The sequence below is a fragment of the Hakea prostrata genome, chromosome 7, assembly GCF_041222555.1.
Source record: "Hakea prostrata isolate BN-2017 chromosome 7, UWA_Hpros_2, whole genome shotgun sequence".
Lineage (NCBI taxonomy): Eukaryota > Viridiplantae > Streptophyta > Magnoliopsida > Proteales > Proteaceae > Hakea > Hakea prostrata.
This window is the reverse complement of record NC_142606.1, coordinates 64,810,600-64,946,471: the sequence shown is the minus strand read 5'-3', so window position 1 is coordinate 64,946,471 and position 135,872 is coordinate 64,810,600. Positions and strand designations below refer to the sequence as shown.

General features: G+C 38.6%; 5 protein-coding genes and 1 pseudogene across 7 annotated transcripts; 4 read left to right on the top strand and 2 right to left on the bottom strand.

Annotated features, from left to right (window-relative positions):
• Positions 1-19,139: 19,139 nt before the first annotated feature.
• On the bottom strand, positions 19,140-32,475 carry LOC149011705 (uncharacterized). Of its 3 annotated transcripts, XM_089161406.1 has the most exons (4): positions 32,232-32,475; positions 24,241-26,802; positions 24,103-24,160; positions 23,951-24,030 (listed from the first exon to the last, which is right to left on the bottom strand). In XM_089161406.1, the coding sequence occupies exons 2-4, from the start codon at positions 24,428-24,430 to the stop codon at positions 24,009-24,011; spliced, it is 270 nt and encodes an 89-aa protein (XP_089017532.1). In that variant the 5' UTR covers positions 24,431-26,802; positions 32,232-32,475; the 3' UTR covers positions 23,951-24,008. The 3 variants fall into 3 exon arrangements, with proteins under 3 accessions (XP_089017534.1, XP_089017533.1, XP_089017532.1); XM_089161408.1 differs by adding an exon at positions 19,140-20,075 and having other exon boundaries at positions 23,953-26,802; XM_089161407.1 differs by lacking the exons at positions 23,951-24,030; positions 24,103-24,160; positions 24,241-26,802 and adding an exon at positions 19,143-20,075.
• Positions 32,476-32,612: 137 nt separating this feature from the next.
• On the top strand, positions 32,613-52,573 carry LOC149011704 (translation machinery-associated protein 22-like). Its single transcript, XM_089161824.1, has 7 exons — positions 32,613-32,999; positions 33,149-33,247; positions 33,425-33,489; positions 40,697-40,778; positions 40,895-40,962; positions 41,060-41,143; positions 51,937-52,573. Exons 1-7 carry the CDS (start codon positions 32,852-32,854, stop codon positions 51,991-51,993), a joined length of 603 nt encoding a protein of 200 aa, XP_089017950.1. The 5' UTR covers positions 32,613-32,851; the 3' UTR covers positions 51,994-52,573.
• Positions 52,574-60,703: 8,130 nt separating this feature from the next.
• Positions 60,704-62,900, top strand: LOC149011703 (cytokinin dehydrogenase 3-like). Its single transcript, XM_089161817.1, has 5 exons — positions 60,704-61,358; positions 61,596-61,723; positions 61,861-62,145; positions 62,240-62,508; positions 62,597-62,900. The coding sequence occupies exons 1-5, from the start codon at positions 60,704-60,706 to the stop codon at positions 62,898-62,900; spliced, it is 1,641 nt and encodes a 546-aa protein (XP_089017943.1).
• A 49,641-nt stretch (positions 62,901-112,541) lies between these two features.
• Positions 112,542-112,804, bottom strand: LOC149011702 (large ribosomal subunit protein eL32z pseudogene; annotated as a pseudogene).
• A 201-nt stretch (positions 112,805-113,005) lies between these two features.
• On the top strand, positions 113,006-115,085 carry LOC149011701 (cytokinin dehydrogenase 3-like). Its single transcript, XM_089163832.1, has 5 exons — positions 113,006-113,684; positions 113,783-113,910; positions 114,045-114,329; positions 114,423-114,691; positions 114,782-115,085. The coding sequence occupies exons 1-5, from the start codon at positions 113,030-113,032 to the stop codon at positions 115,083-115,085; spliced, it is 1,641 nt and encodes a 546-aa protein (XP_089019958.1). The 5' UTR covers positions 113,006-113,029.
• A 12,396-nt stretch (positions 115,086-127,481) lies between these two features.
• Positions 127,482-130,971, top strand: IDD11 (indeterminate(ID)-domain 11). The gene is made up of 3 exons (XM_089163362.1): positions 127,482-128,250; positions 128,356-128,752; positions 129,137-130,971. Exons 1-3 carry the CDS (start codon positions 128,052-128,054, stop codon positions 130,119-130,121), a joined length of 1,581 nt encoding a protein of 526 aa, XP_089019488.1. The 5' UTR covers positions 127,482-128,051; the 3' UTR covers positions 130,122-130,971.
• The last annotated feature ends 4,901 nt before the right edge of the window (positions 130,972-135,872 follow it).

Genomic DNA, 135,872 nt, shown 5'->3' with positions numbered 1-135,872 from the left:
TAACAGACATTGTTCCCTATTACTTTTATGCCTTCTTTGTATGTCAGACTCTGATTCTGTTTCACACATGCTTTTTCATTTTAGTCATGCTCAATCTTGTTAGAAAGCCTCTGTGTTGAGATTAGATGGTGAGAGTTTCACAGATCCTTCTATTATGGATTGGACTGATTTTCTTGACTTGAAATTTCATAGCTTTGGCGACATAGAGCTAGTTCACTCCGTATGAGTTATTTATATTGGATTATATGGAAAGATAGGAATGCAGCCATATTCGTAGGTAAGTCCCCTTCTCTCCATATATCCATGTTGTATTTGTTTAGGTTGATTGAAAAACTACATTCTCAACCTCCACAAACTAAGGTAATACCATGATTGTGTCTCTAACCAATCAAAAATAAAATTCTATACTAATCTAGCTAGCAGAAAGTGCGGTCGAACTACGAGAAACTAAAAGGCTAAGTTACTTGAATTCAAAAAAATCTAAGTAAATCTGAATTGTTTTTATTCTACTCAAGAAAAACACAAAGAAATTAAACTATTAATCAATGCAAAAACTTTAACTATAACTATGAATACATGAAGATCTTTGGGATTTCGAATCTCCAATGCTTTTCACTAACTGATCGATATAACTCTATGCTTCAAAACAAATGATGGTCTTTCCTAAATATGCTCTATCTTCGCAAAACTATCGTCTTTCGCCGAAGCTTGGCACGCTTAATTGCTTAGCTATAGAGTATCTTTGGCCAGACTCAAACACAATTAAAAACATCAACTAGAAAATATAGAACAATCAACTTAATGAAACAAGCAATGGTTCATCTACATCCAAAAGAAAAGGAACTAGCTACTCATTATAACTCATAACACTAATAAAGATGAAATTTAGAGAGAGGGTTGTGGTCTTCTTCTTGTGCAATGAGAGAGAGATGAGAGCCAAAATCTGTGTTCGTGTCTTCTTTTTCTTCTCTGTGGCTGGCTTCTCCTTTTTATATATATCCCGCATACAATGAATTTGTCATCTTTACCCATTAGTTCGACCTTTATTCGTTTGGATTCTGGGAAAACTCAAAACTAGAAAGTTGTATATATTTTCGTTTTCTTTCTATAGCATCTTGAATCACCACAATCCAAGTTCATATGAGAGAAACAGGCCCAAAATACTCAAGGTGGGTCTCTTGATTTTCAGATCTTATTACCAATTTTGTTCCTTGGACCTCAACCTGGTTTCCAATTTGGCTCGATTAGTGCTCTCCTTGCATTAATTAAGTTGGATCTCAACATTCATGATTTCTTGGATAGCAAGATTGAATCCCGTGATTTTATTTTAATTAAAATCCTCTAATATATTTGCCAACTTTGCTCCACATTATCTATAATAACCAAAATCACCTTATTCCTGAAAAAGACACAAAAATACTCAATTAACTCTGTTTTAATTAACTAAGTATGGAAAATTAAATGAAATAAATAATGACAAATGCATGCTTATCATACCACTACAACAACCTATACACCCTTGATCTTTTCAATCCTCCGTAGACAACAATGATTATTTGTTGGAAATTTTATGTCAAAAAATTGAGAGAAAAATATAAATTGGTATAAATCTGATATATCTAACACAAGAGCCTTTTAGTTCTTGATGGTAGTTCCTCTTGCTGGGACATGAACACAAATAATTTTAGTAAAATGGTGAGCTGAGTCATGCCATTCGACACTATCCTTAAGATCGTAGATGCCCCCTATGGTACAACCGAAAAAATGCAAGTCGGCCTCCAAGATAAAACAGCCCATGGCTCCTCCAATAATCGTACACTCGCTTATTGGACCCCTTTGAGATCTATAGGGTTGCACTCAACTTATTTTTAAAACTTATAATATAACGACTTCCAAATACCCAACTTATATAAAGAAAAAACAAAAAACTCAAGACTCTTGATGAGGCTTTACACTAGAAATTTTTTCACATTTTGATGCACTAAGCACTCGATTTTTAGGTAAATAATAATAACCATTAAGGAAGTAGAATAAGTGATGGTAATTAATATCATGAATTGAAGTTAATAAAATCATAATTGAGTACATGAGATAATTCCTATAGGGCTTGTTTGGTTTACATGAGTCTAGATATTTCAAATCTATGGAGTCATAATTCATAAAATTAATTGTTTGGTTAACTTGAATTTGTGGAAATTTCATTATGAAAAACTATTTGGTAGACGTGATTTTTGTGAATACGCAAATGTTTAGTTCTTTTATAGTAGAACCTATAAATCTATAGATTCATGTTTTTAGTGTAAAAAGATGAATCTCTAGATTTCATGAATCCATAGATTTTCACAACCAAACGGGTGTAAATCTCGCATTCATGAATTCAGAGATTTCAAATCTCTAAATTCATGTAACTAAACAGGCCCTTAAGGGAAATATGATCTCCATAAAAGAGACATAAGTAACCGAACAAACTAATAATATTAAAGTAAATAAATAAATAAATAAATAAATAAACTCTCTTATGTATAGCACTTTGGATTCTAGTACTCTCAAAGAAGCTAGAGGATGTATAGTTTAAGACCCAAGAAGAACATTTTGTAGCAGCCAAAACAATGGTGTGCATGGGCATTTCAGCTCCAATGATGGAGTTAGAGGAGATTCGGGATGCAATCCAATTTTCTCTTCATCTTAGGGGCATGGTATGTTATATCAGCGATATATCACCATGTCAATGGTGTCTGACACGACACTTGCAAGGGATATGAGAATTCTCGAAAGTCAAAGATATATTGCCTAGAAATTTTGGATACATCTCTAAACTTTGATTTTTTGACCTTTCGGTTGAATTTTCAGCAAATTTTCACTCTAATTTTTGCCATTTTCTCCCTCCTCCAAAGCTTCTCGGAGCTTCTCTCTCCACCTAGACACGTATCCGTCGGGGACAAAATGTGAAGCATGAGTCATACTCAATAAGATAACTCTATGTACTTGCCTACATTGTTGTACTTTTGTAGTAGCGTTGTATCTTATAACTGTATAATGAATTGTGGACTTTAGTACTTTTCTTCACTAGTTGCGTACTTGTGTTCTCTTTGCATGTTTAGATTGGTGAGTTTTGTAGACTTTCAGTTTTGCCCACATACAGCCGAGCATATGCCGATCAGGAACATTGGTTCAGGTGATGTTATAAGCCAAAGTAATGCTCTCAATGTGTTTATTGGCCTCAAATTAGGCTACACATCAAAATTCAGGCCAAAATGACCCTAAATAACCCTTGAAACTAGGGGCACTGACACATTAACAAATGTTGGTGAAATGTTGTTGTATCGGCAGTGTCGACAGCCACCGACACTTGACATTTGGGCGACATTTCGAACTTTGCATAGGGGATACATATTATTTTAGATTATAAAGCTGCAATATTAGCTCTAAATTCGCAGCCTTCTTCTTTGGATTGGGTGAGTGGCAATTTATCTGAAGTGAATTGTGGATTGTTTTTAGTAGAGTCCCAGATTTTTCTATGTAAATAGGTCTGAGAATAGTCGAGCAGATTATCAGTGAAAGGTGTTCTGAAATTTTCACTTAGCAGGTCTTGGCGGTTGTTCATGCCCCTTTTTATTGTGGACACTTCTTTACTTTCCTCTAGGAGTATCATCCTAGAGTTTTTAATATAAGTCTCCTTTTGTCAAAAACTGAAAAACAAAAAATAAAAATAAAATTAAAAAACGTGTCATAGTATGTCTAGGGTTGTTTTGACCAAAAAATAAAAAAGAAAAAGAAAAGAAACAATCATCACACTTGTAAATTAAAACGACTGAAGAAGCGATCTGATAGCTTCAACAAGGGAAGCATATCAACCATCCACCAGTATAAAAGAAGTAACCAGAGCTACTGCCTTCATGGAATCTGACTCAACCAATAGGCTGCGTTTGTTTGCTAGAATAAAGGTGGGGTGGGAAAATTCTTGAAAAAAGTGTAAATTTCTTCCTTTTCCCTTAAATCCCAAAATGGTAGATTGTTTGGTTGCTTGGGATGGAAAAGTGAGAGACAAGTTTCCTTGAATCAAGGAAACTTGTCTATAAGGAAACTTGTCTGGTGATGTGGCAGCCCAACTTTCTCACCCCAAGCCATTTTAAAACCCCACATATTTGGTGGGACTTTGTAGGAAAGTTGGGAAAAGTAAAAAGTGGGACCCACTACTATCACTTTTCCACAAAATCTTTTCCTTTCCTTCTCCCTCACCCCACTACACATGGGACCCACATATATTTTTTTTTCACCCCTTTTTCCCACCCCACCTTTGCAAACAAACGCAACCTAAAGGGAAGTTCCTATCACAGCCAAGACAGAGACCCTCATAGATAGTTTCAAGCTCCATCGAAACCACCGATTTCGAACCCACCCTCTAAACAATACCACCATAAAACTACCGTTTTCATTTCTGAAGATGCCTACCACTTGAGCAAAACCGTTCTTCTTCACTACAACATCGACATTAAGTTTATGCCACCAAACTAAAGGAGGTCTTTACTTCACTGCATCATGACTCCGAGAAGGTTTAAAACCACCAACCCCTAGCGAACTCCATGCTTCCACCACTTCTGAAACATAAGATATAATAGCCATTATTCCATTACTTGGCCGAGTAAATCCTTCTTCATGAAAATCCTTATTTCTCCACATCCACAACTGGTACATAGTATTAGCAAACAAGACCGGCCACTCTTGCACACCTACCTCCCTATACTAGTTGCACAAGTTGACTTTTAGCAAATCCTTAAGCTTACAAGAGAAGAAGCAACGAGGGACACCAATGACAAGAAGCTTGATCCAAATACTCCTAGCATAGGTGCAGACACATGCAACACATCCACCATACGAGTAATACTAAAAGTGCACCTGTCATGAACACTCAAATGGAGCGACCACTTCCTCCTGTTTGGTGAGGAGCCTATTGTTCCCAACGAGGCACAAAAAAAAATTTCACCCTTGCTAGAGCTTTCACCCTCCAATTACCTCTCCAAAAATCATCCTCATCACCAACTTCATGATGGTCAAGCTCCAGTAATCTCTAATAAGCTGACTGAACCAAAAGGATACCATCAACACCACCTTTCCAAATATAAATGTCATGACCACCATTCGCCAATGGAGGGTTGAGACCCCTCAACTTGGAGCACACCTCACTAGGAAGAAAACCAGCCAACTCCTCCCACCGCTATGCACCGTCATGATTGACAAATGAAGCAATCAATTGATGATGAAGGCCTTCCAGAATCCAGCAAATAGACAAATCTTCCAACAGGCGATCTAAATCAAACCACTATCAACCCACAAGTGCAGCAACTTACCATCTCCCAGGTTCGCGTGGTAGTTAGCAACAACTAGTAGAGCAACTTACAAATCGCCCTCCAAAGCTGAGAGTTTGCTCTACAAGCCTTGAAACGAGACTTCTTGTGAGTTGAGTCATATTTAGCATGAAGAACCTTGTCCCACAGAGAATTCTGGTGTAACCCCAAGCCCCCTTCATAAGGAACGCATCATTCGACTTAGCGAGCCTTCAAAACCCCAAACGCCCTCTCTCTTTTGGCAAACAGATTTTACTTTTATGCGACAAGATGCATCCTTCTTTTCACCTTCAAGCCCCAAATGAAAGAACGACAAGCCTTCTCAACTTCGTTAAGAACACTTTTTGGGATTGCTGCAGCCTGCATAAGATATCGCGGTGAGGCCATCACCACACTCTTGGCCAAAGTCATATGACTCGCTAAAGAAAGCGAGCCAGAATTCCACCTCAATAGCCTGTCTTTAACTTTGTCAACAACGGAACTATAAAATTTTCTTCCCACTCTGCCATTCCAAATTGGAACTCCCAAATATTTCTCCATGTCGATGCACACCAAAAAGCCACAAGTGAGCAATTTCATTAGTGGAGGATAAACTTATATTTCTGGAGAATAAAATTCTAGTCTTATCAATGCTAACCTTGCTTCTTGAGGCCCCACAAAACCTTTCCAAGCACTTTAGAATGGTATGCATATGCATAGCAGAAGCCTCCGCAAGCAGAAGAAGATCATCCACGAACATAAGATGTGAGATGAGAGGGTCATTCCTTCTAGCTCTAAAAGGGCATCAATAACCCTCATCAACAACATCTTGGATACAGTGAGACAACCTCTCCATACAAAGAACAAAGAGTTATGAAGAGAGCAGGTATCCTTGTCAAATTCCTCTAAAAAGTCAGAACGATTCCATAGCCACTCCATTCCACAACATCTGAAAAGAGGAGGAGGTTAGATATAACATAATAACATCAACAAGCATGATTGGAATGCCAACCAAAAGAACATGAATAAAACTCCATCTAATCCTATCATAGGCTTTCTCTAGATATATTTTAATGGCCATGTAGCCCTTCTTCCCTGTCTTCTTCCTCATAGTGTGAAACACTTCTTGAGCAATAATAATGTTATTTTGGTTCTGCCTACCAAGAACAATTTTTGACTTGGTTGGGGGAGATAAAGCTAGGCATGAATTTCTTCAAGCTGTTGGTAATCAATTCAGTAATTACCTTAAAGCTCACATTGCAAAGAGAGATAGGCCTGAATTGCGAAATACAATCCAGACTATCCACCTTTGGTATTAAAGAGATGAGGGTATCATTCACCCCCTCTGCTATAGCACCCTCAAAAGCTTCTTGCACAAGTCTACACATCAACTTTAATATCCCAAGCATGCTGACAAAAAGCAGATGGGAGACCATACGGACCAATGGCTTTCCAGGGACCAAGCTGACAAGCCTCATGAGCAATCTCATTCTCCGACACCTCCTTCTCTAGGTGAGCCCCAGTCACTGTTCAAACATGGAAAACCATGGGCAATATCCAACCTAGAATCCTCCCTTCCTTCCTCTGAAAAAAGTCTTTGACAGAATTGAGAAACATGAACTTTCAAATCCTCCTCCTCTATGAGCCATTGGTCCCCCTCATCCTTAAGCCCCTCAATTTTATTGTTTTTCCTTTCTAGAAATGGTGGAAATACGAAAGAACTTTGTATTTCGGTCCCCCTATGCCATCTAGGGCTTCCTGGCCTTTTGAGCCCACATGATTTCTTCTCACATCACCACCTTTTCTAACTCAATCTGAAGCTGCTTCTCCAACCTAATTAAGAAAGGATGGTAGGAACCCTCACCCATGCATCGCTGAATGCACCCAATCTAGCATTAAGCCTCTTTTTAAGAAGATCAATCTTCTCGAAACAAATTTTATTCCAATGTGATAGGTGATTTTGCAAAGACGATAAAGCTTCAAGTAGGGTAGCCTCATTCCTCTAATCTTCCGCCACCATCAGAATAACCCTTCCTGAGTGAGCCACATAGCTTCCATACGGAATGGCCGTCTATGAAAAGGTCCCATAGTAGGACAAGAGTCCAAAAGAAGTGGGCGGTGATCAAATTTAATTATAGGTAAAACTCTTAGAATAGCATTGGGAAACCCTAATCTCCACTCAACATTGCAAAGCGCCCTGTCAAGTCTTCGAAAATTATGTTGATACCCATTCCATTTAGGATCTCAGGAAATCAGCCCCACAAACCCCAAGTGCACTTGGTCTTCTTAATTTTCAAGTCTTCATGGGATCTTCAAGTGGACTTCATCTTCAAGCTTGATAAGCATTCATTTACCAATATTTATTTGATTTAATTCCCCATACATATTTAATTAAAGAGAGCTAATTGAGTATTTTTTGTGTATTTTTCAGGAATAAGGAGATTTTGGATATTAGAGATATGGAGTAAAGTTGGCAAATATATTAGATATTGGTGGATTTTAAATCATGGCATTCAATCTTGCTGCTCAAAAAATCATGAAAAGTGAGATCTTAGCCAAATTGGAAATAGGTGGAGGTCTAAGGAACAAAATTGGTAATAAATTTGAAAATCGGGTAAACAGACCTACCTTCAGTATTTTGGGTATATCTCTCTTGTATGAGCTTGGATTTTGATGATTCAAGATGCTGTGGAACGATATTGAAAATATCTACAACTTTCCAGTTTTGAGTTTTTCCAAATTCCGAAAGAATAAAGGTCAAATAGACGGGTAAAGAGAGGGCATTCATTGTGTACGGGAGACATAAAAGAGAAGCCAACCACAGAGAAGGAAAAACGGCGAACGCGGCTCTCATCTCTCTCATTGCTGAAGAAGAAGACCACATCTCTCTCTCTCTCCCTATGTTTCATCTTTATTTTTCTTTGAACTTTATGATAATGAGTAGCTAGTTCCTTTTCTTTGGGATGTAAATGAACCATGTTTATTTCATTAATTTGATTGTTCTATATCTTCTAGTTGATTGTGTTTGAGTTTAGTCAAAAATGTTCTATAGCTCAGCGAACTAAGCGTGCCAAGCTTCGGCGAAGGACGATAGTCTTGCGAAGATAAGGCATATCTAGGAAGACCATCCCTAATTTACTTTGAAGTGTAGAGTTACATCAATTAGGGAAAAGCATTGGGAATTCGAAATCCCAAAGATCTTCACATATTCATAGTTAACGTTTTTGCATTAATTAATAGATTTAGTTTAAATTAGTTTTGTTGAATTCAATCTTAGTAACTTAACCTTTTAGTTCCCCATAGTTCGACCCCGTATTTTCTGCTTGCTAGATTAGTATAGGATTTTATTTTTGATTGGTTAGTGACACGATCAAAGCTCTACTCATCAATGCACTCCTTCACTTTTGGATTTGGTTTTTGACTTATGTCTGACTCCCTCCATATCTCAATGAATTTGACTGGTCCAGATCTCTTAGCTTGATTCACTATGATTGATTGACTTGTATTAGCCATAATTAAAAGTTTCTTAATCAAGACACTAGTATCTTGTGTTTTGCATTATCAATGTGACTGTTCCTAACAAATACTATCTACATTTAAACAATTAGATTTATTTATTTTTCTGGGGGAGGGGGGTTGAATCTTCTAATTTTGTCTTTCGTAGGTAGCTAGAAGTTTTCCTCAATTGCAGTAAAGGAAGATCCTTACCAAAACAAATTGATTAATTAGAAAAAAAAAAGCAATGAGGGAAGATGAGAACTTAGTTTCCAATAATTCAAGCAATGAATTGAGTAGAGGTGCATGTTTGGACCTAATGGCACGTAACTTGCCTTGGCATACCTTGAGTTCAAATTTTGGCCTTGTGGGTTTCGTAAAGGTGCCAGGGTGATTTTGATTGAGGTTAGAGCCAAGTCAAGGTTGAGTGTCTAATTAGAACCAGCCTACCACCTTGTACATCATTTTTTGTAAAGTAGGACAACACCAGAGGTGGAACTACATAGGGGTGCCCCCCCCCCCCCCCCCAATTTTTTTTGAAAATTTTGTTGAATTGCTTTAAATTCCCCCCCCCCCTCATCCCATATGTGAAATATCATTATTTGCTCCCTCTAAAAGTAAAGATAATGAGTATAAATATCATTCTCAATAATATATAACAATTACAATTAAAACTATATATTTATGGAAGAAGCAGTTAAATCCCAATTAGAAACTAACTCCTCAATCCCTTTCCTCTCTATTTATTCTTTCTTTCACCTCTTCCCTTCCCATTTCTTCTCTTCTCTCTTCTCACGCACCTTAGGGAAAACTTGGAAAAACTCTGACATTAGGAGTTCATTCCTCTCTCTCTCTCTCTCTCTCTCTCTCTCTCTCTCTCTCTCTCTCTCTCTCTCTCTCTCTCTCTCTCTCTCTCTCTCTTTGATTTTATATTGCAAATGAAATATCTATAATTTGTAGGGTAACTAACTACCATGATTCGTTTGGTTTGCATCTAGTCTTTTACGGTTGAAATCATTTGTTTTTTTTTTTCATTTCTTAATTTTGATTTTGTAAGTTCTTTTTTTTTATGAAAAAAATTCATTAAGACTTAAAACAGTTGTTCTATAAGATTTTTTTTTTCATTTGAGATTTTTACATGTGGGTCCCCTTAGTGGACCATAAATTAATGTTGGGTCCCCTTAATGCTATATATTATGTGTAGGTCCCAACCAAACTAACACCGTTAGCTGGTGTTAACTATATTCAAATTTCAAATCAGGAGGGACCAGAATACCCCCCAGGTTATTCAACCCACCATCTGCCCTTGTAGGAAATCATCCATCACCGTTCTCTACCGGAAATCTCTCTCTTTGGAAACCACCACTACCCCCAAATTTCGATCAATGGCAGGGAAGATTGAGAGCGTTGGCTTGGGATTGGGACAAGTTGTCAAACCCTAGAACCACATAAACCCCCTAACTGGTGGAACCTACTATTCGCTAAATTCATTCCATTTTTTGCCTTCTTTTAAAATTATTAGCAAGTCATACTTCTATTAAAAGATTACAAATATAACAAGGGGGCAAGGCATCACTTGCGGACAAATCAGAAGAATGAGAAATGAGAAAACAAATGGGAAAGGAAAAGGCATCACTCCGTGATCACTACAACAGATGTGTAAGGTTCAATATTTATCTCAAAGAAGATCAAACGTTACGAAGAGTGAGAGATTGATATCTAGAACACTAACTAAACTCGGAGAGAAGTCAGGATTATAACTCGAAAAAAAAAAGGTGAAGAAGAAGAAGAACGGATTTCATCAACTATTCATCTTCCTGGGACACAATGATTGAAATGCTTTTTAGGGTTGCAACCACTTGCAGTAATACTTTCCATGTTATTCAGAAACGCTGGCATTAGAGAGAAAATAAGATCTGCCAAAGGGGGCATTTTGGTCATCAAAAATTAATTAATTAATATATAGTTTATAAAATATATATATTTTGAATAGTTAAAGGGCATTTTAGTTTAACACATTGTATTAAATATCATGAGGGATGTTGTGGTACCTCTAGGTTTGAAATTTGAAAACAATTAATGTTGGCTACGATGTTAGTTTGGTTGGGACCTATACATAATATATTGAACTAAGGGGACCCAACATTAGTTAATGATCCACTAAGGGAACCCACATGTAAAAATCTCTTTTTATTTTGTTAGTTGTCATCGTGCCTTAATTTACCTATATTTTATAAGGGAAAATTGTCATTATTAATAATTTAATTATATTTTAACTATGTGTGGGCCTACGTCTGACTATAACAAAATAATTCAGCAATTGGACCCTTAGTGGGCCCCATATTGGCCCATAAAATAGGTGTGATGAAAAAGCATCAGTGTTCTCCTGGGTGGTGATCTAGGCTCTCATTATTCGGCCCCCAATGTTGAATGCTACCTCCGCCCTTGGACAATAATATAAATCATGCATTATTTGCAAATAGGTTTGGTTCGTATGAAAGGGAGGGACCCGGTTTGCTGATGTAGAGAGTGCTGGAAATGGTTGGCTCATGATCCCCATGGGAGATCTTGTTCTTGGAGTGCTCACTTTTCTACAATCAAAGAGAAGACTTTGCTAAGGATTGAGTGTGGCTTCCAAGAAAGTAAATACGAGATGCCATCGCTTTCTTTGAGCGAGAGGCGAAAGATTGTGAAAGCTTGAAAGGGTTGCAAAGAAGAGGGCATTACACCTGGTAAGGCTACCCACCATGGCTTGGCTCTTCGACCAAGGAGGCATTCTGGGAGGAAGGCCGACCACTACATAAGCCGCCATTAGTCAGGAGTCAGGAGAGAAGCAAAAGCTACCTTTCTTTGATCCACCTTCCCAGGTAGGGAAGTGAACGAAAATAGGCCGTAGATTATTTATGATCAGGTCAAAGTTGAACAAGACTAATATTATGTGTCTAATCTGGCTTGACTTGTACAATCAAGTCAGAGTTTTAAAAAGCCCAGCTAAACTTGACCCTACTACAACCGAAATTTAGAGAGAAGGTGGACTCCTAAGCCTGAGAAAAATCCTCATCCGGGATCCATCTTCAAGGAGATGGTTCACCTTTAAGGTGGTTAAAATGGAATCTCAAAATTTATTTTCATATGTTATACAACAGGGGAAGGTTGATGTATAAAAAAATGTTAAGGAAATTATCTTTTTGGGGTGGAAGAATTGAAATTATCAGCATCACCCATTGAGTTACTGCTAAATTAATGGCTGAAATTTTGTTGAAAATGTTTAAACAGTTACTATACAACATTACTACCATGATTTATACAGTTACAGAAAGGTACATGATTAATGAATAGTAAAGAAAGCAACGGATTCATCATGTGCATGTTATTGCATCTGGACAAGAATATATTTCCTTACCTGTAATTAAGTAATAGCTTACTAAAGTGCAATCAAATCATAATTATAATACCTTCAGTATACTCAGAGAACACCTATAAACAGGGTTACAAGATTATATAAGACAAATGAGTCAAACGGACTAAAAGCCAAAAGCCACATACTTACTGTGACCCAACCGGTCGCTTGGGCTAGTCGCTTGGCTCAAGCAATCGCCTTGAGCAACTGCCCCAAAAACAGAATGTTTCCAATCCGAAACTTAGGCTTTTGATCATCCGATTACAATCTGGTTTTGGGATGATCTCAATCCGAATTTCGAACCTAACATATCTATAACCAAGGGGTAAATAAAAAACCCTAAAATTAACACAGAACTGTCACCCAATTTCCTTCCCTTGAATAGATCCATCCTTACCACGAATGTAAGGATTCGTTCTCGAATAGGATCATTTCAAGAACATTAAAAAGGGGATACAATAACAAGGTAGGGTAACCAACAACCAAAAATGGAACAAACTACCACATTCAATAGCTGAAGAAAGAGATGGAGTAAATGGAGATTCACTTACCTCAACAAATCAACAAGAACAAAAAGGAGAAGCTTTCAGATCACAACCCGTACTTTGCTCACCTTCCAGCACATCTCCACTGTCACCTAACCGTCCAAAATAGCAATCTCGAATATAATAATGCGTTAATAGGGCGATGGTTGCTATTTATAACAAACAGAGGGCAAATTAGGGCAAAACCCCGCAATCAGGATCTGATGGTCGCTTGGGGCGGTTGATTGGTTCAATCAACCGCCTTAAGCAACCGCCCCTAGGACATTACTGTACTTGGGTGCTTTGCTCAAGGGGTTGTAACCAAACCTCAACCTTACCCTTATCAACATGTGGGAGAGGTCTTACCTTCATTCCAGACTTACCTTCATTCCAGACATCTCCAAACACCACATGCCTTGATCCAGAGATCCAACTTCTCAGGCAAGGCAGTTCATCATCAAGAGAATCCAGATCCATGGGTTCTGGATATAGATCATGGACTTCAATCCGGATATTCCACAACTTAACCCGACTAGACCTTCGGGTTATTGGACCTGCAATACGGATTCCGGGATAGAAATATTGGGGTTGTTATAACACACACATTAAAAAGAGAGGGCATCATTTGTAGTTTTTTAGGAATCTACAAAGATTTCTCTCAAGAACTAGAGTGTCCCTTTTGGATACTTGGACCCCTATTTATAGACAATGGACTCTTAGTTTTATAAAATCTAAACACATGTTATTCTTTGACACTTGTTACAAAACCACATACTAGTACTTATGATTGGTAAAAGAAAGGACTAGAAATGGCATTTTCATATTGTTAGTGGACAAATTGCCCTTAGTCTTTTGAAAATATTTACAAAGTTGTATCTTGATATGTCAAATCAACTAATTGCAAAGAATCTTTCTTGTGCCATCTTTATAACCATGGAGTTGTGGAGAGCTTGTGATCTGCTAATGACCATAGATTTGGAATTTCTTCTAGAACCTCCTCGTGGTATTCCACATAGTATGATACTACTGTTTTCCATATTGATTCGGTTTAAAATATTAATTCATATTTCACAGGCAAGATTTTTGCCTGACATGCTTATTTAGCATGTTTAAGTTAAAGTGACACTATATTTTATAATATGTTTTATGGGTTAGCCTGGTTTTATACTAGCTTGGCCTAGTTTACCCAATATTTTACATGCTTGGTACTAGCATGGATCCTGTTGTAGCATATATAGATTAGGGGTTGAGGACAAATATGTGGTTTTATATAGTTGTCCTATGTACCATGTGTTCTTTTATGGATTGTGCCAAAATCCTTGTAGTTTTGTTAAGGTGCACAAAAGTCATCCTTAAGTTTTACGTCATTTGGGTGTGAGACGGATGGTAAGAGAATCATCTTATGTTTAAAATTTACATGTCAATGAGATTTTTCTCCTTGTCTTTTCTTTTCTATTTCCTTATGACTTCAAATTCAGCATCTTCTGAGGGTGGTATGATGTGGCTGTGATGACTTGTGAGTTTATGGGGCCCACTATGGCTTTCATATAATTGTAGCATGATTCATTCTCTGAAGTTTTCTAAGAAGACATTGGACTCCTTAAGCTGTGATTCTCTACACCTTCCAGCATGGTTTTTGAATTTTTATTCTATTTTAGCAAATGCTTCTTCATTTGCTTTGAGTTGCTCCTTAAGGTTGTTCTTTTCTTCATAGGCTTTCACCATATAATAACGGGCTTGTTGGAATGCTTTTTCTTTTTATACATTTTTGCCATTGAGTTGAGTAATTTTTTTAGCTCTTGCCATCAGTTCTTCTAAAAGCGCAGTATTCTTCTTCTTCATATTTTCACAATGGTCACAAAAGAGCTTCTTCTGAGCCATTGTAGTGAAAGGTGATTATTGGGGGCATTGAACAGAGTTTTGGGTCAATGTAGTAATTGGGACCCAATATAGTTATAGTATTTATTGTTGCCTCCTCCAAAGTAGCATATCCTACACTTGCTATATTGCCAACAAAAACTACATAAAATTTAGATTTTTCTCTTTTTGTTCTAGTTTGGTCAAAGAGGAGTGCTACTTCAGTGAGGGCATTTACAACAACAAGTTGGAGCTTTTTGTTGCAAATACTTATGTTGATAGGTTGTCACAGATTGTCAAGAGTGAACTTCTCTTCATCAGATATTATGTATTCACTACAAAAAAAAAATCAGTTTTAGTGGCGGTTTTTTCCGCCATTAAAAGTGCCCAAAACCGCTACCATTTAATGGTGGCGATTTTTCTAATCGCCACAAATCCGCCACCGAAGGCACTGCAGCCATTTAATGGTGGCAATTTTCGGTACCGCGTGTGTAACGTGCAAGTAAAACTACTACTAATTATATATATACGGTGGCAGATAATACCGCCACTAATTGTGTTTTGTGAAATGGAATTAAGTCTATTTAGTGGCGGTAAGAGAAAATCCACAAAAAATTGTATCATTTTTAGTGGCGGTAAGATCAAAACCGCCACCAATTGTGTCATTTTTATTGGCGGTATACTCAAAATCCGCCACTAAATGATTCAAATCTAATGTCATTTACCACAAAATTGCCACTGCATATGTCATTTTAGTGTCGGTTTTCTACTAAACTGCCACGAATTAGGTGTTATTTAGTGGCGGTTTATATTAAACTGCCACAGAATGTGTTCAGATTAGTATCATGTTTAGCCTGTGCATTGAGTTGCTCCTTAAGGTTGTTCTTTTCTTCATAGGCTTTCACCATATGATAATGGGCTCGTAGGAATGCTTTTTCTTTTTATGCATATATTTTTGCCATTGAGTTGAGTAGTTGTTTTAGCTCTTGCCATCAGTTCTTCTAAAAGCTCAGCATTCTTCTTCTCCATATTTTCACAATGGTCACAAAAGAGCTTCTTTTGAGCCATTATAGTGAAAGGTAATTGTTGGGGGCATTGAATAGAATTTTGGATTAATGTAGTAATTTGGACCCAATATAGTTACAGTATTCATTGTTGCCTCTTCCAAAGTAGCATATCCTACACTTGTTGTGTTGCCAACAAAAACTACATAAAATTTAGATTTTTCTCTTTTTGTTCTAGTTTGGTCAAAGAGGAGTGCTACTTCATTGAGGGCATTTGCAACAACATGTTGGAGCTTTTTGTTGCAAATACTTATGTTGATAGGATGCCATAGATTGTCAAGAGTGAACTTCTCTTCATCAGATGTTATGTATATTCATTATGATTGGTAAACTTCATGTTGGTGTTTCTAAATTGAATATGAAGTCCAACTTTGATGGTTACTAGATGTTCATGTAGATGATGTGGGATTTGTATTATGATTCCCTATAAGGACAGAATATGATGAAACGGCATCAAAATTGCTTGTGAGGGAAGAGGGTATATCCTCCTTGGGACAGATGTATCCGTTATACTTGAAGGTTGTGATTGGTTTGCTATGAGGGAAGATGATACAGGTAAGGACTCTTTCAATTGTCTTTTAGACAGAGAAGGCCATCTCTGAAGAAAGATTCTAAAAAATTTGTTGTCCTGAATGATTAAGCGGCATAGTTAGCTAATTCATTTTGTCTATATGATAGAAGTAATTTCATTTGGTATATGTCATATCTCAAATTATATACAAAAGCTTGACTATTTATCTTGTAAAGTTGGTCTTCTGGAATAATATAAATGGGATATATTCCAGTAATTCATTGTATCATAAAATTTAATTATGATTCTCTATCTTGTATTTTTTTTTCTAGTTTGTGGATTTTGGTAAGTAGTCTCAATCTATCTTGTCCACTCATCCTGAATCTTTTAATATTTGATTTATTATGGATAATAAATCAACTGTTTTATTATAATTGCCTTTTATGTGTTCAATTTTGATTTGATATCCTTTATTACATATTTGTATTCTAAGTATGATCCATCTTATATGTTAGATTTTTCTTTCATTATAACTCAATTTTTATAGGCCTTTACTATGGCTTCACAGACAATTATTATTGTGAATGGTCTATTCATAAGAAATATTTCATTGATTCTAGTATCTTAATTTATAAGAGCTTATACATCATATTTGATTGATGTTAGGACTTTGATAGAGAATTTACCTGAATTATATCTACATATTTGTTCCGTAGTTTGGGGGTAATATTCATATTGTTTATTTTAAGGATGATTTCCTATCCTTCTTTACATCCATCTGATTTTTTAATTATATAGTCTTTATCTGTGAGTAATCTTAATGGTGATATATTTTTAAATAATTCTTTTATTTTTTGGACAAGTGTTATATCTTGATTATTCTATCTATGTTCTCCTGTCGAAGAAGTTTTTTGATATATGATCCCAATGTTTTTCAAAAATTAGGAATGAAGGGTCTAGCCTGATTTGCTACTCTTAAAAATGACTTTTTTTAAGTAATATTATATAATTTATCTGAAAATCCTGAAATTTTTGTGACAATATGAAGTTGTAATTTTATTGTTCCTTCTCCTAGTTCCATTCATAAGAATTTGATATATGTTTTTCTTATTTTTATATTTTTTTTAGAAATAATTATCCCATGATTCATAAATTCTAAGAATATAATTTGTAGATGAGTAATATGTTCTTGTAGTGTTTTGTCATAAATGAATGTCATCAATATAAACTAGGGCAAAATTTTTATATTTCAAGAACATTTCATCCATACATTTTTGGAAGACAACATTTTAAAGGCCAAATGGCATCATTAACTATTCGTAATGTCTTTCGGTTGTAGTGAATGATATCCATTCAATGGATTTTGAATGCATTTTAATTTGGTGAAATCCTGATTTACAATCAAATTTATTGAATATAATTTATATTATGTAAGTATTCTCATATGTATTATCATTTAATATTTAATAATTTATGATCATTCTAGTTTTTTCTCTAATTTATTCAGCATGTTTGTTGACTATAAATGTTGCACTAGAATGTCTGAAATTTGATTTTCTTATCTATTTGTACTTTATAAGTACTGTCATATGCATCTTAAAAACATTACTTTCTTTAAAGATATATTTGGCTTGCCCAATATTTATTTTATGTTATGAATTGATAATTTATAATTTCCACAAATGTTTATCTATTTTTCAATGTTTTAATGAATTTTCATTACTTATGATGTCTATTTTTTCTAAATTTCTTATGACATGTTGAATATTTTTGTTATGTAAAAGTTTCTTTTGTTATTATATTCTCAAAATCATGTAACTTTATTTAACAAAAATTCTCCGGGTGTGTTTTTAGCTGGTATTTTAGATAAGTTTTTAAGAGTTGTGATGGGGGTAACTTGCATTAGTTTTTTGTACAAGAACAAGTTTGTTGTGGTTGCTATTTGAAATGTTTGAATTTATTTTGACCATACCTCCACCTCCACCACGTTGGACTGCCGAAATTTTGGAGAGATGGGTAGAATAAAAAATTGCTTTGAAATTGCCGCTGCCCAATGACTCAAAATTAGAAACCAAAATCTAACTAAGAAACTAAAAATGACCCAAATACCCACTAAACGACAAAATTTGGCAGTGAAAACAATGCCTACTGAGTAAACTCAAGAAGAAAGGACGTTATAGAACTTTCTAAAGCCGTTTATTTTGATATGTTGTGGGTTCAGCTAATAACTCCTGCCATATCAAAAGTTACGGCTATTTGAAGATTCACTGTAAAACTGGGTATGCGCCAATCAAAAACATCACATAAAGTTTAGGTGATGTTTTAGGCCAAAATAGCACTCCTAATGTGTTTATCGGTGTTAAATTAGGCTAGACATCAAATTTTGGCCCAAAATGGCCTTAAATACCCTTCAAAATTGAGGGTCAAAATTTGGCCAAAACAAAGTGAAATTCCAACAAAATTCATTGTTTCCCCCGGGGTGAAATGACAAATTTTGCCACAATTTTACACCCTAGATCCAATGTAGATTCAAGCTCGAAAGACAACTACACTGAAGTGTCCTATTGTGTCTAATGTGTTCGTTGCAGTATGGGTCCTTATTCTTTATATTTGAAGTTTTAACCATTGTGGGGGATTGTAAAAAGTGTTTAATACTTAAGAGTAATATACATGTTATTTCAATATAAATGTAAGTTACTTATTGCTCTTCCATCTTGATATGCCAAATTTACACCCTTAATCTCACATCGAATAGTGAGGAGCTGATTATTTGGTTTATGTATAAAAAGCACCGATTTTATTTAACTTTGGGATTAAGGATCACACTCACGCAATAAGTGTGAAGCGATGTGCGATGCAAACCCAGCTTGAACCCTAGTATGATTGGGCCACGGATATATAGTTTACATATTAATTAATATTAGTATTTTTATATATGACTCGATAAAAAAAAACCCATTACTGGGTTAAAATATCAAGGTGCTATTAGAGAGGTATCTTCCCCTAGGGAGGTGACTTGAAGGGTTACCCTCACAAAAGGAGATGACCTTATCCTTTTGCCCATAGCTTTTGATCTACATAAACCCAGATACAAACTCCTTTATGCACAATTAATTTTCCTCCTCTCTACCTGTTGTCTTCCTATTTAACAGTGAACACAACCAGAAGGCACCAGAAGTAGCCTTTCTAAAGTACAACCTCAAAAGTTGGGGTTGAAAATTTACATGGTACCCTTGTTGAACAATTCAGGTGTTAAATACCTTAAAGAAAGTACTTCAAGTACGTTTCAACTTTGTCAACAAGGTCGCAATTACAGAAGTCTACATAGTGTGGACTTAATGATAACATACTTATAACATAAAACTGGTGGACTGAATCATTGAATAATCTGTCAAAAGCTGGCCAAAGATGCTAATTAAACATCCAAACTGACATCCCTCAGCCCAAAGTTCAGATCAAAAGGTGATTATCCAACTGGGCAACTGAATTTTTGCCATGATATGTGCAGCATAAAACCCAAGCCAGGTTTCTTGGGTATTGCAGAAAGAAGGTAGACTAAATATCAAAGAATACAAACTAAACTACAATCACTTAAATGTTAGGCTCACGGCACAAATACAACTAATGAGTTTAAGTTGAGGCATTATTTTACATCCTCATTTTAAAGACAATAAAAACTTTGTTGGAGGGTCACTGTGGAGGTGGATTTTTTGCATCTTGTGATTCCTGTTTTGCTCCCGACACAGCTGCAGTTGCGGCGGCTGTCATGGCAGCTGCTGCTGCACCCAGCTTTACACCACCAGCAGCCTTCATTGCACCAGCCACCTTCGCAAATGCAGCAATACCTCCAACAAGTATAGCCCTCAATGCAACAGTTGGTTTTATTGCCATTTATGTTACCTGTGATAAGAAAATTCAATGCTGTGGTTAGGAATATGTAACCCAAGCACCGTCCATAGAACACAATGTCGTTGAAATCACTGTATCTTCATCAACATCATATCATTTTTCTCTTAGAAATAATTCCAAACTACGCAAATTGTACAGTTGATACTTCCGACCATAATTTTAATATTTCAACTCCATCTTTGGGTGATCTTGAGAGGGGAGAAGATTTAGTAACAGAGCAAAATGAACCAAACAAAAGGATCATTTAATCCTTTTGCAGCTAGCATGAATAATTAAGAAGCAGCATCCAAAACCTATATTAGTTACTGTCTTTAGAAAGATGACAGGTTAGCATACTGATATTGAGCTGGTTGGAATTCAATACAGAAAGCAATTAGAGCATTTCTTCATTAACTGGGTCCTGGACATGCAAGTTCTTTTAGGAGGAGTCTGAGATAAAGAGGAAAAGATTTAAAACTCATAATGATGTAAGAAATAAAGGTATTCTGCAATCCGGGATGCCACTATCTAAATACACGCACAACCCACAACACCCCCCCCCCAAAAAAAAAAAAAAAAAAAAAAAAAAGAGAAAAAGAAAAAGAAAAAGTAGCTTGACCAGATCATAGACCTTGAACTTGTATCTAACAGTCAAAGTACCACATTGATATTACAATTTCAATGGAGATTTCTCCAAATAAATATGAAAATAGTATAAGGGGAATTCTGGTCTAAAGTGCAAGCAAATATTTATTCCATTTGTTTCTTTTACCCTCTTCCCTAAAAACAATTAGGATATCAATCCAGTAAATTCAGCGAATCGAACAGGCTCACTAAACATGCGTAGCAGAAAATATGCATATCATGAATGAGCTACACAATGGTATTGTGCCTTGGAATAATCTACATCTTTGGGTCAAGTGTCCATGAGCACATTGAAGTATTGAACTTATTCGTATGGCTGATGGCACATTTGCGGACCTCTCATGGGAGAGGTCCAGGCAAATAGATCTGGGAAAGTAATAGCAATACGTCAGAAGAATATCCCAAGCAAATATAATTTTTCTTAGAAATTTTAAACCACAATGCCAAGAATACGATCACTGAACCCAGAGAGTTTGGTGCAACCTGTAAACAGCTGCAGGTCAGGTCCAGGTATAATTGCTTACAGTTTTTACATTTGACCCAATTAACAGGTTAGTATAATATGATTCTATGCATTCTTAAAACTAGATATGGAAATCCTGCTAAAGTGTACCATAAGGAGGATTCCTCATTATGTTGGAATGGGTAGTTTAAGGACCGGGGGGGGGGGGGGGGGGGGGGTTTGGTTGTTGGTGCTTACTTTTAATTTAGTTAAGGGTAGTTCTGTTTTCTAGAGTCATGTACTGCTCACAGCAGATATAACGTTCTACCATGAACTCTTCTTATGATTTTTGCAATCATCTCCACGCTCTCCCCTCCGCTCTCTCTCTGTAGGTACTGGATTCAGGTCTTGTTTCACTACATGGTATAAGAGTTCTAACCAGTAATTGCCTTCTCTGTATCTGTTTTGAGAGTCTTGGTAGGGTTTTCTGGTCTGTGATGTGCATCCATTTATGCATACTTACAAGTCTCTATTGAAATCTTAGTTGATAAATAAAAACAATTAGGTTTTCTTACATTGATAAGATTGTAATTGAGGAAAACATATGCTGCTGCTCATAGGATAGCTGTGAGGATGCTGTTATTTTTAAAATTTACATGTTTCTTGACCTTACTCCGTACGAAGGTCTGCCTCTTCTACACCATGTGGATACTGTTACTTGATGTTATCTCTTCCTTGTGCATGGAGGTCTCTTCTTTTTAATGTGAACAAGAGACTTAATAATGAAATATTTATTGTGTTCACGAGTTTCCCAGCATATTAAGGCCTCAGGCAGGATTGTTGAATATGAATTTCTGCTGCATTATTAATGTGGACTCACAGAACCTCTGCTTTGCTGCAATATATCACTTACTGGAACCTACTTTTGGCTCCCCTATTTGCTTCTGGAAATTTAAAGATTATTATTGTCCACTTGTATCATCAGCACAGTGTCATACACTTATTTGAAGATCATTATTATTCACTCCTTTCACCTACTCGGCTGCTCGGAAACAATTTAATCTTGTAATGACGATGACTTGTTTGCAGCAACCTTATGCTGCTCTGATTAACAGCTTAACAGCTATCTTATGCTGAATTTGTAATTTGCAACCACCTTATGCCGTTATTGGTGGCTCGCAGCAAATTATGCTCCTCTTTGAGAAGATTGCACTTACTTTCCTAGAGAGGCAATTATGATAAGTTGCTATGTGTTGCTGCTATGATGATTTAGCTTGTGGTTGGTACTATCTACCATTTTTTTTTTCTGGGTTTATTCAACATGAATATTTTCTAAGCTGTTATTCATGATTGGAGTGTTAGTGTGGGTATTGCTACCAGAATGAAGTTCTCTTTGAGCTCACTGGTGTCTCCGACTTCTGTGTGTAGATCGATTTTGTTCTTCGTAATTATTTTTGTTGTTCTAAAGTGGAGCATTACAAATTTATACTGGGGGGGGGGGGGGATTAAAAGAGTATCATCAGGGGGATTCCACATTCTCCTTATGTTGGTTGGAGTAGTTTTAACGGTCACATTTCTGTGTTTCTGTAGCAACAGTAGTTTACTCCCAGTTTATCTTAATAAGAGTATAGTCATCCATTATCATTTTCTGCTCACATAATAGTATATTGCTCCCCATGGGGGTGTATTACCATTATAACATGAACTCCTGCTTTTCCTCTCATGAATCTCTCTCCATTTTCTCTTTCTTCTCTACTTCTCTCTTACTTCTCTCTCTTCTGCTCCACAGGTACTGTTCAGATCCTGTTTCACTAGAGTCCTATTAAAGGGAATAGAGTCAGCTCAATCCAAGAGCGTACCATCCTTATACATAAGCAATTTAGAATATACATAGATAGGTGAAGTCCCAAAACTATTCATAATGATCTTAAACCCTCATTGTCTAACTGTTAAGTAATGATGTGGCATGTAACCTGGACTTGAAATGACTCCTACACCCTAATATGTTTGATTCTCGTCCCTGCTCAACTAACCTTTTTCACCCTCATCTGTAGATCAGCTTGGACATTCTGTATAAAGACCCAAAATTTACTTAACAGTCCTTCCATTCTTTGATGAAGAAATTCCAAGTCCCCGAAAGTTCTGATGAAGGTGAATATGAAGGAGTACCTCATGATAGTCAATAATACCATCAAAGGTGATCTTAAACACAGACTCAAGCCCTCTTTCTCTTAACAGTCTCCCTTAAACGGCTTCAGCGGCGGGGCTTCTGCACATTTTGCCAATCTGAATAAATCAGTCACCTCAGATCAATATGCAAAGGGACTGGACAGCAGTACACGAGACTTAACTCCATCCTCTTGATGTCCTCTCCTCTCTTTCTTACCTCTTCTATGCATAGTTGTCACGGCGACGAGGCGATGCGAGGCGGTTTTAGCTAGTTGGGGCGATGAGTCGATGAGGCGGTCGAGGCGTTTTAAGTGAAATTTTTAGTTTACATCTCATACACTCTAATTCTCTAATTCATTATAAATGTATCATATCTTTTATAATCAGTAGACCATAAGCTAATAAACTGGTCTCGATTATACTTAATAAGTTATAAGTTACAACATGGTTAAAACATAGAAAATAAAGAAGAAAAAAAAAAACAATGCCCGGCGACATACCGTTGCCTGAGAAGGTGGTGAACAAAATCACCGGAGTTTACTGCTGTTAGTGTTAACAAAATCTGTTAACAGAGAATAAAAAGAAAAGCAGAAGAAAGAAGAAAAACAATATCGCAAAGTTGAAGTTGCCAACCTTTGCCTAAGGCGCTGGGATCCAAGAACTGCCGGAGTGCCGCTGCTGCTGTAACTTCAGATTTGAGGGTCGCTACAACTGCAAAAGCATTTGTAGACTTTTTACGAAAAGAAAAAAAAAGCAGAAGAAAGTAAGAAACAACAGCAGAACCTTCGCCTGAGATGCTGCTGCCGGAGTGCTGCTCCCACCGCCTGAGATGCTGCTGCCGCTGCAAATTGTACCAGACTTTTTAGGAAATGAAAAAAAAAGCAGAAGAAAGAATAAGAAAGTAAGAAACAACAGTGGAACCTTCGCCTGAGATGCTGCTGCCGGAGTGCTGCTCCCACCGCCTGAGATGCTGCTGCCGCTGCAACTCTGTACCAGACGGAAGAAAAAGAAAAGAAAAGAAAAGAAAACAGCAGAAGAAGTCGCTGGAGATCAAAGGGAATGGTCGCTGCAACAAATCGTTGCCGTCGTCACTGTCGCCATCGTTGTTCATCGTCGTCTCCTTCGCCGTCGTCGTCGCTGTCGTCGCTGTCGTCAATCGAGAGGAAGAGGAGGCCAAGAGATTTAGGGCTTTAGTGATTTACGGTGGAAGTTTTGGTTTAGACTCGATTTGGTCGAGTTTAAATCTACTACTTTTTGTTTTTTTTTTTGGTTAATAATAATGTAACAATGATCCCATGTTACACTAACCATGATCCCATGTTACATCTTAAGTATTCAACCATTAGTTGATTCTCAATCGGAATCTAATTTTCAATTCCTTTTCTACCTTAGATTTGGAATCATAAATGTTGTTATTTTTTAAATACACAAAGGCAGTCGTCCAGGGGTCTAAGGCGTCCGAGGCGCCTGAGGCGACCGCCTTATGGGTAACAAGTGAGGCGACACTCGCCTCAGGGGCTCCACAAGCGCTTGGAAGCCAAGGCGTCGCCTAGGTGACGCCTTGACAACTATGCTTCTATGGTAAGTCTCTTTCTTCCTTTTTACTGAATCATTTTCGTTATTCCCTTTATGTTTTTGGTTTCCCCCTAGTTCATGCTTCTCTCCCATTTTTTGATTCTTCCCTCACTTTTGTTACTCTGTTTTGTCATTCTACTTATAGTTACGTTTACTCTTACCCTACACTGTTTCGAGTGAAACTGGTAGCCCTGATATGTTGTTTTGATCTCTCCTTCCTTGACCTCCCATCTCGACATTTGGTTTGGTGTTCACAAATCCCTAGGAGACCCATACTTGCAAATCTGAGACTGAGATACCACCTGGCTTCTCAGAGGTACTTAGAACTTCAAACCTCGTTCTGCAACTTTTTCCTTCTCAGTTTCAGCAATTAAAACCTATTCTTGAGTTGATTATTTTTATGGAAAGGTATAGAGAGTGTAAGAAAGATCTTCACATAGTGTTTATTGGCCTAGAAAAAGCTTATGATAGAGTCTTTAGAACGTTATTTGGCAAGTACTAGAGGAAAAAAATGTTCAAGTAAATATGTGGCATAGTTTGAACCCCCCAAAAAATAAAAATAAAATAAAAATAAAAAAAAAAAAAAAATAAATGTGGACATACTTAAAGATATGTATATGATGGTTTAGCAACAAGTGTAAGAACGGTGAGAGGAAAATGTGATAAATTCCCAATTACAGTTGGGCTACATCAATGCTTAGCTTTATCCCCATATTTGTTTGCACTAATAATAGATGATTTAACTAAAGAAATTCTACCTGAGGTTCTTTGGTGTATGCTTTTTGTTGATGATATTGCTTTGGTAGATGAGATACAAGTTGGGATTAATACCAAGTTAATATTATGGAAAACAACTTTGGAATCAAAAGGTTTTAAACTAAGTAGAACGAAGGAAGATCTAGTGTGTAACTTTGGTTGTGATCTAATGGATGATGAGGTGGTGAAACTTGATGAGAAGGTAATTTCACAACGTGGTTATTTTAGGTGTTTTGGCTCAATCATAAATAACAAAGGTGATATAGAGAATGATGTTTCCCAATGAAATAAAATAGGGTGGATGAAGTGAAGAGGTGTGTCCAAGGTCTTGTGTGATCGACGTATACGTTTAAAGATTAAAGGGAAATCTATAAGACTGTCGCACGACAACTATGATATGTAGTGCAAAGTGTTGGTCTATTAATAAGCATCACATAAATAAACTCAGAATCACAAAAATAATGACGCTAAGATGGATGAGTGGAAAAGAATAAAGTTAGGAATGATCATATTAGAGCTGGTCTATGAGTAGCTCCAATAAATTATAAGCTATGAGAAATTCGACTGAGGTGGTAGTGTGGCATAGCCATATTCAATGAAGGCCTTTAAAAGCCCCTTGTACCGAGAAGTGATTTAATCCATGTCGAAGGAACTAGAAGAGCTAGGGTAGACCTAAGATAACCTTAGGAGAAGTGATGGAAAATGATATGGATGGCTTATACCTTGTATCGATATTGCCTTAAATTGGAAGGCAAGGATCCATGTAGCTGACCCTAGTTAGTTGGGATAAGGTTTGTTGTTCTTGTTGTTGTTTTGAGTTGATTATTCTGAGTGTGTGTTGGTCAATTCCAGCCCTTCGATTCACCAATATATGCCTAAATTTTGGAGTTCATTGGCTTATGATGGACAGCCATATTATATCAGTCAGAATGTTCTTGAGAATGGGAGAAACTGAGAGGGGGTATTGGAGGCAGAGGAAAGAGTTGTAGAGCCAGAGAATTTGAGAAGAAGGTTGGTTGCAAAGGTAGGGGGAGGAGACTCAAAACAAATGAGGGTGTATGAGCCATTTCAAGTCCAGGTTATATACCATGTCATTACTTAAACAGCCATAGCATAGCCTTATCCACCCTGATGCAGTCAGCTACATGGATCCTAGAAAAGACAGGAGGAAGACAATAATGAAAAGGAGGTGTAGCACAAAACCTCAACATAAAACATTAAATGTGGGGCAACGACCATTACTTTGGACCATTTCATAACATCCCAATATTCTTCTCTAGGTCTCAAAAGGAAGTGAGAAAACAATGGAAAGCATCAAATCATAAAAGTCTAGCCAAAAGGGTTTGGCTGCATGTATCTTTGATTTTCACTCAGCTCTATTGGAGGACGTACAATGAAAAAAGCCTAAGCACAGTAGGTCTTTCTTCAACATTTCTCCTATGGTTTTCTTAGGGTTCCCTCTGGTTCTTATGAATCTCTCAATTTGGATTCGGTCACTCTTACAATCTGGGGGTCCCTGAAGGCCCTTGTTGAACGTGGCCAAACCAATTCAAATGACTCCCTCTAAAAGCTTATCATGTATCAAACATACTCCCAATTCAGCTCCAATAATATCTTTTCTTACTGCTTTTCTAGTTTTCCACAAATCTACCACAATATCCTCATCTTTGCAATACCAAGTTTATTTATATGACTTTCTTCACAGTCCAATATTCCTCTCAGTAAATCTAGCTGGTTTAACAACAGTCCTATGAAATTTCCCTTTTGATAGAAAGTTCTTAATGGGCTGTTAATTTTTTGAGTTCCTTTCCCCTGGGAAATCAAGGTGGAGTACAAGATGGTTATCAGAATGGTTGTCTTTATTAACATTTCAGGCAAAGTACAGGGTGCGTAAGATAGGGTTCTCTACTACTTTGAGGGGTAGCAACCTCCTAAGAACGAAGTGGGGGAAGAAGATCAAATTCATTCATACCTTTTCATCACAGAATTACATGGTTTTATAAGCTATCACTCACAACAAACATCTTCCAACATTCCCAGAAACCATATATTTTGTCGTACAATCTGTCTCACATCCTAACGACCTCTAACAAACTCATCTCCCACTTTTACACGTGGCCTTCCAATCTGATGTTCCTTCTACGTGACCTGGAGCTTCTGCGGGTAACATGGGTACCATAATCAGCATTGTCAGTGGCCATATCATCATCGTCCCTGTGAGAATGAACCTTGTCCGAAGGGTTTGGAGAGGGGTAGGTTTCATCCAGGTAGGTAACGTCATCCCAATTGGCATCTTTGGGAGAGAGCTCTGTCCACTGAATTAAAGCCTGAGGGATCCAATGGGTAACCTCTGCGGATGGTACAAGTTGAGAACAGCCAAGGGCATAATGGGGACACCATTGTGCTCGACCTGCAGTGCCTGGGGAATGTTGGATGTGGGTGGAGCACCAACACATTCCTTGAGAAGGGATATGTGAAAAACATGGTGTATGCAGGCAGAGGGCAGCAATTGGAGACCATAAGCAAGGGGAATGATTTGCTCCAAAATTTGAAAGGGACCAAAATAACTGCTACTCAGTTTTTTATTACGTCAGAGGGCAACAGGGTTCTGCCTGCAGGGCTGTAACTTGACATACACCTAAGCAGCTGGCTCAAACTGTCTGTTTTTGCGGCCTTGATCAGCCTGAATTCTCATTCGCTTTTGTGCACACCGCAGATTGGTGTGGAGGCGAAGAAGGATTTCACCCCTGGTTATTAGAGAACGGGCCACCACCTCGTTGAGTGGTGTCGGGAATGTAGCGATGCACTGACAGGGGGAGGGGGGTGGGCAACCATAAAGGGCCTCAAATAGAGACATGCCAGCCGCAGTGTGGAAAGTTGTATTACAGCAAAACTCCACCCGGGGAAGGAACCTGATCCACAACTGCGGTTGATCCGTGGTGAAGCCTCTCAGATACATTTCAAGGTTCCTGTTCAGGACCTCGCTTTGGCCATCATCTGTTTGGGGATGGTAAGCACCACTTACCAGGAGGAAGGTGCCCTGAAATTTGAAGAGGGCCTACCAGAATTTGCTCAAGAAAATAGGACCCCGATCACTGAATATAGAACGGCGGAGAGCATGTAGGTGTACAATTTCTTGAGAGAACAACTCAACAACATTATAGCTAGAGTAATGGCTACCCAGAGGGAGGAAATAGGCGTACTTAATGAAGCGGCAACCACGACCAGAATGGTGGTTTTACCATTTGAGGGGGAAGCCCGGTGATGACATCTATAGCTATGTCCTCCCACAGGGATGGGAAGCGGCTGAAGAAGGATGGCAGGGGATGAACAAGAAGTTTTAATTTGTTGACAAATCAGGCAGCAATAACAAATTTGTGGACAACATAATGTAACCCTTCCAATAAAAATTGCTAGAAATATGGTGAAAGGTGGAGGAATCCTGCATGGCCACCCACAGGGGACAAATGGAACTCATTTAAAAAGGTTTCAGAGAGAGAAGTGGGGGGGGGGGGGGGGGAAGGATGACCTGGTCCCAGTGAAAGAGGAGGCCATTGCAGAATTGGTAATAACGTTGGAGGGAGGGGTTGGTAAGAAGGTCTTGACATATACATTGAAGGTCATGGGATGTGGCAGTCTCAGACTTCAATTGGTCAAAAAACCCAAACAGGGGCTTGGAACAAGAATAAGCCAATAAGGAGGCGGTGAATTGTCAGGACAGGGCATCCACAGCGTCAGTGTCCTTGCCCGGGCAGTAGGCAACTTCGAAGTTGAATCCTAGAAGCTTGGCTAACCACTTTTGTTGTTCAAGGGTATGTATGACCTGTTCTGTGAGGTCATGAAGGCTTTTCTGGATAGTCTGAATAATGAAGAGGTGTCCCAAGAGGTATTGATGCCAGCAGAAAACGGCCTCTATGATGGCAAATAATTCTTTGGCATAGGTGGAGGCTGAGGATGGGAAAGGTTGGACCAATGAGGGCTTGAATGGAGATTGCAGTATCATAGGACGTAAGAGGGGGTTCAATAGGCAGAGGATCAATTTCAGGAGGAATTGGTGCGTACTCAGTGTCATCTTCATCGCCGTGGAGCATGAACAATTGTTTAGAATTTCAGTGATGCCCAGGGGAATACTCATCATCACAATTAAAAAAAAAAAACCTTTATCTTATCATTGCATTTCCTAGGGTGTAAGCCACTTGATGGGAATAGGTAGGGGTGTCAACGATGTGGTTTGGGGCTGAAAAACACCTAACCCAAACATGGCCCTTTAGCAAAATAACGGTTTCGGGCCGGTTTCGGTTTGGTGTGGTTTGGGTTCGGGCTAACTAACGGTTTGGGTTAACGGTTTAGATTCGGGTTGACTAACGGTTTATGGTGTGTAAGAAAAAGAACAAGAAGAAACAATTGAGCATCCTACAACAAAAGCGAAAATTATACGGAAAGCAAAGTTGTTATTGGTCAATTTCCATTAAAAAAAAACCCACCCATTCTATAGAAATCAAGAACCTAGATATTAAGTAGTAAAATGACTATTTGATCTTTGAATTCATGCTTCATTTTTTAACTGTCTATACCAACTACCTAATGATAATATAATGATTCAAATACTATTTAATGTAAAATTACAAAACGGGTTATAACGGGTTGCGGTTCGGTTTCAGGTTGGTGCGGGCTCCACAACCCTCAGCCCAATTACGGCCCATTAAGATTCGGTTGGGCCCGGTCGGGCTATAACGGGCCGGTGTGGTTGGGGCTATAAATTGACACCCCTAGGAATAGGGGTTAGGGGCATAGAAAGGGTGCTGGGGCAGGAAGAAGGGCATGAACAAGGGGCACGGGGGACAATAAATAGGTAGTCGGTTGGGTAGGTGAAGCAAGTTGAGCAACTTGGCCTACTGAAAGCATACCAAGCCGATGGCATGGGCTATGGCGGTGGGGCGGAATGACCAGACCTTTACTGCGAGTTGCATTGTTAGGACGAAGGCTGGTGATGAGGCAACTGACGAGGAAGGAATTGGGAATATTAGAGATATGATTTGCTAGGGCCTCAAAACAAGTTTGGTAGTTGCTACGGTATTGGTTTGGGTCAATTTGGAGAGGCGCCTTGGAAATCATCACAGTCGGAAGGACCAAAACAAGTTTGCAGAGCTTGAGTGAAAATAGGGTAGGAAGTGAATTAAGCAGTCCGCTGCATTGGACCATCCAAATAAAAAGAGGAAATGATAAGGTAGTGCTCATTGGCAGTGATGTGGTAGTCGAAGAATTGTTCAGCATCGAAGGGCCAGCCGGTGGGATTTTCACCACTAAACTGAGGGAATTCAATGTGTATAGTGTGGGGTCGCATGGCACCCATAGAGGAAGGCATAGGATGAGGCAGGGAAAGGGAAGAGGAAGACTGGGTGGAGGAGGTGGGATCTGGGAGTAAGCGGTGGCGTATCGCCTGTTCAATGAGACCATCAATGGCTTGGAGGCGAAGGGTGATATCAGAGAGCGTTCGTTGTGTTGTAGAGAGAAGTTGTTGGGTTTTAGTGAGGGAAGTGTGGAAGGCGATTAGCTGTTCGGTATTGGCAATGGATGACTCGGTGAGGCATTTCATGGCTTCATCAAGGTGGCAAAGACAGGTTCCTTCAGCCATGGAATGCAGGAAGATGACAACGAAAGCACCAAACTGATAGAATCCTCTGCTATTTTGAGGTTAGCAACCTCTTAAGTCGAAGAAAGGGAAGAAGATCAAATTCATTCATACCTTTTCATCACAGAATTACATTGTTTTAAACCCTATCACTCACAACAAAACATCTCCCAACGTTCTTGAAACCAAGTATTCTCTCCTACAAATTGTCTCATATCCTATCGACTAACAAACTCATCTCCTTTACAGGTAGCCTTCCAATCTAACATTCCTTTTATGTGACCCGCAGCTTTTGCGGGTGATGTGGGTACCATCTTCAGCCCTGTCGGTGGTCATATCAGCATTGGCATAATTTTTCCAACCACATCTCGTATTTCTAATAGCATCATTGGTTCACCAATTCTGCTTTCCAGGGACGAAAAACCGAACATAACTTTTTTTCCCACTCCAAAAGTACATAAAGAAGATAAAGAACGGGCAATATGCAGTTCTATCAGCATATGCAAACGTGGTGAACGGCAAACTGTTTAAAACCGAACTCAACATTTTTTTAGAAGTACATAAAGAATATAAGACGGGGGCAACATACAGTTCTAACAGCATATGCAAATGTAGTGAAATGAGATCTGTTTAAGATAGTCTACTCGTCGGAATTGATTTAGTTTCAAACGCATATGCGGATCAATCTAGTATTCATTTGGTTTACCAAAAAAAAAAAAAAAAATCTAGTATTCATTTTAATTTTTAATATTTCTCTTCCACATAAAAATGGAAAATGCGTGATCATGAGAAGCAAAACACAGGTATTGTTTCCAATAGTCATATTTAGAAGAGATAAATAAAAAGCTTGTTAAAATGGAAACTGAAGAACAAAAACGCAGAAACTGATAAATAGGTAATTGCTTGTGATCTTTTGATTTACTCTTAATCAGATCAAATAAATCATTACCTGAGAAAAATGAACTCGAAATTGCTCAGACCTCTTTCTTTCTTTCTTTCTTCTTCTTCTTCTTCGTAGTCCTGATGCAAGAATGATAGATTAATTGCTTCGGGGTTCCTAAAAGATATTCTATAAACAAGAACGAGAGCAAGAGAGCGAGAGTGAAATTTTTGTGTTGCGCGGAGAGCCGGTGGAAGCAAAGCGAAAAACCATAAGAATTATGGTGATGGAAAGCAAAGAGTCAATGGCCCTCTATTTGAGCCACGTGTGTGAACCTAGCTTGAAGTGAACGGTTCAAATATAAGGATGGCTAGACCGTACGGTTTATTTGGTGATTGCAGTAGCTCGTTAAATAGTTTCGTCTACGTAGAAGGTTAAATCTTCTATAGAAAAGAATCGTTGTTTAATAAAAACACCTAGAATCGTCTTTTTGCCTACAAATTCAAACCGGGATTTTTATTTTTCCTAAACTTCACCGGAAAGCATACAATGATCATAAAGATTCGTTTTCTTGGGTAGAATGATCGTAAAGATTCGAGAATAAGATAGCGTTGAAGGGTTGAAGTATAGGCAAAGCTACAGATAAATTCCTACACTAAAGCTTGCAGAGATTCGAGTGTGGAGCTCCAATGGCGGAGAAACCACAGCCTGTTCGCGTTCTGTACTGTCCAGTGTGTAGTCTCCCTGCCGAATACTGTGAATTTGGACCGGATTTCGAGAAATGCAAGCCTTGGTTGATTGAAAACGCACCTGAGTTGTATCCCGATCTCCTCAAAGGCAAACCCTTTTCTTATTTGTTTTTATTTGATTTGATTCGTTGTTGTTTTGAAACTTTAGGAAACCTTTAGTCTCGATCTTCCATGGCGTTCGTCTTATACTTTTGCATGAGTTTGTATATCCTTTTATTTAAATTTTGATAATTTCAGAAGCAAACGAGAAGGAAGCTAACAAGGTTTCCGAACAGCTCCACTCGGTTGGAATTTCTTCCGCCGGCGGTGATGCTTCTGCTTCTGCGGCTACTTCAGGTGTATAGCTTTTAATTCTGTATTCCTCTATTCTGTTTTTTCCTTCAATATTCACTTCTTTTTTTTTTTTACAAAAAAACCTTTGTCTGATGCTTTGATTCAAAACCCCCCCCCCTCCTCTGTTGATCTCTAGAACTATACAGTAGAAAGCTGACGCATTCTTTTCTTTTTAATTAGGAGGCAGCTCAACCTCTAAGCAAGAAGAAGTAAAACGTCTTCCTGGTGGGAAGATAAAGAAGAAAGTAAGAGGCTTTTTATTTATTTTTAATGCGTGCACAATAATTATATTTTAATCTCTTGGTATAAGATTAAGAAATACATCGTATTATAAATACAAAGAATGCTTTTTGGCATCTTACTTCAGCTATAACTGACTGATGCATGAGAGTTCAAGAGTTTGAAGAAGTGTGAAAAGAGGTTTTCAATGCAAAATATTCTTGGCATTGAATGAATTTCAGAGTCTTAATATGTTTAGCTAACTGGATGGAAGGGAAATTGGGGTTTCTAAATAGAACTGGGTTTGAGAAGGGATCTTATGATGGATATGGGTTGAATTTTGGAAAAGGGAAAAGATCTTGGCAAATCTTGAACTCTCGTTCTTGTTCTTCCTCTTCTTTCTTTTCTTCTATTTCCCCCCCCTTTTTTTGGTTCCTTTCTTTTACTTTATTATTATTATTATTCCCCCCTCCCCCCTGTTTTCAGATTCTGCTGCAAGTCAGAGGAGGTGATGAGAGGGGGGTGCAACAGAGAGAGGGGAGGGAATGGGGCAACTGTAGGGTAGGAGAGAGGTGGGAGAATTGCTGGGAGTTGTTGCAAGGGGTAGGGGAGGGGAATAGGGAAGTCGTAGGGGGTGGGGATTGCTGCTGCTGTGTTGTGGCCATGGAACATTTTATCGCTGAAATTCTGTGATATCGGTAAGGGGTGAACCGAAAAGGGGCCCAATACTGACATTTGCGAGATATCGCCGAATTATCGGCGATTTCTCGCCTTATCTCCCCGAACTGGCAAGATATCGTTTGAAACGCCCAAACTCCGTTGATCAAAACTTCCATTATTACCGGTAATCTCAAATCTGCAATCACAGATAGAATAAGAAACCCTCTTAAAGATCTAAGCTTCCATTATTACCCATGAATCCACGATCAAACTCCTAACAGATCACCGACAAGGCAAGAACAAGGGAAGAAAAACTAAAGAAGAAGCCCTACGAAGATTGCCGTCGGTCTTCAACTGTGTTCTGCGGATTGATGAAACCGGAAACCACCAAACCAGGGAAAAAAACTGAAGAAGCCCTACGAAGATCGCCCTCGGTCTGCAACTGTGTTCTGCGGATTGATGAAACCGGAAACCACCAAACCCTTCGTAATGCTTTGGTTTTGTAATTAAATTTGTTACTTTTGAATTCCTTTTCAAGTCCATTAAAATAGGTGTCAGTGTCAGACCGACTCACACACGTCAATGGCTTTGTTTTGTAATTTAATTTATTATATTTGATTTACTATTCAAGTCCATTAAAAGCATTTCACATAATAGGGTGTCAGTGTCATACGACTCATACATAAATGCTTTTAAATTTTGTTTTTTTTACTTCACACTTATCGATTTTGCAGCTTTCCTTAATTACCTTTTTTTCATTTCACGCATCTGTAGAATTTGTATTTTCCTAATATCGGTGAAATCTCGGCGAGATTTCGCCGATTCGCCTGGTTTGCCAGGTAGAGAACCGGCGATCTAGCCCGAGATTTCGTTCCTTGGTTGTGGCAGCAAGGGGGAGGATCTGCGAGATTTCTCCGGTTTGCCGGGTTCGCCAAGTAGCGAACCGGCGATCTTGCCCGAGATTTCGTTCCTTGGTTGTGGCAGCAAGGGGGAGGATCTGCTAGGATTGCGCAGGACAGAGGAGGGGCACGGGAGTGCTTGCATGGGCCTGGGGGAGATGGGTAAGGGGTAGGGGCTGCTGTAATTGCAAAAGGATGAGAGAGAGAGAGTGCTGCGATGGGGAGGGAGGGTGGTTCTTAGGGGTTGCACAATAGAGGAAGAGGGGGGGAGGGTGCAATGGCCTAGGGAGGAAGCGGGAGGGGGCTGGGGCGTAAACTTACTTGGTGAAGATGCTGGATGTGAAGGTGGCTGCTGTTGAAGATGAATACTTGCCAGAACTTAACGATGTAATGCTGTAGTTGAATCTGAAGAGCTGAAAATCTGCCGTGGTCCTCCCAATGAGAACCATGACTTGTTTCCCACAAGCAATAATCAAATTTTATTCAATTCAAGCTTAACTTACAAAGTTAGAGTAGGCTTTATTTATAGCTTACTAAAAGACCTTAACTCTAAGTGGGATTCCTTTATAGATTAGGATCCCACCACATTAATCATAACCATTGAAATAAAAATTGAAAGATCTAATGGACCCTAATGGACACATACTGAAATTAAACTCTTAGTGACTTAAAACTCTAACTAGCCCATGCTAAATTGTAATTAATTAAAACTCTAATCGACATGTGCTGGACTAAGGACTTTTACTCAACTACTAGCTCAAATTAAGACTTCTAACAAAATTGGACTCTAAAATTAAAACTGAATTTCTGGAATTAATTTCAGCAACTAAAAAGGGCTGGAAATGCCCAAGCTACCCTCCATAAGGGTTTGGCTAGCTAATATGGAGGGAGCTTGGGGCCCACTCTTGGATTTGGCTAGGGGGGTCAATTTGTGTTCACATCAAATTGAGCTCAACTAAGAAGTAAGAACCAAAACTGCAGCTTGAGTCTTGTTATACTCTAACCCATACTTCCTTCCCCACCCCTCTCCCTGGCTGCCCACCCATCCAACACCAAAACAAACAAAAAGGAGGATAAATTACTCGTCATTGTCCTCAAATGTGGGTCGAGACATAGGACATAACACCAATAGCTGTTTGTCTTTGATAAGTAACCAATTTTAATGAAGGGAAAGGGCAAGAATAGGATAGAGTATAATAGATCAATACTACTACTACAACAATGACAACAGAGGGAAGGCTGATGGTTAGCAGACTATAAAAGATCTATGCCAAAGGCTAGGAGCCGGAATACAAAGTTTCCAACTCTTTGTCTAGCCATATCATCAGCAATCCGTAAGAGGGCACTAAATACAAAGTTCCTATCACTCCTTTAGCTAGATCATCGGCAATCAGCAACATTGTATAACCTACGTTTGGGATGCCAAGCCACTGGTAATGACCGAATGTCCAAGTGACGAAACAACAAGTAGCTTTTGAAACTTTTCTGGATGGTACGATAGATGCTGCAAGCCGGCTTCTGATATTCCAGAGATTGTTCAATATATCTTCCCTCGTTTGTGTGTAGTTGTTTGATGGAGGCTTCCAACTTTGGAGCAAGTGGTGCACAGGAGTTGGTTTCCTATCCTAGTATAATGTTTCTGATCACTTTAGCCAGATCATCGGTATTGTTATACATCTTATATTTGGGAAGCCTAGGCTTTTAGTAACGACCAATTGGCCGATTGACCAGACAGCCATGAGTTTTTGAAAATATTGAATATTATGATAGCAGTATGGAGTTAACTGTAGTGGATAACTTGTGGACCCCTCCCAAGGGGTTGCAACCCTGTTGTAAGTAGGTAATCCAATCTGTTAGTACCAGAAATTTCAAAGGGCCACTTGGTAGATTACTAGCATGAAGGATATGGGATGGACTTATTATTTGATTGGGATTTGGGACAAACTTGGAAGGGGTGATAAAATGAGAGCAAAGGATGATAAAGGAAGAAGGGAAGGTTATTTGATTCATAAATCCCAAAGGGGTTACTCATTTGGCAAGGACCAACACCTTAAAATACGATGTCGTGAGTTCACTTCTCTTTGGGCATACTATAAAAGACAACATACAAAAGCAAGGGCTAAAAGGCAGATGACAATTTAAAGGGAGGGTCTTGGTGCAACAGTAAAGTTGCTCCATTGTGACCAAGTGGTCCCAGGTTCAAGGCCATGAATAGCCTTTCTGCAAAAGCAGCATATAATACTGTACATCATGAACCTCCTGAGACCCCTCAGTGGTGGGAGCCTCATGCACTGGGTTTGAGCTTTTCTTAAGGCAGCCTATGGTTGTTGTCTTTGACTTCTCAACTTCATAACCTATGGCAACCAGATTCAGGAAATTTTAAAGAACTCGGTCATTTGACCATAAAATGACTATATAGATTTTTGGATTGGACAGCCAATCCAAAGTAATCTGAGACCCAAAGAAGAATCCTTCAAAATAGGATCACAAACTAATTTTGAAACTTCCTCGGGCAGAACTTGGGAGCCAGCTTTGATTGCAGAGATCAATCTGACAACAGAGATGGAGTTGGGTCACCAAATACTATAATTTTTGTCAGCAATGGAAGGAGACCTTGACCAAAATCTTTGTCCAATCTAGCTTTTGATGGAGTTGGGGTTGCTAAAATCTTTGTCAAATGTTAGTCAGCAATGGAAGGGGACCTCGTTCAGTGTGGCAGTACCCAGATTGCAGGAAACTAAAGAAAATATGGCACAAAGGAGAAGAAAATATATGATAAATAATAGGGTCTGAAGAGAATTAGGTCCGGGAAGAGCGAGGACAGAGGGACAGGAGAGACAAGATAGAAGGAACAATAAGAGAGATGAGAACTAAGAAGGGATAGGGAGAGATCAGCAGATGAAAGGAGTTCAGAAATGGGCCAACCGCAACTCAAATCATTCATTATTCAAGTCATTGAATCTCTGTTGAATTTGTTATGAAGCATATCTAATGAAAAATATTGAATCCCCACAGATAGAAACTACTGGAAGAATGTCTTCAAACTAGGGAACTATACTGAAGCAAGTATAGTAGTAACTAAATCCTGTGAAATAAGGTGGAAGAGAAGATTGTAACACCACCCCCCATCCCCCCCCCCCCCCTCCCCAGTTTAAAAGAGAGGGTTGCGACAGGTCCTAATAAATCCTACTCACTTTCTGGGACTACAATCTGGGTTAGGCCAGTTACAGTCTCTGATCAGGCTTCCATAATGGGTAATGCTGGTTTCCCATGTCAGTGCCACTGCATTAATAGATCTCAACATGAACAGCTTCATCTTTTAGTATGTTTAATCATGATTGGGATTGGCCTGTTTAGCTAACATTTTAAATGACAGCAAACATGATGGGGCAGCAAGATTCAAAATCAGATAATCAGAAACTTTAGAAAGATTTCTATTGAAGGGATCTGGTTTTCAGTATCGTTTTAAGTCATTGAATTGGTTCATGGCTGTTCATTACAACAACAACAAAAACAATAAGCCTTGTCCCAACTAAATGGGGTTGGCTACATGGATTCTTGCCCTCCAATCAGTTCTGTTTAAGGCCATGCTAGATACAAGGCCTAAGCTATACATATCCTTTCTCACCACTTCTCCTAAGGTTATCTTAGGTCTAACCCTAGCTCTTCTAGTTCCTTCAATATGAATTATATCACTTCTCCGTACAGGGGCATATATAGGTCTCCGTTGAACGTGGCCGTGCCACCTCAAACAACTTTCTCGAAGCTTATCACTTATGGGAGCAACTCCCAGACCAACTCTAATATAATCATTTCTTATCTTATCCATCCTAGTTTTGCCACTCATCCATTTTAGCATCCTCATTTCTGCTACATTGAGTTTATCTATATGATTATTTTTAACAGCCCAACACTCTGCACCGTACATCATAGCTGGTCGAACAACGGTTCTATAAAATTTTCCTTTAAGCTTTAATGGAATACGCTGATCACATAAGACCCCGGATGCACCTCTCCACTTCATCCACCCTATTTTAATTCTTTGGGAAACCTCATCCTCTAAATCACCTTTTTTACTTATGATTGAACCTAGGTACTTAAAACAATCACTCTGAGGAATCTCTTTATTGTCAAGTATCACCACCTCATCATCTGCCCGATCATGGCTAAAGTTACAAACTAGATATTCTATCTTCGATCTACTAAGTTTAAACCCTTTTGATTCCAAAGCTACTCTCCATGATTCTAATTTGGTATTAATCTCCACCTGGGTTTCATCAATCAACACAATATCATCCACAAAAAGCATACACTGGGGGACCTCATCTTGAATGTCTTTGGTTAATTCATCCATTACCAATGCAAATAGATATGGGCTTAAAGTTGACCCTCGATGTAGCCCAACTGTTATCGGGAATTCATTACTTTGCCCCCCACTGTTCTAACACTAGTCATTGAACCATCATACATATCCTTAACTATATCTACATATTTATTTGCAACACTTCTTTTCTCTAGTACTTGCCAAATTAACGCTCTAGGGACGCTATCATAAGCTTTTTCCAGGTCAATAAATACCATATGAAGGTCTTTCTTACATTCTCTATACCTTTCCATAAGTCTCCTAATTAGGTAAATAGCCTCCGTTGTAGATCTTCCGGTGTAAACCTAAAATGGTTCTCTGTAACTATAGTTAAGTGTCTAAAACGGGTTTCAATTATTCTCTCCCATAATTTCATCGTATGGCTCATCAATTTAATGCCCCTATAATTATTACAACTTTGAATATCTCCTTTATTTTTATAAATTGGAACCACAACGCTTCTCCTCCATTCATCTGGCATTTTCCCTGTGCTCATAATCTTATTAAACAACTTAGCGAACCAAACTAGTCCATGGGTTCCTAAGCTCTTCCATACTTCAATTGGGATTTCATCAGGACCTTGTGTCTTGCCGAGTTTCATCCTCCTTAAAGCTTCTTTTACTTCGGACATCGAAATTCTACGTATATAAGTTCGGACATTGGTGTCGTGGTGAAAAATGTAATTGTCCGAGTCATAAGTGCTTGAAGAATGCTCATTTAGTAAACTAGAGAAATATGTTTCCCATTTTTTCTTAATGTCCTCCTCACAAACTAATATTTTACCATCTCCATTTTTAATACATCTAACATGGTCAAGATCTCTACTCTTCCTATCCCTCATCTTAGCTATCTTATAAATAGATTTTTCCCCTTCCTTCGTGCCCAACTTATTGTATAACTCTTCATACTTCTTTTTCCTTGCTTTTCCCGCAATTTTCTTAGCTTCATTTCTATCCAACCTATACCTTTGAAGATCCTCAACATCCTTAGTTCTTTGCCGTGTCTTAAAACTAGTTTTTTTTTTTTTTTTATTCCTAATGGCAGCTTGAACCTCACAGGAGTGATTAGGCTTTGCTAGATTGGCGATTATGATCGTTGCAATCATTCACTGATTAGTCACCGTAGATTTGACTGCAAAATATCAAATATTCTGATTTGTGTCTGCTTTATTGATTTGTTGTTTAGCTGTGCAAGATTGTAATGTTTTGTTCTGTCATTCCTTCAGTTGGCTCTGGTAGATTGGTGTAATGTCTTTTTTTTGTCAATTTTCAATGATGGAGTAATGATATTTAGGGATGATGCTTTTTGTAGGATAAGCAAGAAGTTGTCATTGAAAAAGTTGTCCGTAACAAACGCAAATGTGTCACCACTGTGAAAGGATTGGAGCTTTTTGGTGAGCAATACCATTTTTGACTTTTCTCTGGCTCGTAACTTAGAGTTTGTTTAGAGTAAATATTTTTGATAAAAATCTATCTGTAATTTTACTACTTATGTTGGATATTCTTTCAGGAGTAAAACTCAGTGATGCTTCCAAGAAACTTGGGAAAAAATTTGCTACAGGAGCATCTGTTGTTAAGGTGGATAAGAACTTCAAATTTTTTATATCAACTATTTTTTTAAACCCATTTTTTGGCCTTTTTTTTAATTTTTGATCTACATACATTTATTTTGTAGGGGCCAACTGAAAAGGAGCAAATTGATGTTCAAGGAGACATATCCTATGATATAGTGGAGTTTATTACAGATACCTGGCATGATGTAATTTTCTCTGACCATCTTATTTTGTAAATGTTTTTATGTTTTTTATTTTCACTTGTGTAGGTTTGATATCTTGTTTTTCGTTGCATAGTTGAATCTATCCTTTATGCCTCACAATTGTGCATGCATTATACAATGGAATTTCTATTTGAAGTGCAGTTATGACACTTGTAAACATAACTTACATTTGACTGCTAGCATTATTCATCTCTAAACTTTGTTTACTTGTATAAGTTTGAACTAGAACAACATTGGCAACAACAGCAATATCAAATATAGTCTTATCTCAACTTAATGGGTTTGGCTACATGGATCCAACCAAAACCAGGTATGGGTGTGAAAAGAGATCTCAAGGGAGAAAATGTAAAGTGAAAAATGTAAAATTCCAAACTAAATATGGAAATAAAAAAGAACAATGAAACATTAGAGATGGAAGTTGAAAGTAAGAGTGAGGTAGCTTTGGTAGGATTAATGGCCAACACTACGAGGGTCTCTTGTAGAACCAACTCAAGTAAAGCAGAACTTAGGTCAAGGTTTCAGTTTTGGGGCATTAAGGTTCCCAATAAGAATTGGGCTTTGCTTCAAGTGTTAAGGGGCTAGGAAATTATACTTGATCCAAACTAGTGCAGGATCTGATGGCTGTAACTAAATCCTAAAAGTCTGTACAGTAGAGAAAGCTTAGGAATGCTGGTCAATGAGTTTTCCATGGGAGTTAAGAGCTGAAATTTGGATTGAGTGTGACTGTAGGAGGGTAAAAAAGTGTGAACCCAATGCCTAAGGCTTCTGAACAAGGAGAGTCTGGGGGGTGCAATTTTCCTATGCAGTCTTACCCCAGCAATTATTGCTGAGAGGCTGCTTTGATGCCTTGAGCTCAGGCTACAACTGTAGGAGGATGATCTCTAAATATGGGCCAATTCTAATGGTCAGAATAGCTGGGAAGTTCAGTTCAGGTTTTTAGGGTTTTAGAGGGAAGTGAAGGTTTAAATGAAAGTTAGGGTTTTAATGGGCAAATGAGGCTGCAACTAGGACTGAGTGGGCTATGCTGTCGCTTTATACTTTACTGGAATTAGAATCAACACTGTTGCTTATGAAGTTGGAATTCAGGTTTCAACTTCCCAGTTTTCTGAACTTTTAAAGGAAGGGGGATATCCTAGGTTTTGATTGGGGTAATGATGAGGCTATTGTGTTCAGTAATTGAGCTGGTGAGGGTCAAATTCTTTGATGGAAGTTTGACTTTAAGAGGGTTGAGCTGCGTGCGGGTGGGGGGCGGAGCTTTTTATCCTATCAATTTCTGACTCTCATGCGGTTATATTAATTTGCCTCGTAGATGAGGGACATTTGTCCGTATTCTAATCCTGGGCTAACATTTTAAGACCCAATTCACAACCTTCTACTATAGTTTCTTCTCTGTCCTCTCCCCCACCCCCCCACGCCCCCTCTTTCTCTCTGTCTCTCAGCTTGCTTCCCTTCTCCCACTCTGTCAATTGAATAGCAGAGAATAGAAACAAGAAGAAAAAGAGACGAGGAGAGGAAGAAGGGGAGAAGCAGCCAGAAGAGAGGCTGTATTGTATCGCATTAGGATGGATGCAAGGTATTGTAAAGGCTAAAAATTCCAAAAATGAAAGATCCAAGGGCGAATCATCAAACCTTATCTTGGCTTGACACTGGAAAATGTAACAGTGGCAGAGTTAATAGTCTTGAGAACTATAAGATAAGTAAGAGGAAGAAAGGGATATAACCTGGGACTAGAACCAGGATCCAGATCGAATGGGGGTTAGCCTGGATGGTCATAGTTTGCCTGTTTCTGGATTGGTCCTGAATACTCACTTTTTTTCAATTGAAAAAAAATAATATTTGAAGGAAAACAGGGATTCCAGGAGGAGCTTGGGTATGCATTTACTCTGTTACCATAAGACCCTGTAACTCCTTCCTGTCTTGACAGCCAGTGCTTACACCCGTCTCACTCCTATTTTAAATTCATAAGACGTGTCCCTCATCTGTGCATACTTATTTATTAAGATTTATTTTATGGATCAGCTGATCTTTGTCGGATTAGTCCACACTATTTGATCTACCTACCCCCAAGCTATAACTGTGGGAATTCACTGATTCGACAGATCTGATAGTGATTCATTAAATCCTGGATATGTCCTTGGAACCAACACTGAAGACCTGATTGGAATCACCACAACAGGTCAGGACTAATCATTACAGTACCAATATTCTGAATCACGACAGAAACAAAGGCTAAAGCATTTTCTCATTACTCAAATTTATGCTTAAGGCTGTAGCGCCTTATAAACTTCTATAGGAGACTCAAAAATATGAAGGAAAGACCTAAACAATCCTGTACTGACAAGGTAATGTAAACTAACTAGGAAACTGAAATAAAGCTCTAAACTTGGAGGCTTATTCTTGGATAACTGAAACACTTCAATACCAAATAAAGTAAAGAATTAGGATTCTAACTAGACTAATTTTCCTTGCAAATAATAAGGTCCATTAAAAAGTGGTACGTTACATTAAAAACGCTTGGATCACAAAGGAACGAGATGTTTGGACCCTTAACCAAGGTTATTCCCACCAAAGTAGACCCAGTTTTGCTTTTTTTTAATTTTAATTTTTTTTATTTTTAATAATCTGTATCGGCATAGGGTTGACAATTAGCATGACCATAGGCGTAAATGGCAGAAAAGAATTCATTTTGCTAATTCCTTTTATAGTCTAGAAAAGGCTTGTCTAGTTGTGTACAATGTTACTTGAATAGTTCAGCACTTCCTTACGATGGTTTTAGGAATGGAGAATTAGTGATGCATGGCATTATGTTATGTTTCTTTTAAATTTTTTCAGCTGTGGTGGTTTCTGTTTCAGTAATTGTGGTTGGTAATTGAATGAATAAGCCAATAAATATCTGACTTTTACTTCAGGGATGGGCCCCTTATCATGAAGTTACGATTCATGTGCTTTGTTGGTTTTTTTTTTTTTTTTTTTTTGGGGGGGGGGGGGGGGGGGTGGGGGTGGAGAATGAGACATTTACTCTAAATAATTTTGTGCTGCGAGTCTGTGACATGGATAAGGATGCACTTCGTATGTTTGTGTCAACCTCTGAAACTAGAAAAACTCCCATTCTTGTGGGAATTCAATTTAGTACATGGAAATAATGTACCAACATATGTTTTGGGAGATGGCTCTGTTGAAATGCTGTGCCTGCAAATTGTATAGTGCAGAATTACTATTATGATTATCATAGAAAAAAATTTGAGGGAACTCAAGTTTCGACCAAGAGAAAATGGGAAACCTAGGTGGGAAATTGAAAATTTTCGAGGAAACTTAGGATTTTTTTCGTGCAAGTTTCAAAAGATTTTAGGGAGTATTTTAGGGTGAGACTTTGCATTTAAGCTAATTAGAGTATAAAGAACACATTGACATATGCATTTTGCCAAAAAAAAGTCAATATAGATATGTCATTCAATGTACATAACATCAATGTAGAGTTGTTTGAGAAATAGACTATAAACTTAACTACTTAAGTACATAACATTCAGTATATAATTTCTAACTTCAAAACATCAAATACAAAGTAACTGACAATAAAAGAAAAGTACTACTCAGTGCCAAGAGGAGTGCCTCGGTGGATTGATCATGTGAGTTGAGTAGTACTATCCCTGTAACATCCTCTCCTCCAACCAACGAACATAGACATCACATGACATTTTATTGCTTATGGTTGTCAAGGTAATCAACAATTGCAACTTTATAAGTCTGGTCATCAACGTGCCTAAGATAACTAGTCTAAGGGAATACACAATTTGGATAGGGAAGTCCTAATGTAGGGGGTATTTGTCGTGATATTTGGGGGAACATAAAAGAAACAAAAATTGAAAATTTGTGATAGCTACGAAACTTGTAGGAAAAAGTCTCAGGTTTCCACAAAATTTCCTAGGTTCCCATGAAATTTCCCAAGTTTTCACGAAATTTTCCATGTTTCCCATGAAATTTGGGAATTTTTTTTCCTCATGAACTAGCTGGTTCAGCTGGGTTGAACTAGGTTTCGACAAAATTTCGACGGTTTTGATCAAAACTTTGGATTTTTTGGATCCCCTAATTTTTCGTTTCGAGGTTCCCAAAATGACCGAAATTTTGCAAGTTTCCACTTTCAACTAAATTTTGTTCTAATGAACTATATTGATCATTATTGTCTTTAATATTCATTGCATTTAAAAAGTTCCAAAGCTTCTATGGTTGTTTTATATAAGACCCTAATATCTAAAGGGGTACACCACAACATATAGGAGGGACACGGTATCAAGTACAGCTGGATATGTGGGGAATAAGTGAGATAAGCGACAGGGACGGTCATTGGGGGCAACCACATTGATGCTAGGAATCCTGTAAAGGGATAAAGGTAGTTAGGATTCGTTTTGAGGTATATTAGGGAAAGGAATGGACGGAATAGAGAAAGGGGGAGAAGAATTGTGTAACTCGAAGGGATGAAGAGCTTATAGCCGAGGGGAAGAAGACCCTCGGCGGAAGCAAATCAGTTTGGCATTCAGGTTGGGGGAATTCATGTAATTGGGTTGGTTGTTTATCAATTTCACTGTTGAATCCATTAAGCCATTTATAGTCTTCTCCTAGCTGGGTTCACCTCTCTATATGCATTGTGCATGAGGTTGGAAGTGAGTGTGAAATATGAATTCAAGTGTTGTCAAGAGCTAGTAGCATTGGTGGAGTTTGGGTTCTTATCAATTGGTATCAGAGCCTTTTTGATTTGAGAGAAGCAATATGTAAACAAAATTGACTATGTTTACTAGTGAAGGCAGTGCATAGAGGTAGCTGGTGGAAGTCATGATTTTCTGTTGGGAGCACCAAATTGAAGATGAACATCGGCTGGGAGTGGCTCTCCAACACTTGGAAGGGGAAGTATTGAAGTGGCTTTAAGGGAAGAGTTGGCCAGAGCTTGAACTAGAAGAACTTCAAGGAAGCCCTGAAAATCAAGTTTAGTGATGCGAGGGAGATAGAACTGAGTTTGAGCTTGGTGATGAGTATGGGAATTGCCACCAATGTTAAGGTGATGGAATTGCAAAACCACCCTATAAAATCAATAAAAGAGACGTTGGGAGTGGCCGGTCGGGATCAATTAGCTGTTGGGGATGTGTTTAGCTAAGGTGGAGAAGAAAGAAGAGAGGCTTGGGTACTCATCGTATTGGATATGAAACAAGAGGTCCTAAGGTTGAACGGAAGAGCCATGAAGGGATGAAGAGGAGGAAAAAGGCTGGCAAATGGCGGCTAGGGTTGATGCTCGTTGAACAAGAAGATGAAAGGTTGGAGGCTCTATCATTCAAACCAACCTTCATAAGCCAAGTCAACTATTTGGCTCAAGCTTTAAATGCCAATGATCAGGTAGTGCAAGCCCAAAATTATATCAACTAGGCCATTGCTGGTGGGCCAATTCGAAAGCCCAACGTGATACTCACCACAGGTCCAGTTTGGTTGACCTAACCCAACCATTTGACCTAGGCCCTATCTTTTACCCAGCCAATCCGTTTGAGCCTTGTAGTTGGGCTTTAAAGCGAGACACTATCCCAGCCTAGTGCGTGGGCTAGGAACGACACAAGCCAGGGCCCAAAAGTTGGACAACCCTATTGTTAAACATTATTTATATGGGTATTTATTCCTTATTCCTCCATCGCAATGAGTAGGGTAGTGCAACCGAACTAAAAGGAGCTGCAAGCGGTGGCACAAGAGGAGGCTTCAACCCCAACGGCTATGGTGTGTCTTTTTGCTAATGAAGGCGACCTTGGAGGCACGGTCGGCAGTAGTGATTTCCCCAAGGGCAGAGCTAGGATTTAATGTTGAAGGGGGTTAAGTACTGAATTTTCACACAAACCTCTATGACTTTTTCACCCATTGTCTCTACCATTAAAAATTCTCTAATTAGGGGGCCAAGTATTGATATTTCACCCATGGAAAGAGGGTTAGAGGGGAAATTTCAAAAAATTGGGAAGGTGAGGGGGAATTTCAAAAAAAATTTTTTGTGTGTGGGGGGGGGGGGGGGGGGAGGACAAATATTGATATTCCACACATGAAAAGAGGATATAGGGGAAATTTCAAAAAACTAGGAAGGGAAGAGGGAAATTTAAAAAATCAAGGGGGGCGTGGCCTACTTGGCCTTAGGGTAGCTTGGCAAACCAGAGGCTTCTGAAGCTCTTCCACCATAATGATTCCCAATGGCTTTATGAACCAATGGCTTCAGGAATTAATGGTGTTATATTCCTAATGGGGCCCATGGTGGTGTGTGGGTGCTAGATTAGACCAGCCTAGTATGGGATGTGTTAAAGGGCTTAACTCAATTTGTTCTATAAGCTTCAAGCTTTTGCCAACTAGTCAAGAACCTAACATTTGGTATTAGAGTTGGCACCACGTCTAGGATTCGAATCCCGTAAAGGGCTACTTAGGAGAGGGCTATTTGGATTTGAGTGAAAGTTGCCAAAAAAGGGCTGCCTGTGGCCCGGAAAATAATAATAATAATACAATAATAATAAGGGAGCTCATCTCGATCCATCAGCTTCGGAACTTTTGGGAACTGGTCATGTACTTAACATTTCCCCTCTCTACCACTTATTTTAGTGCCATAGTCACCAATTACAGTTGGATGGCAAACCAAAGGCTTCTAAAGCTCTTCCGACATGACGAATCCCGTTGGCTTTACGAACTAGTGGCTGCAAGAATCAGTGGTGGTGACGCAGGTGGCTGCTTCAATCTCGAAAGCAGTAGCATTGCAGTCTGCCATCGAGTTTGATTCCAGAGGGTGTGCTGGTGACATATGGGCATCGGCTTCAGCCGCTTGGGTTATTTTGCTGGTTGTAAAAGCAGCGAAGATTACTAGGAGTCTCTTTTGAAGTCATCTTGGATACAAGATTTCAAGCGGTGAAATCTAGAATTACAATTGCCTCTCTTTCTATGCTAAAGGATTTATGTTGATCTACAACATTGACCTCTAAAGATGTACTGAGTTCCTAGGGCAGGTCAAGGCACCTATGTAACTTTCGTGACTAGAGGCTTAGAATTTGCCACAACTAGGTCATATTTTGATGGCTGGCCTCAGGCTGTAGAAAACTTGTATGAAGAAGGCTGGAAGTAAGCAACAACAATTACCTTGGATATGGGGTAAAGGAACCTCTAAATGAAGGCTGGCAACCATATATTAATTGCAGTGTCACTCTAAAGTTTGACAAGAAAGTGGTTGTCAACTTTATCTTGATCCAATTGCTGAATAAGGGTGTCAATTTGGTACGGTACCATACCAAATTTCAAAATTGAATGCCAAACTGTACCATACCGAAATTATACGGTCAATTATGAAAAACGGTATTTTGAAAATCGGTACGTTATGACTCCCATACGAAAATGGTGCTTAAAATGGTGTAAATATGGTATAATTTCAGTACGAAAGAACCCATTCTGCTTGGTATAATTTTAGTGTAATTTTTTCTTTATATATATATATATATATATATAGTCTTTGCCCCAATGTGTTAGTTAGAAATGGGTTGGCACTCAAGGAGAATTCGATTCTTCTATTGGACCACATGACTAAACTCTCTATATTGCGGGTACACCAATATCATAGACTTAACTTGATGGGGTACGAATAAGATTCTATCCCTAAAGAGTTACATCAGTCTTGCGGTTTTATGCTTTTTATCCCTATAGAGTGACTAATGTTGGGGGGTGACAGCCCGCACAATGAGCTCTCTTGCAATAACTAATTCTGGTGGAGTAGCCCCCCACTTGATGGAAGTTGAGACCTTATATATATATATATATAAACATCCCAATTCGATGTCTATTAAGTCAACATAAGGTGAAAACATGACAAACAATGGATTAAACATATGCAGTGGCTAGCCGGTTAGATGGGTACCGGATACTGGAAAGCAAAAATTTTTCGAAGATAGAAATCTGAACCAAAAACACATGACTATGCATCAAGAGTCTTATTCTTTTTTTCAGTAAAATTTACTTGGAATTCAAAATTTTGCAATGTCCAATTTAATTAAAACTCATCCCGAAGATGGAGAAACCCCATAGAGTAATCATAGTCTAAGAAGACAGTAAGACATTGGGTAACTCTATAAAGTTGCTACAAAATTAGGCTCTTTTTTGAAAAATCAAAACAAACAATATTGCCCTCTTCCCATACAAAAATCAGAATAACTAAAGTACTTGTTTGACAAAAATAGAGAAATCGAAGAGCTGTATATCAAGTTATTGTTCATCACAAGACAATTACATTGTAATCTGTTGTGAAGAAAACTAAACAGTATCGGTGCCTATTGTATTTGGAAAACCAACAGAGAAAACGAAAAATGTGAATCAAATAAACAAATGCCAATTCTAGCATTGCTACTTCTCTATAAAATCAAAAACTCCATTTAACAAAGCATATAAATATTAGAGACTACGGAAAAATAAACAAAACTATAGATTAGAAACGAAAATTACATAACCCCCAATATTGTATGGTGTTCGTTTCTATTATGGTACGATAATTTAGTTTGGGTATATAGTAATACGGTACGGTATTCAATACATACCGACGGTATGGTACTTGAAACTGATACCGTACAATACCGAATTGCAAAATTTGGATTCAATACATACTATACCGAATTTGAAACAATACTGTACGGTACGATTTAGACGGTGCATTTCAGTATTGGTACACAATTGACACCCTTACCGCCAAACAAAAAAAGCTTTTCACTGCTACATTGTGCAATACATATGTCTTGGTGATGAAAAAGATGACCTCTTATTTTATGTATGGCTTGGTCGTAATAGTGTGGCAAAAGATAGAGGTGAGGCAATCTCTTAAATGGATGCAATGGCTGATTCAACTAGGGGTGCAACGTTGATGGTTCTAGATAAGGATGTCAATTGTGTACCATACCAAAACCTCACCGTCTTAATTGTAGCATTTCAAATCCAGTACGGTACAATATCGGTTTCAGGTACCGTACCGTCGGTACGTACCAAATATTATACTGTAATGGAACCGAATACCATACCCATATTGGGGGTTATTTATGTAATTTTCATTTCTAATATGTAGTTTTTGTTTATTTTTCCACAATCTCTAATATAGTTATTTACTTTGTTAGATGGGGTTCTTGATTTTATAGAGAAGTAGCAATGTTAGAATTGGCATTTGTTTTCTTGATCCACATTTTTCATTTTTTTGTTTGTTTTCCAAATACAATAGGTACCGATACTATTTAGTTTTCTTCACATCACACTACAATGTAATTGTTTTGTGGTGAACAATAAGTTGATATACAGCTCTTTCAATTTCTCTATCTTTGTCAAACAAGTACTTTACTTATTTTGACTTTTGCATAGGAAGAGGGCAATATTGTTTGTTTCATTTGCCAAAAGAGAGCCTAATTTTGCAGCAATTTTATAAAGTGACCCAGTATCTTATTGCGTTCTTAAACTATGATTGCTCTCTAGGGTTTATCCATTTTCTGGAATGAGTTTAATTAAATAAGACATTGCAAAATTTTGAATTCCAAGTAAACTTTACTGAAAAAAGAATAAGACCTCTTGATGCTTAGTCATGTGTTTTTTGCTCCAAGTTTTTATCTTCAAGAAAATTTTGCTTTTTGGTATCTAGTACCCATCTAACTAGCTACCTGCTGCATTGTTTGATTAATTGTTTGTTCTGTTTTCACCTTATGTTGACTTAGTGGACATCGTTAGTGACATTAGTCTGATGGAAATACATTAAACTTCAATCGAATTGGGATATTTATACAAGCAAAGAAAAATTTATATTGAAATTATACAGAGAAGAATGGGTTCTTTCGTTCCGAAATTATATTGTATTATATATGGTTTTCGTACCATATTGTTTTGTGTACCATTTTCATACCATACCGTATAAATTCGGTACGGTACAGTTTCAGCATCCAGTTTTGAAATTTGGTACGATACAGTACCGAATTGACATCCTTAGTCCTAGATTCACTACATACTGAATTGGTATGGTTGTGTGGCAAGCATGTGAAGCTTAAGCCCTCGGCCAGACCTCACCTTGAGGACAATGTTCCATGTCACCTTGAGGGCCAGGTGAAACAGAAGGGGGGTAGTGTGTATCAGACCCTGAAATCCAAGGAGGTGTACACCACAGCATATAGGAGGAACACGGGATCAAAGACGGCTGGATATGCAGGGAGTAAGTGAGCTAAAGGACATAGGGACAGAGGGTGGGGTTTCATCTGGGGGCAGCCACATTTATGTTGGAATTTCTATAAAGGGGAAAACGTAATTATGTTGTGGGGTATGTTATGGAAAAGGAGGGAATAGAGACAGGGGAAAGAAGAATTTTGTAAAGGGAAAGGACAAGCAGAGCTTGTACGTGAGGGGAAGACCCTCGGTTGAGGCAAATCAGTTTGGTATTCAGACCAGGAAATCGTGTAACTGGATTGGCTGTTTACCAATTTCAGTGTTGAATCTATTAAGCCATTACAGTCTTCTTCTAGCGTGGTTCACCTCTCTATTTGCAGTGTGCTTGTGTGAGGTTGGGAGTTTGTGTGAATTCAAGTGCTGCTGAGAGCCAGTAGCAGTGGTGGAAATTGGGTTATTATCAGTTCTCATTCTCCATGGTTTGGTTGGCTGGTGGCATCTACTGCTTTAGCTAGAACTTTCACATCCTGATGTGCTAATTTTCCTTTATCCATCTATGCATTTTGTAGACACTAAAATTGGCTTGTCTTCTCTTCCCTTTTCAGGTGCCAAAAACTGCTATTTATTTCATTGAGGATGGGAGAAAGGTGCCTGCCGCATGACTTGGTGTTATCAGAAGAACATTGGTGCTGACTTTGACTGAGAGAACATGATATTTGTCCAAAGTATCATGGAGTAAAGAATTAGGTTTCCCCTTTGGATGGGTGACTTCTCACACAACTATGTTAATCAACTACCAGACTGCTCCCTAAAAAAATCCCACCTGGAAAACAAAAAGAATGGAACAAGATTTTTTTTTTGGGGGGGTAATAGAATGGAAAAAGAAGTTGAGTATAGAGAAGTAGAAAGTCCAATGGTTGAAGTTTATAGAGATGGGTTCTCACAATTGGTTAGAAATTCTTTCTATAACCTTGTTGGATATATTTATGTTTTTCCGTAGCTGGAAATGTGCGCTGAGATGAGGTGGATGTCTTGTATTCATAGCTGTGAGTTTTGTCCCATGATATTTAAAAGCTTTACTTCGATGAATTTTTTTGGCAGAAAATGCAATCTCTAGAAAATGCAGTCTCTAATGTGTGGCCATGTTTTACGAGTGATTGTGACCAAGGGAAACGCTTTCTTCAATAATGCCTGTAATGATGGTAATATATTAAGGAACAGTTCCTTGTTAACTGTTGTTCACCTTTAAGGTGGTCATTTGATGTTTGGTATCTGGTTTGGTTACTTGGAGGATGAACTAATCTTGCCGCTTTGTGCATTATCTATAGTTTAAGTTGGTTAACATTCCAAAAATGGAGTTAACTGTTACAGTTCTTAATTCATCACTGAACTGTTTTCTTAGTAATATTGTGTGGACCATTGTTTATGGGAACCACATTGGCTAGATTTTCGATCAAAATCGGCTAAAGCTGATCACGATTCTGGCGGATCCCGGTCTCCTTGCCAAAAGAGTCGGATTAAGATATATATTAGGCTCTCTAATGTAAGGGAAGCCCTGAGTATGGCTAGTTTAGTTACTGAAGTCCTGAGTATGGCTGTCGCAAGACACAAACCAGTCTCTGTTCAGCAAATGGGGTTTTGCTGACTTCTAGTGAGAGGGCCTTGTTTTTGGCAAGAAAGATTTTTGGCAAGAAAGACAATAGTTTGGCAAAATTTTGATTCTTGGCTTCTTTATCTTTGTACTTTGGATGTGTTGTGCTATTCTTACCCTCCCTTTTCAATGAATTTATCTTTTTATCCAGAAAAAAGTAAAAGAAGATAGATTTGGCCTAATTTTTACCGACTATAAGATCTATGGGACCCAGTTAGATTAGAAAACAAACACACTAGAAATAACAGCGAAGCTTTTTTTTTTTTTTTTTTTTTTTTTTTTTGTCTTTTTGTCTTTTTGTTTTTGTTTTTATTTTTGTCTTTTTTGTTTTTCATTTAAGAAAAGAGAAACTGATATTTATTCAGGTAAATATGTTGCACTAGCGTAGTCTTTATGTGCTGATTTGTTAATCTAAGTATCCATTGTGTTGCCATTGTTTTGCCTTTTGTTCCTTTAAATTACAGACCTTTAAGTTTGGTAGTTGTAGGTAGAATTTTAGCCAAAATGGGGAATAGGGAGGGGGATAGATTTTCATCCAGTTTTCCATAGATCAGATATTCTCTCATTTGTTCATCACACCAGATTTGTTGGAAATGGATATGCTTCTGTTGTGCTGATTGTATTGTTTTCCTTATGTTCTGCAAATAGTTTTTCAAGAGCTGTCCTTTGTTAGCATTCCCGCTATAAAGTTCTTGAATCATTTCTTCCCACAACAGGCTCACACTACATTGGCCCCTCCTAGTGTATTATGAACTTGCACACAAGCATTGGTAAGTAACAAAAATTTGTCGATGTGTTTAAACATTTTAGTGTTGGTGGTGATTGTGTATCCTCTTGATTGTTGATCCTAGTTGGAGGATGAAGTTGCAGTTCCCCAATCCACCTATTAGTACTTGCGAATATCTTTAGCAGATTTGGGCTTGTGTTATTGTACACCTTAGAATTTCTTTCTATCCAAATAAAATAGCATGTGGTGCTGAAAATGGAAAAAAAAAAAATTAGATTTTTGTTTTTTTATTTTTATTTTTTTATCAAGGTCATGCTGAACTAAAAAGAAATTGTACAGAGTAATGAGAGAATTATTATTTATGAATTCTATTTGTAGCCCCGATGGTTCTGTTGCCCAGATGCACTTTGTCTAGTTGCATGATACAAAGATGTGCCAAAGGGATTCCTCATTGTTGTTGCATAGCTCACAGATTGGGTCTACTCCGTCCCATTTTGAGATTATAGCTTTTGTTGGTAATCCTGCATTCACAAGTTACCAAAAAACATTTTAAATTTTGATGTATTGATAATTTTCAAACAAATTTACATCTTTTGAAATGATGTGTTGGTGATTCATGGTTATTCAATTTTTACGATGCTTTGTACTGTTGTTGCCCAAAGCCTCTTGCATGAACCAATACTTTCACCCCCAGTTTGAGATTTTTTTTTAAACACGTGTGAACAGCAAAGTAGGGCGGCCCAAAGTCTACCCAATCTTTATTTTGGAATATAAAAAAAAGTTACACGCGTGTTGTTACGTGGATGTGACCATACTTCGCAGTGGGATTGGTGCAACATTAAAAAATCTACCTAACAGTTCAGAATTTAGATCACCTTTGTCACATGTTCTTTTCTGAAATTGTGGTAGGGTCTACTAGTAGATATTAAAAAAAAAATTAAAATAAAAATCTCAATGTATCCCATGTAGGTTTCACAAACTGTCTCTTGTGTGGCTAAGAGATATTAGGGTAGCACATTGTTCTCTTTTGAGACGTGATCCGAACTCAAGATTTCACCCTAGATGAAAAAAGTTCCAAAATTGAGTTGGGTTCATATAAATTAAGTAATCAAATCCTAAGTGTTCTTAGTTTAATCCAAAGCTCAATTTAGCCAATCTGGATCTGGATTGTACTATCTTTTCATCTTCCTATAGACATTTAAGAGGGAAATATACCTCTTAGCATTGAAGAGGTAGATCAGAGGTAAACTCTACCTCTTGAATGTCCTGGTAAAAAGATGTGAAGGTAGAGCAATCCTCTACCTTGGCTCATAGAGAATCCCAACTCAAATCAAACCTCGTGTCGAACTAAAGTATCTTTGTATATGCTAAATCTTATTGGATTCAACCTTTTGATGCTCAACCCAATCCATCCCAGCCAAATTTCAATTTCTTTGCTAGTACCTAATTGGTCTCTACGACCTTGAGGACTGGGTTGAGCTTAGCCCTAGCTTCAATTGTAGCCCAATACAACCTTGACCTAGGACCTGAAATTTCAACCCTAACATGTCCTCAGTGTTGAAAATTCGAATGTAATCTTATTCAATCTTATTGTAGGGCAAAAAGCGGATTTAGGAAATTTCTTCTTGTAACTGGATATATTAGTGGAATTCATTCGATCTCTTGAATGTACCATCTGGAGTACAAGAAATTAAAACATTATCCTCATAAACTGTTGACCTCAACACTTCTGGGTTCCATTAAATCGGTGCGAGCCTTTTGGTTGAGAACTGTTATAGTCCCAAACATACCTAGCCCAACTGGATTAGGTTGGGTATAGTTTTGGGCCACCTATGGCACCAGGCCCATTTTATCCTCGTCAGGAGGTCTTGGTGATAGGTGTCCTCGTGTCCAGCCAAGCTCTTCGAATAAGATCCCCACCTGACACGGCCTTGGATCTCCTCGAGCCCCAAGATGACTGTGTCTGACGGTCCCAACTCGCCAAAGCACAGGGGCGGCTGAAGGGACCTCTATCTTGCTCTATAGCCAGGAAGTCGCTGTAAGAGGTATGGATCCGGTTTATAAGGAGGGGAGGAGGCCAGAAGCAGGGTAAGCTCTACACTCTCTAGCCTTCACTCTTTAGCATTCTAACCCTTCAAGAGCTTGATCTTCATCATCTCTTGGGATTTTCCCTCCTCTATGGAGTTTATCATTTGTTGGCCTGAGCTAACTAGATCGTTGGAGGTGGCTTCCTGTCCTTAGAGGCGGCCCACTTTCACCTTGTTCTGGTCTCCGGAGCTGGAGCTGGATCGGGAGCGAACCTTGAAGCCAAGATAACATTTCTTGCACCAACAAATTTCCCTAAACTTGGTTTGAAGGAGTTGTTCAAGTACTTTGGTAAGCCACTTCCCGGAGAAATGTTGGCCTTGAGGAACGCTTCTCAGTGAATGTCACATGGCATTGAGGACTTCTAGGTTTACACTTTCCATGGCGCCCGGGATGTCACTTCCTTGCAAATGTAACTCTGTGAAGGGATTCAACTCATCTTTATCCAAACGTCAATCAGAGCACTAAATTCAACATTAAATGATCAGAGATGCATTAAATGCACTACGCTCATCAGGAAGCCTCTCATTTGTCCAAGTCCTTTGAGTATTGTTCCCTTACAATTTGTCTGGTGAATTAAGGGATAGCTGTCACATCTGACCCCACGTGACTCTAAGCTAATGATCAATCTTGGATAAGGTGCAACTGGCTTGAAGCTTCTCCAGGAAGATTGAACTCTTAACTTGATGATTAAGTTATCCATTATGAGCAATCTCAACCTTTCACCTGAATGGGAGAGATTCTACGGTCAAGATACTTCTTCGCAATATCAGAGTTATGGAGTTGATATATAAACAATACACTTAGAACAAAAGAAATGATAAGCCCAATTACAATAACTCTTGCATTAATTCTCTTGCAAGTTCCAAAGAAGACATTCCTTCTCAAAGCATTTACTCCTCAACTGAGGATTTGTGTTCTCTTGAATCTTACTTAATTATTGGAGGTGGCTTCCTATTCTCGGGGTGGCCCACTCTTACATATTTTTGATTCACAGGAACCTTATTCGGGTTAGCAGCCGGACCAAATTGCATGCAGACAGATTTTAGAACCACAGAAAGAACTCTATCCTTATTCATGGCTCTTTGCTTTGTAAACCCAAGGCTTGTTCCAAGATATATTCGTATAGGAGGAGATATATGGATGGAAATTAAAAATGTGTCTAATATGAGTTTTGTTACTGCCTGTGCCACATAGAATGGTGAAGATTGTCACATCATCATAAAAAAAAAAAAAAAGGTTGCTTGCTAGGAAAGCAAAGGAAACACTTGGCTTTAATTATGTGAGCCATAAGAAAAGCAAAGGAAAGCAAATCAAATTACACAGAGATGAGCTGTGAGCATGGACTTTCTGGTTTCTTGAAGTTTTTATATTTCAAAAGCACTCAAACATGCACGAGGGGGCGGGGGGTGGTGTTACTTGTATTATCTGTGGCCTACTAGTTTAGGGTAGTCATGAAGTTTTACTTTCCCCCCCCCCCCCTTTTGTTGGGGGTGATGATGAAAAGAGAATCTCTTAGTTTTCATATTAATTCAGTAGTTGATTAAATTCAGAAAGAAATACTTTCAGATCACATTTCATAACTGGAAACACTGTAGTTAATCATCTTAATTCAATGTACGTATCCTTCTGTTTTGTCTCAGGAACATGGTAAGTGAATATACTACATTACGTTAGCATCCATTAGTCGATCCATCTATAAGATGACATTATCAGTTATCACAGACCCTGAGCTTGCAGAGCGTCCTTTCTACACCCAAAGAAAGAACCAGAAGGGGTTGGAAAAGAGGTTCATATGATGATGAACAGAACCTAATAGAGACCTCTCGTGGTGATTGTTGTCATGCACTTAACTGATCATCCTTTGTTTCTCGTCTTTAATCGTTTTCCAGTACATGCAATATTTCATGCAACCAATCAATCTTAGACAACATCAACTATTAAGTGTTTCACATATTCACGCTTGTTCACTTTGGTGGGACCATGCGGTCTGATTCCCATGGCTCTCTTCCCCACCAAGATCTCCAGTATCTTGCCATAGACCCCTTCCATGACCTTCTCCCCACTTCATTCTGTCCAAGGTCACCATCTCTCTCTGTCTCTCTCTCGTGCAGGGCTTAGTGAAAGTATAGACAAGCATCGTGCATGACGTTTTAATCTGGTTGCATGTTTAATGTAAAACAAGAAGTACCAGATGATCACTGTTCAAACACGTAACAAAACAGAAATCTTGAATTAGAATTTGTTTATATTAGCTATGCTTCGGAATTTGCAGAGAACGAACTTAGGACTCATATGGTGCACATTCATGGGTCTCTATGTCCTACTCCTTTTATTGGTCCTACACTTCATGATCTTAAAGACTCAGAAGTCAAAAAATAAGATCCTCGTATCTTCCATTACAACTGGAATTCTTAGGATACATAATTATTATTCCATCCCTTTTCATAACCTGATTAACATCTCTTCTGGGGTTTTTCTTAGGCTTAAAATGTTGGGCCATATTGGTTTGAATCTATCTCAATCCATCCTAAGCTAAGGTCTGAACATATGGTTTGAAATGTTGGCCTATATGGTTTTTCTTAGCTTTAGAGGATGGATTAAGATCTGAGCATTTTGGCATTGGGTTTGAATGTTTAGTTTCAACAAATGTAATCATTTCTAATCCTAGATTTTAGTCTTAATTTCTCTGCCACTGAAGTCAAGGATGGCCCAAGGGCACACTTTTTCAAGGGTTAGGTTAAAGGCCTGGGTCAGAACTGAACTTTGTCCTGATCATTCAAGAAGGAATTAAGGTTTTTAAAACTCAACCCAACCTGACCTGTTACAGCCATGGTTCATTTTCTTCTCACTTACCAAGTTCTCGCATTCAATTATATATGAAATTAAAATGTATAAATGCATGGTTCCTTTTCACAAGACTGATAATGTGAACTGTGAACCATAACAATTATTTTACTCTCAGAAAACTATAGATTAGACAAAGATTAAGACAACTTTGTAGACAATGACATATCAGCAAGCGAAAAGAAGAAAAAGTTCTTGGCGCGGCATGGCTTTCTTTTTAGAGGTGACGCAGTAATGAACAAAGCTATAAGTTCTCCAAACCTTTAGTAGAGTTCTCTAAAGTCACAAAACAAAAAGATGTATATGATATCAGCTTCACATATCTACATGTGCAACCATACTTAATGATGGTACGAGCTAATTTAATAAAATTCTATCTATGATCCCTTGTTATATCAAACACCTAAGAAAATAAAGCATCATAATACGAAAATTTAACATGATTCACACACTAATGTGACAGTAGCAGGAGATGTTTAAATATATTATAGGAAAGAGTTACAACTTACAATAGATATCTCTAAAGATCGTTGAAAACTGTAATTGTGAAATCCCATCTGAAAATCCCAAGTCGAAAACCTTCAAATCTCACTCCCACTTTACAACTTGACAAGATAAGAATGTACTGTCTCATACATCGGATTGGGTTGTACTATACAATCTTATACCCAACATGATTAGTGATGAAGTGGAGATCTCAGAGGGAAAATTCATTGAAATCACCATAAACAAAGTATATTGGAGTGGGACGACACACGAGTTGGAGACAACATATCCTCAGAAAAAACTCATTAAAAGTGGTTTGTCATGCATGTACAAAGAACATTCATAATCACTTTCTCTTCAATAACTAGTGTTTAAATTATTGCAGTCCAACTAATGTCTCCAGGTTCATGGACTAATATCTTGATGATCGAATTAAGTTAATCTATGAGGGAACCTAGGCTTTGTAGGCTAATTAATGTTTCTTATTTTTTTGGTAGTGGCTGCTCATTGTCTAATGCATAGTAGTCCTTAGTTTCCATTCATGAGACAAGAGTAAGCTGTTCTCAAGTAGTGATATTTGAATAATGTGACATTTGTGATACAAAATTGAATCAATTCTGCTAAAAGTGCTTATATATGGTGGCTTTAGAGACAACTTGAGTAGGGATTAGAAAAGGTAGAGTGGGCTGAAGCAGAATCAAGACACAGTAATTAGTTAGCATGACATTTCAAGGTTAAATGTGGGCTTAAGCACATACAAATCATATCTTCCAATGAAAGAGGACCAATTAATGTCTCTATCTCAACTCAACATCATGAGTAGATGTAGAATAGATATCAGACAGATCAGAGAGTATTGATCTTGATTGATGCAGAGGAAAATCTTTTCAAATCAATCAAAGATAGAAAGAATATCTCCTCTAACATAAATCATAAGATCTCCCCATTGGAATCTATATCAAACTTAAAACATCCTTAAAATGGTAACAAGACTGCCCCTCCTCCACTAGCACCCACCCACCCTTGAGTATTGCAACAGCTTCATGTGTCCTACAGTATATATTAACTAGCTTGCATACACAGGCTAGAGATGCAAGAAAAATCTCCAGAAATCCTCACTCATCCTCCTGGCCGCGAAACCTTGCCAGTTTGTTGGTAACAGCAATGTCCAATTGAGCAGCACGCTCAACAATCTCTCTCTTCTTCCGTGTGGTAACATCATGTGCAAACCTTGAACTTCCTCTTCATTCAAGAATCATACCTTTGGGCATACGCCAGTTTTCCTTAACAGAGATCTTTCGATCACTCTGTGGTCTCTTGAACTTATGACACGCTGTTTAACTATCTTCTTTGTGAGTAGAGGAACAGCCATGGCTTAATATTAGGGTTTCCGCCAAAACTTCCACTGCCCTTGGTTTCATGCATCAAATTTTTTTTCTTCTTTCTCTTCTTAATCCAAATTATTAAATACCCCCTCAAGAACGCTCAAAGAGACAACCAAATACTGCTCAACAGTCCTAGTGTCTCACCTCACTGTCTTTATTTCTTCTTCTTCTTCTCTCTGTCTCTCTTAGATATGGGTAGAAGTAGTAGGAGTGTCAGGAGTAGTTTCATAGTGATATTCTTTGTAAAATGTTTGTTGTTGATGATAGAGAAGAAGCAAAGGAGGAGATCATCTCCTCATTCATTTCTAGAGAAACTTAGATCTCTTGAAATCTTCCGGAGGCTTTGTTTCGACCATGAATCCATTAACATGGCTTCTACTGATTTTGGCAAACTTATTAGAGTGATCCCAGCTGCCGTTCTTTATCCATTATCTGAGGTTGATATCGTGACCCTCATAAAATCCTCATATGGTTCTTCTTCTCCTTTTACCATTGCAGCTAGGGGTCAGGGTCATTCAATCTGTGGACAAGCCATGGCTCAGGATGGTGTCATAGTAGATATGAGAGCTTTGAATATTTCAAGTGACGAGAAAGAGAAACACCTTGGAAATGGATTTAGTGGAAGAATTAGTCTTTCTGGGTTAGGTTCTTATGTTGATGTGGGTGGAGAGCAGTTGTGGATAGAGGTGTTGAATGCAACCCTGGAGCATGGCGTTGCACCCAAGTCATGGACAGATTATTTGTACATCACCGTCGGCGGAACCCTTTCTAATGCCGGCATCAGTGGCCAAACCTTCCGTCATGGCCCTCAGATCAGCAACGTCTATGAGATGGACATTGTTACTGGTACAAAATTAGCTGTGTGGCATGCATCTCTTGTACTTATTTTTACTTGTTACGAGTCTATATGAACGTTTTCATATCTCGGGGTTGGATATTTCAACATGGTAGCCGAGCCACAAGACGTGTCTATTTTGTAGCTAATTTTATTGTAAACCAATATGTATTATAATTATTATTTTAATCTGCATGATCTAAGAAATTCTTTGCTGTTTCAGTGACTGTATTAAGATGAATGTGCAGGGAGAGGTGAGGTGGTGACCTGCTCTAGAAACCTGAACTCAGATTTGTTTTATGGGGTACTGGGAGGATTTGGCCAGTTTGGGATTATCATAAGAGCAAGAATTGCCCTAGAACCGGCTCCAACTAGGGTAATTAATAATGCATGCATGTACATACAAACATTTAGAAGGCTTCAAGCTATCTTCTTCTTGTTTAATAAAGAGGGTTGTTAAGAAGATAAACATTTAGAAGAAACTAATTATTGTTTGATTTGTGATGTTTGCAGGTGAAGTGGGTACGTATGATTTACCTTGATTTCTCTAGTTTCACGAGAGACCAAGAACATCTGATCACACTCAATGGAAAAGATCAAGCAGTGAAGAATAAGGGTCTAGATTACGTGGAAGGTTCTCTTATTATGAATCAAAGTCCTGCAAATAATTGGAGATCTTCATTCTTCTCCCCCACTGATCATTCCAAGATCACTTCCTTAGCAACCCAACAGGGCATGCTTTACTGCATTGAAGTGGCCAAGTATTATGACCATCTCTCTGTCGATACTGTTGATAGGGTATGTGATGATCTGTTACGATAAAGATTTTTTTAGTTCATTCCTAATTTCTTCTTAAATGGAGAAATTGATTTTGGTTATTTATCTTGTTCAGGAACTACAAATTTTACTTGAAGGGTTGAATTTCATCCCTGGTTTCATCTTCGCCAAAGATGTTTCTTATGTAGATTTCCTGAATAGGGTTCGAAGAGGAGAAGTAGAGCTTCGCTCAAAAGGACTTTGGGACATCCCTCACCCATGGCTTAATCTTTTTATACCCAAATCTCAGATCTTGGATTTTGATGCAGGTGTTTTCAAGGGTATTCTTCAACAAAACCTGAATTCCAATGGACCCATTCTTGTTTACCCCATGATTAAAAGCAAGTGAGTACTGCAGAATTAATTGTTGGAGAACACCATCGATTAATTTTCATGCAACTGATAATCAGCAAAAGTATATTTCCATTTGCAGGTGGGATGATAAGATGTCAGCAGTTACACCAGATGAAGATATCTTCTACTCTATTGGGCTATTGAGATCAAGTAGTCTAATTAGGAGTGAAGAACATAGTTTAGAGTTCGAGAAACAAAACAAGAAGATAATGCAGTTTTGTAAAGAGGTTGGGATTAAAGTGAAGCAATATCTTCCCAATTACAGGACCAGGGAAGAGTGGATGAATCATTTTGACGCAAAATGGGATTTGTTCAAAGAAAGGAAGAACAAGTTTGATCCACTAGCCATACTGTCCCCAGGTCAAAAAATCTTTAACTTCTGAGGCTAAGAATAGAGATGCCATGAACATATCTCTTCAGGATTTATGGATCAGTTCTAGTAGTACTATTAGGTCTCTTCTATGTCAATTCACAAGCATATAGGTATATTTTAAAATGTATGTATTCTGCCGAATGTGTATAGAATATGGATTTTGGTTATGATTGTAGATTCGATTTCATAACAGGTTTTAAAAAAAAAATGTGGTCATAAAAAAAGTCCTGGTCCTGTTGAAATTACCTTGGGCTTTAGGGTACCCACATCAAAGCTGAATTCTTCGGCCGTATGCCGCTGGTGCGCCGGCGAGACGAAACCACCGATGACCACCCCACCGGGCCGAGATCGACGCCGCGCAGCATCTGAATTTGAGCCACATGTAAGGTCCAATGGATCTTGGGACAGAATTTGAGCCACATCTAAGGTCCAATGGATCTTGGGACAGATTTTGAACCACAGACATGTCCATCAGTAGGATATATTCGGATTTGGGTTTGGGCGGGTCGATTGGGTTCCGGTTTACCGATCTGATCTAGTTTCTGCCTTGTTATCTTGTCAAGAGTGGAAGTGCAAATTAAGTGGGCTGGGGCAGATTAATTGGTCCCCAGATGCTCAGCCCAAATGGGTAACCAAGAGGCATGCAACCTTAGCCAAGCCAGTTCAAGGTCAGCTCATCCTAGGCAAGGCCCAGGTTGTAAAAATCTAAACCCAGTCATAAATAAATACTGAATTCAGGGTGAAAAACAATCCAATTCAATGAACCTCGGTTGACTTTTGCACCCCCAAAATAAAAAAAACGTTTCAGTGTGCTTCCCATTCAGCAATGGGATCCCTTTATTTCTGAGATCCTTTTATCCTCTGACCTGGATAGATGGGCATTCATACCTTCCAGCAATGAGATTTTTTTCTACAAAGATTGCTGCTAAAATATTCCTCTCCCAACCCCCATCTTGACTCATTGCTAAAGAAATGGTCGGGTTATTTTTGAAAGCTGAAAATTGTTTTCTTTTTATTTTTTTTAAAACGGAATTAAAGACTTCATTCATAAACCGGAAAGAAAATACAAGTGCACATAAGGTTCGGTCCAAATCGAGGAGTAGAAATTGACCAAGCTGTCGTACATGTAATAGAAAGGGTCATCCAGGCTAAGGGATGGTTTGAGCCCAATAAACCCTTAGAATAAGTGTTGTAACAATCACAACAAAAATTAAGCGAAATGGATAGGATATTGTTTCTTCCATTACTAACACCCAAAGAGGTGAAGACATGTGACATAGGTGGAGACAAAGATGCCGCAAAGGCGAGACAAAAACATGCCACAAGGGCGGAGACTCGTTTGTCACGATGGTGGCACCCTTTTGTGGAGAAGGTTGTCGCTGCGGTGGATCCAAAAGAAGATGAGTCCATTCAAGGCAAATAGGGTTGGCTCTCGATTTTGAACTGCCATTCGTTGCCACAGATGCGGAGACCAATAGTAGTAGGAGACGACCAGCAGAAGCTCGCTACAACAAATCTTCCAGATTTGCGGGAGGCACTTTCAGATTTGGCGTAAAAGTCCATTCAGCTATCTGCGGGATGCACCAAAGTTCGCATCAATCTTTTTTTTTTTTTTTTTTCAACCAAAAACTTCTACTGGTTAGGGGGAAAAAGGATAGACGAGGAGAAGAGAAATAAAGAGATGATAATGGAGAAATGGAGAAGAATGAATAAGAGAAAGACATCGAGAGGGGAACAAGAGAGAGAGGCGGTGAAAGAGATGGAGAGAATGCAGGGGAGAATAGAGTTCAGTGGAGAAAGAAACAGAGAGAAGAGAGAGAGAGAGAGAGAGAGAGAGAGAGAGAGAGAGAGAGAGAGAGAGAGAGAGAGAGAGAGAGAGAGAGAGAGAGGAGATAGGAGAGATGAGGGATGTGAAATCCAGCCCAAACCTAACCTAGACACCCTATCTGTTTTGGGTGAAGAAGGGCTTGTTTGATGTTTGATCTTCAAGTTGGACCTTAAGTACAGTGTTGTTACCCTTGGAAGGTCCTATGAAGTTAAGTCAGACCCTCTCCCTTAGTGTAGATCCAAAGTCCCGAAGTGAAGGAAGAAGTCTTTGTTGACCATCTCAGTAGAAGACATGGTGTTTGACTCGAAACCCATGGATATTGATGATGGTGTTCTCTTATGGAAACCTTACTTGATTTGGAGTTGAACTGCACATTGATGAAGAAAAACTTGGTTGATGGGCCTAAAGCCTAGTTGGACATGGTTTGAAGACATCCCTCAATGCTAGGTAAGTTGTTTGAGGTGTGGTATGAAGCCCATCCAAAGATATTGAAGTTAGGCCCATCAAATCCCAATTATGGAGTTGCTGTCATGGTTGGTCGACTGACCAATCGACCAACAGGGTCAACAAGGTTAAAATTGGAAATCTTGTTGATTTTAGGACTTTTTATGCTATTTAAAGGGGGGGAACTCCGTGTTTTTCACTCACAATCAGTTCTAAGCCTCTGGAGAACGTGGGAAGAACCCTAGAACCTTTCCTCCAAAGCCAAGGAAGAGCCTCAAGCATCCATCCAAGTTTCTTCATCGATTCTTCTTCTAAAAGGTTAGTAATCGATTTGTTTCTTCTTTGATTTATTCTTTCTTCTATACTTATGATCTTCTGATTATGAGAAAGGTATTACACTACTGTAATGACCTCTTCTCTGATTCTATTAGCCTTAGAGTGAATCCCCCAATTCACTCTATGTTCTTGAAGCCATATGACGACGATTCTTGAATTTGACTTTACCTAAGATCTTGATCACTCCCTCACTACTTTCTAATGATCTTGGTGATTGTGGGAAAAGGTCTCACATCAGTGTTACAACCTTTCCTTCTATCCCGATGATTTTTAGGTTGATCCCCTCTTTCCCCTATCCTCTGTGAACCATATTGGGTTATTTTGAGAGTTGTTTATGGGAAACCAAAAGTAGGGTGATTTTGGGATGAAACCCTTGGGTAACCTTCATGAGAGGATATTCAAATTGGGGAACCCTAATCCTCTTTCATTTCGTTGGATCCTCCCCAACACCTTTCTTGATTGTAAATTCTTTGCCCTAGGGTGAATCTTTATTCTCCCTAGTCTTTCCGTGGGATACACAGATTCTTGTTAGTAAAACCCTAATTGCATGATTAGAATTCGTTTCCTTTCACTTTATGTGAAACTTTGTTTGTCTCATTGCCCTAACCAATACTTTCTTGATGTTCTTGTTTCTTGATTTAACCTGAATTCTTGATTACTCCCGTGTATTGTTTTTCCTACAAAGTTTATGATTGTGGGAAAGGCCTCATACCATTACCATGACTATGACTTTCCCTTGTGTCCTCATGATTGAGGGGTTGATCCCTAATGTTCCTAGGACTGTTGAAAACCAAAAGTAGGGAGATTTTGGGAGGAAACCTTTGGGTAACCCTCATGAGAGGGTAACCAATTTGGTTAAAATTATTTTTTATGTTAAATTGGTGGATCCTCCCCAATGCCATTCTTGATTTTGAAATACTAATTCTATGTTTCCCTTACCCTCTGTGAATCTACCTTGGGTTATTTTGTGAGAGTTGATTTTGGTAATCCTCATGAGAGGTAACCAAATTAGGAAACCCTAATCCTTTATTAATTGTTGGTTCATCTCCAAATATTTTCTTGATGTGATTTCTTATTCTTTACTCCCTAGGGTGAATCTTTATTCTCCCTAGTCTTTCCATAAGAGCTAGGGACTATATATGATGAGACCCTAAATTGTTATGGCTTAATCAAGATCCTATCTTTTGACCATGATTTGAAGCTTTGACCTTTTTAGATAGTCCTAATATCTTCAAGGATGCTTCCCTTCGAATTTTGGACCAATCGGACTTCAAACAAAGAAGTTATGACCAAATTAGGGTTTGCAGCCCCGTACTGTTCCATTGGTCGACTAGTTGGTCAACTGGGAAAGGAGACCAACCAATCGACCAACCAAGCCAGTCGCCTCAGTTTTGCTCTGTTTTGCTTCCATTTCGTCTCCGATCATTAGGGTTTGTTCCTTATATTCAATACATGTTTGTTTAGGGTTATTTTGGTGATCTTGGACTTGCCCATTGATCTCTTTCTCGAAGTTTATGAAATCAAATACGAGGTGAGTATTCCACTCACAATATGCATATTTACATACCTTGTTATGATATGATTCGAATGCTTGATTTACCTATTGTTGATTTACCTTCTTTATATTATGTTACTTCTGCTATTACAGTAGGTTATTCATATTGTGATTTACATATTGGAATGAATCATGAATGATGTTGAATGTGATTTGGACTATGGTGTGACATGTATGGAATCACGATTGTGATGTCATGTGAATGCCTAGGCTTTTGATTGGAGAATGGGGAATGCCCTTTTGACATTCCTGCCTTTGAACACCAGTGGAGGTGGTATGAGACATTTTCCTATGGTGTCCCTTGGTACTTTCCCTGATTACTGGTTGACATACTTAGGGCATGTCTAGAAGTGTTTGACTAGGATGTCCTTGTTATATCAGACCCGATCGGAAGGGAATTGAGACCGAGCAACCCATGGTAGTAATGGGGATTTGTGGGCCCTCGGGATACCGGTGAATTATATCCGTGAGAGGACATGAATGACATTGTGGATACTCGTGAGAGGCCATTCATTGGTACGGTTGCAGAAGTGGAACATGGGCCTTGGAACTCAAGACTGGTAATCAACCCGTGAGATAAACATGGAACTTCCTATTAACTTGATGTAACTGACCAATAGGGTTGATGAGTTCGTAGTCCGAGTTGGTTGTAGCCATAGGATACGTTGACTCTAGGGAAAAGATATCAGAAAGGATCGCTCGAGGCGAGGAATGGAAGTATCTGGATCTAAGTTGATATAACTAAGTAGAAGACTTGCATTTGGCTAGGTTTAACCCTGACATGTGCCAGTACTTAGACCAAACGGAGGCGTGAGAGAGTGTTGACCTAAACCCAAGCCAAGGTTGTCCGAAAAGGTTTCATTACCCATTGCCAACTGGAGAACCCAAGATGCCGAGAAGGCTGACGGAGAGTGATTTGAGACCCTACCCATGGTAGTATGATGCTATGACTTAAAGCATGTCTGCCAATAGAGACCAGCATATATAGAGTTAGAAGCATATCTGCATTGTTTGTTTCATACCATTGTGCATTTTGTATGATTTGCTATCATGTGTTATTATGTTATTATGGATTGAACTGCCTTGCTGAGTTCTTTTGAACTCACTCCTTTTTGCAATATCTTTTGTTAGACTTTCTTGCAGGTACAACTACTGTTGATTATGATGTTCAATACTATGAAGACCAAGTTGATGATTCGTATGGTACTCAAGGTACTAGCTATGGTGACTACGTCAATGAAGACTACCAGTACGAGACTGAAGCTTATTAGGATTAGTTCCACTTTAGCACTTGTGTGCTAGCGATGGGACATCGTCTTTTCCATTTTTAATCTTTTATAGATACGTTGAGACCTTAGTAGTTTGTTTTCCCTTTCATCTTGGGAACCGTTTGTAATCTTTCTTTTGTTTTTTATCTACTTTTCTGCCTCACTCTACATTTTGATTTATTCTATTGGTATCATTTTCCGCACTCTAATGTTCTTTTATGGTCCTTTTGAGATCCTTTATTGACTTTTATTATTAAATTACTTGAATTCAATGATTTGTTCTTGCTTTTGATTATATTATTGTGTTAAGTGGATATGATCGTTCCTAAACTTGATCTATGGGGTTGTGGATCACACACTCGGGTATTCCAGATAGGGTACCGGCTGGGTGGATGTGACAAGGGAGATGAAGAAAAAGGAGAAAGCCGTAGAGAGGAGGAGAGGAAGAAGAAACAAACCGCGTGCTAAAAGAGTGTTTCCACTTTCCAGTAGAGAGAATTAATTTCTTTATTTGTTAAAGGGGTAACACTGAAATTGCTTCCTAGACAAAAGATTTTGAGCAAATTACAGAGCATTCGTTATAAAGGGAGTAAAACTCTTGACCACCCGTTATTACTTCTTAAATTACATGGTATCCACACTCAAAAGTACAAGTTACCCAAAGTTACATTTTTAGTTAAGTGGACATAAAAAATGACAAAAATAACCATACTTATATTTAAAGCATTTACAATTTGATTTTTAAATTACCTAAATACCCTCAGTTAGGTATCTTTTCACCATCCCTTCACCCATCATCTTCTTCCTCTCGACCACTGCTCTCCACCAGAAATGATGAGAGACTTGACGGCACCCTTGCAGACGGCGTCGATGACCAGAGAACGACTTTATGCCTTTGATCGATCAAAGAAAATGTAACGACTAATAGCAACGATGATGTCGTAGATACGCAACCAGATAACATCCATATTCTCGCAGGCAACAATTGAGGAGGAGGAGAAACCACTAGTACTGGATATACTGGTGGAAGAAATCACGGCCGTCGCCGGTAGAGGTGGACATGTGTGGTCGTGAGGGTCTTTTGCTCTAGGCTCTAATCATGCGTCTCGCTCACTTGGGTCTCTCCGTTCACATGGTCGGAGATATGACAACACCGCCCATCTCATCAAAAGATCTTCTTGTGGCTTTCAAAAGGCCTGATGGGATTTCTATAGTCGACACCATATGTGGCGTTGCACGGGCCAATAATGCTCGGGTGCTGCTCATTATGGCACAGCCTAAGTGTGAGTCAACCACCAAATACACCACTGTGATTGCTCATATTTCGGCGGAGACGATGGCGGACGATCATGAGGTCCTGCAGCAAAACACAAGGTAGTTGCTTTAGATGGGTAGCGTCATGGAAGGGGCTATGTTTGTGTTGTTTGAGATGGTGGTTTACAAATTGACTGAGGTTCTTGGTCAAACTCCGAGGCCATTAGAGCCTGTCACACCAATCTCGAATAGAAAAATTAATGGATTCACAAGGTCCTGAAGGTGACCAACTCTCATAAAATGTCATGTGTGTGCGAGTATTCCCCTAGAATAAATCATCGCTCAATCTACTCTTCCTGCATGTTACCTTCTTTGGACATCGTTCCCATTGGCAAGGGTGTCGTCTCTCGTCATTTCTGGTGGAGAGTTGTTCCGGTGGTGGAGAGGAAGAAGACGGGTGAAGGGATGGTGAAGTGATACCTAAGGGTATTTAGGTAATTTAAAATTCAAAATTTGAATGCTTTAAATATAAGGGTATTTTGGTCATTTTACATGTCCACTTAACTGAAAATGTAATTGTGGGTAACTTGTAATTTTGAGTGTGGGTGCCATGTAATTAAAGAGGTAATAGTGGGTGGTCAAGAGTTTTACCCTCTTTATAGAATGTGTCGTGTAATTTTCTCTAAGATTTTTTTGTGGCATATGATAAATGGGGGCTTTTCAATAGCACCTACAATTTCCAAATGGAACCTTAATATCTCACTTGTTTGTGTGTTTTGTAATCAAAGTGATGAATTTAACCCTAGTCGCAAACCCTCATGGCTCTTGCCAAGGATGTGTTTGTTTGAAGGAATTTAAATTCTAATATTGTCTTCTCCCTCACTCCTGTCTTCTCCCTGAGAAACCTGAGGAAGCAAATTTTGAGGCGGAGAGAGAGACCTCTGTCTCTCTACCTCTACTTCTTCTTCCTCTCCTCCTCTCTCTGGACTTTCTCCTTTTTCTTCATCTCCCTCATCTCTCCATCTCTCTCACCACCTCTCTCTCTTGTTTCTCTCTCCGTGTCTTTCTCCTCTTTGTTCTTCTCCATTTCTCTGTCTCTCTATTTCTCGTCTCTCCATTTCACTCTCTCCGTTTATTTTTTTTTTTCCTAACCGGTTTTCAGTTAAAAACACACACACACACACACACACACACACTAGGTTGATGCGAGTTTTGGTAAATCCCGTGGATATGGAGTTTTTACGCTACGGTCAAATATGAGCGGACAAATCGTTTGGCCGCAGTTTTCGATTGTCCAAAATGAACCATCAATTCCATCATCCTTGATCTACACCATTGTGAAAATATACGATTCAACTTTGATCTTGCTCGAAGCCCACTAAGTATTAAGTGAGTGTGCCAAAAATGCCTAAACAACCAGCACTGTGCGTGCTCGTGTGCGCTTGAACGTTACACCATCCTCACTCATATATCGGATACGCATTAGCATGTCTTATTATTATAAATCAAAGTTAACATACAACACCTATTAATTAACTCGGATTCTGACTTCTCGGTTTTCAATGTGACTAAATATACAAACACTTCCCTAAAAAGAAAATAATAGAAAATTTTATTCACTTAATAAACCCAAGAAAATAGAACTTTTATTTTTATTATATTATAAATAATACAACACTAACCAAATTAACTTTAAGAAAGATGTTTGTAGTCTTACAGCTGAAATTAAAGCTGTAAAAATCACTTTCACATCACATTTTCTGACTGGAAATTAGAAGGGATTTCTTATAATTGACACCCTTAAGGTGTCAAATAATTTATAACTTTTACAATTTTTCCCCCTTCTTAATTTGAAATACATTTTCCTTTTAAATGAGGATGTATAAAACCTGTTTCTTCACACTTGTACTCGAGAAGCATGCAATGGAATCTCTTATTTACCCAACCTGATGAAATTCTGGGAATAAGACAAGCGGCAAACAATACAATGTTACAAATTTAAGTAAACCTACAGATGGATCTTTTAGACAATCTCTCCATAGAAAGCCAAAGTCTGAACACATTGTGGAATACTTTGAGCAGAAAAGTAAAAACCCCAAGAACCTATGGTTATAATAAAATGAGAATTCCACTAAAGAAAATCTGATATAACGAATAAGGGAAGGGAAAAGGATATGAGGACTCAAACAAGATGACGATTATATCATTGACATTTGTATTCATATGTGAAGCACTATTAAGCTGACAGTGAACTATAATATCTAAGGGGCTAAAACCTAGTAAGGAGAGTGCTTCCATTATGGTGATTTTGCTTTAACTTCAGGATAAGATCTGTCTCTTCACTTCTGCTTCAAATTATTGGTAAATCTCCACTTTAAGCAAGTTGTTCCATTGGTTGAGATTCTATGTGTTGTTATTGTTGCTAACCAAATACAGTGTGTTCTAAAGAGTACATGACTTGTACTGAAGTGAAGGCCCCAAAAAAGGCTTTGGGCATTCACTATATTTATAGAGGGTGATTAACACTATTACAATGGTTTTGGGTACTTATGAGAAGATTAGTGTTTTAGGTGAAGCGAAGAGTCCTTAGGATGGTGGATTTCACAGGTCACTGCGAAAGGATCATGTTAGATGAATTTTTGGGTGGTTATGCAATTGTTTTCTGTACAGAATTTGAGTACAAAGGGGTTGCTAATGCTACCGCTGAGCTGATATGGTTACGTCAGCTACTACTTGAACTTGGGGTTGTCACTTCTGCACCAACTCTATACTGCGATAATATTAGAGCTACTTACCTTGTTGCTTATCCAGTCTTTCATGCACGAACCAAACACAACGAGAATGACTATCATTTTGTTCGTGAACAAGTGGCCACAAAAAATCTTTCAATCCAATTCATTCCCACAGGAGACCAAATTGTAGACATTCTTACCAAAGGCTTATTTGCTCCAAGATTCAAAAAAATTTAAAGTCCAAGCTCACTGTTTGTTCTCAACCAATGACCCTGTGGGGGGGGGAGTGTAAAGGATAAGTCTCTGAATTTAAATTCAAATTCAAATTCAAAGCCACCATAACTAGCTCTATCCTCGATTGATCTTATCTCCAACTGATCAAGAAAAGTTTGAGTTATAGTTAAAGAATCAAAAAGTTGTAGAGTTTGATTGTAAACAAGTTGTAATTCAAATTCAAATATTTGAATTGTAATTCATATAATATTAATATACATCTCCCACTCACTAATCAGAGTGTGGAAGAATTCTCTCTCAAACGAAAGTCAAACTTGGAAAATAGCAAAAGCAATTGAGTTTTTTTTTTTTTTTTTTTGGTTTTTAATTATCGAATTGGCATTATATAGGTTGTTTCCATAGGGTTTTGAGGGAAAGTGTTTTGTACAGGATTAGGTGTTCCTAAAGTTTTTTGGTGTTCCAAATAGTGACGGGTTGAAGAGATTTCACTCTGTTGGTACTAATCTTGTGGGCTTGTATGGAGATTAACGGTCAGGTTATTTCGGTTGATGGTAGATACGAAAGAGACAGATTAGTGAATTGTACAAGCTTGCAGCGAGTGGGGAAAGAGGTGGAGCTCCAATTGGCACTTGGGCAAGGGGTATAGGCAAAGAAAATTTGCAAGTTGTTTAAGTATTGAACAAGGGAAAATCTTGTAAGGAAGTGGGTGGTCTTCACTCTAATTTTGTGACTAGGGGGGATCTCTCGGAGCTAACTGCAGCAGTGGGAGAGGTGGAGCCACGTCACGTCGTACAACGGCAATGAGTTGTAAGAGACACCCCCAGTGTTGGGGGTGTGTACTATACTAGTTTTGGTGATGTTGGTCAGGAAGTCATCACTAGAGGGAATGTGGGCCATGCAGTAAGTATGGCAGATACACAAAGACGAGTGATTGTAGAGAGATATCATTAGTGGTTTTCTTCAAGGTGGTTTGTAGAATTCAAATAAAAGTGGAGATTGTTGGGTTTGGGTGTCTTGTATTCTGCGGGTCCATGTAGTTATGGTTCTGGCTGTATCTATAATCGAATGGGTTATGAGTCGATTACTTGTACAATGATTAAATTGTAATTATATGGGATTAAGGTTTTAGGTTTTCCAATAAATAGTCTTTATGGGATAACCTAAATAAATCAATCAAAGTAGGGGATTGGGGAATCTATCATAGGGTTTCATCCTTAGAGGGGATGGGGGACAAGCAAAGGAACAACACTTTGAGAAGTGTAAAAATGGTATAAGGTTTCCTAGAAATAGTGGAACATCTTTTTCTCTCTAGTGGATGTCGGCAATTTTGCCGAACCTTGTTAATTTCCTCCTATATGTTTTGGCTTATGTTCTTTTTTTGTGGTTGTGCATCCATCCCCAACATTTTAGATATGATTTCAACACTCAAAGCAAAGTGATGTGATGTTGCTCTTGGCACTATTGGTGTTCTTATTGATGTTCAGGGATATCAGTGAAGTTCTGCAATTGCAATTGAGTGTAGTACTCACCTTGCAAATCAGAGCAACCCTTTAGTTTTGGTTGAGTTGGAGAGGAGTTAGTCATTCTCAGTGACAAGCACATAAACAAAGGAAGAAACCGTTCAAGAAAGCTGGTGGAAGCTAGTTATAGCATCAAACCTTTCAATACCCATGTCATCAATCTATAGAAATCAGTTCAACACTACCACAATCCCTTACTCCTTCCTTTCATCTATTTCATCTTTAGTCCCGGCTGAGAATCATAACCACCACCATCCTTACTACCATTCTTCATTGTATACCTTCCATTATCCCCACTCTTCTTCTAGATATCCATTAGGGGATAAATGGATAATGAAAGGGATACAGTGAAGAATTCTTGAAGTATATTGACTTGAGAGGTAAGGGAAAACATAAATATAACCTTAGGCGCAAGGTGTGAAACTTCGGCAAAATTCGTCGGTTCCCACCTTGGCAAACCTCGCAAACCGGAAAATATTGCATGCCGAGGTTTTTCGGAAGTCATCCTTTTCTTCGATAGTGTCTACAAACCAGTTGTAGAAGTTTCCAAACCCAAAGAACACTCTGTTGGTCTCCCTCTCTCAACGTTTCTCTTCCTTCTTGTATTTAAAGAGTTTAGATCTAAAGAACAGAACCAACAAACTCTATCTTGGTCTCTCTCTCTCAGCGTTTCTCTGCCTTCTTATATTTCTTCTTCTGATGGAGTTGAGATCTGAAGAACAAAACCAGCTACAGGCTTACAGCTCGTTGAAAGAGAAGAATTCAATGAAGATGAGGAGTTGTTTGTGAAGCTACAGACTTGTTCATATCTGAAGAACAAAACCAGTAAGCAGCCATGAATTGTACAGCTGAAAGGCACACTTCACCGCTGAAGATGTTGCCGCCGATGAATTTCTGTGAAGTTTCGCCATTTCGGGACAATTTTCAACATTTTTTCGGTGGTTTGCAGTTTCCAGCTATCTTTGTAAATATTAATTTCATTGGAGGAAAAGTGTCATCCCTAGGCAAACCCTAAATTTCGTCGCGGAATTTTTTTTCTATGCTTAGATGGGTGTACTTTCTCTTGATCTATGATCAAAGGAAGAAAAATTGGAGAAATATCACCGAAACTTGACCGTATTTTTTTACTTCAGAAGCTGAAGCTGGAGATATGAAAAGGGCATGATACCATTTTTACTAAATTTTGGTGAATTTGTCGAAAAATCAGCGATTTATCTTCTTTCTTTTTTGGGTAAATATCACTTACCTCCCCTCTTAGCTGGACAAATAGCACTTACACCCCCTCTTAGTTGGATAATATCACTTACCTCCCCTCTTACCTAGCAAATATATCAAACACCTCCCCTCTGTTAACTTTTTCGGTTAAGTTTAACTTTTACCATTAAATATTTGTCTAAAACCCCAAACTACCCTTGGCTAAAATTTTTTTTATTTATTTTAAATTATCGTAATCACCCTAGCAATTAAAATATTAAATTACCCTCATTAAAATAATTGTTAAAAACCAATACACCGAACTTAAAATCCAAATTATCAATAATTATTAAAAGCCCAACATACCTTTTTTTTTTTTTTTTTAATTATCAAGTAATTAAAAAAACCCAAAATAATACGGGTTTAATTTTATCAACATACCCTCTTTTTTTTAATTGCATTTTTAATTTTACTTGATTGTAATACTTTTTTTTTTTTTTTTTTTTTTTTTTTTATTGTTTGACAAAAATTATAAAAAAAAAGGATATGTTGGGCTTTAATAATTAAAGATAATTTAGGTTATACCTATGGTGTTTTGGTTTTTAACAATTATTTTAATGATGATAATTTAATATTTTAATTGCTAGGGTGACTACAATAATTTAAAATAAGAAATATATTTTTAGCCAAGGGCAGTTTGGGGTTTTAGACAAATATTTAACTGTAAAAGTTAAACTTAATCGAAAAAGCTAAAAGAGGGGAGGTGTTTGATATATTTGCTAGGTAAGAGGGGAGGTAAGTGATATTATCCAACTAAGAGGGGGTGTAAGTGCTATTTGTCCAGCTAAGAGGGGAGGTAAGTAATATTTACCCTTCTTTTTTCTTTTTTCTTTTGTTATTTTATTGAAATCTCATGATATTTTGGCGATTTTTTTCCGATTATATATGAAAATTTGAGCGAACCTATAAGATGAATTTGGACACGTTTTGTCATTTACTAGATGTCAATGTTTTATTGTCAAGAATCAAAAGAATCAGATACGACATAATTATGTAAGCCACTCCAATCACAAGTGGACCTTAAGTTTAAACCGTTGGATTTATAAGCATAGTTAGTTATGGTGAATCCCACGGTAGAAATAAAACGATCAATTGACTTTCTAAGACGACCTGTCAGGATTTCCAAAGGACAAGCCGACAAAGCATGGGCGGCATGTAACAAAAGCAACGTCCCTTTTTAATCCTTACAAATCACATCTTAATTTTTAATCCTTACAAATCACATCTTAATTTTTAATACTTAGAAGCCCCAATACACTATCCTTCTTAATGTTGTTTCTAGATTAAAAAACTTTCAGGATAATCATTGGAATACCACCGAAACCCATGTCAAATGTAGCTGAATTTCGGCTCTACGTAGGGTCGGCAACCACCGAAACCTGACTACTCTTTTTTTTTTTTTTTTTTTTTTTTTTTTTTAGAACTGTCGGGCCAGCTTGTGCGCACCACGATTTACTTTCTCAGGGGTAGCTTTATATTAATGCCACCGAGTGATGCGAACCTAAAACCTCCCTTAGGGAAGTTGGGTCTTTAACCGCTTTAACATACCACCTTTGGCCCAAAACCCGACTTATCACCAAGATTCCGTATCTTACCTATGATACACAGTTTATTAGAATATTAATTCTTGAGGTATATAAAATATGAGCATATGTTAGTTATACATTCTTTTGGGGCCGTTGTCATTTGTTAGGCTTATCAATTTGAGCATGTGATTCGTGGGCCATCATGATGCATGAACGACATAGTTCCATGGTGATGAGTTAAGCTTAACTTCACATCTCAATAGCAGTTACACCAGATGAAGTATCTTCTACCTTGTTGGGCTATTGAGATCTGTTGGAAATCATTATATGGGCAGCACGTATAAGACTATAGAATTGATGAAATAGAACTTATCTGATTCGGAGAGATATCCATGTCTTTGTTGTAGTTGAAGAAGAAATAGGTAACATCACTATGCATCCGTATGTCATCGAGGAAACAATACGATAACAACAAGAAGAACTCGAACACGGTGAGTTGAGGCGTACATATCAGTACTTTTCCTTAAGGTATTTGAACGCCCCCTATAGTGCAGACTGGGTTTGACCTTGGCGTCCTTACCTCCAAGATACAACAACTCCTTAGTTCTAATGGCATGCACTCGAATGGAATCTACTTGCAAAGAACGTCCGAAGGTAATACTCACAAACTCATCAAAAGCACTTACATCTTGATAAAAAACCAAGAGACTAATATTGATGTTAAAAAAATGTTAGTTCCTAGGGATCAACTCCTCTCTTTATATAGAAGAGGAAGATACACCTATAAAGGGTATCTCTAAAAGATACCTCCCAGATCATGTCTTTTCCCTTAAGTCTTGTTTGTTAGCCATTCAAACAAGACTTTTCATAGACTACCCATTGGCTATTTAGATATCTAAATAGGGAAGGGAATAACATTACCTCTAACCCTTCATTGTAAACACAAAAAATATTTTGAATCTTATAATTTAAAAATAAATTTAAAATTTCAACTATTAAGACACAACCTCAATAGTAGAAAATGGTTGAATGATTTCATATGAGAGAACCTCAAATATATAGACAGCATACATCCCATGCTGGTAGGTAATTATGAACAATAAAGGAAAGACATAAAAGATGGAAATACAATACAAGGAAATGTTTGTATGGAAATATAATACATGGAAATGTTTGTATAGCAAATATAATACATGAAAATGATTGTATGGAAATGTTTGTATAGCAAATATAATACATGAAAATGATTGTATGGAAATACAATGTATGGAAAGAATTCGAATTGAAGGAATGAGATGGTATGGAAAGAATTTGAATTGAAGGAATGATGAATGGAAGGAATTCAAATGGAAATAATTCAAATGAGATGAGGGAATAATATGGAAATAATTCAAATGAGATGAGGGAATAATATGGAAAGAATTCAAATGAGATGAGGGAATAATATGGAAAGAATTCAAATGAAAAACAATTAGGGAAAGGATGAAAAATCATCCTTAGCATTCCTAATACTCCCCCTCAAGTTGGAGAGTGAATGTCAAGAACTCCCAACTTGCCTCTATGACTGAGAAACAAATCTTTTCCAAGGGCCTTGGTGAAAATGTCAGCAATTTGGGCAATACTAGTGATGGAGGTCGGTTGGATAAGACCATGGCGAACCTGATCGCGAACCACATGACAATCAATCTCGATGTGCTTGGTGCGCTCGTGAAAGACTGGATTCGCAGAAATATGTATAGCAGCTTGATTGTCACAAAATAAATGTATTGGTTGAGGGACCATGACACCAAGATCTTGGAGCAATGTAACTAACCACATGAGTTCACAAGTGGTGACGGCCATGGCACGATATTCAGCTTCAGCAGATGAGCGAGACACAGTTGCTTGTTTTTTAGATTTCCAAGATAAAGGGCTGGAACCAAGAAACACACAATATCCAGTGGTAGATCGTCGAGTCATAGGGCAACTTGCCCAATCTGAATCACAATAAGCATGAAGTGATAACTCACTATCAGCAGATAAAAGAATCCCTTGTCCTGGAGTGCCATGGAGGTAACGTAGTAAACGATTAGCAGCATCCATATGAGGTTTACAAGGCTCATGCATGAATTGACTAAGAACATTCACAGTGTGAACAATATCTGGACGAGTAATTGTGAGATAAATAAGTCGGCCCAATAACCGACGGTATGGTGTTGGATCAGCTAAGGGCTCACCATCAGAAGCAGTTAACTTGAGGTGTTGTTCCATTGGAAATTGAGTCGGAGTAGCACCTGTGAAACCAACATCAGTTAAGATATCCAATGTGTATTTTCGTTGGTTAATGAAAATTCCCTTCTTGGAACGGGCCACCTCAAGACCAAGAAAATATTTAAGCGATCCAAGATCTTTAATCCTGAAATGTTGCTGAAGAAGTGATTTTAAGTTGGAAATCACAGATGTGTCAGACCCAGCAATTAAAATATCATCAACATAAACAAGCACAAAGGTAGATGAAGACGCTGTAAGTAGAGAAAATAGAGAGTAATCTGCCTTAGATTGTGTATATCCAAGATCAATAAGGGCACCAGAAAGCTTGGAAAACCAATTACGTGATGCTTGCTTAAGCCCATATAGTGATTTGTGCAAGCGACAAACCAATTGCTCCCCCTTTCGATGATAACCAGGCGGAAGAGTCATATATACCTCTTCATCGAGATCGCCATGGAGAAAGGCGTTGTTGACGTCCAATTGATGCAAGGACCATCCTTTGATAGCAACAATGGCAAGAAGTGTTCGGACAGTAACCAACTTGGCAACTGGGGCAAATGTCTCATGGAAATCAAGCCCTTCAATTTGAGTGTAACCCTTTGCCACCAAACGCGCTTTATAGCGTTCAATTGACCCATCTGAATGCCGTTTGATTTTGTAAACCCATTTGCAACCTATGGGTTTCTTGTGTGGGGGCAAAAGTACAAGAGACCAAGTCTTGTTAAGAGCTGCAATTTCACTATCTATTGCCCCCTTCCAATCAAGTGAAACAATAGCCTTGGCAAAGCTTGTAGGTTCAATTGTAGCATTGAGGGCCTTGAGATACCTGAAATGGGGTGAGGATAATCTATGATAGGACAAAAAACAATTAGCAGGAATGAGAGTACCTGTGTAGGAAGGAGAAGCTTGGGCATCCATGGCATAACAATGATAATCTTTAAGATGGGGTGGTGGTCGATGAACCCGAGATGGGCGGGAGATGGTGGTGGATGGAAAGGTGGGTGAAGAAGGTTCATCCAACGGTTGGGGAGAGGGTGTGGTTGATAAGGGTAGATCCGACAAGATGGGTAAACTATCAATATCTGAAGCAGCAATGGGTAAAACAGGCAATAATGAAGATGACAATTTTGAAAAAGGAAAGGAATCTTCAACAAATGTGACATCACGACTAATGAAAACCTTATGTGTTTGTAAATCATAAATCTTATACCCTTTTTGTGCATATGGATACCCAATAAAAACACCTGGAGATGCTCGGGGATCGAATTTATGACGAATGGATGAATGATTATGACTATAACAAAGACATCCAAAAGTTCGAAGATGGGAATATGAAGGAATCTTGCCAAATAAAACTTGAAGTGGTGACTTACCATGTAGCAGCGGGGTGGGTAAATGATTAATTAGGTAAGCGGCTGTCAAAACACAATGACCCCAAAACTTATGAGGTAGACTGGCTTGAAAAGATAGAGCACGAGGTAACATAGTATTGTTCACCAACATAGTTGTGTTAATACACCCCAACGAAATGGGGTTGTTGAACGTAAACATCGCCATCTGCAACGGTTCACTCTCTTGCTGCAGCTGTGGTCCCTTCTGTTGTTGAACCATCTTTCACCACAGATCAGTACCATAAACTCCTATCTTTATTGGAATCTGGTAACATGACACCCTTGGCAAATGCTGTAGGTAAAGTATCTTCTCTATGGGTTATTGATTCTGGCGCCAGTCTTCATATGATTTCAGATTTATCTTTATTTCATTCGGATAGTCTTGTTCCCCACACCCAATCCATTCGTCTTCCCAATGGTGGTTTTGCTCCTGTTACACATTTTGGCAATTGCAGCCCCATACCCACTTTACCTCTCACAAACGTCTTATATGTTCCTTCATTTGGTTTTAATTTGTTATCTGTTACCTAGCTTACCCAACAACTTCATTGTTTCCTAACTTTTTACCCTGATCATTGTGTGATACAGGACCTACGCACGAAGGAGAGGATTGGGCTGGGTAAGGCGTACAATGGACTTTATTATTTGGAGTTGGATCATCCTGTTGCTGCTGTTGTTTTACCCAAAAATCATCCTTAGCATTCCTAATACCAACAAGATCAAGTAGAATTATTCAAGAAATCTACAGAGGAAACATCTTTGGTGAAGATGAAACCAAGGATGAAGTTCAACACTTGTAATATTTCGAGTTGTTGAACAAGATAAAATACTAAAATCAATCTCTACACTCGAGAAGAAATCAAGAAGAACTAAGAAAATACTTATTGCAACATATCATCACACACCCTATCAACAGTATCGACAGAGAGATGATCATAATACTTGGCCGCTTCAATACAGTAAAGCATGCCATGTTCGTTTGCTAAGTGATCTTGGAATGATCGGTAGGGGAGAAGAATGAAGATCTCAATGTGATGAAAGCTTCAAATTGATCCATTTGGTTTGCGCATCTGGTAATTTTTAAGCGTTTATGTGGCCTCAACCCTTCATGAATTTGTTATTGGAAGGTCAAAGACAAAGCAAAAGTTGGATGAAAATGATCCTTTTGAGAACAGGTATGGGGGTATATGATTGTAATTTTAAAATGGTTAAAAGTAAGGGAATATAGATAATTCATTTCTTTTTATTTTAATTTTTAATTGACCTATGATTTTTTTTCCATGATAAGTTTATTGAAAATGAAAACTTCTGTTAAGATTTCAACCTAAATGATCGAAAAGCATAGACCAAACTAAAAAGGGGAAGGAATAGAATTGCTCCAAAACTGGCGCTGCACCGTCGCTTCTTCAGCTGCTAAATCTATCTGCAGGTCCATTACCTTCTTTGAGAGTATGATTGAAGCCTGAAGGTAATTGATCAATACCCAGAGTGAGAGTTCTACTGTCTTCAATGATCGCTCTAATCTTCCACAATAGATCGGTTGTAACATCCTCCAGTAGAGTAATGACCTGAGTGTTACCTCCTCCAATTACAACACTTGACAGTCCCAGTTCTTGCACCCATAAGAGAGCTTACTTTGCTGCTAAAGCCTCTGCTTCAAGAGAGAAGCAGTCTCCACACCCTTTATAAAAATACACGCAGCAGCATCCTTCCATAATGATCCCTCAATATACTTCCTTAACTAGCTCTATATGTATTGTCTTGCTGCAATAAATTTGAGCCAGCCTTGTTCTGGTGGTATCCATTTGATCTGGCATCAATTATCCTTTCCTTGAGAAGGCTGATGTGGCACTGATCTGAAACATAAAGCCATGCTTGATGTGCCACATACCAAGGGCTTTGTTTCTTCCTGTTTTGAATCATATTATCGCAATTCAACCAGAGAAACCAAAGACAATTGAGGTGAAGTAACACCAAATATCTCTGATTAGAGGCTTCAATAAGTTCTGTAAGCTGTTGATCTAAAGGGATGTGCAATTGAAGGATTGTGGAGTGTAGTAGTGCCCAAACCTGAGTGCTAAAAGAACAGTGTAGAAATATGTGTTCAGTATCATTCCTTGGATCGCCACATACTGCACCCTTTAGATTGAAGCAAAGTTGGAGTTGAGAGCTTTTGATGCAGAATTTTCCAAATAAAAATTAATACTTTAGGAGGAAGATTGAGATGCCATAGGTGAAGCCAAACCTTTTATGTGTGTTGAATCTGTATGCTGATGCAACTGAAAAGTTTCCCTTTGTTGTTAAGGACCATATTCGAGTATCCTCCACCTGAGACAATGGTAAAGGATTCTGCAGAATTTGATATGATTGACGATATTTGTCACATCCACCAAGTGGATATTGGGTTCACCCGAATACCTAATGGAGTGATCCACAGTTACAAGATCAGGTTCACCATACAATTACAAACCAATCCACAATAATATAATCATGAGCAAAAAAGTAGTAAATCCAGTAACAAATAACAAGGAAAAACTCTCCCAACGAATATTAAAATTGGGAAAGAACATCAATACTAGAAAGATGTCAAACTAGAATTGTTTACATCATGTTATGGTTCTCTCTAAAAGTCTCGATACTGCCAAACTAGGCAGAGAAAAATATAAACTATCCCTATTAGAGCCACCACACTCTATGCGGTCTCCCGATGCTCAAAAAGGTTGGACTCCATAAGAGCAGTCCAAGCATGGGCACTAGTCTCCGTGTGCCTCTATGTCATCTCCTGTTGATTCGTCATAAGGTTTTGCCAACGTCAAACTCCCTAAGAGAATGGTTCCCTCATAATCTGCAAAGCAATTTAAAAAAAAAAAAAAATCCACGAGAAATGAGTTCCACAAAGCTCAGTGAGACAATCAACAACACATATCCACATATTTAAACCATGAGAAAATGAATGATAATAAAATGCTATGCAATGCAATGATGCACCTATAACTCTAATCATAAGCAAGTCTCTAACTAGGTAAACACGTATTAAGGTGCCGCTAGCCTCCTCTAAGAAGTCTCATACGGACCCCAACGACTCCGACCAAACTAGGCGTCACAACCAAGGTATAGGGTTATTAGTCTACTCATCGACCATGAATGGTGATTAGGGCCACACTCTATTAGACACAATTATTGGTATGAGAACTTGCGCATATCAAGGAAATACCCAACCCAATGCAAAGTTATCTACTTGATGACATCATTCTAAGTTCAAACACCCATCATATGGCTTTGACCAACTCGGTCCAGTATCCTTACCTATTTAGGAATGACGTATCCTATGCCTCTAACCAACTTAGACTATGTCCCCCATAACCTTATTGATCATCCACATATGATGTGACGATGCTCTTGTGCCCTCTCACGGATTGGTTATGGGTCTTGACTGCCCATGAGCCCCACACTATCATATGCAACCCTACCAATGAATGATCCCCACAGAATGGCTGTGTCCCCTCACAGTTGGTGGGCAGTTACCAGTCTTGGGCTCCCAATACCATTGCCACAGGTCACTCGGCTTCAATTCGATGCTGATAGGGTAACGGCATGATGGGGATGGCATGATGGGGATTTACTCAAATGCAATTAGACATCCTAAATATGCAACGTAGTCTACATGACCATTCTAAGGTTCCGAGGGCAATGGTCAAGCCACCAACGTAGGTGAAGTTCATGCAACAACAATTATCCCACACTAAATCCATAGCAAAACATGATTCAACAATTTAAAAAATAAACATGATTCTATATAATTTCAGGAGCATCTAAGGATAAAAAAAAACTTGTTGAAACATTGTATTATACATCATGGATATTCAATAATAACTCATGCCTAGAACATATGCATACATGGTTGAATTCCCTCACTTGACAAATAGAGTATAATCCTTTCAAAGAACGCCTACCCTAATTATAACATGATTTAAGTTAGGAATACAATAGAGAAACATATGTCAAAACATAGATTTAACACCCAACAGCAGAGGGTAGGGTTGCTTGGGGTGGTTGATTGCCTGGGCAACCTCCCAATTGACCCCACCTAACCGAAGTCAGAATAGGGGTGGTCACCTCGAGCGACTGCCATCAGGTGCATGAACAACAACTTGATGAGGTCTTTTCTCGTTTCAAACGAGTTCCAGATCACCCAAGGGTTCTCAAAGACGTGGTTTGACATCACGACCAACCCAAAATCTCAATTCTAACAATGAATCCGAAAGATAACAAATTAGGTCTTCCTATCATTATATCCAATCAAGGTTAAGGTTTTCTTGATCAAATCAATCCTCCCTCACATATCTCCTTCACTGAAATAGATGAAGAAAAAAGTTGGGAGAGAATCTTACCTTCAAATTCACGGAAAAGATCTCAGATCACTATTCGGAATGGATATGCAAACTTCCTTCTACTCTAAAATGAACTCTCTGACACGTAATGGAGCTCTCGGACGGTTGGACAAATAAATAATGAGTTTTAGGGTGAAACGACATTAAATAAGGGTCCACAAACCAAAATCCCATTTTGGCCTTTTTCACTCGCAAGCACCAAGTAGGTTGCCTGAGGTAGTCGCTCAAGGCAACCCCACCTAATTGACCCACCTCCCAGATTTTCTCCGAGGAGTGGTCTTATGGGGTGGTTTGTCTGTGGCACTTCCACACCACCTAGCACACTCTAAAAGAGGCTCTTACCTAGACTTGAGGACCTTCCAACTCCGTCTCCCATGAGCTCTTAATCTATCTTCCTACTCCATTCAGGTAATGTGTAAGATCTCCTTCCAAAATTCAACAAAATGTTAGATTTTTCATCAATACCATCCCTATCCATGGGTCCTGGTTTTGATCCAATGGTCTCTATTTGGATGACCCACAACTGTCTTCTACTAGCATTTCGGGTTCTCGAACCTGCAAGTAACGCTTAGGGTTAGGATCCTAGGGGAATTCACATCCTTACCCACCTAAAAGAAATTTCATCCTCAAAATTTAGAGCATACCTAAGTTTCCAAAGAGGTAGGGATATTTTGCCTTCATTTCATCTTCCTTTTCCCAAATGCTTCCTTGGGGTGTGATTCTTCCATTGGATCTTAACCAAGGGTATGGACAGATTCTGCAACTACTTATCTTTGCTGGCTCTTATTCATAGATGAGGTTCCCACCTGAACCTTAGGGCTCTTGCTGTAGGAGGTGTTCCACATTCTCCACAAATTGCTGCAACATTGATACATGGAACACATCATTCACACTGGCCAATGATGATGGTAGGGCTAATCAGTATACAACTAGTCCAACCTTTTCAATGATCTCATACGATCCAATTTATCTAGGGTCATTGAGTTTTCCCTTGATATTGAATCTCATCACTCCTTTCATAGGTGATACCTTCAGGAATACTTTCTCACCAACCTGGGAAGTCAAGATCACCCCTTCTTCTGTCTACATAAGACTTTTGCTAGGACTGTGTAGTCTTAATCCTTTCTTTGATCGTATCAACCATTGCCCTTGTAGCTTCAATCATTTATAGAATCAAAATCCGTCGTTCACCAGTTTCATTTCAATATAAAGGAGTCTTACAAGTTTGTCCGTACAATGCTTTGAACAGAGCCATGCTAATAGTCAATTGGTAACTATTGTTGTAGGCAAACCCCACTAGGACTAGATGTTTATCCCAATTTTCACCCCTATCCACCATACAAGCTCTAAGCATGTCTCTTGAAATCCAAATAGTCTACTCAGACTGTCCATCAGTTTGTGGATGATAAGTTATACTACTGGATTCTCAAAGTTTTTTGCAAACTATTCCAAAATCAAGAGATGAACCTTGGGTATCTATCCGATACAATACTCACTAGCACACCATGCAACCTTCCCACATTAATTACATACAACTGACCAATTTATGCATGATGTAAGTAATCTTTTATGGGAATAAAGTGTGACTTGATTAATCTATCCACAATCACCCAGGCCTTTGTCATTTCCTTTGTTGGACGAAGTAAGCCATCTCTCTCTTGTGTGCAGAGCTAAGTGCAAACTACAGAGTGAAAGTACAGACAAAGCATAATGCATGACGTTTTAGTCTGGGTTGCTGTGTAAAACACTGTTCAAATACGTAAGGAAAACGGAAATCTTGAATTAGAATTTGTTTTTATTAGCTATGCTTCGGAATTTCCAGAGAATGAACTAGGAATCATATGGTGCACATGCTGTTAGCCGAAATTGATAATATAATGAGGGGAATAAAGAATTAAGAGAAGATCCGGAAAGACAGAACTTGAACCGAAAAAGAAGAGTAAAGGAAAACCGTCGAGGCGCGTCAGACGCTTTCCTTAAAACAGATTCGTCCCCTCCACAATGTGCTTGAGGATTCAACGGACGTCTGTCTCCCAGGATACAACGACGAACAACGATGTACTTAGCACAAAGTATATCAAAACGATGAACTTGACAAGTGCCTTCCTTCTATCACCACACGATTCAAACACAAAACCAAACTCGAAGCCAAACTCAAATCGTCGACAACACAACAAAATCGTTTTTTCAAGAAGACCCTTAAAACACACTTAGCATTCTTCTTAAATCATAAAAGAAAACACAACACAACAACCATCTTCACCAAGGAGGAATCCCTATTTATAGATGGGATCAATGTCTCATAAACTAGCTTGAAAGATGAAAAGCCATAGTCACTTATTACCAAACTTAATGAAAAAAGTTATGAGAAATGAAAAGCTTTAGACTTTAATAACAAGCTAGGTGGTGAGAAGTTTCTTGGGAAATCCAGAGTCCCATAAATCCTCCATTAATCATCCTAGGGAAATGAGAAGTTTGTTGTTAGGAAATAAAAGGTCTCATAACCTCCATTCATGAATTCTCCTTGGGAGATGAAACACCCAATTATCCATAGGTATTCCCATAACCCTTCATTCATGACATCTCTTAGTGCAATGAATCACCAAATAGTCCATTGGTATTCCATGCACCTATTTTCACAAATTCATTTATTTCCACAAACTCTCCATATGAATGATTTTCATTCACATTCACTCATGCTCAAAGAGCATATTCCAACAATCCTCCACATGAATGAAAATGACGACGAAAAACAAAATAAATAATGACCGACAAGGTGATAGAATTCTACGGTGAAAGCCTGCATAGGATAGGTAGGTTTTGCCTTTGAACCTTCCCTTGTGAAAATATATTTACTTTACTAGCTGATCAGTAGATGCGATGTCCTTGAACTGTTCTGCCATTTGTGTAAATGATGATATACTCCACACATACATTCCCCTGACACAATTACAGTTCTCATGGTTGTGTCCATTTTGGCCGTGGACATCGTCCTAGTTCTACGAGAGTTTCTAGAGAATTGAGTCCTCACAATTCTCCTTTGAAGCGGCCCCTCTTCTCTCTCACATAGGTGATTTCTTACTTAAGAGTAACCCGCATTACTCCGCTCGAATCCAACGTTTGTCCAATGCGTAAGAATCATTAAAAGCATAAGCTTAACCTATTCCTTACGGGTATCACTATTTTCATCTTAGGAATGGGTAGAGGATGAACCCCCACAGTGATCTCACTCGGTCATTACAGTTTAGTTGTCCTATTGAACCTAGATCTTGGGATCTCCAGTCAACTAGGTTAGGTTTCCACTGTAATCAACATATTCATTCATGGGCTTGAGTCCCATTCCTCTTGATGTTTGTTTAACTTGATCTCAATTCAACCTTTGGTCATCGGATCTACGATCCTTCCCTTTTGACCTTACATAGTCACGTGTAATGACTTCATTCGAGATCAATTAGTTAACAGTATTATGTCAACGACATATGAGTCTTGACTTACTGTTATACATCACATTCTGCATTCTCTCAATAGAAGCTTAGCTATACATATAGCAGGCATAAGAGATGCTAGAAACCAAAACAAATTTCATTTGCTCATGTTACTTCGAGATATATAAATCTCTAGTATGAAGCTGATCAGCTATACAATCCATTCCTACACGAGATGCTTGCCATCTAGCTTGCTTTCTAACTTGCCTTCTAACAAGCCTTGTAGCTTTCTTTCCAGCTTGCCTTGAAGCAAGCCTTGTAGCTTGCTTTCTAGCTTGCCTTGACAATTACCAAAAGTTCCAAATTAATTAGGGAACTCAAAATACAAAATTGCCATAACAAAACAAGACTGGTTTTGCAAAAAATCGAGATGAAAATAGATAAGTTTTTACTATAGATAAAACAATTTTGCAAAACCACATTGCCGATAAAACTTATAAATAGAGGCAGTTTGTAGGTATGCGCATACACTTTCATAATTGTCAAGTTACTACTAATGGAGCATCAACATATTCTGTCCATGGATAGACTTCACAAACTTTAAGTGCACTAACCATCAAGAGACTATGCCTCACATCTCTTATAGTATAAACAACTTTAACTTGCACCTCTCAAACCCATCATGATCAATAATGTATTTTAAGCAACTAATACATACGAATGGATGCGGTCAAGTTGAGAATATCATAGTGGTTTAAACCGGATGATCATCCACAAAATAAGTCCATAACAATTCAATGGGCCAAATATTAACCACTAGAATGCCTTAAAAATAACCTCATACATACCCAACTCGGGAATATCCTCTTAGAAGTTCCATTGCCGTTTGGCCTCCTTGCCATACATTTATCTAAGGCTACAAACTCAAATTCTATCACGAATTTGGTTACCACCTTCTAATTTGAAGGATTTCTACGAGATCCATTACTTTCAGTCATAAACTGATAAAGAAGTCATTTATCACATGACTGCCATGATCTCAAATCTTTTCATTTTTCCATGAAAATTCACATAACCCCCCCCCCCCCCACAATTCGGGTTTAATATATATAAAGTTTTATAACCTTATATATATGGTATGTGCTCCATATGTAAGTCATAAACACCATGCACACAACACTAATGAATTAGAGTACATGAATTATGCTACATCATTCATCTCTTACGACCATTTTCAAGGCAAACTATGGATTTCCTTAATCCACATAGTCTAAATACACTTGATGAATTTGCAACATGCAACCTCATATGATTACAACAAAATGTAATCAACAAGAAAATTTTTCCAACACAACCCAGGGTTGTCATATATGCATAGTGCAACATACAAGTAAATACACTTGCACATATATCAATAGAGAATAAAGTCATCTCTTTATTTTTATGCTTCCAATATTTCTTGAAGTCTTTCTACAAAGATTGTAGCTTCTTAATTATTGCAACGACATGGAAAGACTCACTCATGGTCATTTCCTCAGCATGAATTTCATGAATGATCTTTTGGAGTTCTTGAACTTGACTCATCACAGTCTTTGAGTCTATTATCTTGAAATTCAAGAACTGACCCTCAAGAAACATTATAGCACTAGCATCCTCAGATCTATACTAATGGTCTAAGGACTCCCAAATTTCCTTGGCAGAACCCTTAGGACTATGCACACTATACAGTGCATCAGTCAAGCCGATCAGAACATAGTTCCGGCAAAGGAAATCAGATTGTTTCCATGATTCAATCGTTTGAGCATTTGAACCATCCTTCCCATCAATAGGAGGATCCTCTTTTAAGAATCTCACAAGATTCAAAGCTGTTAAATAAAACAACATCTTTTGTTGCCAAGTTTTGAAGTTTAGTCCTCCAAACTTTTCAGGCTTCTCATGGTGATTTACTGGAATCGAGACCGATTGAGTCGTGGCCACAGGAGCCTTCACACTCGTGTTATCTCCCATATTTCAACCTGAACAAAATCTGAACCGCTAATGCATTTGATTCAACCTCTCCAACATTAGGAAGATTAGCTTTTAATAATCATACTAGATATAGTGTTGTTAAACAAAACATCTTTTATATCCAAGTTTAAGGTTCAACCCTTCAAACTTTTCCATCTATTTTCACTTACATGAAAGAGTACATAAATTAGATAGCAATTCTAATTGTGGTCAATATCCAATTTCAAGACCATACTCTTTTTGCTATTTTAAGCCAAGATACTCAATGAGTATAGGAAATTGCAATATCCATATGATTCAATATTCCCATACCAAAGTGAAAATAAAATTTGAGTTACACATATTGATCACACTAGAATATTATCTAGCCCATATGTTTATGCAATTCATCCGTTCCATAATGCAATTATGGAGCCATAAACTCCAAAACATTCTCTCTGCAATACCAATATAGTTTGATATAACAATCACGTGAACCAAGTAAACACATTTACTCATGAAAATTGTAAACCCAATGAACTACTGTAGTTCCAAAAGAATCATGCCTTTAACTTTGTTATGAAACAATAAACTCAAGGCTAACAACTTTGATCATTTAGAGTTTTTGTATCCAACCCAACAAAAGCAAATCATATTAAATAAAACATGATAAAGTTGGGTAAATACGTTGAACAAAGTATCTCACTGATGCGTCCAAAATCTGCTCAGCCCTTAGATATCCTCGTGATGACCTGCAAAACGAAAGCGTCAGATGTGGCTCGACCGCTGGGGTCGGGAGTCCACCTCCGAAGGCTAAGTCAGTTGATGAACTTAATCACAAATGGCTCTGCTAGAAGCACAGAGCTAAGGAATGAAGAACTGGGAAAGGTGATCTAGATAGCAGATCGCTGATAGTTTTGGTCTATCAGTATGTATCTGAACCCGAGTCTCAGATAGTATTCTTTTCCATCCCCTCACCTTGTATGGTAGTGAGGTTTATATAGAGTGTACCTTCGAATCTCCTTCGTTGGATGCACTTGAGCCTTCTTCGGGTAGTCGTTGGATCTTAACAGTTAGATCCGTTGAGCAATAGACTTCTACTAGTTTGGACTAGTAGAGGACTCCTAAGATAACCTTTAGGTTATGTGATGATTATCCCTTCGATAATGATTATCCGCAGCCGTCAATTCGAGTCTGCCATCATTAGGGTGATTACCCTAATCCATAAGTAGGATTAGGGCACGCTTGCAGCCGAATAAGCTTTCTTCTTCAGCAAGCCATCTTCTGGATCCGGTTCGCTCGGGAGCGAGTCGGTTCTCTCGGTCTCGACCGGGGTCGAGGGTCGGACCAGGTATGAACCCGGTCTGATCATAATCTCTCTGTATCACGAGCCCCCCAGACCAAGCGTTCGGTCGATCCCGAGGGCTTGGTTTTTAACTGGGTTCGTCGTCAGGTGATAATCTCTGCGTGCTTCATTAAATGTCATATCACATTTAATGCGGTGGTCACTTTTCCTCGAGCGTTGTGAGTGTAAGGCCACGTATCTCCTTGCAGTTGATTTGTCGTGGCTCACGTCATCCAAGCGACGGTTTCCGAACGCCTATTTCGGATTCGTGAGTTCAAACTTTCAAAACGTCTTTCAATCTTGATCGTTGATTTTGAATCAATCTCGATCGTTCAGATTCCCGAACACTCGTGCGGGAGTTTTAAAAGCGGTTCGTTGTCTTCGTAGGTTTCATTCTTCCTATCTGGAATTTCAACCTTTGTTGTCTGCTTCGCGCCTTCTTGCTCTCAAGCTTCCGCCTCACTAAATCAGTAAGTTTACTGGTCTTTTTCTTTTTGTAGTTTACTGAAACAAGTAATGGCGGACGATAGGGCTTCTCTGGTACCCAGTGTTGGTAATAGCAGTGAGGCTTTTGCTTCTCCTGCTCCCGAACATTCGGATAGTGATAACAAAACCCTAATTGTCCTCTGGCGCGAGTTTGCTGAAGTTTCTCAAAAAGGTTTAGAAAGAAAAACCGAAACTTCTCCTGTCCTTCTCGAGTCTGGATCTTCCAAGATTGTCGAGTCTTCTAGGCAGCCTCAAACTTCCGGGTCCGATGGTGGACCTGGCTCTATTCCCTCCATTTATAATGAGGAACCCTTCTTTCAGCTATCCAAGATTTTGATTTTCCCTCCTCTTATCAGGTTAGGGCTCCCCACCCTGATGAGAGGGTTGATTCAACCCTTTCGGGTGAATTTTCTCTGTATATAGATGCACTGGAAAGCGGGGTTCGCTTTCCCTTTTTTAATCCTTTGTTCTCCGCAGTTCTGAATCATTGGAATATTTGTCCCGGAATGCTCCTCCCCAATAGCTGGCGTCTCATCATCGGCTTCTTGGGTTTGTGTTTTGAACTTGGCATTACGCCATCTCTTTCTCTCTTTGTACATTTTCATGTTCTTTCTATCTCCCATCCTCCCGGATGGGTTTTTCTGTCCAAACGCAATAATGCTGAACTTGATTGGAGGGGCAGCATCCTTGTCAAAGGAACCTGCCCTTCTAACCACAAAAGATGGCGCGAACTATACTTTTTCTGTCGAGCGCCTCCATCAGATCTTAACTTCCCAACCGCCTGGAAGAGGTGTACTTCTTCTTCCGAGAATAACCGAGGCCTCCCCTTATCCAGAGAAGACGAGGCGGCCGTCAAGAAGATCAAATCCATTCCATGGTATCAAGAGATACATGGACTTGAAGTGGAGTATAACTCCATCCTTCAGTACTGGGGCTTGGCTCATTGTGAGCTTCTAACCACCATCCTTTAATTTTACTGAAGTGATATGTCTTTAATTCTGACTCTTGTCATTCTTCTTTGCAGTGCCTCCAAGAATGAACCCTGAGAGCCTGCGGGTGAAGGCCGCTAAGGCCGTTGTGACAGCCGAGCAACGATCGCCCAGAGCCTTGACAGTAGATCAAGAGGCTTCTGTTCTCTCTCCCGATCCCTCTTATAGGGGTATCAGGAATATCAGGCCCGTGGCTGATGCTTCGAGTAAAGGGAAAAAACCGATGGTTGAGAGGTCCAATATCTCTTCCTCCGCCCGAACCAAAAGGAGGCATGACACAATTGATGCTTCCTCCAATAAAAAATCCAAAGCTTCAACAGATTGTGAGGAGGTCTTCACCCCCCCAGTGGACCCTGAAGCTGACCGACAGGGTGACTCGGGATCCTGAGAAAGCTACAGAATGGAGCTCCCTCAGTCTTGCTCCTTCTGATCGCCAGGAATTTGAAGCCCTGGATGACACCTCCCTTGTTAGTCAATCTACGAGGTACCGGTCTTCTTGCTTACTTATTTTTTCATAATTTCTTATGACTTCTTCTGATATTTTCTGCCTTCCCAGGAATGCTGTGTTGAGCTTTTATCAACACATGGAAGCATTGAGCCGGGTTGGTCGCACCAGCTCCTTGCTGCAAACCTGTGAAGAGAATTTGGCCAAGGCCAATTCCGAAATAGACCAGTGGACCGCAGCTGCCGTGGAGCTGCAGAAAAAGCATGAGGAAGAAGTGATCTCCCTCAAGGAGGCCCTCGAAGCTTCGAAGATTCGTGTCACTGCTGCCGAGCGCGAGGCCAGGAAGCAAAAAGTAGTTGCCATGTTGTTTGGTGACAGGCTTGAATTCAAAAGTAGGGAGCTCGAAGAACATCTGAAGTTGGCGATCCCTAGCAAGCCCGAGTATATAAAGCCAGAGCTTCGGAAGGAGTGTGTTCGGAAATACCTGAACAACGTACCTTTGTCCGAGCTGCTAGGTATCTACAACATTCAAGCTTATCGCTTGGGGCAGAACGACGTTTGGGAGCGAATTCTCGATCAATCCCTGCGTTCGACGCTGCTCCCTTTCGTGAGGTGTGCCACAAAGAGGTCTTCGGGAAAATTGGTATGGATCTCCCGGACTGGGCTCAAGAAGAAGATGATCCTTTTCCAGCTGACCCTCAATATGAGGCATACCTGGCTGACGAGCCGGCACTTCCAAAGGAGAAATCACAAGCCGAGTCTCAAGTTGCTGCTGTAGAGGACTCAGCCGATGCCAATCTTGAGGAAGACTCTTCTCATGATCTTGAGAAAAGTCCTCCCGACCAGGGTCCCTCGGACAACAACGAAGAAAAGGCTTAGGGAGTTATCTTTTTGTAAAGATTTACCCTCTTTTTAATGAATAGACATTTCTTTTTCATGTTGGCCTTTATATTTCCCCGTCTCCTGCCGAAATCTTGCCTTGAATATCAAAGTATTAATGATAAAACTTATCACTTAACTTTACATTCCTCGCCGAATAATAATCTTGTAGAAATATTGTGAAGATGCGTTTCGGAAAGATGCATTAACCTTCCCCACTACTTCATTTATTGCAAAGTCCGCACGTTTCCCTTCTGCGAAGTTCAAACGTTTTCTTGCTTTTGTATACCATTCACTGTTTCCAATGAATCAGAAATACATCCATTATTTTAATGGCGGTGCGACGATTGGAGGTATCTCTGCATCAGGTGCTCGTTTCCACATGTTTCCATGTGGCATCCCTCCGACCGTTGATCTTGCTTTCTGCGGATTTCGAAGCGTCATTTCGATCTAGGTCGTCGGTTGTCCTTAGCCTTCAACCGTCGTCTTAGTACCTGAGGCTATTTAAAGCCTTCGTGGGTACTCTCCATCTATCCTGCCATCTGCAAGTTAGATTTGCTAAAGTGCTAAAGCGACCTTTCGTCCTTCGGCTTGCTTCCGTATTCCTCGTACTCCAACAATAGCTCTATCAACTTCTGAACAAGTGAGTTTCTTGATTACTCATCTCTTTCCCCACTTCCCCCCTGAGTAAACTGCATAGTAGTTATACTTGGGGTTTAGTTATTTGGTTTTGTCGGAAGTGATAAAAAACTAGGGTTTTCCCTCTTGTTGTCGTCGTTTTATTTTTGTACTGATACGGCTTGTTTGTTTGCATAGTGGCTCCCAAAATCAACCCGAACTTTATCAAAGCAAAATCTTGCAAGAAAATCGTTCCGTCGGTGGTGGTTGGGGCCAGTGAGGCGGTTTCAGCTAGTGAATCCTCCAAGCGTAAGGCGACTGCTGCCGGTGAATCTTCAAGTCAGATTCCCACAGTTTCTATTGATGCCATCCTTGCGCCTCCTTTGCCCGAAGTGATCGCTCGTCTTTCCCAGGAAGATGTTGATCACTCCGTTGCCGATGGTGCTGCCGACGCCCCTGCTGGTGAGACTGTTGGTGTACCCCCGAAAGAGACTCTTCGGGCATCTGAGGCAACTATGTTGGCGTCTGATGAAGGTGTGGTCCCAGCAGGTTCTGCTCCTATTTCCCATTCTAATGCTTGTTTGGCATCCTCCTCCTCTCCTTCCGAGTCGGAGGATTTTGCCACTAGGAAGCGCCGTCGGTTGACAAGTGATGCATCTCATCCTTCTCTTGGTGTAGCTCATCCTTCTCATCCTTCGCCTGAATTAGTGTCAAACGAGTTTGACAGAGCGTTAGAATGGTGTACTGCTGCTCGAATGACTTCTGAGAGCGCAGTTCTTTCCAAACTTCCGATGAAGTCTTTACGAAGTCACCTGGTGATGTAAGTCTTTCTTCATTATCCTCCCGATTTTGAAAAATTACTCTTCTCCGCTCCTTCTTAACTCGGAAGTTGTTTGCAGGAGTCTTGCTGGTAACTTCCACAACCAAGTGGAAGCAGTTTCTAGGCTCAGTAGGTTGAGCAATGAAGTTTCTAGGCTTCGGGAAATCTCTGAAGCTAAAGATGTTGAGATTGCTCGCCTTCGGAATCTAGCTTGGGAGGTGGCGGGAGAAAAAAAATTCGATGATCGGTCGTCTTCATCGGACTTGGATGATGCCGGGGAGAAGATCCGGCGATCGGAGCGAACAGTTGGAAAGTCGGGAGCTAAAGGATCTGAAACGTTACCCGAAAGGCAAGCTGTCGTTCCTTTGCCCGAATCCCTTCCAACCGATGTTCGCAGAGCTGCGTCTTCAAGTATTTACACAAGAAGCCCTTTGTTGATATGCTGAATGCTTATAACTTGCAAAGGCGTCTGGGATGGTGAGAACGAAGTATGGGAATCAATATTAAGGAAGGATCCTCATTTTGATACGACTCCCTACAGTGTTGTTTGCCATCCTGAAGTATTTACCGACCTGGGTATTCCTCCTCCCGACTGGACCAAGGATAAGATTGATCCTCCACCTTCCGATCCAGATATTATGCATTATCCGGAAAATTCTCCCGTTTATTCTCCCCTGGAAGAAGTCAATTATGACGAGCTTGTCTCGAATGCGAGTTTGGTCGAGGACCATACTTCTCCTGGACAAGCTGGACAAAGAGTATGAAATTGCGGAGGATTTTATGCATACCGAAATATTTTTTGTAATCCTCACTTCTTCTCTTCTTTTCCTTGAATCCACACCAATGGTTGACTCATATGTTTGTTCTAGCAAAGTCGCGTTGATCTTGTATAACTTCTTAACAGTCACCTATGATGACTTTCTTTTTTGACCAAAGATTGTATCCAGCTCTTGTAATTGTTTTGATACTGGCCTCTTTGGATCTTTTGAAGAAATAAGAAATTAACTTTATCTTGAACTTTGCTAGCCACTTGAATCGCTGTTGCATTAGGTCTTAGTTGTTTGAAACAATGCCTTTACTTAAGGATTTTCGGAGAAATACAATAAGTCTGAGAAGGAACTCACTCGGATTTTAAACCGATGCCTTTACTTAAGGATTTCCAGAGAAATACAATAAGTCTGAGAAGGAACTCACTCGGGTTTTAAACCGATGCCTTTACTTAAGGATAATTCAAAAATTCAATAAGTCTTGAAGGAACTTACTCGGGTTTCAAACTGATGCCTTGCAAAAGGAACTCACTCGGATTTTCATCCGATGCCTCGACTTAAGAAAATCCGAAAAAATTCCATAAGTGTTGAAGGACCCACACGAATTTTCATCCGATGCCTTATAGTTGGATCTTGTTCTTGAATGTGGTGTATGATGCCCCCCAATCAAAAGATAGTTTGTTGAAAGCCAAAAATTGCATTGATTGAGTTGAAAATGATTACATCGCGAACAAAATTGAAATCATCATCAAGGATAAAACTTTTTGAGATGCCTAGCATTCCACGAACGATCCAACTCTTTCTGGGTGTTGATATTCTTCAGCCTGTAAGCTCCTGAACCGACCGGTTTCACAACCATATAAGGTCCTTCCCAGGAAGGGTCCAATTTTCTTTGGTGACGCGGGTCGGAAGCTAGGGTGTTTCTCAACACCAAATCTCCGGCTAAGTACCGACGATTCTTCACTCGAGTATTATAATGAGACGCTATCCTTCTTTGATAATGTTGAGTTCATGCTATTGCCTTTGCCCGAACTTCGTCCAACAAATCAAGACTATCAAGCAGTCCTTGTTCATTTGCTTTTTCCTCGAACTCACGATCCCGTAATGTCCCCGCCATTATCTCCACTGGTGCCAATGCTTCGGATCCATATGCCAACCTGAATGGAGTTTCTCCTGTGGGTGTTCGAACCGTAGTTCTATAAGCCCACAGTACATTATGAAGTTCTTCGACCCAAGAAGCTTTGTCAGCTTCGAGTCTTCTCTTTATTCCTTCCAATAGCATTCGGTTAGTAACCTCTACTTGTCCATTGCTTTGGGGGTATGCCACTGAGGACATACGATGCTCGATCATATATGTTCCACGAGAATTGCTCAAATTGTGGACGATCGAACCGAGTACCATGGTCGGTGACGATAATCTTTGGAATCCCAAAGCGATATATGATTGATTCAAGCACGAATTTCTCCACTTTTTTCTCAGTAATTGCCGCCAGTGCACTGGCTTCTACCCATTTTGTGAAGTAATCAAATGCTACTATCAGATATTCCCGTCCGCCTGATGGCTTGGTGATTTTGCCCATGATATCAATTCCCCACATCGCAAAGGGAATGGGATTTAGAATTGAAGTCATAGTTTCCGCCGGGCGCTTCGATACTGTATCATGAATTTGACAGTTACCACATCGACGAACGTATTCCATAGCAGCCTCTTGGACCTTAGGCCAATATAACCCACGTCTCAGAATTTTGTGAGCCAGGGCTCGTCCACCCATGTGAGCTCCACAAATTCCTTCATGAACCTCAGCCAAAGCTGACTTTGCTTTTTCGGGGCCTATACATCTCATAAGGGGTCCAGCATAAGATCTTTTGTATAGTCTCCCATTCTGAATGACAAAGCTAATCAACCTTGCCTCTATTGGATCCTCAGGTAATTTGTCATCCCTTAGATACTCGATTATCGGATCCATCCAAAGAACGTTCGCTTCAATATAAGAAATTTCTTTCTCATGATAACTTGGAAAAGTTATCTCTTCAATGTAGACCGAAGGGTCTAGATTCTTTTCTTTGGCATTGGCTAGTCGGGATAGCTCATCTGCCACTGAATTTTCATTCCTCGAAATCTTAGATATCTTCAAATTCCGAAATTGGTTTTGAAATGCCTGCACTATCTCTTGATATTTCTGCAAGCGTGGTTCTTTAATACCATACTCCCCCTAGACTTGGTTGACTATAAGTTGAGAGTCACTATAAATAGTAACATCTGCAATAGATAATGCTTTTGACAACCGAAGTCCTGCTATCAGAGCCTCATATTCTGCTTCGTTATTACTTGCTTCAAATGCAAATCTCAAAGCATATCGAATAATAAATCTTGCTGGACTTTTTAATAGAATTCCAGCTCCTGCTCCATCTTTATTACTCAAACCATCCACATATACCTCCCAAGTGGTTGGTATAATGGGATCCTCAATGGTGGGTTCCACCGGTGCAGTAGTTTCTACTACAAAGTCGGCTAATGCCTAAGCTTTGATTGCAGTTCTGGGCTTATAGCTCACTTGGAACTCGCTGAGTTCAACCGACCAGGACACCATCCTTCCAGACAAATCAGGTTTATTAAGAACTTTACTAAGAGGAAAAGTTAGTAAAGTTGTAAATACCTCAATTGGATGAGCCTAAAAATATGGCCTTAGCTTCCTGGCGGCCATCATGAGAGCCAGAGCCTGCTTCTCACTCTGTGAATATCTTGTCTCCGCATCTAGCAACACGTGGCTTACATAGTAAATCGGCCACTTTTTTTTATCTTTTTCACGAACAAGTCTTGCACCGACCGATTTGAAAGGGACGTCGCTAGATATAGCTGTAATATTTCCCCCTTCTGCTGTGCCGGACGGGATCGGTGGTTGTCCAAGTGCTTCTTTTAATTCCTCGAAAGCTTTCGCGCACTCTTCGATCCATTTCGCTTCCTTACGCCCTTCAGATCTTTAAGAGCCTTGAAGAAAGGCAAACATTTTTCTCCAGACTTGGAGATGAATCGATTTAAAGCAGCAACTCTCCCTGTTAAACACTGCACATCCCGAACAGTTTTTGGGAGCCTCCATATCAATCGAGCTTGTATTTTGGCAGGGATTAGCCTCAATTCCCCTCTGTGATACCATGAAGCCCAAAAATTTGCCCGAGGAGACTCCAAAGGCACATTTTTCTGGGTTTAGCTTCATTTGATATTTCCGCAAGATCTTGAGAATACCTCGATCAAATCGTAATATGATTTGCTTTTGTAAAGCTTTTCACTAGCATGTCATCAACATAAGCTTCAACATTCTTTCCTATCAGCTCTTTGAAAATCTTGTTGACGGCCCTCTGATATGTTGCTCCTGCATTCTTCAGGCCAAAAGGCATGACCTTGTAATAATAGCTTTCACGATCAGTCATAAAAGCCGTATACTTCTCATCCTCCTTATTCATAAGGATCTGATTATACCCTGAGTAGGCATCCATGAAACTTAAAGTTTCATATCCTGCAATCGCATCTATCAAGAGGTCAATCCGAGGCAACGGGTAGCAATCTTTTGGGCAAGCTTTGTTAAGATCTGTGTAGTCTGTACATATCCTCCACTTCCCATTCGCCTTTTTTACCATTACCACGTTGGCCAACCAAGTTGGGCACTCAATTGGTTCTATGAAACCAGAATTCTTAAGTTTTTCAACTTTGCTTCGAACGGCTTCATATTTTTCAATGGAGAAATTTCTTCTTTTCTGTATCACTGGTTTCGCCTTAGGATCTATCCAGAGTTTGTGCTCTGCAATGGCCCGATCGATTCCGGGCATGTCCTCGATGAGACCATGCAAATACATCTTTATTCCGTTGAAGAAATAACTTCAACTCATCTTTAAATTCTTCCAAATTGTTCGGACCCAATATAAGTAATCTTTTTCTCATCCTCGGTACACAGCTGGATTTGTTCCAGCTTCTCCACTAGTTCGGGTCTTTGCATCTCTGTCTCTTCCCGATCATCTCAAACTTCTATGGGCAGGGCAGTTACCTTCCTCGGGCCCTCCTTGTCTTTTAAATAGGCAACGTAACACTGCCGAGAGATCTTCTGGTCAAAGGAGACTTGACCAATTCCCATATCAGTCGGGAATTTTATCTTCAGGTGCTTTGTCGAAACCATAGCACCTATCTTGGATAAAGATGGTCGCCCGAGGATCATATTATAAGCTGGCAGTTCCCGAACCACCAAAAAATTGATTCGGACGGTTGTTTCCTTAGGAAAACTTCCAATGGATAAATCCAACTGGACCGATCCTTCCGCCATTGCAGATGACCCTGCAAAACCATATAGATGTGTAGATGAAGGTTTCATCAAGTCCTGATCCACCTTCAATTTTTGATACACTTCGTTGGAAATTAGGTCAGCTGCAGACCCTGTATCAATCAAAACTCTATGCACTTCCCGTCGTGCAATCTCTACCTTGATGACTATAGCATCATCATGAGGTAAACAAACATCTCTTTCGTCTTCAACAGAATAAAGATGTATTTGCATGGTCTGCTGAGGACATGCCCGGAATCGATCGGGCCATTGCAGAGCACAAACTCTGGATAGATCCTAAGGCGAAACCAGGGAATACGAAAAGAAGAAATTTCTCCATTGAAAAATATGAAGCCGTTCGAAGCAAAATTGAAAAACTTAAGAATTCTGGTTTCATAGAACCAATTGAGTGCCCAACTTGGTTGGCCAACGTGGTAATGGTAAAAAAGGCGAATGGGAAGTGGAGGATGTGTACAGACTACACAGATCTTAACAAAGCTTGCCCAAAAGATTGCTACCCATTGCCTCGGATTGACCTCTTGATAGATGCGACTGCAGGATATGAAACTTTAAGTTTCATGGATGCCTACTCAGGGTATAATCAGATCCTTATGAATAAGGAGGATGAGAAGTATACGGCTTTCATGATTGATCGTGAAAGCTATTATTACAAGGTCATGCCTTTTGGCCTGAAGAATGCAGGAGCAACATATCAGAGGGCCGTCAACAAGATTTTCAAAGAGCTGATAGGAAAGAATGTTGAAGCTTATGTTGACGACATGCTAGTGAAAAGCTTTACAAAAGCAAATCATATTACAGATTTGACTAAGGTATTCTCAAGATCTTGGGAAATATCAAATGAAGCTAAACCCGAAAAAATGTGCCTTTGGAGTCTCCTCGAGCAAATTTTTGGGCTTCATGGTATCACGAGGGGAATTGAGGCTAATCCTGCCAAAATACAAGCTCGATTGATATGGAGGCTCCCAAAACTGTTCGGGATGTGCGGTGTTTAACAGGAGAGTTGTTGCTTTAAATCGATTCATCTCCAAGTCCGGAGAAAAATGTTTGCCTTTCTTCAAGGCTCTTAAAGATCCGAAGGGCGTAAGGAAGCGAAATGGACTGAAGAGTGCCGTAAAAGCTTTCGAGGAATTAAAAGAAGCACTTGGACAACCACCGATCCTGTCCGGACTCGAGAAGGGGGAAATATTACAGCTATATCTAGCGACGTCCCTTTCAGCGGTCGGTGCAGTACTTGTTCGTGAAAAAGATAAAAAACAAGGGCCGATTTACTATGTAAGCCACGTGTTGCTAGATGCGGAGACAAGATATTCACGGATTGAGAAGCAGGCTCTGGCTCTCATGATGGCCGCCAGGAAGCTAAGGCCATATTTTTAGGCTCATCCAATTGAGGTATTTACAACTTTACTAACTTTTCCTCTTAGTAAAGTTCTTAACAAACCTGATTTGTCTGGAAGGATGGTGTCCTGGTCGGTTGAACTCGAATGAGTTCCAAGTGAGCTTTAAGCCCGAATCGCAATCAAGGCTCGGGCATTAGCCGACTTTGTAGTAGAAACTACTCGTACCGGTGGAACCCACCATTGAGGATCCCATTATACCAACCACTTGGGAGGTATATGTGGATGGTTTGAGTAATAAAGATGGAGCAGGAGCTGGAATTCTATTAAAAAGTCCAGCAGGATTTTTTATTCGATATGCTTTGAGATTTGCATTTGAAGCAAGTAATAACGAAGCAAAATATGAGGCTCTGATAGCAGGACTTCGGTTGTCAAAAGCATTATCTATTGCAGATGTTACTATTTATAGTGACTCTCAACTTATAGTCAACCAAGTCTAGGGGGAGTATGGTATTAAAGAACCACGCTTGCAGAAATATCAAGAGATAGTGCAGGCATTTCAAAACCAATTCGGAATTTGAAGATATCTAAGATTTCGAGGAATGAAAATTCAGTGGCAGATGAGCTATCCCGACTAGCCAATGCCAAAGAAAAGAATCTAGACCCTTCGGTCTACATTGAAGAGATAACTTTTCCAAGTTATCATGAGAAAGAAATTTCTTATATTGAAGCAGAACGTTGCTGGATGGATCCGATAATCGAGTATCTAAGGGATGACAAATTACCTGAGGATCCAATAGAGGCAAGGTTGATTAGCTTTGTCATTCAGAATGGGAGACTATACAAAAGATCTTATGCTGGACCCCTTATGAGATGTATAGGCCCCGAAGGAGCAAAGTCAGCTTTGGCTGAGGTTCATGAAGGAATTTGTGGAGCTCACATGGGTGGACGAGCCCTGGCTCACAAAATTTTGAGACTTGGGTTATATTGGCCTAAGGTCCAAGAGGCTGCTATGGAATACGTTCGTCGATGTGGTAACTGTCAAATTCATGATACAGTATCGAAGCGCCCGGCGGAAACTATGACTTCAATTATAAATCCCATTCCCTTTGCGATGTGGGGAATTGATATCATGGGCAAAATCACCAAGCCATCAGGCGGACGGGAATATCTGATAGTAGCAATTGATTACTTCACAAAATGGGTAGAAGCCAGCAATCGGCGGCAATTACTGAGAAAAAAGTGGAGAAATTCGTGCTTGAATCAATCATATATCGCTTTGGGATTCCAAAGATTATCATCACTGACCATGGTACTCAGTTCGACTGTCCACAATTTGAGCAATTCTGTGGAACATATATGATCGAGAATCGTATGTCCTCAGTGGCATACCCCCAAAGCAATGGACAGGTAGAGGTTACTAACCGAATGCTATTGGAAGGAATAAAGAGAAGACTCGAAGCTCACAAAGCTTCTTGGGTCGAAGAACTTCATAATGTACTGTGGGCTTATAGAACTACGGTTCGAACACCCACAGGAGAAACTCCATTCAGGTTGGCATATGGATCCGAAGCATTGGCACCAATGGAGATAATGGCGGGGACATTACGGGATCGTGAGTTCGAGGAAAAAGCAAATGAACAAGGACTGCTTGATAGTCTTGATTTGTTGGACGAAGTTCGGGCAAAGGCAATAGCACGAGCTCAACATCAGTTGGAAGGGATTCGGGCAAAGGAACGACAGCTTGCCTTTCAGGTAACGTTTCAGATCCTTTAGCTCCTGACTTTCCAACTGTTCGCTCCAGTCGCCGGATCTTCTCCCCGGCATCATCCAAGTCCGACTGAAGACGACCGATCATCGAATTTTTTTCTCCTGCCACCTCCCAAGCTAGATTCCGAAGGCGAGCAATCTCAACATCTTTAGCTTCAGAGATTTCCCGAAGCCTAGAAACTTCATTGCTCAACCTACTGAGCCTAGAAACTGCTTCCACTTGGTTGTGGAAGTTACCAGCAAGACTCCTGCAAACAACTTCCGAGTTAAGAAGGAGCAGAAGAGTAATTTTTCAAAATCAGAGGATAATGAAGAAAGACTTACATCACTAGTGACTTCGTAAAGACTTCATCTGGAAGTTTGGAAAGAACTGCGCTCTCAGAAGTCATTCGAGCGAGCGGTACACCATTCCAACGCTCTGTCAAACTCGTTTGACACTAATTCAGGCGAAGGATGAGAAGGATGAGCTACACCAAGAGAAGGATGAGCTGCATCACTTGTCAACCGACAGCGCTTCCTAGTGGCAAAATCCTCCGACTCGGAAGGAGAGGAGGAGGATGCCAAACAAGCATTAGAATGGGAAATAGGAGCAGAACCTGCTGGGACCACACCTTCATCAGAGGCCAACATAGTTGCCTCAGATGCCCGAAGAGTCTCTTTCGGGGGTACACCAACAGTCTCACCAAGAGGGGCGTCGGCAGCACCATCGGCAATGGAGTGATCAAGATCTTCCTAGGAAAGACGAGCGATCACTTCGGGCAAAGGAGGGGCAGGGATGGCATCAATAGAAACTGTGGGAATCTGACTTGAAGATTCACCGGCAGCAGTCGCCTTACGCTTGGAGGATTCACTAGCTGAAACCACCTCACTGGCCCCAACCACCACCGACGGAACGATTTTCTTGCAAGATTTTGCTTTGATAAAGTTCGGGTTGATCTTGGGAGCCACTATGCAAACAAACAAGCCATATCAGTACAGAAATAAAACGACGACAACAAGAGGGAAAACCCTAGTTTTTTATCACTTCCGACAAAACCAAATAACTAAACCCCAAGTATAACTACTGTGCAGTTTACTCAGGGGGGAAGTGGGGAAAGAGATGAGTAATCAAGAAACTCACTTGTTCAGAAGCTGATAGAGCTATTGTTGGAGTACGAGGAATACGGAAGCAAGCCGAAGGACGAAAGGTCGCTTTAGCACTTTAGCAAATCTAACTTGCAGATGGCAGGATAGATGGAGAGTGCCCACGAAGGCTTTAAATAGCCTCAGGTACTAAGACGACGGTTGAAGGCTAAGGACAACCGACGACCTAGATCGAAATGATGCTTCGAAATCGGCAAAAAGCAAGATCAACGGTCGGAGGGATGCCACATGGAAACATGTGGAAACGAGCAACTGATGCAGAGATACCTCCAATCGTCGCACCGCCATTAAAATAATGGATGTATTTCCGATTCATTGGAAACAGTGAATGGTATACAAAAGCAAGAAAACGTTTGAACTTCGCAGAAGGGAAACGTGCGGACTTTGCAATAAATGAAGTAGTGGGGAAGGTTAATGCATCTTTCCGAAATGCATCTTCACAATATTTCTACAAGATTATTATTCGGCGAGGAATGTAAAGTTAAGTGATAAGTTTTATCATTAATACTTTGATATTCAAGGCAAGATTTCGGCAGGAGACGGGGAAATATAAAGGCCAACATGAAAAAGAAATGTCTATTCATTAAAAAGAGGGTAAATCTTTACAAAAAGATAACTCCCTAAGCCTTTTCTTCGTTGTTGCCCGAGGGACCCTGGTCAGGAGGACTCTTCTCAGGATCATGAGAAGAGCCTTCCTCAAGATTGGCATCAGCTGAGTCCTCTACAGCAGCAACTTGAGACTCGGCTTGTGATTTCTCCTCTGGAAGTGCCGGCTCGTCAGCCAGGTATGCCTCATATTGAGGGTCAGCTGGAAAATGATCATCTTCTTCTTGAGCCCAGTCCGGGAGATCCATACCAACTTTCCCGAAGACCTCTTTGTGGCACACCTCACGAAAGGGAGCAGTGTCGAAGGCAGGGATTGATCCGAGAATTCGCTCCCAAACGTCGTTCTGCCCCAAGCGATAAGCTTGAATGTTGTAGATACCTAGCAGCTCGGAGAAAGGTACGCTGTTCAGGTATTTCCGAACACACTCCTTCCGAAGCTCTGGCTTTATATGCTCGGGCTTGCTAGGGATCGCCAACTTCAGATGTTCTTCGAGCTCCCTACTTTTGAATTCAAGCCTGTCACCAAACAACGTGGCAACTGCTTTTTGCTTCCTGGCCTCGCGCTCGGCAGCAGCGGCACGAATCTTCGAAGCTTCGAGGGCCTCCTTGAGGGAGATCACTTCTTCCTCATGCTTTTTCTGCAGCTCCATGGCAGTTGCAGTCAGCTGGTCTATTTCAGAATTGGCCTTGGCCAAATTCTCTTCAAAGGTTTGCAGCAAGGAGCTGGTGCGACCAACCTGGCTCAATGCTTCCATGTGTTGATAAAAGCTCAACACAGCATTCCTAGGAAGGCGGAAAATATCAGAAGAAGTCATAAGAAATTATGAAAAAATAAGTAAGCAAGAAGACCGGTACCTTGTAGATTGACTAACAAGGGAGGTGTCATCCAGGGCTTCAAATTCTCGGCGATCGAAGGAGCAAGACCGAGGGAGCTCCATTCTCAGCTTTCTCGGGATCCCAAGTCACCCCGTCGGTCGGCCTTCGGGGTCCACCGGGGGTGAAGACCTCCTCACAATCTGTTGAAGCTTTGGATTTTTTATTGGAAGAAGCATCAATTGTGTCATGCCTCCTTTTGGTTCGGGCGGAGGAAGAGATATTGGACCTCTCAACCATCGGTTTTTTCCCTTTACTTGAAGCATCAGCCACGGGCCTGATATTCCTGATACCCCTATAAGAGGGGTCGGGAGAGGGAACAGAAGCCTCTTGATCTACGGTCAAGGCTCTGGGTGATCGTTGCTCGGCTGTCACAACTGCCCTAGCGGCCTTCACCCGCAGGCTCTCAGGGTTCATTCTTGGAGGCACTGCAAAGAAGAATGACAAGAGTCAGAATTAAAGACATATCACTTCAAGAAAATTAAAAGATGGTGGTTAGAAGCTCACAATGAGCCAAGCCCCAGTACTGAAGGATGGAGTTATACTCCACTTCAAGTCCATGTATCTCTTGATACCATGAAATGGATTTGATCTTCCTGACGGCCGCCTCGTCTTCTCTGGATAAGGGGAGGCCTCGGTTATTCTCGGAAGAAGAAGTACACCTCCTCCAGGCGGTTGGGAAGTTAAGATCTGATGGAGGCGCTCGACAGAAAAAGCATCGTTCGCGCCATCTTTTGTGGTTAGAAGGGCAAGTTCCTTTGACAAGGATGTTGCCCCTCCAATCAAGTTCAGCCTTATTGCGTTTGGACAGAAAAACCCATCCGGGAGGATGGGAGATAGAAAGAACATGAAAATGTAGAAAGAGAGAAAGAGATGGAGTAATGCCAAGTTCAAAACACAAACCCAAGAAGCCGACGATGAGACGCCAGCTATTGGGGAGGAGCATTCCGGGACAAATATTCCAATGATTCAGAATTGCGGAGAACAAAGGATTAAAAAAGGGAAAGCGAACCCCGCTTTCTAGTGCATCTATATACAGAGAAAATTCACCCGAAAGGGTTGAATCAACCCTCTCATCAAGGTGGGGAGCCCTAACCTGATAAGAGGAGGGAAAATCAAAATTTTGGATAGCTGAAAGAAGGGTTTCCTCATTATAAATGGAGGGAACAGAGCCAGGTCCACCATCGGACCCGGAAGTTTGAGGCTGCCTAGAAGACTCGACAATCTTGGAAGATCCAGACTCGAGAAGGACAGGAGAAGTTTCGGTTTTTCTTTCTAAACCTTTTTGAGAAACTTCAGCAAACTCGCGCCAGAGGACAGTTAGGGTTTTGTTATCATTATCCGACTGTTCGGGAGCAAGAGAAGCAAAAGCCTCACTGCTATTACCAACACTGGGTACCAGAGAAGCCCTATCGTCCGCCATTACTTGTTTCATAGAACTACAAAAAGAAAAAGACCAAGAAACTTACCGATTCAGTGAGGCGGAAGCTTGAGAGCAAGAAGGCGCGAAGCAGACAACAAAGGTTCAAATTCCAGACAGGAAGAATGAAACCTACGAAGACAACGAACCGCTTTTAAAACTCTCGCACGAGTGTTCGGGAATCTGAACGATCGAGATTGATTCAAAATCAACGATCAAGATTGAAAGACGTTTTGAAAGTTTGAACTCACGAATCCGAAATAGGCGTTCGAAAACCGTCGCTTGGATGACGTGAGCCACGACAGATCAACTGCAAGGAGATACGTGGCCTTACACTCACAACGCTCGAGGAAAAGTGACCACCGCATTAAATGTGATATGACATTTAATGAAGCACGTAGAGATTATCACCTGACGACGAACCCAGTTAAAAACCAAGCCCTCGGGATTGACCGAACGCTTGGTCTGGGGGGCTCGTGATACGGAGAGATTATGATCAGACCGGGTTCATACCTGGTCCGACCCTCGACCCCGGTCGAGAAGGAGAGAACCGACTCGCTCCCGAGCGAACCGGATCCAGAAGATGGCTTGCTGAAGAAGAAAGCTTATTCGGCTGCAAGCATGCCCTAATCCTACTTATGGATTAGGGTAATCACCCTAATGATGGCAGACTCGAATTGACGGCTGCGGATAATCATTATCGAAGAGATAATCATCACATAACCTAAAGGTTATCTTAGGAGTTCTCTACTAGTCCAAACTAGTAGAAATCTATTGCTCAACGGATCTAACTGTTAAGATCCAACGACTACCCGAAGAAGGCTCAAGTGCATCCAACGAAGGAGATTCGAAGGTACACTCTATATAAACCTCACTACCATACAAGGTGAGGGGATGGAAAAGAATACTATCTGAGACTCAGGTTCAGATACATACTGATAGACCAAAACTATCACCGATCTGCTATCTAGATCACCTTTCCCAGTTCTTCATTCCTTAGCTCTGTGCTTCTAGCAGAGCCGTTTGTGATTAAGTTCATCAACTGACTTAGCCTTCGGAGGTGGACTCCCGACCCCAGCGGTCGGGCCACATCTGATGCTTTCGTTTTGCAGATCATCATGAGGATATCTAAGGGCTGAGCAGATTTTGGACGCATCACCATGATATCTAATAAATCAATTGAAGAGGATAACCTCTCAGCAATAAATTCAAGATGGCTTTCACCATGCTTGCACTAATCACTAAGTATTTCAACCACAGCTACTGTCCACTCATTTACACCACCATCTGCAGTAAGTAATTTATCTTTCCAGAAACTCAAAAGATTATCAAGAACTAGCCCATCAAAGGTTTCCATCTTCTCATCCAGAGATTGGACTTCTTCTATTCTTTGACGCTTGGAACAAGAACCCATGTCTTATACCTTAAATAATCTGTTTTAAGATTGTTAGCCGAAATTGATAATATAATGAGGGGAATAAAGAATTAAGAGAAGATCCGGAAAGACAAAACTTGAACCGAAAAAGAAGAGTAAAGGAAAACCGTCGAGGCGCGTCAAACGCTTTCTTAAAACAGATTCGTCCCCTCCACAATGTGCTTGAGGATTCAACGGACGTCTGTCTCCTAGGATACAACGACGAACAACGATGTACTTAGCACAAAGTATATCGCAACGACGAACTTGACAAATGCCTTCCTTCTATCACCACACGATTCAAACACGAAACCAAACTTAAAGCCAAACTCAAATCGTCGACAACACAACAAATCGTTTTTTTAAGAAGACCCTTAAAACACACTTAGCATTCTTCTTAAATCATAAAAGAAAACACAACACAACAACCATCTTCACCAAGGAGGAATCCCTATTTATAGATGAGATCAATGTCTCATAAACTAGCTTGAAAGATGAAAAGCCATAGTCACTTATTACCAAACTTAATGAAAAAAGTTATGAGAAATGAAAAGCTTTAGACTTTAATAACAAGTTAGGTGGTGAGAAGTTTCTTGGGAAATCAAGAGTCCCATAAATCCTCCATTAATCATCCTAGGGAAATGAGAAGTTTGTTGTTAGGAAATAAAAGGTCTCATAACCTCCATTCATGAATTCTCCTTGGGAGATGAAACACCCAATTGTCCATAGGTATTCCCATAACCCTTCATTCATGACCTCTCTTAGTGCAATGAATCACTAAATAGTCCATTGGTATTCCATGCACATATTTCCACAAATTCATTTATTTCCACAAACTCTCCATATGAATGATTTTCATTTACATTCACTCATGCTCAAAGAGCATATTCCAACACATTCATGGATCCTGTGTCTTACGCTTTTTTATGGGTCTTACACCTCATGATCTTAGACTCAGAAGTCAAAAAATAAGAACCTTTATCTTCCATTACAACTAAAATTCTTCAGCATGCATAATTATTATTCCAACCTTTTTCATAACCTGATTTGTCTCAACTTGTAGGGTTTTTCTTAGGCTTGAAATATAGACCCAGATATTTTTGTTCCATTTCAATACATCCTAAGCTAGGTTTAGAGGATGGATTAAGACCTGGGCATTTTGGCATTGAGTTAAGGTTAGGGTTTAATGTTTAGTTTCAACAAATGTAATCATTTCTGATTCAAGATTTTAATCTTAATTTCTCTGCCACTCACGTCAAGGATGGCCGAAGGGTACACTTTTTCAAGGGTTAGGTTAAAGGCGTGGGAACTGAACTATGTCATGATCATCCAAGACGCAACCTGACCCTCTTACAGCCATGGTTCATTTCTATTGGAACTTCTGGAATTCAATTATATATGAAACAAAAATGCATGGTTCCCTTTCACAAGGCTGACAATGTGAATGTGAATGTGAATTATAACAATTATTTACTCTTAGAAAACTATAGATTAGACAAAGATTAAGAACTTTGTAGACAATTGACACATCAGCAAGTAAAAGGTAGAAAGAAAAAAGTTCCTGGCGTGGCATGGTTTTCTTTTTAGAGGACACGCAGTAATCCAAAGCCATAAGTTCTCCAGACCTATAGTAGAGTTCTCTAAAGTCCAGAAACAAAGAGATGTATATGATATAAACTTTACATATCTATATATGCAACCATACTTAAACTTAATGATGGTGCTAATTTAGTAAAATTCTATCTGAAACCCCTAGTTACCTCAAACACTCAAGAAAATAAAGCATTATAGTACAAAAATTTAATGTGATTCACACACTAATGTGACTCACACACTAATGTGACATGTATATTTATGTTAAGCAAAAGATGCTTAAATATGTTATAGGAAAGAGTTACGATAGATATTTCTAAAAGATCATTGAAAACCATAATTGTGAAATTTCATCTGAAAATCCCAATTCGAAAACCGACTTGACAAGATAAGAATGTAACTTTTCATACATCTGATTCTATTGTACTATACTACCATATACCCAACATGAATAGTGATGAAATGGAGATCTCAAAGGAAGAATTCATTGAAATCACCATAAACAAAGTATATTGGAGTGGGACGACACAAGAGTTGGAGACATAATATATCCTCCTCAGGAAAAACCCATTAAAAGTGGTGTGCTATGCATGTAAAAAGAACATTCATAATTACTTTCTCTTCCAATGACTAGTGTTTAACTTATTCCAGTCCAACTAATGTCTCTAGGTTCATGGACTAATACCTTAATGATCGAATTAGGTTAACATATGAGGGAACCTAGGCTTTGTAGGCTACTTAATGTTTCTTATTTCTTAGGTAGTGGCTGCTTATTGTCTAATACATAGTAGTCCTTAGTTTCCATTCATGAGACAAGAGTAAGTAGTTCTCAAGTAGTGAGATTTGAATGATGTAAAATTTGTGATACAAAATTGAATCAATTCTGCTAAAAGTGCTTATATATGGTGGCTTTAGAGACAATTGAGTAGGGATTACAAGAGGGAGAGTGGGTTGAAGCAGAATCCAGACACAGTAATTAGTTGATCATGACATTTCAAGGTTGAATGTGGGCTTAAGCACATACAAATCATATCTTCCAATGAAAGAGGACCAATGTCTCCAACTCAATTCGACATCATGAGTAGATTTAGAATAGATATCAGACAGAAGAAGGGTATTGATCGTGATTAATGCACAGGAAATTTTTTCAAATCAATCAATCAAAGATAGAAAGAATATCTTCCTCTCACATAAATCATAAGATCTCCCCATTGGAATCTATACCAAACTTTGACCCCATGACATCCTTAAAATCTTTACCAAAAAAAAAAAAAAAAAATATCCTTAAAATGGTAAGAAGACTGCCCTTCCTACGCTTGCACCCACCCACCCTTGAGTACTGCAACACCTTCTCGTGTCCTACAGGATATATTAACTAGCTTGCATACACTGGCTAGAGATGCAAGGAAATTTTCTAGAACTCCTCACTCATCCACCTGGGTGCGAAACCTGGCCAGTTTGTTGGTAACTGCAATGTCCAATTCAGCATCACGCTCAACAATCTCTTTCAATTCTTCATCCGGGTGGAAACATCATGTCCAACCCTTAAACTTCCTCCTCAATCAAAAATCAATACCTTTGGGCATATGCCACTTTCCTTAACAGAGATCTTTCGATCACTCTGTGGCCTCTTGGACTTCTTGACACGCTTTTTAATTGTCTTCTTTGTGAGTAGAGGAACAGCCATGGCTTTATATTAAGGTTTCTGCCAAAACTTCCATTGCCCTTGGTTTCATGCATCAAATTTCCCCCCCCCCCCTCTCTACTTAATCTAGAGCATTAAATTACCCCTCAAGAACACTCAAAGAGACAACCAAATACTGTTCAACAGTCATAGTTCCTCACCCCATTGTCTTTATTTCTTCTTCTAGTCTTTTCTTCTTATTCTTCTCTCTCTGTCTTTCTCTTAGATATGGGTAGAAGTAGTAGAAGTGTTAAGAGTTGTTTCATAGTGATATTCTTTGTAAAATATTTATTGTTGATGATAGAGAAGAAGCAAAGGAGGAGATCATCTCATCATTCATTTCGAGAGAAACTTAGATCTCTTGAAATCTTCAAGAGGCTTTGTTTCGACAATGAATCCATTAACATGGCTTCTACTGATTTTGGCAAACTTAATAGAGTGATCCCTACTGCCGTTCTCTATCCATTATCTGAGGTTGATATCGTGACCCTCATAAAATCCTCATATGGTTCTTCTTCTCCTTTTACCATTGCGGCAAGGGGTCAGGGTCATTCAATCTGTGGACAAGCCATGGCTCAAGATGGTGTTGTAGTAGATATGAGAACTCTGAACATTTTAACTGATGAGAAAGAGAAACACGATGGAAATGGATTCAGTGAAAGAATTAGTCTTTCTGGGTTAGGTTCTTATGTTGATGTGGGTGGAGAGCAGTTGTGGATAGAGGTGTTGAACTCAACCCTGGAGCGTGGAGTTGCACCCACATCATGGACAGATTATTTGTATATCACCGTGGGGGGAACCCTTTCTAATGCCGGCATCGGTGGCCAAAGCTTCCGTCATGGCCCTCAGATCAGCAACGTCTATGAGATGGACATTGTTACTGGTACAAAATTACCTATATGTATTGTAATTATAATTTTAACCTAGCAGATCTAAGAAATATTTATTTGTTTTAGTGACTGTATTACCATGAATGTGCAGGGCGAGGCGAGGCGGTGACCTGCTCTAGAAACTTTAATTCAGATTTGTTTTATGGGGTACTGGGAGGATTTGGCCAGTTTGGGATCATCTCAAGAGCAAGAATTGCCCTAGAGCCGGCTCCAACTAGGGTAATTAATAATACATGCATGTACATACAAACATTTAGAAGGCTCCAAACTATCAAATTTTCTCTCTTTTTGGTAAAGAGGGTTTTTAAGAGGAAATTAATTACTCACTTGTGTTTGATTTATGATGTTTGCAGGTGAAGTGGGTACGTATGCTTTACCTTGATTTCTCTAGTTTCACAAGAGACCAGGAACATCTCATCACACTCAATGGAGGAGATCAAGCCGGGAAGTATAACGGTCTGGACTACGTGGAAGGTTCTCTTATTATGAATCAGAGTCCTGCAAAAAATTGGAGATCTTCATTCTTCTCCCCCACTGATCATTCCAAGATCACTTCCTTAGCAACCCAACATGGCATGCTTTACTGCATTGAAGTGGCCAAGTATTATGACCATCTCTCTGTCGATACTATTGATAGGGTGTGTGATGATCTGTCACGACGAAGATTTGTTAGTTCATTCGTAATCTCTTCTTGAATTGAGTGATTGATCCTGGTAATTTTTCTTGTTCAGAAACTACAAATGTTACTTGAAGGGTTGAACTTCATCCCTTGTTTCATCTTCGCCAAAGATGTTTCCTATGTAGATTTCCTGAATAGGGTTCGAAGAGGAGAACTAGAGCTTCGTTCAAAAGGACTTTGGGACATCCCTCACCCATGGCTTAATCTCTTTGTACCCAAGTCTCAAATCTTGGATTTTGATGCAGGTGTTTTCAAGGGTATTCTTCAACAAAACCTGAATGCCAATGGACCCATTCTTGTTTACCCCATGATTAAAAGCAAGTGAGTACTGCAGAATTAATTGTTGACGAACACCATCCATAAATTTGCATATATGTAACTGATTATCAGAAACTATATTTTCATTTGCAGGTGGGATGATAAGATGTCAGCAATTACACCAGATGAAGATATCTTCTACTCTATTGGGCTATTGAGATCTTGTAGTCTAAGTAGGAGTGAAGAACATAGTTTAGAGTTGGAGAACCAGAACAAGAAAATAATGGAGTTTTGTAAAGATGCAGGGATTAAAGTGAAGCAATATCTTCCCAATTACAGGACCAGGAAAGAGTGGATGAATCATTTTGGCCCAAAATGGGATTTGTTCAAAGAAAGGAAGAACAAGTTTGATCCATTAGCCATACTGTCTCCGGGTCAAAAAATCTTTAACTTCTAAGGCTAAGAACACAGAATCCATGAATATTTCTCTTCAGGATTTATGGATCAATTCTAGTAGTATTAGGTCTCTTCTATGTCAATTCACAAGCATAAAAGTAGTTGAAAATATATGTATTCTCCCGAATCTATATATAATATGGATTTTGGTTATGATTGTAGATTCGACTTCTTAACAGGTTCATGTATTCAGATTCATTCAAGTTTGGCAAGGCAGGCCAAAAGCGAGTCTGGTCATGATATGGAAAAAAAAAGTCCTATTGAAAATACCTTGGGCTTTAGGTGTACCCAGATCCGAGCTGAATTTGAGCCACATATAAGGTCGATTGGATCTTGGGACAGATTTGGAACCAGAAGCATGTCCATCAGTAGGATATATTCGGATTTGAGTTCGAGCATCGATTAATACACAATCGGGTCGGATTGGGTTCAGGTTTTCCGATCTGATCTAGTTTCTGCCGTGTTACCTTGTCAAGAGGGGAAGTGCAAATCAAGTGGGCTGGGCCAGATTGGTCCACAGATGCTTCACCCAAACGGGTAAGCAAGAGGCATGCAACCTTAGCCCAGTCAATCCAAGGTCAGCTCATCCTAGGCAAGGTCCAGGTTGAAAATCTCAACCTAGAGTAGTCATAACTAAATACTGAATTCAGGCAAAAAAACAATTCAATTCAATGCTAGCTGATCTCCCATGTCAATGCCACTGCATCAATAGAATTCAACACGAACAGCTTCATCTTTTAGCATGTCAAATTATGATTGGGATTGCCCTGTTCAGCTAACATTTTAAATCTTGGCAAACATGATGCAGCAGTAAGATCCATGATCAGATAATCAGAAACTTCTAAAAAGTTTTCTACTGAAGGGATCTAGTTACAATGATCATGTTTTAGCATTTTAAGTCATTTATTAGGATTAGAGCGATCAATCACACACAATCAAATAGAAAACAAGGAAGAAAGAGACAAGGATTTTACCCTGGTTCACCTCAATATGAGGCTATGTCCAGCATTAGGTTTTTCACTAGATTCAATGTTCGATTACAAGAGAATATATATAAATGCTTAGAAACCCTAAGCTAGAACGATTCATGGGCCCAAGCAAGCGGGACCCCGTGTCCATCGGCAACACAATGTGAAGCAGGAGGGATACTCAACAATCTCCCACTTTGTGAAGTCTTCTCATGCTTCCTCAAACCCAAAGCAGTTGTGCACCATTCAAACTTCTTAGAACTCACTACTTTGGTAAGAAAATCAGCACTATTTACTTTTGTATCAATTTTCGCCAGCATCACAACCTTTTGTTCTATCTTCTCTCTAATAAAATGGTATTGTATGTTAATATGCTTGGTCCTTGCATGAAAACCTGGGTTTTTGGCCAAGAATATTGCACTCTGACTATCACACCCAACTATTACTCAACCATGTGTAAAACCAAGCTCTTTACACAACCTACGCAGCCAAATCACTTCCTTGGCAACGTGTGTCAATGCCATGTACTCTACCTTTGTAGTAGATAAGGCAACTGTGCTTTGCCTCTTACTCATCCAACTGACAGCTCCGCCAAATAAAGAAACAACATATCCACTAGTAGATCTTCTACTATCAATATAACCTCCCAGTCAGCATCCACAAAGCACTGTAGCTCTAATGGTGGTTGACCTTTTGAGTTCTTCAGGCCTTCATAGCATAATAAAAATCAGATGTACTGCAAAGATAGCAAAACACAAGCTTCACTACCATCCAATGCTCTTTCCCTGGTAGACATATATCTATTCAATACTCCCACTGCTTGGGCAATATATGGACGACTACAAATCATGGCATACATCAAACTCCCAACAACACTTGCATAGGGAATTGATGCCATCTCTTCTTCCTCCTTTTCAGTCTTGGGGCACTAGAGAGCTGATAACTTACAACCTGTAGGCATGGGAGTTTTCACTGACTTGCAATCTGACATATTGAATTTCTTTAGAACATTTTCAATATATTGCTTTTGACTCAACCACAACCTTTCTTTTCCACAGTCCCTCTTAATCTGCGTCCCCAAAATTAGATTTGTTGGGCCTAAATCTTTCATCTCAAACTGCTCTACTAGCAGTCCTTTAACTGTGCCAATCATCTTCAATTGTTCCCAACAAGCAACATATCATCTACATTCAAGGTTCGAATAACAAAATTACCTTCTAACCTTTTTACATAGCACACAACGATCCGCATCACAATGATCAAACCCAAGCTTCAAGAAATATGAGTCGGATTTTTGGTACCAGATCCTGGGAGATTGTTTCAAGCCATACAAAGACTTATTTAACTTGCACACTAAGTCTTCATTTCCTCTTACCACAAACCCCCCTAGCTGCTTCATGTAGATATCTTCCACCAAATCACCATGGAGGAATGCAATCTTTACATCCAGTTGCTCCACCTCCAAATTATATGCAGCTGCTACAGATAGAACAAGTCGTATGTAATTGAATTTTGCAACAAGGGAAAATACCTCACCATAATCAACTCCTTCTATTTGAGAGTATCCCTTTGCAACAAACCGAGTTTTGTACTGTTCTATCTCCCCATTTGCACCAGCATTTTTTTTTAAAACCCACTTGCATCCAATCGCCTTGCGATCTGCAGGTAGTCTCACCAAACTCCAAGTTTTGTTTTGATTTAGGGAGTTCATCTCATCTTTCATAGCCTCCTCGCACTGTTTGGAATCATCCAAGCTTCTAGCTTGCTTTACTGTGCTTGGATTGTCACCTATGACAATCAGAGCATAATTATCATTACTGGCATGAAGGATATAGTTATCAAGTGTATTAGGTTTACCTCTCAGATGGTCTTCTCTCCCTCGTGGATCTCCTTAACACTAGACTAGATGCTGCTTCAACCTCAGTCTCAACCTCAATTTCAGAATCTATATCCTTTGTCTCATCAGGTTCGATAGATTCAAAATCTAAATTTTCTGCTTCACTTTCTGTGCTAACTAACTGTTCTTCAAAACCCACATCTAACATCACTGTCTGTGGCCTTTCTGGAGCATATGAAAAAATCTTATTCAAATTTGATTATCTGAACACAACATCTCCGCTGTAAGAGATACGTCTAGTTTTTGGATTCCACAACTTATTTCCCTTTGTACCATCCTTGTACCCAACAAAGATGCACTTCTTTGACTTCCTATCAAACTTGTTCCTTTTCTCCTTTGTCACGAGCACATATGCCTCACAACCAAACACTCTGAGATGAGAAATATTTGGCCTCTTCCCAAACAGTGCTTCAAACGGGGCAAAGCTGATGTAGGGGACCTATTTTTGAGATAACATGCTTCTACTCCAATTTAATTAGAATCAATCAAGTGAACATATAATCAACCCAAAGAGAATGACAAAAAAGTCATTGCTAGAATGTAATTTCTAATTTTTTAAATAAGAATCTTATTTTTAAATTAGGAAGGGGCCAAAACTATTGGTATTATTAGTTAAAAAAAATTAATTAAAATTATACTAGTCTATGTTCTAAGGTAAATGTTATTTATATTTCTACTTTCTTCTAGGTAAAAATAATTGGGTTTTAACCCAATATAATAGATACTTACATTTTTAGAATGATTTTTGTCTTTTAAATATATTCTATTGAGAATGACTACTAGGAGTGCGACTAATATTTTGATTTGTTTGTAACATTAATATTAAAAAACAAATCATAAAAGGCCACTAATAATTTGTCTATATATATATATAAATACCAGCTAAAAAATTCACGTGCAAATGCAAGTCACTCTTTGTGCAAATGAAGAAGCGATAGGAGAAGACATTTGAATGGTATTCTTTTTTTTTTTTTTGGGGGGGGGGGGGGTTGGGGGTTAAAAGGTATAGTTTAGTTATAGTTGTTTATATATTTACTAAATAGTTAAAATTGTTGACTTGAAATTAGGAAGAGAACTTTTAAGACTACAAGGCTTGATCTCAAAAAGAAAGTCTATCTAAATTCTATAACAATTGAATGATACATAAATATGATAAGGTGAAAGCTGAAAGCTGAATAGTTCCACCATGTAACTTGAATTGATCTCTGAAGGACTTCAACTTGTACTTGAGTGTATACTCCAAAGCTCGAGACAATATCGACTCCATATCCCAACTTCTACAAACTCATAGAACTCTAATAGCTCTAGTTGAAATCGACAAACAGTTCGACCTGTAGATCCACGTAGAATGTCATTGAGAAACCAAAAAATAAAATCATCATTTCATTTGGTTTGTAGTTTTTCTGGTGATTTGAGGAGGGAATGAGAAGATTGTGGAAGAGTTGTTCCTGAAGATCGTAGAAGATACACAATAGAAATATTAATGATTTATTTGACTATAAAAAGGATTTTCTATAAGCTCCATTAATTTCCTAAGAAATATTTGGTATCTTTTATAAGTTATTCTATTTCAATTATTTTATTATTTAATTCTTTATATTTATTTTCAGATTTTAAATTATGAGTTTCTAAGTTTTTTTTATTGAGGTTTTCAATGCTCTGCTTTATTATTCAGTCATTGTAATAATTTATAAATTTATAATTCTATAGGTTTGGTTCTATGATATTCAAGGCTATTTATTAATTGGTTTATATCTTTCTTATTAAGTAAATTTTGAATATTTAATCTTATTATTTTATTATGAATTTTTTTAATTTCTTTTTGTTGGTAATCTTGGTTTTCTCTCATTTTTCTTATTTCTTTATTTTTAATAATTTCATATTCTACTATGTCTAGTAGTTGTTTATTTATGTGTTTTAAATATTTTTCGGTGAATACCATTAAGATGTTGGTTTTCACTATGTAATATATGTTTATTATTTTCTTTATCAAATCTATATTCTAAAGTTATCACAAGTTGTTTTTGTGATTTGATTTTTAAATTTAAATATTCTAATTTAACTAGATCCTAATGTGCTGGCATTATTTAATTTTTCATTTAAATATCTTATTTTTACACATATGATTATTCATTGTCATGTACTTTGTTAAATAGAATAGGGTAAATATCACTTACCTCCCCTCTTAGCTGGACAAATAGCATTTACACCCCCTCTTAGTTGGATAATATCACTTACCTCCCCTTTTACCTAGCAAATATATCAAACACCTCTCCTCTGTTAACTTTCTCGGTTAAATTTAACTTTTACCGTTAAATATTTTTCCAAAACCCCAAATTACCCTTGACTAAAAATACTTTTTTATTTTAAACCCTAAATTATCGTAATCACCCTAACAGTTAAACTATTAAATTACTCTCAATTAAAATAATTATTAAAAACCAAAACATCATAGTTAAAACTTAAATTATCTTTAATTATTAAAAGCCCAACATACCCTTTTTTTAGTTCTTTTTTATCAAATTAAAAAAACACGTACTACCATCAAGTGAAATTAAAAAAAAAAAAAAAAAGTATTTTGATAAAATTAAACACCTACTAATATTTTGGATTTTTTTTAATTGTTTGATAAATTTAAAAAAAAAAGAAAAAAAAGAGTATGTTGGGTTTTTACAATTAAAGATAAATTGGGTTTTAACTATGGTGTTTAAAATTTTAACCAAGGGTAGTTTGGGGTTTTGGAAAAATATTTAACGGTAAAAGTTAAATTTAACCGAGAAAGTTAACAGAGGGAAGGTGTTTGATATATTTGCCAGGTAAGAGGGGAGGTAAGTGATATTATCCAACTAAGAGGGGGTGTAAATGCTATTTGTCCAGCTAAGAGGAGAGGTAAGTGATATTTACCCAATAGAATATTATCATCTATGGGCCAATTTATAGCATGTCTTTGATTTCTATTTTTCTCATATAATTTTGTCTTTATTTTATCGTTTTCATGAATTTATTTTTTAATTCAATTATTTTATCTTTTATATTATATATTCTATTTCTGTTCTAAGTTCTTGTGCTCTGATCTTTAGAATTTCATGGATATCTAAAGCTTTGACCCACTCTGTATGAGGTTTTATTGTGGTTTTTGTTGTATTTTCTTAAATTTTTCAAACAAAGGTAATATAAAGAAATTTTTTATATTTATCAAAATGATTTAGTACGCAATATAAAGAAAAAAATTTGTCTTATATTCTGAGTTTCTAATCTCAATTGGTCTTTCTGTATTTTTGTTTCTTGAAATGATTTGGGACATGTAGAATTGTATAATTTTTCAAAAATTAATAATATTTTGATTTCTTGTGGTAAACTTTTTCCTTGTATAAAAAATTATTATGGTATATCAATATGGTCAATTATAGTTTTGTAATATTCAATTATTGAACAATATATATCACTTAGGTGAAAAGCATGTAAGTTTTTAAATAACATAAAAATATGAAAATAAAAAAAAGGCATCCATAGTGTCCCTCATTATTTAAAAAAAAATTAATTCTTTTCGTATCATTATTTCAAGATGGTCTTTAATTGGTTTAAACTTTTTATATAATTCTAATTTTTTTATGGCTTGTATACTATATTATTTTCCTAATTTGTAGTCTTTTGTTTGTTTTAATTTCTTATAAAATATTATTTTCAACATTTTTGATTACTTTTATTAATTCTTTATTTTTACAAAATTTGTTTCAGATTTCATTATACTGTATTATAAAATCTGTTCTGAAATTAATGATGTAATTTTTCTAGAATTAGTAATATTATATCTTCGAGTAAATATTTATTTTCTTTTTATAATTCCTGGGACTTCAATATTTTTTTATGATAGAAATGTAATATCGAAAATATGATTCTAAAATAGAATCATCAGAAGAAGAAGATAGATACAAATATTGACTAAGAAAAGAGATTCCATAATAGACTGTTTAAATTTAGCAAGATTTTGAAAGAGAGCTTAGAAAGAGGTTGCAATAAATTTAACTGTCCTATTCAATACTACCAAGTTAGGTGGAAAATGAAATAAAGGCCTAGTGGAAATGTAGTCCTACATGATACAAGAGGTTTTTTTTTTTTTTTTGGAGGGGGGATTAAGAACAACAAATCTTTTTTAGTCTCATATCCTTTGCCTAAGTCCTTCCACCTTAGCCACCTTGCCCTTTCAAAACACATAATGAATAATGAAGTGTTATCCAGAAATGAACCATGCTTTGATACTAGGATTGGGGAGGTGAGGGTGAAATCACAGAAGAAGTGAAATCACACCCACGTAGCTAGTTTTTAGTGTAACTGGTGGCATGCTTGAATACTTACAAGAGAATACTTATGCAATGCAAAAAATTAAGAGGTGCCTACGAGATAGTAGAGGCACGACTGTAGGCATGCCATCTCAATTCATTCCCCTATGAAATTAATAAAATAAAAAGAAAAACAGGCATTTGATCTACATCATTACCTTGCTTGGGTTCCCGAAAACATTGTACTATTGACTCCAACCATTTTTTATTCCTAATATCTCTCTAAAATTGCCGTAGCTCAACGTGGTGGAAGTATAGTGAAAATAACTTCAACAATAAACTCTAAAAATTTAAAACATAAGTTACAATAACAAATTTCTTCTTATACAAAGAACCAATGTAGGTACCCCCCTTCACAACTCTTAGACTTTCCTATAAACTTCTCTAGAATATCAGCTAGAAACATACCCTGAAAACTTTTGTCAAATAAACCTACAAGATTTCGAGAATATCATAACAGGAGAAATTTTATATTATAGCATAGAAAATAATAAATGTATTTAACAAGTCAAAAGAAATTTAGAAAAAATCGATATAGTAAGTAATTAAAATCCATTAAAACACTGGGAAATAGATAAACCCTTTTGTAATTTAGAAATAATAAACTTAAAACACAAAATAGATACAGGACAAGCTAAATAAACCACAAAAAATAATGATGAACTTAAAATGCATATGGCTGAGCTTATAAAATATAAAATATAAAATAATAAGAAAATCAAATTCTAAACATTATTCTAGCGCAAAATTTATAGTTAACACACATTCTGAACAAATTAGAGGAAAAATAGAATGGTCATAAATTATAAAAGATTAAATGGCAATACATACGAAGATGTTTATAAAATTTCAGATAGAGATTATCTTACAAGATTGTAAAATATTTAGTAAATTTGATTGCAAATATGGATTACATCAAATTAAAATGTACCTAGAATATATTAAATGGACAACATTCACCACAACTGAAGGACATTATGAATGGTTAGTGATGCCATTTGGGCTTAAAAATGCTCCTTCTGTTTCCCAAAAATGCATGGATGAAATATTCTTTAAAAATAAAAATTTTGTTATAGTTTGAATTGATGACATATTAGTTTGTAGTAAAACATCTCAAGAACATATTATCCATCTACAAATTATACTTTAGAATTTACGAATCATGGGATAATTTTCAAAAAGAAAATGAAAATAGGAAAAACATACATTAAAATTTTAGGAATGAAATTAGAAGGAACGATAAATTACAACCTCATACTGCTACAAGAATTCTAGAATTTTCAGATAAATTAACTACTATTATCTAAATAAGGTCATTTTTAGGGTTAGCAAACCAGGCTAAACCCTTTATTCCTAATCTAGGAAAAATATTAGGACCATTATACTAGAAAATTTCCCCTAATGGAGAATATAGATGGAATAATCAAGATATAAAACTTATCCTAATAATTAAAGAATTATTTAAAAATATACCACCATTAAGATTACCCACTGGCAAAGATTATAGAATTTTAGAAACTGATGGATGTGAAGAAGGATGGTGAACCGTTTCAAAATAAAACCATCTGAATATCACTCTAAAACTACAGAACAAATATGTAGGTATAATTCAGGAATTTTTTTTTGTCAAAATCCTGACATCTATAAAATATAAAGTAGAAGCATTAATTATCAAAGAATTAGAATTGACGGAAATATTCTTACAAATAACAATTTACAATAATAACTGATTGTGAGACTATAGTACAAGCATTTAAAAATTATAATGAAAGAAAATCCAATATAGAAGATATGTCATACTTAGAACACATTTTTACAATAGAGGATATAAAATCAAAATTGAACACATAATAAACGATGATAATAAAATAGTTGATTTATTATCTAGGATAAATCAAATATTAAAAGACCCAAGATGAGTGTACAATATAGACAAAGAGATCTAAAATCCATACATAACTAGGGGAAAAAGAGAGAGAGAGAGAGAGAGAGAGAGAGAGAGAGAGAGAGAGAGAGAGAGAGAGAGAGAGAGAGAGAGAGAGAGAGAGAGAGAGAGAGTTAAAGAATCTGAATTGAATTTTATAATAAAAAGAATTGCCAGAATAACATATGATGAATCCACAAATATTATTCTAGAGGATGAACTTAACAAAATTAATAACCAAGCACTTGTATATAATATGAGATATAAAATGAATTGCCAGAATAACGTATGATGAATCCACAAATATCATTCTAGAGGATGAATTTAACAAAATTAATAACCAAGCACTTGTATATAATATGAGATATAAAATATACCAAATGAAAAAACTCCTATCTTATAGAAAAAATGAACTAGCTAACATTGCTGCTTAATGTTGTAGGAGGAACGAATTCCCAAGAACCTTTATTGAGAGATGACCATCCATTTGTCAAGACCATCAACCAGAATCCCCACTTGTATCCTCTCCCCTCACAACAAACCAATCATGACCTTCGGTACAATTAACATGCTTGTTCCAAGGAGGATCTTATCTTCCAACATTATAGGCAATTCAAATGCCTAATCATCATACTCTTCTGTCATTGGGACTCTTAATCATAACACAAGTTTATTTGTAGGATCTCCAAGATCACAATCACCACCAAAGACAATCAAAATTGATTCTCATATTCTTTTTAAGAATACCAATATGAAGTTCACCAATCACAATAAATATATGATCAATGATGAAGAAAAAATTGTACTTGATAATTTCTGGCCATCCATCAATTTGTGCTGAAAACAAAAAGCTCTAGCTAGATGTAGCCAATGTTCTTAATGCAGTAGCATTACTCTTTAATCAAGCTAGAACAAAAAGGGGGAAATCTAAATTCTATGTAGTCTTTGAAGGCAACACAAAAGGCATATTCCTTGATTGGGAAGATGTCGTCTAAGCAATACAGGATTATCCAACTCCAAGATATAAATGATATGACACTATTGAAGAAGCCACCATGCAAGCCAAGCTCATTTTCTACCCAAAAATTACTATATGACCCAAAGCTCAAGGCAGTTCCACCATCACAACCATCTTTTATTACAATGACTCAAAGAAGACTTTTATGTGACCATTGCGAAAATATGAAGAAGAATGCAAAATATACAAAAGAACTCGTTTCCAGAGCCACCAGAATCAACAAACGCAACGAAGAAAATGCTGAAAAAGAACAAGCTCTCCAACAAGCCAAATATCACATAATCAAAATACATCAAGAAAAAATAAAGCTCTGCAAACACATTAAAGAACATGAGTAGACTCTTGACAAGTTAAAGCATCAACTTCAGAATATTTCTGGAAGCTGCTAGACAGATACAACTTTAGCACCATCACAGTTCCTTTAGAATTTCAGAGAAGGAGTCATAGGAAGAATCTAAACATGCTCCAGTTACAAGGAAGCGGTAGTGAGCCCATAAACCCACAAACCTCATCACAACCACACATTATGCCACTTCTAGAAGATGTTGAATTTGAGAAAGGAAAAGGAAAGACAAGGAGAAAAATCTCCTTGATATGTAGATTCCAATCATAGGATGATTCCTTATCATCTGTTTCACACTCAAATGAAGTTCAATTTAGGGATGGTTTTCGTGGACCTTAACAAAACCACAAGGATTTTGGCCAAATCCATAAAGAACCATATGGTTCATAGGACAACCATGTAAAGTCATATAATTGTCCTTAACCCTTGATCCAGGCTATAACATGATTTATGCTAATACCAAGCATGTAAAATATTCGGTAAATTAGGTCAGGCTAATACAAAACTCGGCTAACCTAGAACACAAGTTATAAAATATAATGTTTGTCTCACTTGAACATGCTATGGGTAATAAGCATGTCCGGAAAAAACCCTAGCTATAAAATATGAGTTAATTATTTTTAAACCATACCATTGTGGAAAACAGTAATCTCATGCTATGTGGAATGCCACAAGACGGTTCTAGAAGAAATTCCGAATCTACGATTCTTAATAGATCATATGCTCTCCACATCTACATGCGTAGAAGATGCCACATGAAAAAATCTTTGCAAATAATTGATGTGACATTTTCAAGGACAACTGTGTAAATATTAGTAAAGAACCAATGACAATATTGTCCCCTGAAAAAAATAATAAATGTGTCATTTTAGTCATTTGTTTTACTATTTGTATGTAATATGTTGACAAGTGTAATAGGGCACTTTGAAGGCAAGTTGAGTTCTATTGCCTATAAATAGATTCAATGAATGTAAATGATGCACTCTAATTCTTGAGACATATCTTTGAAGACTCCTAAAGAAACTACGAATGGTGCTTTCTCCTTGTAATGGGCGTGCTTGCTTGTAACTTCTCTCTTGTGAAATAAAGAAAGATTTTTCATGGTAAGATTTTCTCCTCCAACTTTCTAGTTTTTTTTTAATATTTTCGAAAATCCAAAATGGAACCTGAGGAAGGTAGGGATGTAGATCAAGGGTCCCTTTTTTTTTTTTTTTTTTTCATAGAGGAAGGATTTGAGATGGCATACATACCTACAATCATGCATTTACCATCTCCTAGGCCCCTTTATAATTTTTTGCATTGCATGCATCAATAGATTATCATTTGTAAATCTTCTAATATCTTCTTGTAAGTATTATCCGGTGATTTCACTCTCACCTTCTATCCACAATATACACATCACAATATGACAAAATACACAGTTACTATTGCTAACAGAATCTTATTAATTCAGTAAGATGTTCATGAGAATATCAAGCCAAGAGGTAAAAAGGATAATCAGAACTGTTATCCATGTGCATGTCTTCTGAATTCAATCAATGAATCGATGTTGCTGTAAATGCAGAAAGTTGATGAAGGAGGATCACTTTAACCCTTCTCCCACGATGGGAAATAAATTAATCAACTGTTAATCAATTTTCACTTCCTCTTAAAGCTCAGCAAATCATACTACCCTTTTACTTGGTTACTTTTTCGCTACTTTGTAAGGGAGGGGAAAGATGGTTTGATTAATATAAGATTTTTTTTTTGGTGCAATTTAATATAAGATTTGAACATTATGTTGTGTACATTGAAAATATATATATTAAATTAAAAAAGTAGAGATTTTTTTAGGGAACAAAGGAAAAGACAGAAAGTGGGATGTCAGATCAACTTATTGGATTGTCTTGGGCAGTGGTTTTGGGGTATGGTTTTGAAGGGTGGAGGATTACAGACAGATCCCTTCTCGTCCACATCTCTCTCTCTCTCTCTCCCCTTACAGATTTTGCAATTTCCATTATCGGTCTCTCATTTATTTGATGTTCTTGAAACTGGAGGGGTCTGGTGCTTTTTGGTTTTTCTTGCAATGACCAAAACGAGGTTGCTGCAGCTGCTGAAACACGAAGAAGAAGAAATAATGGCCCGCTGTAAGGGTTTGATGCAGTTCCTCTTCGCTCTCTTCTTTCTTTGAACTTTTTCTTCTATTTATTTCCTGGAGAAAACTAATACATCTCTTGGGTTTGGAGCAGAACAGACAAGAGATTATCACTAGCTAGACAGCTAAAGACAGATGAGTTTTGTCCAGAACTTTAGATGAGAAACAAAAATTATAAGTTTAAGCTTGTAGTTTACCTCTCTTTCGAGTAATAGCCTCTATGCAATTGGTGTTTTCTTTCTGATCTAAGAAGTTTATGGAGAAAGTAATACAAGATCCGTGACTCAACAGTAGAGTAGATTAGCATCTATTATCATTCCAAACCCTAGGACTTGCATGTAAGATGATGACCAAGGGGTTAGTGATCCAACAACACTCAGTTGTGGAGGAGAACATGTCTAATTTGACAACTGCTTCTGGAGAAGCGAGTGTTTCTTCTGGCAACAGAACTGAAACAGGTGCCATGTACCCAGAACGGTCCTTTCCTTCATCAAATCAAACTCCAGTGGTGAAGAAGAAGAGAAATCTACCCGGCAAACCAGGTCTCAAAATTAATTACTAAAACTCAATTTCGATCAATTCAGTTTGATTATTTTTTTTATTCTTTTTCATTTAATTCCAATTTTTTTGTTGGGATCTTGAATCAGACCCAGATGCAGAAGTGATAGCTTTATCTCCTAAGACTCTAATGGCCACAAATCGGTTCGTCTGTGAGATTTGTAACAAAGGATTCCAAAGAGACCAGAACCTTCAACTGCACAGGAGAGGACATAATCTTCCATGGAAGTTAAAGCAAAGAACAAGCAAAGAGATAAGGAAGAGAGTATATGTATGCCCAGAAACTACATGCGTGCATCATGACCCTTCAAGGGCTCTTGGTGACCTCACAGGTATCAAGAAGCACTTTTGCAGAAAGCATGGGGAGAAGAAGTGGAAATGTGACAAGTGTTCTAAGCGTTACGCAGTTCAATCCGATTGGAAAGCTCACTCCAAGACTTGTGGCACAAGAGAGTACAGATGTGATTGTGGAACCCTTTTCTCAAGGTAATTAGACAAACAGATCAACTCGATGGAATTCTATATTGTTTATCTTTTTCGTTTTACTTTGAAGACCATACCGCAATACCAGTAATTTAAAGTATTTAATTTGTTAAATTGCATTGGCAGCTTATTCAATGGAAGAACTCTACCAAGCTAGCTCTGAGTTTCAGTCTCACAGAAAAAGAGATAGTGTGTGTGGCTACTGGCAAGCCATAGGAATCTTTAATCTTAATTAAAATGCCTTTTGTCCACTGAAAAAAAATAGCCTCGAAATAGAAAGTGTGGAACAAAAACAGAGAGAATACTTCTTTCAGTACTGTTTTAATTATCTGTTTGTGATGGTCTGCTTTTCCTTGGTTTTTTGTGTTTGTTTGTTTCTGGTTGCAGAAGGGATAGTTTCATCACTCACAGAGCTTTCTGTGATGCTTTGGCACAAGAGAGTGCAAGAGCAGCAACAACTGTAGACCCACTTCTTTCCTTTCAACCTGGTCATTCTTCAACATCACACATAAATATGCAGCAACCTCAATTCATTGCTCATGATCTTCAATCATTCTCCATGAAAAGAGAGCAGCAACTTCAACCACATTTCAATCTTAGACAAGATATACCTCCATGGATATCTTCTTCATCAGCCTTAGCAGCTGGCCCAGGTCCACCACCACCTGTTGACCTCTCATCGTCAGTGTTCTCTACGAGGTTAGAACAACCTTCAATCCATCGTGGAAACCCTAATCCTACCCTTGGCCCTTCACTCTCACATTACCATCCTTCACTTTCCCCACACATGTCTGCTACGGCATTGCTACAGAAAGCGGCTCACATGGGTTCAACAATGAGTAAACCTTCATCGTCTTCTTCTGCTCCTCCTGTACCCCACCAAGTTCACATGTCTGGAGTTTCGACAACTGGTTTTAAGGGCTTGTCTTCACGTGAAGAGATGGAAAGTGGGTTCGTTTATGGATTGGGTCCTTTCCCAGACAAATCTGGTGGTGTTGCTTCTGGTCTAATTGACCACGTATCTGCAAACACAACTGGGAATGTAGAAGGAGCTCCTTCTCGACTTCAAGACATGATGCGTTCTTTCTCTTCTGCAAGTGGGCTAGATGAGTCTTCCTTCGGAGATGGCTTTGGTGGGATATTGGCTTCAAAGAGGGACAGAAACCTTAATGAACATGAATCTATATCAAACTCAAATACAAGAACAACGTTGAGTACCCATCATGGTAGACCTGATGAAAGTGGTGGTGGAGCTGATCATGGCTTGACAAGAGATTTCTTGGGTCTTAGAACCCTATCTCATAGCGACATTTTCAGTATAGCAGAGTTTGATCACTGCTTGAGTTCTTCTCCACGACAATGGCAAGGTTAGCCTCTAAATGCTTCATTTATATGTCCTTTTCTTCCTTTCTTCTTCCTCGACATTTATTCTCTCTTTTTGGTCTTCCCCAAGGGCAAACCTTATATATAAACCTAATAGTTATGCTCCTCTCTCTCTCTCTCTCTCTTGTTTTTTTGTTAATTATTTCATCTCTGCAATTCTTTGTTTTTTTAGAAATAAAAAAACAAATTTCTGTAATTCATTAATGGCTACATGTATATCATAAGAAAACAGCTAGCAGGGAGAAACCCTAAGATTCTAGATCTATGTATCTCGGTGGTTAAACTCCTAGCTTTTTTTTGAAAGATTTGCTTTCTGTGACAGTATGAGGATCCAATACATTGTGGTACAGAGAGGCAGTAATCAGGACCACAGGATCATTTGGACCACGTTACACATGATTCTCAAGTCGAAATCCTCTCCACCCTGTCTGACCACATTCCACATGAGCGTGACCCCACACTTATAGGATCTGTCCATGTCACGCAGAACCAGTGCGCGGATCCTGTACCATGTGGGCGGAGGACCAAGCTAGGTGGAGAGGATCTCCACTACAAAATTCCCAAGTTAAACCATATGAAAAAATAATTTTCAAAGAGAATTCTAATTGATTATTTCACTTCACTTCCATTGAAACAGTCGCCCAAAATACCCAACTGCTCAATGGTTTTGTTGGATAATTTGCATGCACTGAGATTTCAAATTTCTTACTTACCTAAAATCAATCTTCCCAACCCCAATATATTGATAATCAAATTATGACAAATTTTACTTTCTTAAACGCCTAGAAATAAGATACAATTAAAATTCCGGGTGTAAATGGACCAAATTCAGATCTGATAATACCATATCCACATTCTATTATATTCTGACAGATTTGGATAATATCCTATTGGTTTTTTTTGACCGATTCAATCAAATTCAGATAATAATCAGATAGTTATTTACTTAAGTATATTATTCTAAATTGATATCAATATAAACTAAATACAAGTTTTCGACTATCTATTGACATCTTTACCATTTTATTTGTGAGGGCTAGGCTTGAAAATAAAAAATTTAGCAACTATGATAGTTATTTTAATAGAAAATCTAAAAAAATTAATAGTCACATATCTCAAGTGAAAAATATATAAAAATAAGAAAAACAAATCCAAGTAAGTAGCTTAATAGGATATTTTATCGAACGGATTCAAATACCCCTAGACGAATACAGATGCAAATTCGAAAGCGAATTTTGGTCATCCATTTATACCCGTAGATTAAGGGTGTCAATTGTGTACTAAAACCATTTAACCGTACCAAACCGCGCCTGTCTAAAACCTTACCGTACTGTACCTTTCAAAATTCGGTACGGTATGTACCGAAACCGTACCAAATTGGTACTGTACCAAATTAAGAAATATAAATTGTATTTTTACAATTAAAACACTTTACCTTTTCCCTATCCCTAATTCCCTATTTCAATTTTTCATTTCATCATTCACTCATCTACTTAGATTTACTTGTTTTATTTCTATTAATTATATTTATTTGCTTTCAAATTATATTGATTGGATGATCACAATTTCATTAGGATCTTAATGAACTAATAACAAAAGTGGCATAAGTTCATTCGTACCAACATTGTACCGTACTAGATATCGTGTTGAAATCGTTTTTCTGTACTGATTTAATACCTAAACCGTACCAAATCGTTTTTGTAAATATCGAAACCGTACCGTACCGTACAGTTTAAATTCGGTACGATACGGGTTGTGATTCTCGGCATTCAAAGTTGATACCGTACCAATAGATAGTTGAGAGTATACTTGTTACTGGCTTGGGTAGCATTCTTAAAGAGCATAGGATGCTCCGATGAAAGATTCTTAAAATCAGAAATGTGAGCATAGAAGCATTAGGCAGCAGCAGACAGATGCATGCTATTCCGCTTATTTTAATGAAAAAGCAGGAGATGGTATTTGATTTTGACACACCTTGCCTGGGTGAAAGTAGGATTCGATCCCGAGGAGGATCGGTTATATCTGTTCTATAGTAGTAGGGGTGATGGTCAACCTTTTCTTTGCATTTATGGGGATCTACCCTTTGTACCTTTCACTGAGAAAAGACGAAAATCCCATCATCCCTTTCCTTTGAATTTCTTCTGACCAAAAGCAAAACAAGAGAGGAGAGAGATGATGCTTTTCCCAGAAAACCCATTGAAGAGTCAAACCCTGGATAGGCAGTGTTGGTTAGTAAAAACTATACAACTTCTCTTTTTTATAGAAATAAAACTATACAACTAAAATGGGAATGATAAAAACAAACGAAAAAATTACATAGTTATAGGATGAGTTGTTCCCTGAAGGTTATGTTCATGACGGACTTTTTGATTTGATTGTCTTATTATTTTTGGTAAATTTTTTTGATTATTTTATTCTTAAGATGAAGAAGAAACAGGCAACACAACACAACATTTTTGTACCCATCCAATTGGAATAATTTCTTTGTTAAAAGGGTCATTTGTATTAAAACTAAAAAGATTACAAGTGTATGCTCATTGGAGTCAAAGAACCCCCTCTCTTCAGCCAAGGTACAAAGTCAACTCAAACCCTGCAATAACACTTGCCCCAAATACACCCAGTCAGACTATTTCAAAAAAGGATTATTTTTGCCAAATCCTCAGAGAGAAATGATTTATTGCAACGACCTATCATTCACAGCGGGATGACTTAAAGCTCTTGGATTTTCTTTACACAGCATCAATGAATCCACTAGATGCACCTCTTCTACCAGAGTTGATGATACTTGTTTCTCCTTTTGCAAAGAGTCCCATTGTGCAACAATCCTTTGCTTTGCTTTGCTCTTTGAAAATTATTTTTTTGCAACAGCTCCTTGTTGGGTTTTTGAATTTTTCTTGGACGGCCAAATTTCCGACGACTCAAGCCTCCTTCCACTAGTTTGTTGTGGTCCTCCAAAGAAGACCCATGCGCAACCCAACCAGGTTCGGATCCGACTCCCCCTCTACCACCTCTTTTTCTATACCGTGGATTCGGAACATTCTAATCCAATGGATCTTGAGACTCATTCCTCACCACGTTTTGGGTAGGCCCCACCTCCTCATTACCAATTTTGGTTGTTGCATTGGGACCCATAGAAGCAGCTCTCTGCTCACAAGATTGTGATTGAATCAAAATCCTATTCCTCAAGGAACCTAGGTCTTTAGAATTCCTCTGCAATTGTGTACTTGTAGGCCTCACAACTTCCTTAGATGACACCTCATTCGAATTCAAACTATGAGATTTGAAATCCTTCATTTGTTATGCACTTGGAGCCTTTCTCTCAACCAACACCTCATTTGAATTGTTACGGAATCCCCCCCCCCCCCCCCCCCCCCCCCCACTTTTTTTTTTTTTTTTCCAAACAACCAACCAAAATTTCCCCGGGTTGGCACCACGTCCGTGAATCTAACTGGGCGATCGCCGGGCCCGCCGAACGTTTGGGGACCCGGGAGCGAGGGTGGCTCTTTTCCAAAAAAAAAAAAAAACACCTCATTTGAATTTGAATTTGACCTCATTGGGCCGTACCTCGTCAACGTGAAGTTTGAATCCAAATTTTGAAACACCTCTACCATGTCTCTACCTTCTCTCTCCCTCACTGGCCCCACCTCTACCAACGTTTGAGAGGGTTGGGATCCCTCATCAAGGTTGGACTCTTACCACCTTCTCTGCTAACGTTTTCAACTGCAACTAAGTTTTTTAACTTTGAAACGGATCCATATCCTCACTAGATTCGACCTCCTCTTGAGTAGGAATCTACAGATTCGAGTTAGAATTATCTGAAACCTGATTGGTTACAAGAGAATCCACCAAACTAGCATCCTCTAGGGCAACTCGAATTTGATTTTGGAGAGAGGAAGGACTCTTCTCCCCCCACAACCTCATGCAGACTCCCATTTTGACTAGTATTTGCAACCTTCTCCATTGGAGACTGAACTTGCTTTATAGAATCATCAACCTTCGATTTTGCTTTATAGTACTACCCAAGGTGACCTTCCCGATTGACACGAAAAAAAAGGAACATTTCTGGATTCCATCTTCGTAAACAAAATTCTGCAAAAAGCTAGAAACTCGCTTAGAACCTAGTTCAAGACGTTCGATCTAAACCTCTTGCACATGATCTCTAACTCAACCAAAATTCTAGCATAATGACTAATGGAAATTTGGTGAGTTCTTATATCAAGAGAGACAGGTCTCCCTACAGTCTTAGCAATTGAAAGAAGAACTTTCTCATACCAATACTCAAGAGGCAAGTCCAGAAAACGAACCCACACAAGTTTGGCAATTGGTCCAGGAGAATGAATATTAAATTCCGGACACCACCTCTAAAATCAAATTAAATTGATTGCCAACCTTCCACAATCCCCTCCTCCACACCTTCGACATGTCAACCTCCCAACCGAATTGAAAGATGACAAACCCTTTCCCTAGAGAGTGTAAGATCACCTCATGATTCAACTTGCAGGATTTCCTCACGAGATCTTGCACTTTGTCCATGGTAGTAAATCGAAAGTTTGCTCGTCCAATAAGGGAGAAGCAAAAGTTGTTTCGTTGAAGTTCATATTCTTGTTGCGGGATTAGAATCTGTGCAATATGAACCAATTTGCATAGGATATGGGAGGGAGTCGACCTCAAGCATCTTCAAACTCCCCACCACACTTGCATACGATTTATCCCTTCCCACAATGTTACAACCTCCATTAGTAGCCTCTTCCAGGGGCTTCAAGTGAAGAAAAGCAAACTCCCTTGGCACCTCCGAATTATCTAGAGCTTCTCTCTCCTCTAGTATTCTTTAATTTTCTAACTTTGCTAATCATTCTCAAAAAGTGTTGGTCATATATTAATTAATCAATAAAGAAATTATTCAGACACAAAAGTTATTGGCAATTGTTCTGGAAAATTCCAAGGAGTCAATGTCGACAGCATTGGGGATTGAAAAAATTATTTAGGTTATAGATGGGGGTGTTGCGAGACAAGAAAGAATGTACGTTTATAGGAAAAAAAGAAAAAGAAAACAAGAAACAAGAGAGACACACGAGAGGAGGGATGATTACTTTTCTCAGAAAACCCATTAAAGAATCATACCCTAGGTAGAAAGTGTTGGTTAACAAAACTATACAACTAAAATGTGGAAATGTGGAAATGGAGAAAGAAAAAAATTTAGGGGGGGGGGGGGGGACAAGGTTAAAAAACAAAGAAATTACATAGTCATTGGTGATTGGCTTAGGTGTCTTCTATTATGCGAGTTCATATAACTAAAAGAAGAATATAGGTACATTTATATGAAAAAAAGAAAACAAGAAACAAGACACACATACGAGAGGACAGATGATTAGTTTTCTTTGAAAACCCATTAAAGAGTCAAACCCTAGGTAGAAAGTGTTGGCTAGCAAAACTATACAACTAAATGTGAAAATGGAGAAATTTGTTTGGTAAAAAAAGAAAGAAATTACATAATCATAGGTGATTGGTTTAGGTGTCCTCTATAATGCAAGTACATATAATTATAGTTTGATTGTAAAGGGCTAGAATTTTAACTGTATGAGGATTAGGGTTTTGGATTTCCTTCCAAATAGTCTTAGTGGGATAACTCAGATATGAGGAGGCAAGCAAAGGGTAACATTTAGTAAGGTAAGAGAGTGGTGAGGTTTTTCAAGAATAGTGAACTTCTTTTCTCTTGGGTGGGCAGAGGCAATCTTGTTGA

Excerpts from the sequence above, each read along its gene's own strand:
- LOC149011705 (XM_089161406.1), bottom strand. The coding sequence starts at position 24,430 with ATGAACAACGATGGCGACAGTGACGACGGCAACGATTTGTTGCAGCGA. Across the intron at positions 24,161-24,240 it reads CAGCAGCATCTCAGGCGAAG|CGGCAGCAGCATCTCAGGCG; the intron begins GTTCCACTGTTG and ends TACAATTTGCAG. Across the intron at positions 24,031-24,102 it reads CAGCAGCATCTCAGGCGAAG|TTGTAGCGACCCTCAAATCT; the intron begins GTTCTGCTGTTG and ends ATGCTTTTGCAG.
- LOC149011704 (XM_089161824.1), top strand. The coding sequence starts at position 32,852 with ATGGCGGAGAAACCACAGCCTGTTCGCGTTCTGTACTGTCCAGTGTGT. Across the intron at positions 33,000-33,148 it reads GTATCCCGATCTCCTCAAAG|AAGCAAACGAGAAGGAAGCT; the intron begins GCAAACCCTTTT and ends TGATAATTTCAG. Across the intron at positions 40,779-40,894 it reads GAAAGGATTGGAGCTTTTTG|GAGTAAAACTCAGTGATGCT; the intron begins GTGAGCAATACC and ends ATATTCTTTCAG.
- LOC149011703 (XM_089161817.1), top strand. The coding sequence starts at position 60,704 with ATGGGTAGAAGTAGTAGGAGTGTCAGGAGTAGTTTCATAGTGATATTC. Across the intron at positions 61,359-61,595 it reads TGAGATGGACATTGTTACTG|GGAGAGGTGAGGTGGTGACC; the intron begins GTACAAAATTAG and ends ATGAATGTGCAG. Across the intron at positions 61,724-61,860 it reads TAGAACCGGCTCCAACTAGG|GTGAAGTGGGTACGTATGAT; the intron begins GTAATTAATAAT and ends TGATGTTTGCAG.
- LOC149011701 (XM_089163832.1), top strand. The coding sequence starts at position 113,030 with ATGGGTAGAAGTAGTAGAAGTGTTAAGAGTTGTTTCATAGTGATATTC. Across the intron at positions 113,685-113,782 it reads TGAGATGGACATTGTTACTG|GGCGAGGCGAGGCGGTGACC; the intron begins GTACAAAATTAC and ends ATGAATGTGCAG. Across the intron at positions 114,330-114,422 it reads CTGTCGATACTATTGATAGG|AAACTACAAATGTTACTTGA; the intron begins GTGTGTGATGAT and ends TTTCTTGTTCAG.
- IDD11 (XM_089163362.1), top strand. The coding sequence starts at position 128,052 with ATGATGACCAAGGGGTTAGTGATCCAACAACACTCAGTTGTGGAGGAG. Across the intron at positions 128,251-128,355 it reads AAATCTACCCGGCAAACCAG|ACCCAGATGCAGAAGTGATA; the intron begins GTCTCAAAATTA and ends ATCTTGAATCAG. Across the intron at positions 128,753-129,136 it reads TGTGGAACCCTTTTCTCAAG|AAGGGATAGTTTCATCACTC; the intron begins GTAATTAGACAA and ends TTCTGGTTGCAG.